This window comes from Pecten maximus, chromosome 15 (genome assembly GCF_902652985.1).
Source record: "Pecten maximus chromosome 15, xPecMax1.1, whole genome shotgun sequence".
Taxonomy (NCBI): domain Eukaryota; kingdom Metazoa; phylum Mollusca; class Bivalvia; order Pectinida; family Pectinidae; genus Pecten; species Pecten maximus.
The window spans coordinates 37,665,048-37,787,515 of record NC_047029.1 but is presented as its reverse complement, the minus strand read 5'-3'; the positions used below and the strand labels follow the sequence as shown (position 1 = coordinate 37,787,515).

The 122,468-nt window shown below is 39.4% G+C and overlaps 4 protein-coding genes across 7 annotated transcripts; 3 read left to right on the top strand and 1 right to left on the bottom strand.

Moving 5' to 3' along the window:
• Positions 1-887: 887 nt before the first annotated feature.
• On the bottom strand, positions 888-14,982 carry LOC117343622 (probable proline iminopeptidase). Of its 2 annotated transcripts, XM_033906061.1 has the most exons (8): positions 14,870-14,982; positions 9,753-10,003; positions 6,481-6,604; positions 5,939-6,114; positions 3,990-4,074; positions 2,800-2,987; positions 2,017-2,161; positions 888-1,680 (listed from the first exon to the last, which is right to left on the bottom strand). In XM_033906061.1, exons 2-8 carry the CDS (start codon positions 9,878-9,880, stop codon positions 1,570-1,572), a joined length of 957 nt encoding a protein of 318 aa, XP_033761952.1. In that variant the 5' UTR covers positions 9,881-10,003; positions 14,870-14,982; the 3' UTR covers positions 888-1,569. The 2 variants fall into 2 exon arrangements, with proteins under 2 accessions (XP_033761952.1, XP_033761951.1); XM_033906060.1 differs by lacking the exon at positions 14,870-14,982 and having other exon boundaries at positions 9,753-10,095.
• LOC117343623 (probable proline iminopeptidase) lies at positions 12,385-27,309 on the top strand. The gene is given in 9 exon segments (XM_033906062.1): positions 12,385-12,504; positions 14,890-15,072; positions 16,580-16,703; positions 17,716-17,891; positions 18,305-18,389; positions 18,753-18,824; positions 18,826-18,941; positions 20,603-20,747; positions 26,845-27,309. Coding segments are annotated over 9 exon segments (1,032 nt in total). The 5' UTR covers positions 12,385-12,484; the 3' UTR covers positions 26,956-27,309.
• Positions 27,310-28,457: 1,148 nt separating this feature from the next.
• Positions 28,458-34,184, top strand: LOC117343625 (galectin-3-like). 2 transcript variants are annotated; one of them, XM_033906064.1, is made up of 6 exons: positions 28,458-28,838; positions 29,680-29,942; positions 30,292-30,507; positions 31,853-31,941; positions 33,298-33,514; positions 33,757-34,184. In XM_033906064.1, the coding sequence occupies exons 2-6, from the start codon at positions 29,685-29,687 to the stop codon at positions 33,871-33,873; spliced, it is 897 nt and encodes a 298-aa protein (XP_033761955.1). In that variant the 5' UTR covers positions 28,458-28,838; positions 29,680-29,684; the 3' UTR covers positions 33,874-34,184. The 2 variants fall into 2 exon arrangements, with proteins under 2 accessions (XP_033761955.1, XP_033761956.1); XM_033906065.1 differs by lacking the exon at positions 28,458-28,838 and having other exon boundaries at positions 28,884-29,942.
• Positions 34,185-46,768: 12,584 nt separating this feature from the next.
• LOC117343621 (zinc finger protein 82 homolog) lies at positions 46,769-63,528 on the top strand. 2 transcript variants are annotated; one of them, XM_033906058.1, is made up of 10 exons: positions 46,769-46,925; positions 49,666-49,761; positions 50,545-50,720; positions 52,325-52,590; positions 53,868-54,060; positions 54,521-54,753; positions 56,609-56,816; positions 58,904-59,286; positions 59,888-60,214; positions 62,765-63,528. In XM_033906058.1, the coding sequence occupies exons 1-10, from the start codon at positions 46,918-46,920 to the stop codon at positions 63,389-63,391; spliced, it is 2,517 nt and encodes an 838-aa protein (XP_033761949.1). In that variant the 5' UTR covers positions 46,769-46,917; the 3' UTR covers positions 63,392-63,528. The 2 variants fall into 2 exon arrangements, with proteins under 2 accessions (XP_033761949.1, XP_033761950.1); XM_033906059.1 differs by lacking the exons at positions 46,769-46,925; positions 49,666-49,761; positions 50,545-50,720; positions 52,325-52,590 and adding an exon at positions 52,717-53,051.
• The last annotated feature ends 58,940 nt before the right edge of the window (positions 63,529-122,468 follow it).

The following is a 122,468-nucleotide window of genomic DNA, read 5'->3' as shown; positions in this document are numbered from 1 at the left end:
GACTTTCTTTATTTTGCTCACTGTCTCTGGAGAAAGATTTTTCATGTAAGCCAAATATATCCAGTTCATATTGCCCAAGGTATGCTGCAAATTAAAATACAGTCAAATTTATATAAAAAATCCCTTTATCCATACAGAATCTGAATTTCAAAGAAATTCTGCTTACCCTGAGGAGCACTGCCCCTCAAACTCATATCCCTCCTTCCATACAATATTGGACCCTCTTTACTTAATTTATATTCCAGGCTTAATGATCAAACTACACCGGGTCTTTCAGATGAAGTAATGAAATATTTTATCTCAAACATCTCTTTTGGATCCTTCTCATACATTCCACACAAACACAGTTGTAATAAATGGTTCACACAACGTGACCTGAATAACACACTTACTTAATATAAGGCCGTAATAGTGAAGTGAAGATTGTCAGTATCTCTTCGCTATCCTTCATACTATATCATGTTAGGTTATGGACAATTATTACTCATTTCTTCTTTATTCTTTTCCCATATCGTTGATAGCCCCTTACGAAGCGTTTATTATCTACTGTACATCGTCTTTACGCTTACCTGGTAAAACACGTGCAAAGTGACCGCAGGGCCATGTATCGGCGATTTTCTAAGTTTTCGTCTTTTGGTGGATAATAACTAAATATTACTGATTTTACTCTTTCTTCCTTTTAGGGACGTAAAGGTGAAACAACCGTTATAGGGGCTAATTTTCACATGGATTTTTTTTTCTTTCGCGGTGGGTCATTTCATATCTCATACCTGAATGTGTCGTTTTACCCCGAACACATTGTGATGACAATTTGAAGCTTTGTAACTTGCACTGCCACCTTTAACTCTAAAATGCTTTACTATGAAAACATAAGGAGAAACATGTTAGGAAATTTATCAAAACTTTTATTGTCGTTGTGTTGATATCTTGTACATCAGAAAATGTTGGTTCGAGTCTAATCGTCAGTTTATCAGAGGCGTTAATTAATTTGGCTAGTCAATTTCTCTCAATTATCTAGTCGTTATCCCATAGAATGCAGGTAGTACCTTATTTCTATGTTACAAAAACATTTCCCCAAAACTCCATATATTTTACGTATATTTGATATAACAAATCAACAAATCGTTAAAAACATAAGCATACATTTGAAGATAAAGATAGTAAGTACCTACAAATATCAAGAAGAAACGTCTATGGCTGAGTGGGTCTGGTGATCAAGCGAGAGCTAAAAAATCTACCAACTTTACCAAAAAATGTTACACACAGTTAAAGATTGGTCATTAATAAACGGTGTTGTAACGAAGGTAACATGGCACATAACAACCATTATCACAAAATGACGTGGTTGGGAATATATACAAAAAATAAAATAAAAATATATAATGTTCAACTAATCAAGCACTATTTGTTCTCAGTAAAGATGAGTATATTTGATTCCAATCACCAGTTTGATCAAATTTTTTTTGTGTATATATATATATATACATGTATTAACTGTCCGTGTCCTCAATAAAGAACAAATTTATCAAAGAACTTATTCCTGAGGGCTTATACCAGTCATTGGTTTGATCACAGGGTTTTGTATTTATCCGTGGCCTCTATCAGCTGGTTAAGTATGCCGACTTCCTTTGTAGAATGACCAGCATCAGGTATTACATGAAATTCGGCCTCTGGCCATTTCTGTTCAACAAAAACCGAAATTTTAAGTTTAAGTGCCAACTGAATGCCTCTTACCTGATCAATAGTTTTACATAATAAATGAAACAATCAACAACCTCATTCATTGCAATAATACAGGTGTCAATAACGTTTTGCTCTTGAAAACATTTAATTATAATTTCCAAAAAAACGTCACAAACAAATCATCTTTCTGGAGGAGATACAGGTAAAGCAGACAATAAACTCTACGTTAATTCCATATTCATGCAATAAATAAAACCCTGATAAAAACACACTGAGGATTGTAGACTGAATACAACCAATGCCAACCATTCAAGCTCAAAAACAAACCCATACCTTATGAAGAAGCCATGCTGTTTCCATAGGACAAACTACATCATAACGTCCTTGAATAATGGTCGCTGGAATATGTCGAATCTTCCCTACATCTTGTAAAATTTGGTCATCTGGATTAAACCATCCTCCATGTACGAAGAAGTGACTAAAAAGCAAGGCGAGATCTTAAGCAACAGTGACGTCATCCTTAAGTTGTCTTTTAAAATATTCTGAACATTATATTACAATCAATGATCCACGAACTTTCCTGATCCGAGGTAAATATTATCTACAAAACAGCTTTATGACTTCTTTAGCCGTCTGATATAATTTCTTCCCTGTTGCCTACCAAGTTCCGAAATACAAATGACACCATGTCATAATCAAACACTTATGGTGTAAAGGAAATCATCGAAATATTGTAACATTTAAATCATTTTCTTCCACAATACGCTGTGTTATTCCATTCTAAGACCTATGTACAAATTAGCTGACTGGTGGATATATATGTATACGAATATATAAGCTTCCGGTCTTTTGATTGGTCAAGAATTGGAACTTTGACCCGAACTGCAAATGTTACTGATGTAATCAATAAACGAATGACGTGTCATCACCTGGTCCCGGCGGTCACTTGTACACCTTATTTACATGTGTACATACCCTAAATTAGACTTGGACACATTCCCGTTTTATATCAAACAATATGTTATATCAGGAACTAAAAGGCGATTATAATTAACATCCCTTCCAATTAGGATTCGCTTAATATTCAGTTTGTTGGTCATACATAATACTGTTTACCTCTCGATCCTGGCAAATTGCTGTGCCCAGATATCTCCGTCCGCCCTCTTTAACAAGTCCTCGTCAACCTGTAAGCGGGATGTTGCCATTTCCCATTTGCTCCATGCCTTTGCTGCCTTCACTCGCTTTTCCTCATCATCACTGGTCAGATGTCTGTAGTAGGCACTCATCAAGTCTCCCCTTTCTCCCTGTATCAATAGATAACAAATAATACATCATCAAGTCCCCCCTTTCTCCCTGTATCAATAGATAACGAATAATACATCTCCCCGTCTACATTTCGACATTTTGTTTCATTTTTAGTTTCCTCATTCGCCTTCTTTGTATCAAATTTCAGCCCTGACGCATTACTTACGAGTCCTGGAAAAAAACTGTATGATGAAGTTTAATACCTAGTTCCAGTTTGTATTTAATTCTCATTTTAATAAAAGGTGCCAATATCTTGTGTATCCCCAGTACAACCCACTCTGAAATACACGTTCCAAGGCGACTGTGGTATTGCATACCTGTTTCTATCACAACTTTTTCAGAAAATATAAAACGCTCACAGCTGTAATTACACTTTCTATTATACAAATTCATGCTAAACACACGTTTTTATAAAATATAACATCACATGAGACTATCAATGCAATATGAAATTTATCAAGTACTTTTGTACAAGAAATATATTTAATTTAAAAGGGAGGGTACACATTTTTTACAGAAATCATGTTAGGTGGCGCTGCGTATACAGCATTTGCCAATTTTCGTTTTAGTGTCTAAAATGACATGTATTTGGTAAAAGTCTATCATAATATCATGCATAAAATAAGATTCGGCCGTGGGCCGCCATGCACCACCTCCTTTGTAAATAACGTTTGGAACATGGCTAAAATAATTGTAAATTTGTACCCATGGGTTCTATCATAGCTCAATAAAGGAGAATATGGTGTAGAGATATATGCTAAACACCATAAATAGTCTGCCAAGTAAAGAAAGGTTTCATCGATTACCAAGGTTCCTGCAAACATTGATTAGAATTTTGATTTCAGATCATAAGACAATACACGACCGAGGATACCATACATGATGCCAGACAAAATGGGTCACTTTCTGACCTTTAATGTCCCTATAATGTCGTAAATGTGTAAATGGGTAAAATGTCAATTGTACATCTACAGGAACAGGTACACAGAAAGATGGCTCACCTCGGGTATCGGGGCTAGATAGTCCTCCCACTGATCAGGAAATAAATGGTTAGCCCCATCCTGGTAAAACCACAGTAATTCTCGTCTGAAATACAGAACATTTACCTTTTGAAATTCATTATCAATATTAATAATGTAAGAGCTTATCAGCTTTACTTACAAATGAATGTCATGGAAGAGCAAAGCAGGAAACATCGACCTTTCAGAAAAAACAACATGCCCTATTAATATGAATTTATATAATAACTTAAAGTATACATGAACAGTTAAACCTCTCATATGTGGCTGTATTTTTCCCTCCCAGTGTTGCTTACTATAATAGTTACCTAAACCTGGATTAAGAAACCACCTGTCAATGTGACCTTTGAACCTGGATTAAGAGACCACCTGTAAATGTGACCTTTGAACTTGGATTAAGAGACCACCTGTCAATGTGACCTTTGAACCTGGATTAAGAGACCTCCTGTCAATGTGACCTTTGAACCTGGATTAAGAGATCTCCTGTCAATGTGACCTTTGAACCTGGATTAAGAGACCATCTGTCAATGTGACCTTTGAACCTGGATTAAGAGACCACCTGTCAATGTGACCTTTTTTATTGTCTCCCTTTGAAAGTCCTATATGACAGTGACACTGGAACAAAAATGGCTTACCTGACAGATTGGTTATTATAAAATCACTCTCTAACATATATATATGCAACATAAAATTTGTCTGTGAGGACTGCAGTCAAATTCATTTCATCTCATTCGTACAGATTTGTTTTCAGTTTCTATTTAACTCATATGCTGCAGTAAGGACAGAAGCTGGACAAAACCCTTAAACAGTGTTATCTATCTGGCAATCAGCCAATGCCTCATAACGAGGCCTTACATGTTCATAACATCTCAGAAGAAAACAAATACAGTGCACTCTGTCTAAACCGGACACCTTTGGGACCACAAAATAAAGCCGGTTTGTAGAGAGTTCCGGATTGTAGAGATTCTACTTGATATCGTCGTTGAATGCAAAAAAAATAAATAAATAAATAAAAAAGATATACATTGTATTACAAAGAAGATGTCATTGTGCATTATTCATGCATAAATACAAACTTTGAATTAAATAATATAATTTAATTCAACACTGGCAATATAACACTGTGTACGTTACATCGGTTGAAAACAATCACTGATTGTTGTTTGTTTTAAGAGGCCTTCCACCGAGTCCTTACAATCAACCGATCTGACACTTTCAACAAGTGCAGATTCCCAATCTGAACAATTAGCCTCAAATTCTAATTGGTCCTTAATGTTGTCAGTTGTCATGAGATCCATGTTTGTTGATAATAGAAACGGAGTAATACAGAAGGTATGTCGTCACCATCATCTCAGACTTCCTCATCCGGGTACATCGTGTAGTGAGGTCCGCGAAGGGGAAGCCAGCCAGCATTAAACATTACTTAATTACGATACATTTACAAACACGTAACATTATGGGTATTAATAGACAAAATGCATTCTTTATTCTACCTAACAACTGTTTAGGTGATTATCAGTCGTAGCCACCTGTGGACAATGACATTTAATGGTCAATTATTAATATACCTGTGCGGCAATTACAACTGTATAAACACTCGTCGGGAGCCCCTGAAGCTACCAGGGAAACATCAATGGGACCGACGCCGGTTTATACAGAGTAGATTTACTACTATACAGAAGGAATGGGGCCGGAATATATGGCCGGGTTACAGAATAGACAGAGTCCGGATTATGCAGAGTTTATTTACTATAAATAAAGAAGGGAATTTTCGGGACCAGATTATTTGGCCGGTAAATATCCGGATTGGTCAGAGTCCGGTTTGGACAGAGTGCACTGTATACTTCATTGACCCGTAATATAAGACTATTAAAGTTGTAAGTTTGCAGTCTGGGCTTATCACAGGATAGATATGGTAGCATAAATATTACCTGCGTAAGTTGAATATTCCTCTAAGTACAAGGGCCTTCACAAAATCTGGATGTGTCTCCGCATACACAAGACTTAGTGTAGACCCCCAGCTCCCTCCAAACACCACCCACTTGTCGATCCCCAGGTGTTTTCTCAGACGTTCTATATCCTCTACCAGGTCCCAAGTTGTGTTTTCCTGTCAAAAATATAACAAAATAAACTGGAGTACTAATTATTTCAACAAATCCTCATGAAAAATAACTTTGTCTTGCATGATTAAATGGATTGAATATTTTGAATCTGATTGACCAATTTAAAAAATATGGAGCCCAGTTCATACCTAAAATGACATATAAGTTATTAACCTTGGGAAAAAAATATTCAATTACTGATAATTCTTAATTTGACTTCAGTATCTTAAATTCTTGGTTTCTTGAATTTCTTTTTAGTTTAGTCATGCATCAGCTGTAATTGAACATCTAATTCAGTAAAAATATCTTATCTGACAGTAATTTAGCCTGTTTGAAATCATTATCTTATTTCTTCATTATTCCAAACTTACTCTCAATTCCGCAGCAGGTGTAGACTTTCCAGCTCCTCTCTGGTCAAATAGAATAATTCTGTAAGCCTCAGGGTCGAAATACCTTCTGTCTCTGCCAGAGGTACCCCCTCCAGGTCCTCCATGTCTGTAAATATAGAAACATTTTAAATGTATCTACATATTTGTCTTTTTGTCAACTTCAAAACATGTTCAATACATGTAGTATAGAACTTTCAGCTTTCAAATTCATATGTGTAATAGGTCAGAGGTAACAGAATGGTCTGGTGTGACCTCACACTTGTAGATTGATGTTGAAGACAAGGGAGATGCATGTACCTGATAATGCAAGGTTTAATGATGTACAAAATACACATAAAATAGCAGGAGTTTCCTATAGCTCCAGATATCAGACATTTTAATACACAGATGTCTTCAGTATCTGTGTAGAAGAGGAGAGTATCTAGGTCACCTTACTGGCTGTGCCTAGTGGAGATTTCCCTTCAGCCTATAGGGACTTTCCTTACACCTAGTGGAGATTTCCCTTCAGCCTATTGGGACTTATACCTAGTGTGGATTTCCCTCTAAACTAGCATCAGGCAAGTGGAGATTTCCCTCTAACCTAGTTGAGATTTTCCTTCAACCTAGTGGCAATTTCCCTTAATACTAGTGGGGGTTTCCAGGTAACCTAGTGAAGATTTCATTTTAACCTATAGGGATTTCTCTTTAACCTAGTGGGGATTTCCCTGTAACCTATAGGGATTTCCCTTTAATCTAGTGGGGATTTCCCTGTAACTTAGTGGGGATTTCCCTTTAACCTATATAGCTAGTAGGGATTTCCCTTAAACATAGTGGGTATTTCCCTTAAACCTAGTCATGATTTCCCTTAAACCTAGTGGGTATTTCCCTTAAACCTAGTGGGTATTTCCCTTAAACCTAGTCATGATTTCCCTTAAACCTAGTGGGTATTTCCCTTAAACCTAGTCATGATTTCCCTTAAACCTACGGGGAATTTCCCTGTAACCTAGTGGGGATGTCTCTGTAACTTAGTGGGGATTTCCCTTACATTATGTAAACCTAGCAGGGATTAATTACCTAGTCGGGATTTCCCTTTAACACATATGGATTTCCATTTAACCTAGTTGGGATTTCCCTTCAACCTAGTGGCAATTTCGCTTAAACTGGTTGTGCCTAGTCAGTCTGGTTGTGCCTAGTCAGTCTGTGTTGTGGACAGTCAGTTTGTGTTGTGGCCAGTCAATCTGTGTTGTGGCCAGTAAGTATGTGTGTTGTGGCCAGTTAGTCTGTGTTGTGGCCAGTCAGTCTGTGTTGTGGCCAGTTAGTCTGTGTTGTGGCCAGTCAGTCTGTGTTGTGGCCAGTCAGTCTGTGTTGTGGCCAGTTAGTCTGTGTTGTGGCCAGTCAGTCTGTGTTGTGGCCAATCAGTCTGTGTTGTGGCCAGTCAGTCTGTATTTTGGCCAGTCAGTCTGTGTTGTGGCCAGTCAGTCTGTGTTGTGGCCAGTCAGTCTGTGTTGTGGCCAGTCAGTCTGTGTTGTGGCCAGCCAGTCTCTGTTGTGGCCAGTCAGTCTGTGTTGTGGCCAGTCAGTCTGTGTTGTGGCCAGTAAGTCTGTGTTGTGGCCAGTCAGTCTGTGTTGTGGCCAGTCAGTCTATGTTGTGGCCAGTCAGTCTGTGTTGTGGCTAGTCAGTCTGTGTTGTGGCCAGTCAGTCTGTGTTGTGGCCATTCAGTCAGTGTTGCGGCCAGTCAGTCTGTGTTGTGGCCAGTAAGTCTGTGTTGTGGCCAGTCAGTCTGTGTTGTGGCCAGTTAATCTGTGTTGTGGCCGGTCAGTCTGTGTTGTGGCTAGTCAATCTGTGTTGTGGCCAGTTAGTCTGTGTTGTGGCCAGTAAGTCTGTGTTGTGGCCAGTCAGTCTGTGTGTTGTGGCCAGTAAGTCTGTGTTGTGGCCAGTCAGTCTGTGTTGTGGCCAGTCAGTCTATGTTGTGGCCAGTCAGTCTGTGTTGTGGCTAGTCAGTCTGTGTTGTGGCCAGTCAGTCTGTGTTGTGGCCAGTTAATCTGTATTGTGGCCAGTTAGTCTGTCTTGTGGCCAGTTAGTCTGTGTTGTGGCCAGTCAGTCTGTGTTGTGGCCAATCAGTCTGTGTTGTGGCCAGTCAGTCAGTGTTGCGGCCAGTCAGTCTGTGTTGTGGCCAGTAAGTCTGTGTTGTGGCCAGTCAGTCTGTGTTGTGGCCAGTTAATCTGTGTTGTGGCCAGTCAGTCTGTGTTGTGGCCAGTCAATCTGTGTTGTGGCCAGTTAGTCTGTGTTGTGGCCAGTAAGTCTGTGTTGTGGCCAGTCAGTCTGTGTTGTGGCCAGTCAGTCTGTGCTGTGGCCAATCAGTCTGTGTTGTTGCCAGTCAGTTTGTGTTGTGGCTAGTCAGTCTGTGTTGTGGCCAGTTAGTCTGTGTGTTGTGGCCAGTAAGTCTGTGTTGTGGCCAGTGCAGGTCGTGTTGTGGACCAGTCAGTCTTGTGCCTGTGGCCAATCAAGTCGGTGTTGTTTGCCAGTCATTTGATGTTGTTGGGCTAGTCAGTCTGTGTTGTGGCCATGTTTAGTCTGTTGTGTTGTGGCCATTTAGTCTGTGTTGTTGCCATCAGTGTTGGTGTTTTGGCCAGTCAGTCTGTGTTGTGGCCAGTCAGTCCTGTGTTTGCGGCCAGTCAGTGCTGGTGTTGTGGCCGTTAGTCTGTGTTGTGACCAGTTAGTCTGTGTGTTTGTGGGGCCATTGTAAGGTCTGTGTGTTGTGGCCAGTTAGTCTGTGGGGGTTGTGCCAGTTATAGTTCCGTGTTGGGGCCAGTCAGTCCTGTGTGTTGTGGCCAGTTCAGTCTGTGTTGTGGCTAGTCAGTCTGTGGTTGGTGGCCAGTCAGTCTGTGTGTTGTGGCCAGTCAGTCTGTGTTGTGGCCAGTTAGTCTGTGTTGTGGCCAGTCAGTCTGTGTGTTGTGGCCAGTCAGTCTGTGTTGTGGCCAGTAAGTCTGTGTTGTGGCCAGTCAGTCTGTGTTGTGGCCAGTCAAAAGGCTCAGATGTCCTAACATGTACAGTAAATATGTGCATGCAATGTATATGTTGTAAATGTGTACTGTACATGTATATTAAAACTGATTAACAAGCAATTTTATATAAAATAAATATTGTCATTATGAAAACCCAAGTGCAGATATATTTACCTATTTGATACAACGTGTTGGTTAGTTCAGTGAAGGAAACTCTTTTTAGATAACAAAGTGAAAGTAGAAATATAACGAGTTATGTCCCTTACTTACATAAATATCACTGGGTTTCCTTCACTGTTTCCGCTTTGTTCGTAGTAGATCTCGTGGATTTCCGAAACCCTGAGTTTTCCGGAATCAAATGGTTCAATCTCTGGAAACAAATCTCTCTTTGCCGACATCTTGTTTTCTGCGTAAACTCTAATTTGTCTTTTCGGTCCAACAGTGCTCTCTGTGCGTGGGCAGCTGGCGGTCAAAGGTCTGTTTACGAACCGGATTCCCGACAAAGTCCGAACCACTTCAGACTTGATGATATGACGAGGGCGGCGACAGATGTGGAAATGTGTTATTAATTTAGAGGCAAACATAGAGTTAAAAAAAATGAACGCATGTCATGCATTGATGCTTTTTTTTTCCAATTATTGATCATTTTGGTGACAATAATCACAGCCCGACAAAGCCATATACGCCCGACACCGCCCAGTGTGACTATCGGAGTTACTCCCCTTTGTTTTACTTGTTATTGCTAGGCCTATAAGCTTGACAGCAAATGGGGACCGAAAATTGGTGTCACCTGGTATAGTAGGCCGAGTGTTTTGGGTTTTGTTTTATTTAAGTTCCTATTAACAGCCAGGGTCATTTAAGGACGTGCCAGGTTTTGGAGGTGGAGGAAAGCCGGAGTACCCTGAGAAAAACCACCGGCCTACGGTCAGTACCTGGCAACTGCCCCACGTAGGTTTCGAACTCGCAACCCAGAGGTGGAGGGCTAGTGTTAAAGTGTCGGGGCACCTTAACCACTCGGCCACCGCACCCCCTCGGGGTGCTCCCATGCATATTCGATACTCACTTTTTTTTATTCATAAGCATATATATATATATTCATTGTATAATATCTATATTTTATTTTAAGTAATGATAATTTATTCATTGGATAAAATTATCCCTAACTGATATAAATACATATTTGTACCTTGTATTTCCTAGCTATTTTGATGAAATTGTCGAAGAAAATTATATTCTATATGACATATTGAGATCTTTATCAGTTTGCTGTAATGAGCGAAGTTAGGATGAAATGGGAAAGCGTAACTGGAAAAGGAAATGTTGGATCTGTTAAAAGTATAAGTATTATGCAATAAAACGTTTACATGTTCTACACGTAAAAAGCGAGACGACCGCTAAAAACATACAGGTCTCGTCAAAAATCTTTATAAAATAATCTTACAAAAATAGAGATGTCCGTCTGTAATAGGGAGGATCCGAGACTGAACTAGGCCCATATTGATATGCATTTCCTGTAAATCGGAATTTCCCGGATCAGGACCGCTTCACGCAATCATGTGATATATACGTCTCTTATATAACCAATATACATGTGTACAGGTATCATAGACATAGAATTTTTTTCCGCCTGAAGTACCATTCAACTACCCCAAGTTTAAATTTATTTTTTATTGTTTAATAATTTATGTTTACCGTTATATACGAGTACTTGATCGCGTTATATCAATGGTAGATATTTCTAATTCTAAAAAAAGCTGGGATTTACGACATTAAAACTAATCATATAAAAAAAGCTGGCTTGTTTCATGAGTAGTGTCTTTTTAAGCATTGAACTGCTTTCAGTTGGAAGTTATTTAATTCAACATGAAGCGCTAGCGCGTTCATTAAATTTGCCTTTGTCCAGTTGGCATTCATCAGCCCATAACTTCCAACTAAAAGCAGTTCAATGCTTATATTTACATTTGACAACGATTTTTAAAGACTATATCCAGGAATTTTGCTCCGACGATGAATGAACAAATTATTATCGTCAAAGACGGAACAGCCTTTTCAACAGCCATCTTTCGTTATCGCCGACGTGACAATTATGACGTCACTATATTAATGACGTCATAATAAAGATTTGGAAGTTATGGACTCATAACTTCCAAGTGAGCTTGGTAAAGTTATATAGTGGGGCTGCAGTGTACACTGTTAATGTAAATATCATTGTATAACGATCATAAAACGAAGATTACCGGCATTAAAACTAAACTGGTTTGTTTCAGGAGCAGCAGTGTCTACCGCGAGTTGTATAACGAAATATAACGAAGATTATCGACATTAACACTAAACTGATTTAGATTCTTTCAACAATATGTTGGTGTTATTCAACTCCCAATGCATCAATTTATCATTACAACTGTTGAATAACATTCACTTAATACGTGTTTATTAGTTGACACGTTGACCAACAATCGACCAATAATCGATAATAATTTGAAGCGCTTGGTTCAAGGTCCCGGAAATGTTAACACACAATAAGTAGTTCTCAGTTGATTTTGACATATTAAAAAAAACTATTTTTAGATTTGTATCAATTTCTTTTGCTTTGAAAAGAAAATTATTGCTTATTACTTGGTATGTTTTGTAATAAATTGTGATATTTCAATATTTTCTGAGATTGTCAGTTTTGCATATAAATTTAACGGCATTTAACTTTAGGTAATACTCTTACATCCCACATGATTATGTGAAAAGAACACACGTTGACACAAAACCGGTGAATTCATCCCAAAAGAGCGTTACTAACGTCCAACGTTTATTCGGAGATCGAGAACCAGGGATCGCGAACTCCGGTGGGAGTAAATTGTGAAGAACAGACCGTAGCTGTAATGTGTTGTTTCCTTGTCAGCGCGTGCGACATTGTGTGTGGCCTTGACCTTTCTGGAGGAACGGATGGGATGGATGAAGATTCGTATCAACTCTGATGGTTAATAATATTGGTGTTTATACGAATACGAATGTCTGCAGCGCATGAAAGGTGAATTGCTACCCTGATATACAGTACTGCTTCGAATTCGCTAAATCACGGCGCCTTTTACACGCGAGTAGTGGTTTATGCATTATAGTGGCGAATATATAATATATATATATACAGCTGTACTAGCTTCTGCTGTTCTTTACAGGTCTCGTGCAACTAAAATTTAAATTAAACCAATGAAATCCGTAAAGAAAATGTTTCTTAGGTTTGTAGCTATTTCCCCCCGAGTCATTAGCATACGAAATAGATGTATATTTCTATATATAAGAAACAAGAGTAAGTATACACTCTTACTAAAAATAGAAGCTGTAAGGTCACCAGTGCAAAAAGGCGGGAATTCCCCTGGTAGGGTTTCCCAGTCCACTGTAAACGGTTACTGTATGCCACCAAACCTATCCACTAACATCAGTGTCGGGTAGCGTCGATTTTAAACTTTAATTTGATATAAAGTTTACGTCATTTTAACTTCAAATGAGCGATCGAGGGGATGAAGTCGCCGGTAATTAGATAATAATAATTTGTGCGGGGCCTTCACTATTTCGTCGTGTCTTATAGATTAAACGTCGTGTGTTAGTTTCACTTTCCCTTCACTAACGCTTTGGCGTGACTTGACGATACAGTCTGATTTTATAACAATTTATCACTTTCATATCATCATAATAATTGTATATATTATTGTATTGATGTGTATGTACTGTTATTATCATTGCAGGGAGAGGGATTGTATAGGATATATGCCTTTTGGCTGATCCCCATTGTAGCAAAGATCTACACAGTAAAATATTCTGAAATGAAAACAAAACACTTTCAAGTAGTCACTAATAACAACCCCCTCATTTATGAGTTAACGACTAAGCTTGATATACAACTGGCCACAGATGGGTAGCTGTTCTTGTAAAAGAGGAGGGTGTATGTCACCTTACTCGCTTAGACGAGGTCAATGATACCACATCTTTAATAACAAGGAGTAATGAAAAATGCCCTGCCCCTGACTCGAACTGACGACCTTTCACTCTCACGTCAAACATTCTCCCACTGGGCTAAAAAGGAATCCCCACTAGTCTGATCCTGGGCTAGTAAAATGACCTTGTTACTCACATCCTGTACACCACTGAACTCAGTGTTTAAATTACGTCCAACTGCAAGTAAACAGTGTTACAAATATATGATTTCGCTTTACCCTTTCCAATGTAGAAACGAGTCCTTTCGGATTACGGAATTAACAATCTTGGTAAAGCACATTAAGACCATTCTATCTATGTAAAGTATTTTATTCTACCTTATGTTTCAGTCCATTTGACCCCGTTTAAACCACAGGCGCTTGCATATAGAAAATATCACTTTCGATTTTATTTTGATATGACAGCGGTATGTGTAATGTGTAAGAGGGCCTCTTACACATTACACATACCGCTGTCATATAAAAAAAAATCGAAAGTGATATTTTCTATATGCAAGCGCCTGTGGTTTAAACCGCCCCATAGACTCCTGGGATCGGGATCATAAATTCACAATGTTGGTTGACCTTTAGCCATGCAATGTTTCTTCAAGCTTTCAATGAAATTGATCCAGTGCTTTCGGAGAAGTCAAAAATTTAAATTGTTTACGAACGGACAACGAATGACGGACGACGGACAGAGAGCAATTCGACGATTAGACTTGTTCTGAGTTTGCAAAAAAAAAATTTAAAAATCACATTTTTCTATGCAAGCGCCTGTGATGAGAGCCACTTGCATAACCTCACCGCGGCTATCTGATAACACATTCATTGAAGATGTATGACGCGGATAATTTGCATACAGGGTGACGAGAAGGTCACGTGTTCATAATCCAGCTCGTGTTACATTGGCTGAAACGGCAAAAGGGGTGTCAAATGTTATTGATCGGCAAATGAAACGTCCAATAAGTAAATTAGAAAACGTCCAGCCTGTCCCGGAGATGATATATCCATGATTAAGAAAGGGGAAACATAGCAACAAATTTAAAAAAAAAAAAAAAAAAAAAGTAAAATCGAACAAGATAGAAGACAGATTTTTCATTTGTTAAAAAGAACGGATGTACTTCAGTTAACTCGCTAACCTGTTGAATGGGTTGAGTTACTGCGTTAGAGAGTTGGGGTACTGTATCGACATACCTGTTGTGTGCACAGGCGCTTGCATAGAAAATGTGATTTCATTTGATAAATTATCGCGACAGGTCGTCATAATAGCACGACTTGCCGTGTTAATAACACGACTTGTCGACATAATTATCTCGACAAGTCGTGTTACCGTAACGCGACCTAAAATAACACGATGGCAGAAATATGCCACCATAACTTGTAAACTGAACTCAGTGGGGTTATTGTGTTAGCCAGCCGACTTACCGGGATACTGACCCTCACAGACAGTTACACGAACAACACGTCTTAAAGAGTGGGACACCGGCAGTTACTTCGATAATGTCAGCAAAGAGGGACTTATTTCCAGTCATAGAACCGTTCCACTCCGGAACACTGAAGGTTTCTGAAATTCACGAACTCTATTACGAACAATGTGGGAATAAGGACGGCAATCCAGTTATATTTCTGTAAGTTATATATATATATATATATATATATATATCTTGAATACGTAAGTACAAAGGTAAGTTAAGATTAGCAAAAGTGCCTGTGTGTTTCTAACATCTTGGAATAAAATGGAGAGCAAATTGCTATTTCAGTATCGCTAATCACTTCATCTACACGCAGTAGCCATATTTAAAGTTTGAAACAAGAAATAGTGAAAAAATAACGCTTTTTATTCTCATTTTTATCCATCGATCGTCATTCTCAAACAAAGCTTGTTTATCAGCCCCTGATGACGTCATCAGGACATTATATAACACTACCTTGTCGAGATAAGAAGGCGGTAAATGTCAAAGTTGAGGAGAATTGGATTGTATGCAGGGGTGATATTCGGTAACGATGAAACAAATGTAAACATGGCGTATAGTCAGTTTACACATGTTTACCGTCATGATGCATTTGTATTTCTATCCCTCATGGTCACTTTTAAAGTGACCACTAGTCAGGGATTCTGTAAATAGGTTAACTTCGTGTCCGCAGGAAATCCATCACCATATCATTGGTCATTAGATTTGACCAAAGAGTCTGGCCCCGCCCCCCTCCCCCGCCCTCCTTCAAAAACATTGACCTCATCATCATCCCCACCCCTAGAGTATTTGACCCTACTCAACCCCTTCTGACCCCACACGTGATCTGAACGTAACAACGGGTATTGGTGAAGTACGTTTTACCAAATTGCAAATTGACTAATCTTTTGAAAGGCACTTTAAGATATGTTTACGTTATTTCGTATCGCTCAACGACCGATACAACTGGAATGTTATTGTACAATATTAATTTAGAACCTTGATGTTGGTGAATATTATTTATTTATTTATTTATTTATTTACATGAATTAGCTACATTTACACCAAATGTTCGAATAGCTTGCACGAAATTCACAAACATATCCGATTCAAAAATACTGACTTGCATCTCTGCAACTGTTCCTTTCTGGGCTCAACAGTTATGTAAAGGGCCTAATGTATTCATACCTAGGAGACGACAGGGGAAATTGGTGATTGACTTCCTTTTCTTCAAGTAAAAGAATTGTACAGTAGACACACGAATATCACCTTTAAAAAGCATACCTTATATATACCTTTCTCTCGGACAAGATCATCGGTTAGATTGGTCACGTATACTGTATACACCTGTATTCCGTACGTGTTGAGGATCTTGTCCACCTTGCCCCGATTAAACTACATATTGAATTAGCATCATCATCATCAATCACCACCACCACTACTACCACCACCACCACCACGATGATGACGATGATGATGATGATTTGTAAATTGTTAATGTAGTGTTACCTTCCTCGTGTCAGCAATAATAGCCTGATAAGTTGTATAAAACATGTTAGCTCATTTAGGACGAAGACTTCTCACCATAAACTATTGAGAATCAGTGTTATATCGTATTTATCCTAATCCCTGAGATATATACGCCGTAATGAGGTGTATAAACTTCTCTTGATTATTTTAACAGTCACGGGGGACCAGGGAATGGCACCTGTCCAAGAGACCGTCGATTTTTTGACCCTGTGGCCTACAGAATCATCCTTTTTGACCAGAGGGGGGCTGGAAAGTCGACACCTCCTTCAGAACTCCGTGTAAGTAGGATGCTCTTAATCTGTCTCTCAGTTGCGAACATTTGTTATTATCAAGGTAATTAGTATTGCGATCTGTTAAATCTTTATAATGTAAATGTATATGTATATATTCCCTTGTGTAATATGGAGTACCCGATTCTCCTTGATATGCCTGGTGGTTCCATTACCACCTCCATGGTCCTTACTGAGGATTGTACCAGAGACACAAGATAATCAGCTTTTAAAACAAATGAGAGTTGGGTACAATAGAGACAAAAATGAATTAGAATGACCTATGCAGCTGTTTTGCCGTTCTAGGACTCGACAATGATGTTAGGGACATCATACAGCTGTGTCGTCCTTCTAGGACACGTCAGTGATGTTAGGGACATCATACAGCTGTTTCGCCGTTCCAGGTCACGTCAGTGATGTTTGGGACAACATACAGCTGTTTCGCCGTTCTAGGACTCGTCAGTGATGCTAGATACATCATACAGCCGTTTTGTCTTTCAAGAACTCGCGATCGACAGCGATGTTAGGGCAACGTATATATACAGCTGTTTCGTTGTTCTAGGACTCCTCAGTGATGCCAAGGACCTAAAGTGTTGGTAGAAATGACCTTAACACGGAACGCGAAAGGAAAATCAAGTGGCATTACTACTGGGGGGGGGGGGGGGGGGGGGGGGGGCGGGGATATAAGTTTCCTTCTCGTCCGTCCATCTGTCTATCTGTCTGCCCGTGTCAGTCTGTCCACTCAGTTTTCTACACTTTTCTCAGCCATTCTTCAAAGAATGTTTGTGAAAGTTGGTATGTAACTGAAGTAGCTACATATCAAGTTCGAGTTTCAGGGTTTCCGGATCAAGGGCAAGGTAAAAGTTGCTATTTTTAGTGGGGACATGTATTGCTTTGCAATACCCAGGCATGCTTGTTATTCGATGGTTTCCGTGCAATGTGTACCTTATTTATATTCTGCACTCGTTATATCGGTTTTTTAGATTTTTGATTTCGTGTATTCTCTGCTTATTTGTAACAGGAAAACACAACTTGGGACCTGGTAGAGGATATAGAACGTCTGAGAAAACACCTGGGGATCGACAAGTGGGTGGTGTTTGGGGGGAGCTGGGGAGCGACTCTCTCTCTCGCTTACGCCGAGACACATCCCAGTCGTGTAAAGGCTCTCATCCTGAGGGGTATCTTTGGCTTGACAAGGTAATCATATAATATAATTTGGTTTATGAATAATGGGTAGGGTTAAAGTTTAAACAAAAGCCTAGTAGAAATCTCTCTTAGAAAAGAGAGATTTTATTCTGTCTCTCCCTAGCCTAGTATGTAATAGATATAATGAAATGTTTTGAAGGATCGGAAAAACTTGCAAATTCGGGCCTACTAGCAAGACCCGTAAATACAAAACCTAGATCAGATCTTATTGAAATATCGTATGAATCCGATGCTAATTAAGAAAAATAATAGTTGGCTCATGAAACAAAGTAGTCAAGAGCATTTCTTTCTTTCAAAATACTTAAAAGCTTAAATGTATTATCTGAAATAAGATAGAAAACTAATTGACCTTTTTATGAAACACTGAATTTTAAGTTTTTATTTATACCCTTTGTGTATGACAGACGGGAAACGCTATGGTCTAACCAGGATGGGGCCTGTCACATATTTCCCGATATTTGGGAGGACTATTTGGCCCCTATACCAGAGGTGAGTATACAAACGGTACCTTGGTGATAAAATAATAGTCTAGTCACGCGTATCTGCTCAATTTAGATAAATAGTGTCAATTAAAAAAACTGCAACATGTGTTATGCTTGGATGTGATACTTTCGACTGATTCTAAAATCATTGTGATATTTTTTATGAGAATATAGTATCTACCATTGTATTGGTTTTGTTTGAACTTGGGCGAAGTCATGGTAACCTTACTATCTTCATACACATGTTTGAATGATTAAAGCTATTAGACATTAACAAATGTACTGTGTCTCCCATCTTGTAACATTCAATGATCTGCAATATTTGTGTTAAAACAGGACAAGAATTGTGTGCACTTTTTTCTTTTATCAGGGAGAAAGGGGAGACATGATGAGTGCATACTATAGATATCTGACGGGTGACGACGAGGAAAAGATGATCCAGGGCAGCCAAGGCGTGGAATAAATGGAAGCTGGCCACGTGCAGCCTGTTGATGGACAAGGAACTGGTAAAGAACGCTGAGGAAGACAAGTGGCCACAGCGTGGAGCGAGGATTGAAACGTGAGGATATCAATAGTTTGTTTGTTTGTTTTTGTTGTTGTTTTTTACATATATATATATATAAGTTGTATACTGGAGATGTATTTGATATGCAATATGAAATTCTGTTACATGTATATAGGGGAAGCAACCAGGATTACCATACATCATCCGGTTTTTCTACAGACTAAATTCTGTCCAATCATTTTTCGGTATTGAAATCTTTTAAAATCACTGATAGTGAAGAGAATGCGCAACAGCCTCATTTGTATTGGATTCGTAAACGTCAAAAGTCGGTGTTGCAGTCATATTTGATAAAAGTTACCCCTTCAGTAAAATCAATGGAATGCGGATTCTAAAATAAACTTACATCTTTAGAAAGACATTGCATAGTCCTTCAATTTTACTCATAGGTATATCTTTAGATAACAAACACTTTACTGACCATGTCGGTCGGATGTACCCTGTAGAACCTGAATTCAAGGTCACTACAGACACAATATTTGTTTACAAGGTCACTACAGACACGATATTTGTTTACAAGGTCAATACCGACACGATATTTGTTTACAAGGTCAATACAGACAAGATATTTGTTTACAAGGTCACTACAGACAAGATATTTGTTTACAAGGTAAAAGGACAGCTTACTACTAAACTGTTTGATAAGCATGATGATTTCCATTGGTTAATTTTCTATTTCTGGTTTTATTATCGATATCATTATTTCATTTGGAAATATTATATTCCTTAATGAATATGACGTCACACGTGTCTGATGTTTGTTGATACGCCAAGTAGCTCCGTTTTCATAACCCTTTCCTTTGAGACACCAAGATTTATAAGGCGGTGTATTTGATGCAGCAGGAGACGCTTTCTCTTTTGAAACACTTTCTCATTGTACTTTCTCAGAAGTCTCAATGCAGGTCAATATTTGAATCTGTATCGCTACTTTTGGGATATCTTTATCGTTACGTTTATCTTATATTATTTGGGTAAATACCGATCTTCATGTGTCTTGTGAAGTCTCTCCAAAGGGCAAAGAAGAGGAAACATCTTTGTGTAAATTAGGACTGTGTTATCCTCCTCACTTGGCGACCGATAGGTGATTTGGTAAGATGATACCAGTTAGTTTTCATGTAGCAAAGGAGCATTTACAGTGTTTACGATAAGGACTGCCACATTAGGTGGAGTAACTGATATTTGTCTCCTCCATTTCAAGGATTTATACATTTAGACGTTTGTGATGTACGAAATGTAATTCGACATAGTCAAACCCCGCGAACTCAAACACCAACTGTCAATAGCTCAAGGAATGCGGGTTCGAGTAAGTGGGGTTTGACTGTGCCATTTTATCACATGGACATTTTCGAAAGGGTCACTTCATTATCCCATTTAAACTTACGAACGCAGAGAAAGACATTCTCTCCATGTTACTACTATTAGTGTCAGTTTTTTAATGATCGAGCTGTTCAATTTAATTCTGTCCTTACAATGAAACAGTGGCTCTCCGGTCACTGTGTATTCTTACTTTTCACGTGACCGATCTCCGCCTTGTTTGAAACTCTGAGTCAGACATATCAAAGGAAATTCTAGACACAGGCGTCACGTCAATCTATGAGAATATTATACCGTTGATTCTGAGGCTAAACATGCATGGGATTTTCTTTTTCTGTTTTTAGTCATTATTTTGTTCATGGCGGATGGCTTAAGACGGACGATCAACTTTTGAAAGATGTGGAGAAAATTCGTCACATCCCAGGAACAATTGTCCATGGCCGCTATGATGTTGTCTGTCCCATGGAAACGGCCTGGATCATTCATAGGGTATGGTTTTTAGCTCACCTGGACCGAAGGTCCGGTGAGCTTATGCCATGGTGCAGCGTCCGTCGTCCGTCGTCCGTCCGTCAACATTTGCTTCAAATCGCTACTAGTCATCAAGTTCTTATTGGATTTTGACCAAATTTGGTCAGAAACATCCTTGGCAGAAGGGGATCAGATTTTGCATAAATGGTGACTCTGACCCCCAAGGGGCCTTAGGGGCGGGGCCCTATAGGGGAAATTGAGGCAATTCCTTTAAATCGCTACTAGTCATAAAGTTATGAATGGATTTGAACCCAATTTGGTCAGAAACATCCTTTGGGGAAGGGGAACAGATTTTGCATAAATGGTGACTCTGACCCCCAAGGGGCCAAAGGGGCGGGGCCTAATGGGGAAATAAAGGTAATTCCTTCAAATCGCTACTAGTCATAAAGTTATGAATGGATTTGAACCCGATTTGGTCAGAAACATTCTTTGGGGAAGGGGAACAGATTTTGCATAAATGGTTACTCTGACCCCCAAGGGGCCAAAGGGGCGGGGCCTAATGGGGAAATAGAGGTAATTCCTTCAAATCGCTACTAGTCATAAAGTTATGAATGGATTTGAACCCAATTTGGTCAGAAACATCCTTCGGGGAAGGGGATCAGATTTTGCATAAATGGTGACTCTGACCCCCAAGGGGCCTGAGGGGCAGGGCCCAATAGGGGAAATTAAGGCAATTCCTTTAAATCGCTACTAGTCATAAAGTTATGAATGGATTTGAACCCAATTTGGTCAGAAACATCCTTTGGGGAAGGGGAACAGATTTTGCATAAATGGTGACTCTGACCCCCAAGGGGCCAAAGAGGCGGGGCCTAATGGGGAAATAGAGGTAATTCCTTCAAATCGCTACTAGTCATCAAGTTATGAATGGATTTGAACCCAATTTGGTCAGAAACATCCTTTGGGGAAGGGGATCAGATTTTGCATAAATGGTGACTCTGACCCCCAAGGGGCCTGAGGGGCAGGGCCCAATAGGGGAAATTAAGGCAATTCCTTTAAATCGCTACTTGTCATAAAGTTATGAATGGATTTGAACCCAATTTGGTCAGAAACATCCTTTGGGGAAGGGGAACAGATTTTGCATAAATGGTGACTCTGACCCCCAAGGGGCCTGAGAGGCAGGGCCCAATAGGGGAAATTAAGGCAATTCCTTTAAATCACTACTAGTCATAAAGTTATGAATGGATTTGAACCCAATTTGGTCAGAAACATCCTTTGGGGAAGGGGAACAGATTTTGCATAAATGGTGACTCTGACCCCCAAGGGGCCTTAGGGGCGGGGCCCAATAGGGGAAACTGAGGCAATTCCTTTAAATCGCTACTAGTCATAAAGTTATGAATGGATTTGAACCCAATTTGGTCAGAAACATCCTTTGGGGAAGGGGAACAGATTTTGCATAAATGGTGACTCTGACCCCCAAGGGGCCAAAGGGGCGGGGCCTAATGGGGAAATAGAGGTAATTCCTTCAAATCGCTACTAGTCATAAAGTTATGAATGGATATGAACCCGATTTGGTCAGAAACATTCTTTGGGGAAGGGGAACAGATTTTGCATTAATGGTTACTCTGACCCCCAAGGGGCCAAAGGGGCGGGGCCTAATGGGGAAATAGAGGTAATTCCTTCAAATCGCTACTAGTCATAAAGTTATGAATGGATTTGAACCCAATTTGGTCAGAAACACCCTTTGGGGAAGGGGATCAGATTTTGCATAAATGGTGACTCTGACCCCCAAGGGGCCTGAGGGGCAGGGCCCAATAGGGGAAATTAAGGCAATTCCTTTAAATCGCTACTAGTCATAAAGTTATGAATGGATTTGAACCCAATTTGGTCAGAAACATCCTTTGGGGAAGGGGAACAGATTTTGCATAAATGGTGACTCTGACCCCCAAGGGGCCAAAGGGGCGGGGCCTAATGGGGAAATAGAGGTAATTCCTTCAAATCGCTACTAGTCATCAAGTTATGAATGGATTTGAACCCAATTTGGTCAGAAACATCCTTTGGGGAAGGGGATCAGATTTTGCATAAATGGTGACTCTGACCCCCAAGGGGCCTGAGGGGCAGGGCCCAATAGGGGAAATTAAGGCAATTCCTTTAAATCGCTACTTGTCATAAAGTTATGAATGGATTTGAACCCAATTTGGTCAGAAACATCCTTTGGGGAAGGGGAACAGATTTTGCATAAATGGTGACTCTGACCCCCAAGGGGCCTGAGAGGCAGGGCCCAATAGGGGAAATTAAGGCAATTCCTTTAAATCGCTACTAGTCATAAAGTTATGAATGGATTTGAACCCAATTTGGTCAGAAACATCCTTTGGGGAAGGGGATCAGATTTTGCATAAATGGTGACTCTGACCCCCAAGGGGCCAAAGGGGCGGGGCCCCATATGGGAAATAGAGGTAATTCCTTTAAATCACTACTAGTCATAAAGTTATAAATGCATGTTGTAAACTCAGAGAGTCTGGACTTCATTATTTCTTTAAAGCAGTTGGGATCCCCACGCTATAACCATAAATAGCATTGTTTGAGGTTAATAAACAAAAGGAATTGAACATGAACATTATTTTGACATTTGGTCAAATCCAACCAGGTGAGCGATACAGGCCCCATGGGCCTCTTGTCTTACATGTGTATTTCAATACAAAAAGATTAAGTGAGTATCAACAAAAAACACTCAACAATAGCAATAGCAATACTGACGAGTCTAAAAAGTACGAAACAGCCGACTAATGTCACATCACATCACTGACAAGTCATAGGACAAAACAGCTGTATGGTGTCCCTTATATCACTGACAAGTCCTACGACATAACAGCTGTATGATGTCCGTTACATCACTGACAAGTTTTAGGAGGACAAAACAGCTGTATGATGTCCCTTACATCACTGACAAGTCATAGGAGGACAAAATAACTGTTTAATGTCCCTTACATCACTGACAAGTCATAGGACAAAACAGCTGTATGATGTCCCTTATATCACTGACAAGTCCTACGACATAACAGCTGTATGATGTCCGTTACATCACTGACAAGTTTTAGGAGGACAAAACAGCTGTATGATGTCCCTTACATCACTGACAAGTCATAGGACAAAACAGCTGTATGATGTCCCTTACATCACCGACAAGTCCTAGGACAAAACAGCTGTATGATGTCCCTTACATCACTGACAAGTCCTACAAGGACAAAACAGCTGTATGATGTCCCTTACATCACCGACAAGTCCTAGGACAAAACAGCTGTATAATGTCCCTTACATCACTGACAAGTCATAGGACAAAACAGCTGTATGATGTCCCTTACATCACCGACAAGTCCTAGGACAAAACAGCTGTATGATGTCCCTTATATCACTGACAAGTCCTACAAGGACAAAACAGCTGTATGATGTCCCTTACATCACTGACAAGTCCTAGGACAAAACAGCTGTATAATGTCCCTTATATCACTGACAAGTCTTAGGAGGACAAAACAGCTGTATAATGTCCCTTATATCACTGACAAGTCCTAGGACAAAACAGCTGTATGATGTCCCTTACATCACTGACAAGTCCTACAAGGACAAAACAGCTGTATGATGTCCCTTACATCACTGACAAGTCCTAGGAGGACAAAACAGCTGTATGATGTCCCGTATATCAATGACAAGTCCTATAAGGACAAAACAGCTGTATGATGTCCCTTACATCACTGACAAGTCTTAGGAGGACAAAACAGCTGTATGATGTCCCTTACATCACTGACAAGTCCTAGGACAAAACAGCTGTATGATGTCCCTTACATCACTGACAAGTCTTAGGAGGACAAAACAGCTGTATGATGTCCCTTACATCACTGACAAGTCCTAGGAGGACAAAACAGCTGTATGATGTCCCTTACATCACTGACAAGTCTTAGGAGGACAAAACAGCTGTATGATGTCCCTTACATCACTGACAAGTCCTAGGAGGACAAAACAGCTGTATGATGTCCCTTACATCACTGACAAGTCTTTGGAGGACAAAACAGCTGTATGATGTCCCTTACATCACTGACAAGTCCTAGGACAAAACAGCTGTATGATGTCCCTTACATCACTGACAAGTCTTAAGAGGACAAAACAGCTGTATGATGTCCCTTATATCACTGACAAGTCTTAGGACACAACAGCTGTATAATGTCCCTTATATCACTGACAAGTCTTAAAACAAAACAGCTGTATGATGTCCCTTATATCACTGACAAGTCTTAAAACAAAACAGCTGTATGATGTCCCTTACATCACTGACAAGTCCTAGGAGGACACAACAACTGTATGATGTCCCTTATATCACTAAAGAGTCCTAGGAGGACAAAACAACTGTATGATGTCCCTTACATCACTGACAAGTCCTACAAGGACAAAACAGCTGTATGATGTCCCTAACATCACTGACAAGTCCTACAAGGACACAACAGCTGTATGATGTCCCTTACATCACTGACAAGTCTTAAAACAAAACAGCTGTATGATGTCCCTTACATCACCGACAAGTCCTAGGACAAAACAGCTGTATGATGTCCCTTACATCACTGACAAGTCCTAGGAGGACAAAACAGCTGTATGATGTCCCTTACATCACTGACAAGTCCTAGGACAAAACAGCTGTATGATGTCCCTTACATCACTGCCGAGTCTTAGGACAAAACAGCTGTATGATGTCCCTTACCATCACTGCCGAGTCTTAGGACACAACAGCTGTATGATGTCCCTTATATCACTAAAGAGTCCTAGGAGCACACAACAGCTGTATGATGTCCCTTACATCACTGACAAGTCCTACAAGGACAAAACAGCAGTATGATGTCCCTAACATCACTGACAAGTCCTACAAGGACAAAACAGCTGTATTATGTCCCTTACATCACTGACAAGTCCTACAAGGACAAAACAGCTGTATCATGTCACTTACATCACTGACAAGTCTTAAAACAAAACAGCTGTATGATGTCCCTTACATCACTGACAAGTCTTAGGAGGACAAAACAGCTGTATGATGTCCCTTACATCACTGACAAGTCCTACAAGGACAAAACAGCTGTATGATGTCCCTTACATCACTGACAAGTCCTAGGACAAAACAGCTGTATGATGTCCCTTATATCACTGACAAGTCTTAGGAGGACAAAACAGCTGTATGATGTCCCTTACATCACTGACAAGTCCTAGGACAAAACAGCTGTATGATGTCCCTTATATCACTGACAAGTCCTAGGAGGACAAAACAGCTGTATAATGTCCCTTATATCACTGACAAGTCTTAGGAGGACAAAACAGCTGTATAATGTCCCTTATATCACTGACAAGTCCTAGGAGGACAAAACAGCTGTATGATGTCCCTTACATCACTGACAAGTCCTAGGAGGACAAAACAGCTGTATGATGTCCCTTATATCACTGACAAGTCTTAGGAGGACAAAACAGCTGTATGATGTCCCTTACATCACTGACAAGTCCTAGGACAAAACAGCTGTATGATGTCCCTTATATCACTGACAAGTCTTAGGAGGACAAAACAGCTGTATGATGTCCATAACATCACTGACGAGTCCTAGGAGGACGAAACAGCTGTATGATGTCCCTTACATCACTGACAAGTCATAGGAGGACAAAACAGCTGTATGATGTCCCTTACATCACCGACAAGTCCTAGGACAAAACAGCTGTATGATGTCCCTTACATCACCGACAAGTCCTAGGACAAAACAGCTGTATGATGTCCCTTACATCACTGACAAGTCCTAGGACAAAACAGCTGTATGATGTCCCTTATATCACTGACAAGTCTTAGGACAAAACAGCTGTATGATGTCCCTTACGTCACTGACAAGCCTTAGGACAAAACAGCTGTATGATGTCCCTAACATCACTGACAAGTCTTAAGACGAAACAGCTGTATGATGTCCCTTATATCACTGACAAGTCTTAGGACAAAACAGCTGTATGATGTCCCTTACATCACTGACAAGCCTTAGGAGGACAAAACAGCTGTATAATGTCCCTGCTTTCCTCACTCTATCAATCTTTTTCGTCTGTTTGACAGAGGTGGCCCGAAGCTGAGTTCCACGTTGTACCAGATGCGGGACATACTACAAAGGAGGCCGGGGTACTTCATTATCTAATCGAGGCCACAGATAAGTACAAATATCTGTGATAAAATGGTCTATCTGGAATGGAACATTGACTTTTAACATTCTTACTTTTTTATTATAATGTCTGGTATCCGTCCTAATTAGGTGACTAATCAGGCTATAAATAGATTTGATTGATCGACTATTTCTAAAATGTTGATACTACAAATATATAGGTCGAACGGGATAGATTGATTAAGAGTTTTGAAATAACCATAAGAATCTAGGTTATGAATTCAATATTCAAATACTTCCTGATAACTGACTAAGAATACAATAATGTATATATATGATACAATTGTTTAAAGTAAAGCCGTACATGTCTAGGCTTTTCTGCGTTGTCAATTTAAGATGTAAATAAAAGTCGTCATGATGTAGACATGGAACTTTTCTTTTCGTTGCGACCAACTTCGCTACCCTGTTCTTAGATTTGGTGACAAAACGACAATCAATCAGAGCTTGAGGAATTTTGGCAACACCAGCCGCGTTCAGGTGTAGGAATGATCGGTTATAGCATATAAACACTGACGAGGATAAAAATGAGAATTTAACGACATCAGCTAAAGCAGATCTACATACTATAATATTATTTTGTGAGAAATAGTAAAGTCAGTTAGTCAGCCAGCCAGCCAGCCAGCCAGCCAGTCAGTGCGTGCGTGCGTGCGTGCGTAAAATCGAAAACGAAAACAAGAAAAAAACACAGAATGTGTCATGGTACAGATGATGATTCCTGACAATTGCTAGTTTTGCTTGCTGATCAAGTCAAAACTGTCCAGCTCTGAGTGCTAAAGAAAAAAAATGTTTGTATGTGTGTATGTGTACACGTATGTGTTTATGTATGTATGTGTGTGAGTATACATGTATGTATGTGTGTGAGTATACATGTATGTATGTGTGTGAGTATACATGTGTGTATGCATGCACCGAGTGACGAAAAGGAAAATGAAACAAAAAGACAGACTATGTCATGGTAGCAATGTTAATTCTTGCCTGGCTTACAAAGTAAGGAATGTCCAGCTCTGAGTGCTAAAGAATAAACAGGCGAAAAAACAGAAGAAGAAAAAAAAAGAAAAACTTCAGCGGGCCACATGATCATTTAAATACTTGACAATGTACATGTTTGGTGCCTTGAAGGAAATAACCGGTACTGTCCCAACTCAATAGAGGATGTAATGGTGTCTTGTAGGAAATGGCGACCAAGATGTACTGCCGTCGCCTTTATGTAAAACATGTAGACACGAAATCGAAACTTTTAAACGAGGACTCAATACATTCTTAAGTTAACATTGTTGACGAAAACAATGTCTTATTTAATCCATAATTCTTTCCATGAGTTTTTAGTTACCGTATGAAAAAAATAAATATTTGCAAACCTACTCGAACGTTAAACGCATAGACTTTACGATATTTCCTCACAAAACGTCGTCCGTTTTAATTGATTTTATCATCTCGGATGCAATTAAAGAATGATGAAAGTTTTCTTTACCTCAGATATTTACGAGCAATGCATTTTTTGTTTGTTAAAAACCAGCAGGTAATCATTATCGGTTACGATAACAATGAGTCGCCGGAAACAATTAATCGTCAATATATCCTTAATCACGATAATGACAGCGAAAACAAACCAATGTAAGGTAGCGTTTTAATTTATTCATCCTACGCCTTCAAACGTAACCCTACGACCTTCACTTTCTTCACTCTCAACATACATGACGTCACGGAGTGTGGTTTACTTAACCATTTTTCTAACACGAGCATTGATCGTACCTGGTTGGTCTTTGTGTACTTAATTTAATACAAATATCATACACGAACTACGACCCACTAATCCATGTCTTTACGTAGTGAAGGTAAACATTTCACCGCTGTCAATTACTTCCGGGTCAAACCGACGTCCCATACACAGGTAAGTTTAATTTTGTACATTACCATTTTAACAAGACATTTACTCTGTTCACTAATTTTCTGTTCGAATCTCGAATTATTATCAATTATCATGCTTTGTACGACAGACTTTTATCAATTATCTGCCACGTATAAATGTGCTCCCGTTATCGAATCGGACCTCTGTCTGAGAAAATGCTATTTCGCGTTATGATGGTTATAGTTCTACTTAAGTATATCATGGCTATGCACTGTATCAATGTATATTGAAGTTGAAGAAAACGAGCATTTGTCTAGTCCAATTCTGATTGGCCAAAGCTGAATGAGATTTCTCTTAAAATGAATCTTGCAATATATGGCACGCGACATACAATCGATGTAGGTGCCGGTGTAAATCTAAAAGACAATATTTTCTCCCAAATAATAATCAATATGTACAATGTGTATTATGTTTGGTTAGACTACTATAAAAATTACAAGTGAAATCAGACACACACACGTAGTGTCTATATTTGGCTTTACACATTAAACTCGCCGAAACACGTAAGTATTGTCTATATGTATTTAGTATGGGGTACCCGGGCTACTTAGCCTTAGTATAATCCCGAACTAGTCTCGTCGGCTATCAAAGCCCATGCTTCCATTTAAATATTATAAAGAAATCTGAATATGTAATTAACGAAAATGTATTGTGTGACTGTACAGTAGTATGTACCTAATATCAATGATGTTTTAAGTCCGAATTCCGAATTAAATGTCACGCAGCACAGGTAAGATATTATATGTGTATTGCGCTAAAGATCTCGCAAACAGACGAACGTGACGGAGTCGTTTATTTACAATAAGTATTAATATATTCGTAGACTTCATGCAGAACTACGGAGGACCGGGCGGCTATCCACCACCAGGGGGCCCTGGGGGTTATCCTCCGCCAGGTGGCCAAGGATATCCTCCAGGTGGTCAAGGATATCCGCCAGGTGGCCAGGGATTCCCTCCAGCGGGAGGCGGTGGTTATCCACAGCCAGGTGGTCCAGGATTCCCGACGGCAGGGGGCGCTGGTTACCCGGGAGTAGGTGCTGGAGCCCCACCTGGAGGAGCATACGGCCAGCCGGGTTATCCCCATTCTGTACGTAATACACCATAGTACCATAGAGATAAATAATTTGATAGCAAGACTTATCTACCAAACTGTAAAGAATAAAATGAAGCTAAAAAAAGAATCTTAGATGTACATTCCGGTATCCTGCAACAATTTTCTATCTTGATTTTTTATGAAGAAATAAAACCATCGCAAAAATGAAATAAAAATACGCTTCCGTTATTAAACTCTTGGTCCCTGAAAACAGTAAAATTAATTATAAACATTCTTCATAGCAAATTGTATACTTACATAATGTATTTCCATTTACATATATCATACTAACACAAAATTTTTTAACTACATAACATCAATCCTGGGCATGCCACCAAATCAGGGATACCCTGGCATGCAACCAGGAGGAATGCCACATGGAGGAATGCCACATGGAGGTATGCCACATGGAGGTATGCAGCATGGAGGGGTGGCACCGGGAGGAATGCAATACCAGACAGGCATGCCCTATCAAGGAATGCCACAAGGAATGCAAGGAATGCAAGGAATGCCACAGCAAATGGGAGCAATGTATGGTGGCCCGCCAATACAGAACCCGGTACGTCAATATCCTGTCACCAATAACTATACAATGTTTGGTGGCCCGCCAATACAGAACCCGGTACGTCAATATCCTGTCACCAATAACTATACAATGTATGGTGGTCCGTCAGTACAGAACCCGGTACGTCAATATCCTGTCACCAATAACTATACAATGTATGGTGGCCCGTCAGTACAGAACCCAGTACGTCAATATCCTGTCACCAATAACTATACAATGTATGGTGGCCCGCCAATACAGAACCCGGTACGTCAATATCCTGTCACCAATAACTATACAATGTATGGTGGCCCGCCAGTACAGAACCCGGTACGTCAATATCCTGTCACCAATAACTATACAATGTATGGTGGCCCGCCAATACAGAACCCGGTACGTCAATATCCTGTCACCAATAACTATACAATGTTTGGTGGCCCGCCAATACAGAACCCGGTACGTCAATATCCTGTCACCAATAACTATACAATGTTTGGTGGCCCGCCAATACAGAACCCGGTACGTCAATATCCTGTCACCAATAACTATACAATGTATGGTGGCCTGTCAGTACAGAACCCGGTACGTCAATATCCTGTCACCAATAACTAAACAATGTATGGTGGCCTGTCAGTACAGAACCCGGTACGTCAATATCCTGTCACCAATAACTATACAATGTATGGTGGCCCGCCTATACAGAACCCAGTACGTCAATATCCTGTCACCAATAACTATACAATGTATGGTGGCCCGCCTATACAGAACCCGGTACGTCAATATCCTGTCACCAATAACTATACAATGTATGGTGGCCCGCCAATACAGAACCCAGTACGTCAATATCCTGTCACCAATAACTATACAATGTATGGTGGCCCGCCAGTACAGAAACCAGTTTGCCAAACGCTCACAAAATCCAGTTGCCTATTACATTATCGGGTCAGTAATGTCATTGGCGATATCCGCATATAAAGACACGAAATAGTCGAATATTTTACCTGGTCCTGTCGACTTCGACTTAATTGTCCTTGTTATACAAATGTAGTACTATTACCTTTACTGATACACTCTCTCTTTTTTATTTTTCGAAAATATTAATCGTAAAAAAATCAACTCTTGAACAAAACGACTTGACTTTGAACGTATTCTCAGAATTGTTGGATTTTTTGTGTTTTGTTTTATTTTGGATGTTGTTTTTTGTTTTTGTTTTTTTTTTTGTTTTTTTTTTTTTTTTGCATTTTGCATTTTGCTTCTATTCGACCCGTTACGTTTTGTGAATCAAAGTCACATCAAAGTCACCTTCTCACGAGTCTGATAGATGCCCTGTTTATATAAAGTATGTTTTGTTGTTTCTCAGCCGATACCGTTCGAGACTCAGATACAGGGTGGCCTAGCTATCGGGAGAAGCATTGTTGTCAGCGGCATGGCAATCTCGGGCGGCAGCGGGTATTATAACTATGATTTTACTGAGATTATCTAATCTGATTGAGAACAGGTTACTTGTCATAACTGTACATTTTCTTTACGTTTATTCGAATTATTGATACAATCCATGTAGTGGAAATTTGACGTTTCAGTGATATTATTTTGATGTAATTTTACATACATTTTCTACTTTTGTACTTTCATTTAATTCCAAATACCATGATACATTATAGTTATATGGCATTAATTATTGAAAATTCTACCACGTTTGCTATGCAACGCCAGTTTTGATTGGTTTAAAACCGTGTGTCATTTGCCAGTAATACACTCTCGTGTCAATAACACACGCTCGTGAGTCACGGCTGTTACAATCGTTTCCCTCCAAAATTGTGCATTTTTAAACAAACATGGCAGCGCCAAAACGTTTGAACGTCGGAGACCGTGTATTTTACAACGGAGAAATTTGCGAGATTGTTAATTTGTATCAACCCAGAGCAGACTTTGCTTAACAATATATTGTAAGGTCATTTTCCACAGGCAACCTTTGGAGAGCATTTCTACATGACTTGCTGGCCCACATCCCCGAAAGTTCTCGTAACGTTGCCGTCAACTGGCCTGGGATTGACGTCAGCTTTTGAATATTCATTAGCACGCGCGCCTTAACGGTTTTTGTGAATTGTAACAGCCATGTAGCGACATATTTCCCGGGGTTTCGTTGCCGTTTTTTTCTATTAGGAAGAGGTAGATCTCAGAACTAAACAGTACATGGTAGAATAGAAATAATCAACTTTGACTCGTGTATTGTTGCAGGATATACAGCTCGGACTTGGATATTTTGCAATTAAATTAATAACGAAAAAGCCGCAAGCCTGAGTTATTAATTTAATTGCAAAATATCCAAGTCCTCGTTGTATACCCTGCAACAATACACGAATCATCGTTAATTATTTCTTAAATAAATGTTGATAAGTTTAATTATTATAGTGCATGATGTAGTTATAGGAAGGTTTAGAGATTAAATGGTCCACGTAATCGTAATTAACGAGATAGACTTAACCTATATGTCATTATGTATTAACTTTGTTTAAAAGACTTTTATCTTAAGGAAGTGTACGTCAAAAGTTCTAGAATTTTGATAAAGTGATTCACCTTCATCCCAGAAATGATATGTATTTCAAAATTACCGCTGGAAGAATGATTTCTGCGATTCTGGATGTTCGAAAACTTCATTTATTTTCATATGTTTATGTTTTAAAAATAAGTTTAACGAATGTGTTCTTTACATGTTTTCCCTAGTCTGTTAACTATTTAGATAGTTCATCGTAACATCACTTTCTTCACGATTCCTTGTTGTACAGATGATATTTCTTTCCCCAGTAACTTTGCAATTAATTTCCAAGAGGACCCGTCTGGTGAAAACATCGCGCTTCATTTTAACCCTCGCATCAATGTTGGAGCGGAGAGCAATGTTACCGTCCTCAACACAAAGTCGGCCGGAAGTTGGGGACAGGAAGACAGGGGCGCCCCCTACTTCCCCTTTGGAATAAATCAACAGTTTGAAATACGTTTCATCGTGGATCAAGATAGATTCCGGGTAAGTTAGAATGCCGATGTAAGAAATAGTGCATTGTAGAGATGAAAATAAGTCCCCGTTACTGTTTTAGAATGAACGAAAGTGTCACATGGGTATTTCGGCAGACACTTAGCAAAATCAGTATTCTTTGTATCAATTGATTTTTACAAATTTTAAAAACTAGACTATGTAGATCAAATTGGAAAAACATTAATATAGATTTTCCAACCTATTAATATGTAAAACTGGTATTTTTGTTGTAGATTTTCTCCAACAACAAACCATTCTGCGACTATCCTCACCGAATTCATCCGCCACAAAAGTTTGGCTTTATTCACATAAACGGGGACGTACAGATACATCAAATCAGACTCGAGTAGAGAAAGGACGAATAAGAAACACGGATGTTTATGATACCAATACACCTATAACTATCAACCTATTTAACGTCTTCAATACATTGAATATCACATCATTACATCTAAACTGGTGAAGTGTTCTTATCCAAGTTTCTAATAAACAAACTGTATAAAGACCAATAGTCAACCATAGCCCGTTTGTATTATAGAAATATAACAAAGTCGAATTTGTGTAAATATTTTCTTTTATATTGAATAATAACGAAATCGAATGTTATGTATTTCTTATACAAAGTGCTTTTATCAAAAATTGTAATAAAATATTCCCCAGACTTTGTGTTATATTACATTCCCAAGATCAAGTGTAATCAAACATTATCCAGATCAAGTGTAATCAAACATTCCCCAGACCAAGTGTAATCAAACATTCCCCAGATCAAGTGTAATCAAACATTATCCAGATCAAGTGTAATCAAACATTCCCCAGATCAAGTGTAATCAAACATTCCCCAGACCAAGTGTAATCAAACATTCCCAAGATCAAGTGTAATCAAACATTATCCAGATCAAGTGTAATCAAACATTCCCAAGATCAAGTGTAATCAAACATTATCCAGATCAAGTGTAATCAAACATTCCCAAGATCAAGTGTAATCAAACATTACCCAGATCAAGTGTAATCAAACATTCCCCAGATCAAGTGTAATCAAACATTCTCCAGACCAAGTGTAATCAAACATTCCCAAGATCAAGTGTAATCAAACATTATCCAGATCAAGTGTAATCAAACATTCCCCAGACCAAGTGTAATCAAACATTCCCCAGACCAAGTGTAATCAAACATTCCCAAGATCAAGTGTAATCAAACATTATCCAGATCAAGTGTAATCAAACATTCCCCAGACCAAGTGTAATCAAACATTCCCCAGATCAAGTGTAATCAAACATTCTCCAGATCAAGTGTAATCAAACATTCCCCAGATCAAGTGTAATCAAACATTCCCCAGACCAAGTGTAATCAAACATTATCCAGATCAAGTGTAATCAAACATTCCCCAGATCAAGTGTAATCAAACATTATCCAGATCAAGTGTAATCAAACATTCCCAAGATCAAGTGTAATCAAACATTACCCAGATCAAGTGTAGTCAAACATTCCCTAGATCAAGTGTAATCAAACATTCCCCAGACCAAGTGTAATCAAACATTCCCAAGATCAAGTGTAATCAAACATTATCCAGATCACGTGTAATCAAACATTCCCCAGACCAAGTGTAATCAAACATTCCCCAGACCAAGTGTAATCAAACATTCCCAAGATCAAGTGTAATCAAACATTATCCAGATCAAGTGTAATCAAACATTCCCCAGACCAAGTGTAATCAAACATTCCCCAGATCAAGTATAATCAAACATTCTCCAGATCAAGTGTAATCAAACATTCCCCAGATCAAGTGTAATCAAACATTCCCCAGATCAAGTGTAATATGACCGGGTGGACTGTCCTCCTGGGTGTCTTCGGCAGTATGCTTCAGTGAGGTAGCACTATAAATCGGCAAAAGTTCTGGCCTATCACAAGGAGACTTAACACGTACATACCGCAGCCTCTCAAAACACGCACTCGCCACACGCATGCCTATCGTAATCACGGGAGGCCGTCCTTAAATGACCTTAGCTGTTAATAGGGCGTTAAACAAATAAAACCAAACCAAGTGTAATACAACATATATGTTAAAATAACAAAAGATAAAAATCATTGATACGATCAGATGTATCCACCAACGACTTGTGACTTGTATTTGAAAAATCCCATGCTGCTGATGATTCAAACATGTGGAACGGGTTAGATCATTGTCTTAATAAAGAGAGACATGTGACATCCATTGGAAACAAGAGGAGAACACCATTCGCTCTGACAATGGGTTGATAGGGCTTACCAAGCATGGATGACTTAATGGCGTCCCAGGAGGCATTTATGAACTTAGCGAAAAGTTAGAAGAGGATACTACAGTCGTCTCTACTGTCACACTGTTGTCAGCATTTAAGTTGATTGTACACACAAAGGATAAAAACAACATCAAATTTATTGGAAAGTTTAGACGTTCATTATCGAATTTTGACCAGAAGCTTGTAGATCTACTAAAAACACTCCATGGAAGGTCATTACCGAATTTTGGCTAGACGCATGTATATTTACTGAAAACATTCCATGGAGGGTCATTACCGAATTCTGGCTAGACGCATGTATATTTACTGAAAACATTCCATGGAGGGGCATTTCCGAATTCTGGCTAGACGCATGTATATTTACTGAAAATACTCCATGGAGAGTCATTTCCGAATTCTGACCAGGAGCTTATAGATTTACTGAAAACACTCCATGGAAGTCATTACCGAATTTTGGCTAGACGCATGTATATTCACTGAAAACATTCCATGGAGGGTCATTTCCGAATTTTTGACCAGAAGCTTGTAGATCTGCTGAAAACAATCCATGGAGGATCATTATCGAATTCTGGCCAGAGGCTTATAGATCTACTGAAACGTTCAATGGAAGGTTAATATCGAATTCTGACAAGAAGCTTGAAGATCTACTAAAACATTTCATAGAGGGTCATTATCGAATTATGGCCAGAAGCTTAGAGATCTGCTTTAAAAGCTGGGGTATCGTTATTGCATTCTGGCCAGATGCTTGCAAATCTACTGAAAATAACTTGGTCATTATTGAATTCTGGCCAGAAGCATGTGGATTTACTGTAAACATTGTATTATAAATATCGAATTCTAGCATGAAGCATGTAGATTTGCTGAAAAAACTGAAGGGTCGTTATTGCATTCTGGTCAAACGTTTGTAGATCAACTGAAAACAAATGTCATAGAAAGGTAATTAAACGAACTCGTTCAGACTTTTGTCAAACACTTTAGTTATAGTGACTATCCATCCATAGTGGGATGATAGGTCTATTTTGTAACAAATATGGCATACAGTAATCTTATAAAAGACTTTACTGTGGCCTGAAAAAATGGGTGTTTAATTCATCCATCTCCTAAAGACATATTCTCAGGCACACACCGCATGCATGACTTTGTCAAGTTCCCTGACCATAGCGATTTACAAGTAGCTAGACAACTGCTAGTTTTACAGGTGTCCAATGGAATACACTCGTCCATGTCTTTGTCAAGTCTCCTGACCATAGCGATTCATCAGTAGCTAGACAACTGCTAGTTGTAAAAATAACTGGGTTGATTATTGAATATTATTTATCAATGTGCGTTAATACAGAAGTGCAGTTTTTGAAGCTCGTTCCATCAATATCATAGGTTAGGGTTATACACCATTTTGAATTTACGAATATTTCTTTCTGTATTATCTGATCTTTTAAAAAGAGCTTTACGGGCGCAAAATGCAACATTGTTCAGGTTAAAATGTTTTGTGCGTCACATTTTACACGTCTGAAGTATACCAGGGTAGTGGGATTAGGGTAACTAATACGCTGTTCGTTAATGTGAACAATACTACATCATTATACAAACATGAACCAAAATCGTTTCTATTCTTATCTAAAATACATCACAACTACTGTCCTCGACTCCTTCATGCTCTTCATACCATTCCTAGCGTTCACCGTCCTCCTGTTTTCCTCTGGTCCTTTATTCAGTCCTCCTGTTTTCCTCTGGTCCTTTATTCAGTCCGTCTGTAGTCTCAGTGTTTGCTACCTCTGTATTTTCTGCTCTTTTGAAGTTCTAGTGATTCCTGCTTTTCTCAAAACAACAAAAACTGCTGGTACAGTTATTGGAATAACTATCAGAGCGAGAAGAGGTAGTAGACTGAGGGATCATGTTGTCTCGAGGTCAGTGGTCTCGGATATATATCCTGAAATAGACGATTTAATTTAATCATCAACAATTTATTAAGGTAGCGAGCCAGTTTGGTTTGTTTAGTCTGTTATTGTTTAACGTCCTATTAACAGCCTGGGTTATTTAAGGACGTGCCAGGTTTAGGAGGTGGAGGAAAGCCTGAGTATCCGGAGAAAACCACCGGCCTACAGTCAGTACCAGGCAACTGTCCCACGTGGGTTTCGAACTAACAACCCAGAGGTGATGGGCTAGTGATAAAGATTCGGGACAGCTTAACCACTCCGCCGCCACGGCCCCCCTTGTCAGGCAAATATATGTATGATAAACGTATATATCTTAGCATAAATCTCATTTAGGGCCTTCGAGTTGAAAACATTCTGCTGAATTGCAATTGTGCTATTTGCTATTCCTGTTCAAATTCAGTTATTAACTTAAATTTGAGTGTGACAAAATAACTTTGTATACCGAAGTACAAGACTGCCATATGAACCTCACAAAAATACGCAGAAAAGTATAATTCCATGGAAAGTTATTATTTTTTACTGTGATCCGAAAAAAAAAGTTTGATATCTTCATATCGCGTGTGTAAAAAACGTATCAACACAATAAGACAACGATCGTTATGCCCATTTATGATTGACTGATGTTTTATAGTTTTAAGTCGATAAAGTGCATTTCTTGTCTCAACATGTTTGCTAAGTAATATATTATCCTCTCTCGGAAGCTGGTATAAAGACTGTACGAGATTAGGAGTCATATAGTAATACTATATATATATAGTAGTATGTATACCAATCATAATAAGGTAAATTATTTCAATATACACCGACCACACCTTAACATAATAAGGTAAATTATTTCAATATACACCGACCACACCTTAACATAATAAGGTAAATTATTTCAATATACACCGACCACACCTTAACATAATAAGGTAAATTATTTCAATATACACCGACCACACCTTAACATAATAAGGTAAATTATTTCAATATACACCGACCACACGTCAACATAATAAGGTAAATTATTTCAATATACACCGACCACACCTTAACATAATAAGGTAAATTATTTCAATATACACCGACCACGCCTTAACATAATAAGGTAAATTATTTAAATATACACCGACCACACGTCAACATAATAAGGTAAATTACTTCAATATACACCGACCACACCTTAACATAATAAGGTAAATTATTTCAATATACACTGACCACACGTCAACATAATAAGGTAAATTATTTCAATATACACCGACCACACCTTAACATAATAAGGTAAATTATTTCAATATACACTGACCACACGTCAACATAATAAGGTAAATTATTTCAATATACACCGACCACGCCTTAACATAATAAGGGAAATTATTACAATATACACCGACCACGCCTTAACATAATAAGGTAAATTATTTCAATATACACCGACCACACGTCAACATAATAAGGTAAATTATTACAATATACACCGACCACGCCTCAACATAATAAGGTAAATTATTACAATATACACCGACCACGCCTTAACATAATAAGGGAAATTATTTCAATAAACACCGACCACACCTTAACATAATAAGGTAAATTATTTCAATATACACCGACCACACCTTAACATAATAAGGTAAATTATTTCAATAAACACCGACCACACCTTAACATAAGGTAAATTATTTCAATAAACACCGACCACACCTTAACATAAGGTAAATTATTTCAATAAACACCGACCACACCTTAACATAAGGTAAATTATTTCAATAAACACCGACCACACCTTAACATAAGGGAAATTATTTCAATAAACACCGACCACACCTAAACATAATAAGGTAAATTATTTCAATATACACCGACCACACCTTAACATAATAAGGTAAATTATTTCAATAAACACCGACCACACCTTAACAAAAGGTAAATAATTTCAATATACACCGACCACACGTCAACATAATAAGTCATGTGATATTACCGACTAAATCAATAAGATGTGTGGTTTATACTCCTCACCAGCAAATTAGTTATACGAGTGCACAGTAAACGGAATATGGTATATTCCTGAATATTTACGTTTTGGTGGCAAGGCCACGATATAAACTAAGTAAAAAGATTTGCAGTCTATGTGAGCATAATTGACACCCAAAACGTGAAATCAATCCATGCCGCGCATGAATATATTCACCTAACGGAACTACTTGTAACTAACGTAAACAATCATGGCTTTATGTTAATTAAAAAGTATCAAAAAGAAATTTTATACAATATTCTTACACAAACAATAAAAAGAATTGAACAGACTGGGTTTTTTTTTCGTATTATTTCAATGCACTTTGAATAAATAGGCTGTTCCATTTGTCGAACCCCATTGACGAAGTCGCCGAATATTGGCATTTTTATGCTAACTCAATTTTAATTTTCAAAAATAATAAAATATTATGTCGAGAATATAAACATAAGCACAATATGACGTTTGTTTGCAAAGCTCTGGCATCTATATCGACTTTAGACACCAAAAAAAGACAGTTTAATCCTTAAATGTCTGTTATATATACATTGTACCTACTACACCTAAACGGAATATGGTATATTCCTGATTATCTGTAATATATACCTACTACACCTAAACGGAATACTAGTATATTATTTAGGGTTCGATGAATTGATTGTATAATATCTCCACGGTCCACTCCAAATACCGATTCCATTCTGAACTTTATCCTTTGATAAAACCACCAGAAAGGCACTTTAATCCTTAAATATCAGGTGAATATCTGTAAAATACCAACTACTTTGGTCCAGATACAATAACATACGATACACGTGGACATCTGGATTAAGTTCACGTAAACAAACGTGCATACATATTTATTCAATACAATGATAGGTACATTATATTACCATTCGTGTTCCACAGGTAATTCATTATCGGTACAGTATATGTCACATTAACTTGAAATTAATATAAACTTTATTTTATTCATTCAATTCATACATATACAATACACAATCATACAATCATAATGTGAATAGGATTCGGAAACAAGTATAAGACTTATATTAATCCGTTTCCTTTTATGACACATTGAGTAAACGGCAGCAAGTGGGAGAATACGTAAGTGAGCAATGTAATACTTGAATAAATGAAAAATGGGGAAATTCGGAAAGAGGAGAGATGAAAAGACCAGAAGAAAAAGATCAGAGAGGAATTTTATGCCATGACATGAGATATACAACCTGCTGTAACAGCTGTGCAAACAATAAAGAATAAAAAAAATAAAAACTATCATTCCAATCTTTTAGAAATAATTATAAATTCTTGAACACTGGAAAAAATCAAAAGATTTTCATCATACGTGAGTTCGTTATCACCGAAGAGTAGTATTTCAGTTGATAAGGGATAGTTTAGAGCACTAAAACAACGTAAGCGAAACTGCGCGAAAAGTGGACAACGTAATAAGAAATGTTCGTTGGTCTCATCTTCATGATTACACATGCATAGAGGACTATCTATAAGATTTTTATGAAATAGATAAAATTTTAGTGGACTGCACTCCATCCTTAATCTAGCATAGTGAATCTGACCAAGTCTATTACCGCTAAGGAAGTAATGTGGAACTTTGTGGCGTGGTTTATTCAAATGACTTTTCAATTTAGTTATGGACGGATCACTTTTGATTGCATCTGGCAAGGAATTCCATAAAGGGATTACAGATGGCAGGAAGGATTTCATGTAAAGACTTGTGCGACAAGGAGGAGGGCGAAAGTTATTTCCAACACGAGTATTGTGATCATGGATGCTATTATCGTCGAGGAAGAATTTCTTGTAGATACTGAGGAAGGAGACCGTGAACCATTTTATGGAAATGAATTATTTTGTGGTGTTTACGTCTTTGCTCTAAGGGAAGCCAGCCTGTTTCAAGATAAAGTTTTACTCTACTTGTGAGTTTAGTTCCGCCAGTAACTATACGCGCTGCCTCTAATTGGAGATTTTCTAGCATGTCAGACTGAGTTTTTGTAAGGTTATCCCAAACAATGTTCCCATATTCAAAAATAGGTCGGATAAGAGTAAAATACAGAGTTTGAAGGGAAGTACGATCTAAAGTGAATTTGAATCTGCGTAAAATATTCAATTTTGGTGAAACCTTGGATATGATCAAGTTGATATGATCAGTCCAACCGCCATTGTTGGACAGAGTCAAACCGAGATGCCTATGTGAACTTACCTCAGAAAGCAAAATATTGTTCATATATAGAGGAGGATGAATTGGGTAATTAGTCTTTTTGGATATTAATAAGGTTTCTGTTTTAGTAGGATTGAAGTTAACCAACCAATTCACTGACCATTCATGAATTTTACGAAGATCGAAATTCAAATCGACTGCACTTATCCTAGGTGAGTCGATAATGACATACAAAGAGGTGTCATCTGCGAATAATTTTATATTAGCTCGTATGTCTTTCACAATGTCATTTATAAATAAAAGAAACAAAAGGGGGCCCAGTATCGAGAAACTTGAAATTGCAGCACTGTATACATAAATGACGTATTGTCCTAGATTAAAGTTAACGTCATGACCGGCAGATCGCTTACTGCTAAACTGTAAGCTTAGTGCAATTGTTAAGTTTCTTGAACTGTTTTTCTTTTTGACACTTATATCCGGATCTTTCTAACAACGTTCACGTGTTTATCCGGATCTTTCTAACAACGTTCACGTATTTATCCGGATCTTTCTAACAACGTTCACGTATTTATCCGGATCTTTCTAACAACGTTCACGTATTTATCCGGATCTTTCTAACAAAGTTCACGTTTTTATCCGGATCTTTCTAACAACGTTCACGTATGTATCCGGATCTTTCTAACAACGTTCACGTATTTATCCGGATCTTTCTAACAAAGTTCACGTTTTTATCCGGATCTTTCTAACAACGTTCACGTATGTATCCGGATCTTTCTAACAACGTTCACGTATTTATCCGGATCTTTCTAACAAAGTTCACGTTTTTATCCGGATCTTTCTAACAACGTTCACGTGTTTATCCGGATCTTTCTAACAACGTTCACGTATTTATCCGGATCTTTCTAACAACGTTCACGTGTTTATCCGGATCTTTCTAACAACGTTCACGTATTTATCCGAATCTTTCTAACAACGTTCACGTATTTATCCGGATCTTTCTAACAACGTTCACGTGTTTATCCGGATCTTTCTAACAACGTTCACGTGTTTATCCGGATCTTTCTAACAACCTTCACGTATTTATCCGAATCTTTCTAACAACCTCCACGTATTTATCCGGATCTTTCTCACAACGTTCACGTATGTATCCGGATCTTTGTAACAACGTTCACGTATGTATCCGGATCTTTGTAACAACGTTCACGTATGTATCCGGATCTTTCTCACAACGTTCACGTATGTATCCGGATCTTTCTAACAACGTTCACGTATGTATCCGGATCTTTCTAACAACGTTCACGTGTTTATCCGGATCTTTCTAGCAACGTTCACGTATTTATTTGGATCTTTCTAACAACGTTCACGTATTTATCCGGATCTTTCTAACAACGTTCACGTATTTATCCGGATCTTTCTAACAACGTTCACGTATTTATCCAGATCTTTCTAACAACGTTCACGTTTTTATCCGGATCTTTCTAACAACGTTCACGTATGTATCCAGATCTTTCTAACAGCGTTCACGTATTTATCCGGATCTTTCTAACAACGTTCACGTATGTATCCGGATCTTTCTAACAACGTTCACGTGTTTATCCGAATCTTTGTAACAACGTTCACGTGTTTATCCGGATCTTTCTAACAACGTTCACGTATTTATCCGGATCTTTGTAACAACGTTCACGTATTTATCCGGATCTTTCTAACAACGTTCACGTATTTATCCGGATCTTTCTAACAACGTTCACGTATTTATCCAGATCTTTCTAACAACGTTCACGTTTTTATCCGAATCTTTCTAACAACGTTCACGTATGTATCCAGATCTTTCTAACAGCGTTCACGTATTTATCCGGATCTTTCTAACAACGTTCACGTATTTATCCGGATCTTTCTAACAACGTTCACGTATGTATCCAGATCTTTCTAACAACGTTCACGTGTTTATCCGGATCTTTCTAACAAAGTTCACGTATTTATCCGGATCTTTCTAACAACGTTCACGTATTTATCCGGATCTTTCTAACAACGTTCACGTGTTTATCCGGATCTTTCTAACAACGTTCACGTATGTATCCGGATCTTTCTAACAACGTTCACGTGTTTATCCGGATCTTTCTAACAACGTTCACGTATGTATCCGGATCTTTCTAACAACGTTCACGTATTTATCCGGATCTTTCTAACAACGTTCACGTATTTATCCGGATCTTTCTAACAACGTTCACGTATTTATCCGGATCTTTCTAACAACGTTCACGTATTTATCCGGATCTTTCTAACAACGTTCACGTATTTATCCGGATCTTTCTAACAACGTTCACGTATTTATCCGGATCTTTGTAACAACCTTCACGTATTTATCCGGATCTTTCTAACAACGTTCACGTATTTATCCGGATCTTTCTAACAACGTTCACGTATTTATCCGGATCTTTCTAACAACGTTCACGTATGTATCCGGATCTTTCTAACAACCTTCACGTATGTATCCGGATCTTTCTAACAACGTTCACGTATGTATCCGGATCTTTCTAACAACCTTCACGTAATACAGTTTACTTAATATGTGTATGATTAATTCCAATGTCCGTGGCGTACTGAAGGAGTAAACAGAACTTGTATGTGTAGCGGAACAAGACTAGGTCGATCCTCGGCGACGAGGTAGTTCAGTGGTAGAGTGTCCGTCTAGAGTTCGGAGGGTCCCGGGTTCGAATCCCGGTCTGGCTGCTACATTTTCTCCTCTCCTGTTACATAATTGGCGAGCTTTGCCTACCCTTGTTTAAAAGCATTGGGAGTATGCTTAGCAAGGTGATATCCGAACTTGTGGTCTTCGGGGGCGAAGACTTGAAAAAAGGAGGGAGGAATGTAGCGGAACTGGACTGGGTCGATCATCGGCACCCAGGTAGCTCAGTGGTAGAGTGTCCGTCTAGAGTTCGGAGGGTCCCGGGTTCGAACCCCGATCTGGCTGCTACATTTTCTCCTCTCCTGTTACATATGTGTGATGGTCGGGAAACCCAATTACTGACTTTTGAACATGAAAGCCAATACCTTGGTAGGGTTCATTTCTACAAAGTCTATCAGCGACTTTTCATATTTGAAAGAAAAAGTTAAATAACACATTCTTATAATACCTTTTCAGCAATAATGATTTTAAACCTGATTATAAAACACCTACTCACTGCAATCTTAATTGGAAGTCCATGGATTACGCCGCATATCAGGATTTCTGGGAGTGCCCAGTAGGTGAAATAAACATGCCGCGTCAACGACATGGACCATTGATTTACCATGTACATGTATAATACGTGAAACAAACAACGTCAACGACATAGACCATTGATTTACCATGTATAATACGTGAAACAAACAACGTCAACGACATGGACCATTGATTTACCATGTATAATACGTGAAATAAACAACGTCAACGACATAGACCATTGATTTACCATGTATAATACGTGAAACAAACAACGTCAACGACATGGACCATTGATTTACCATGTATAATACGTGAAATAAACAGCGTCAACGACATGGACCATTGATTTACCATGTATAATACGTGAAATAAACAGCGTCAACGACATGGACCATTGATTTACCATGTATAATACGTGAAATGAACAGCGTCAATGACATGGACCATTGATTTACTATGTGTAATACGTGAAACAAACAGCGTCAAGACATGGACCATTGATTTACCATGTATAATACGTGAAATAAACAGCGCCAACGACATGGACCATTGATTTACCATGTGTAATACGTGAAACAAACAGCGTCAACGACATGGACCATTGATTTACTATGTGTAATACATTGTACGTGAAACAAACAGCGTCAACGACATGGACCATTGATTTACTATGTGTAATACGTGAAATAAACAGCGTCAATGACATGGACCATTTAAACGGCGTCAACGACATGGACCATGCAATGATTAACCATCTACAAATACATGAAATAAATTAACACGGCGTCATCGACAGGGATCAATGAACATGACCTCAACGACAGGGATCAATGATTTACCATCTACAATACGTGAAATGAACATGACCTCAACGACAGGGATCAATGATTTACCATCTACAATACGTGAAATAAACACCGTCACCGACAGAGATAAATGCTTTACCATAATCAGAGATAGGTCTCTGCCATAATAGATAATTGAAATGAATGATATTTTTCCATTTTCATTGCGGCTATGAATAGCTTCCTATCTATATATCTTCCGAGGTGTGCGTTAGCACAACAAGGCAAGGGATATACATGTAGATATCTACAAAGTGTAGCTACTGCTATTCATAGCCGCTATGAAAATGACAAAAAAAATCCATTAAATCCTTATATGAGCATGCAGTGATTCTAGATAACATTTCACTCTACTTCATGGTCATTTAGAAACAAATAATTATCTTAAAAAATCTTCAACTAAAATAGATCTACATATAGACGGCGTTTGCTCATTTCTGAATGAAGGATTAATGGAGGACAATTAAAATATCAATATGTTCCCCTCCAATTAACTTATAGGTTTCTTGCTTGCATGAATCATATTGATTTAAAGTATGTTTAGCACGATAACAAAAATTAACATAAAACCTTTAACCATGGATACACATTAGACATACATATCGTTATAAGTCCGTGTTTAAATAAATGTTGGATATTAGTACAACGCATATAACAGCACCGGTGTAACATGAATAAATATGTCCGTCCATCTTAGTACTGTTTCCTTAAAAACAAGATGGTCGTCCGTGTGCGTAAATTCACTATTTATTTCTTCTGCCATTTGTTATTGATGTAAATAAGTCTGCATTGTTAATGTCCTTGAACTGTATCGCGACGAGAAAACATGTGGATTATAGGATTATATTATGTCTGTATAAAAGTCCCCCGACACCGTAAAGATGGCTGATCTTTTTAACAGTGACAATCTACCATAAGGGAAAACACAGGAATTCTTTCTCTGCTTCGGTAAAAAGATGGCTACGTGAGTGAAATCGAGTTATGATACGTGTATTTAAGTGAAGAAACAATACTCTCGTTTGTACGGTGCATTGTTGTAAGGTTTTGTTTTAAAATAGTCTACACTTTGCGTCAGCTTGTAAAAATTGGAAAGCATTTTTTATTTGAAAACTTGAGACTCTGTCATTATAATATACAAATGTATCAGCGCTTGAATAAGAACCTACAATTCGTCCATTTTTAATAGCACTTATTACTTCCCTGTACATCAATGCAATTGCAAGGTGTCTTGAGGTCACATTTTTTGCCTCTCATGCTGTGTAGCCCGAGTTTCTCTGCTGGCCCTGACACCATGCATATATGTCTAGATCTGGTACCAGATAATCTGAGTTGGTGTTAGGATCAGAGGAAACTCGGGTTACCTCTCATTAACCTCTGTAATGAGGGGACGCATTGGAGTTTCAGTTCATCCTTACAAAGCCAAAGATATTCCAAACCTGTTCTTATCCAAATTTTGATTGTCATTTCAAGCGACATTGTATATACAAGAACGTAGCTAAAGACAATTTCAGTAATTAATAACAAAAAAAACATTCTTTTATATCAACAATTCTAAACAACCATGTTGACTTATAAAGTAGTGATTTCATGAATGAATAATACATATAACAGTGGTTATAATTTGAAAATGATAATCCACCCTGTCAGGTGTGAGAGTGTGGTAAATCCACCCTGTCAGGTGTGAGAGTATGTAAAATCCACACTGTCAGGTGTGAGAGTGTGTAAAATCCACCCTGTCAGGTGTGAGAGTGTGTAAAATCCACACTGTCAGGTGTGAGAGTGTGGTAAATCCACACCGTCAGGTGTGAGAGTGTGTAAAATCCACACTGTCAGCTAAGAAACTGTAAAATCCACACTGTCAGGTGTGAGAGTGTGTAAAATCCACACTGTCAGGTGTGAGAGTGTGTAAAATCCACACTGTCAGCTAAGAAACTGTAAAATCCACTCTGTCGGGTGTGAGAGTGTGTAAAATCCACACTGTCAGGTGTGAGAGTGTGTAAAATCCACACCGTCAGGTGTGAGAGTATGTAAAATCCACACTGTCAGGTGTGAGAGTGTGTAAAATCCACACTGTCGGGTGTGAGATTGTGTAAAATCCACACTGTCAGGTGTGAGAGTGTTTAAATCCACACTGTCAGGTGTGAGACTGTGTAAAATCCACACTGTGAGGTGTGAGAGTGTGTAAAATCCACGCCGTCGGATGTGAGAGTTAAAATCCACACTGTCGGGTGTGAGAGTGTGTAAAATCCACGCTGTCGGGTGTGAGAGTGTGTAAAATCCACCCTGTCAGGTGTGAGAGTGTGTAAAATCCACACTGTCAGGTGTGAGACTGTGTAAAATCCACACTGTCAGGTGTGAGACTGTGTAAAATCCACCCTGTCGGGTGTGAGAGTGTGTAAAATCCACCCTGTCGGGTGTGAGAGTGTGTAAAATCCACGCCGTCGGGTGTGAGAGTGTGTAAAATCCACCCTGTCAGGTGTGAGACGATATAAAATCCACACTGTCAGCTAAGAAACTGTAAAATCCACACTGTCAGGTGTGAGACGATATAAAATCCACACTGTCAGGTGTGAGTGTGTGTAAAATCCACCCTGTCGGGTGTGAGAGTGTGTAAAATCCACGCCGTCGGGTGTGAGAGTGTGTAAAATCCACCCTGTCAGGTGTGAGACGATATAAAATCCACACTGTCAGCTAAGAAACTGTAAAATCCACACTGTCAGGTGTGAGACGATATAAAATCCACACTGTCAGCTAAGAAACTGTAAAATCCACACCGTCAGGTGTGAGACTGTGTAAAATCCACACCGTCAGGTGTGAGAGTGTGTAAAATCCACACTGTCAGGTGTGAGAGTGTGAGAGTGTGTAAAATCCATGCCGTCAGGTGTGAGAGTGTGTAAAATCCACACTGTCAGGTGTGAGTGTGTAAAATCCACACTGTCAGGTGTGAGAATATAAAATCCACACTGTCAGGTGTGAGAATATAAAATCCACACTGTCAGCTAAGAAACTGTAAAATCCACACTGTCAGGTGTGAGACCATATAAAATCCACCCTGACGTGGATGGGATTGTAAGATCCACCCTGACGTGGGTGGGACTGTATTCAATCCACTTAGACAGGTAAAACAGGTGGAACCTAATTTTGTTTTCAATTATTATCAATTGATAAGGTCACCCAATCCGAAGGGTCAGGATGACTTATTGGCATATTGCTATCATGTTCTGTCTCGGTTATCATGCATCATCAATAAACTTTTCTACATTGCCGACATCTCATTCAAAATCCCTGAACCGATTTTGATGAGATTTTGCAGGAAACTTCCATGGCATAAGATGAACCAAAATTGTTTATGTAAGCTTCCTTTAGAGCCCATAGGGATTGGAGGTCAAATGAAATTGTCTTAAATGGTAACAACAATCACCTTCAAACCCAGATATGTCCTGAGTCTAGTACTGCTCTTTAGAAATGAGAAGGTGCTCAAAAGTGTGAAATTGACTACCCTGGGGCATCATTTCCCCCTTTGGAGAAGTGGTTAAGTTTTCTATAGTTTATATAAAAATAGAAAAAGTACTTCATACAGTGTTAGAAATGCATTGAGGTGATGTGTTGTATTTTGTAATTTCTATCAGATGTTAATTTTGTATTTTAAACAAAATCACTAAGATGACAATTACAGCCTTTTGGTCTCTTATTTTGATTTTCAGGTCTACTAATGCAACTGATGTTTCGGGTCAAGATAAAAACCCTGTTGGCATGGTAACACTTCCTATAATGGATACAGACAATGTATCCTGGACGAGGTAAGTTTATAGGTTAATAATCATACTGTAAACATTCACATTTTAGTGATTACCATGCTGTTAGTATCGTGTTAAATTATGAATAAGTTAATTATAGTTTCTGTGAATTTATATTGTTTCTAATTAATGATCTAAATACACAAGTATGTTAAATTACACTTTTATGATATACATGGGTGGTCGGATGGTACAGCGGTAACACACTTGCCTTTCACCTAGACGACTGGGATTTGATTCCCCAATCGGACGTGAAAAGGTAAAGTTCAACTGCCCGATTACGTGGGTTTTCTCCGGGTACTCTGGTTTCCTCCCACACTAAGACCTCTCACAGGCTTTTATCGGCACTAACAAGAGTGAAAACTTGCTTTTCAATTATTGTAGAATAAATACGATTATTGTTTTACTATACATATGTAATACTTTTAATATTTTCTGAAATTGGAAGGGAAATGTACAAATTTTGTAAAGTTATCCTTTTTTTTAACTCTCTATTAACATTGACAGGGTAAGTCTTTTGTTATGACATTATGAAGCAAACATTATCAGAATCAAATTTAAATGAGGAGTTCATGACCAATGGCCAAGTTCATCAGAGATCAGGGTCACCAGATTATAGGTCAAGGTTGGTGATTTTCCCTAACTGATGAATTATACTTCTTCCAGGATGTGTCCAATATTGGTAGACACCAAATCCTCGATTTGGATCTCTTGTAAAAATGGGAATTGTCAAGCTGCTTGAAGAAGAAAAACAACCTAATAATGAGAAATCTATTTAACATATAGGTTGTTGGACCAACCCGGGATAACTTTCCAGTCGATCCCTGTCCTGGACCTGAATGGCCAGCCGATCACAGTGAATGTAAACACCATAGATAGTCACATGCAGGTATCGGCTTCTGATATGACGAGATTGTCCTCCAATGATGTTACTGTGACACACACAGACCGACAAACCTCAGGTAATACCGTCAGACTTATTGAACCTTTCTCCCCTTTAGGTTGGGATGGGTGGGTGAGGATGATCACCCCGAGGGTGAGATAGGGACATCTCACACAGACACAAAGGTATTGGTACATCTATTCAGAGTAAGAGAATGTTCACTCACATCATTACATATATAAATAGAGTCAAACTCAGAGACTCTGTTTAATGATTAATCAAAGTGAAAATTCATTTCCATCAGTAAAAATTGTAAATAAAGTTACCTCGATAACTTGGATACCTCAAAGTTTTTTTATGACCCCACAGACTTGGTGGTAAAAAGGTTTGACTGTGTACATATACATTTATGTTGTGAATTCAGGGGCAGTCAGTATCTATAGGGTTAGTTAAGTTGATGGGGCCCCTATATCATAGCACACCACAGTAAGACAGCCTGGCCATGGGCAATTTTTTTGTTAAGCAAATAACTCCTGTATTATGATATGCATAAAAAATGAAAAAATAAATGTACACTATAATTGGTATATTCAGTATGAAGTAGTACATACAGGCTTCACATTTATTAAAACAAAAATCAATAAATTGGTTCCGGATTTTAAATATCCGTATTTTCCGAACGTGTGTTTACACAGGAAATTTAGTTTTGCCTACAACGCAAAATGGAATCCCACAGAAAAGGTAAGATAGCGGAAAAACTTAATTTACAACATATGTCCAAACAAGATTAATTCTGTCTTTGGGATAGAGATATTTAATTTTAAATAGGTTTCAGAAAAAAAATTGTGTAGAGAATTGTGCCATTTTGGGTCAAATATCATAATATTTTGCAATTTTTGAGAATTTTTTAAGCTGTTACCATGGTATTCCCAGCTCTAAAAATCACAGAAAATATCAGTTTACTTATCCTTCAGAGCTCTATTAAAATTGCAAATGTTGTACAGATTTCAAATATATATACTTTATTAGAGGTTATATGTAAGGTTAACTGGCAATGTTTACATATCTAAAACATGTGCCATATATTTTTCAGAATTTGGCATTTTTACTGTACACTGCTACCTAAGCCAAGGGTCTTTTTTTTTGAAAACCAAATGATGTGTACATGATCATTGTTAAACCTTGACATCAATAAATTTCAGATCAATTTCAAGTTCAAATCATGAATCTGAAGGATCGAAACATGGTAGAAATAGACATGACTTTGCATGCAAAAGAGTCCAAACTAATTTACAGTGCTTGCAAATGTCAAGTGAAAGTCATGAGTCAGTCACTAAAGTTTCAATGGACAAAGATGAAAAAAAATAGCTATTTGACAGATAGCCTTTCTTTGAGAAACTTGTTTTCTATATGGAGATGAAACATAAAATTCAATTTTATTGGTAGTTAGCCCATGTCTGATAATAAGCCATCTATATCTTTCGTGGTTCAGTAAAAAAATAACAAAAGCTACTGTATTGTTCTGCAATCAGACCCTTAATTACTTAGTCAGAGGTTACCTCCCCTGGACTTATTACACGATAAGAAATGATAAATATATTCCCTCTGCAGCTATGATGCGTAATTGGTTTTCTTTATTTCAGGTGTAGTGAAAAGATGTGTAATTGATTTTCTCTGTTTCAGGTGTAGTAGCTAAGAACCAAGGTACCAGTTATTCTGTCACCAGTACCCACCTGCCATCAGTTTTTAGTGAGGGTATGCAGGTTAATATTGTGTCGACCCAGGACGGCCTTCCTTCTAACTCCTGTATGCTGGAACTGATGGAAGACACTTATCCTTCTGGAAATGAAACGGCATTCTCAAACGCTGAAGAGGCCAGTATTTTACCGAAGGACAATCAGCTACTACAGCACAGTGGCACAGGGTTAATTAAAACCAGTACAGAAGAGGTTTGTACAACACAAATGTTTTAACAGGGGAACACGGGTTATTTAAAACCAGTACAGAAGAGGTTTGTACAACACAAATGTTTTAGTAGGGGAACACGGGGTTACTTAAAACCAGTACAGAAGAGGTTTGTACAACACTGAACACAGGGTTACTTAAAACCAGTACATGGGAGGTTTGTACAACACTGAACACAGGGTTACTTAAAACCAGTACAGAAGAGGTTTGTACAACAGTGATCATGGGGTTACTTAAAACCAGTACAGAGGAGGTTTGTACAACATTGAACACAGGGTTACTTAAAACCAGTACAGGGGAGGTTTGTACAACACTGAACACGGGGTTACTTAAAACCAGTACAGAAGAGGTTTGTACAATACTGAACACAGGGTTACTTAAAACCAGTACAGAGGAGGTTTGTACAACACTGAACACGGGGTTACTTAAAACCAGTACAGAAGAGGTTTGTACAACACTGAACACGGGGTTACTTAAAACCAATACAGAAGAGGTTTGTACAACACAAATGTTTTAGTAGGGAAACACAGGGTTACTTAAAACCAGTACAGAAGAGGTTTGTAAAATGTAATAGGGCAACAATGGGTTAGTTTAATGTAGATGTTACCATAGTATGTCACTGAAAAGTCTTCACATACATAGAAAAATATATAGTCCCAGGTAGTGATAGTGACACGATGGCCGGTACTGTTTCAGCTGTTACACTTCTCCCATGATTTGATATGGATACCGATATCATTATTTGTTTTTGATTCTTTACACTTTTATAATGACATGAGGGATATTATGATGCATCCCCATTTTTGTCATTGTCCCTTTTCAAATTGCTGAAGACACAGTACGAGATTGCCAAGAAACAGAAGTGAGACACATGCATAACATTCGGGTTTTAAGTCCATAAATTGAAAATAAAGTACAACTCATTACATTCTTTGAAATCTTGTAAAATCCTGCATTTAAGAAAAATCTTTGAATTGTTTACTTGATATGGAACCAAGAATTTATATTTTATTTGCTCTTTTTAAATGTTTAAGATTTAATTTGAATTTGAATGTTTTGTTAATTGTGGAATTAGACAGTAAATGGTTGAATTTCACTTGTTTATCTGTTTACTAAGAATTCTGGATAAAAGATTTGTTTATTTTTTTTGTTAAAAAAACCTCAAATATTAAGCATTTACTGTTTCAATAAAATAATTTCAAACATTCAATCTTTGTATAAGAAAATATTAAACAATGAGTATTTTCTATTATAATTTCAGATATTTTCAAACATTCAAGCTTTTCTATCAGATACTGTTCTGGATGCTATTATCAACACGAAGTCCATGTTTCTTGACGACCTTCAGAATCGTAACGACCTTGTCTGGCACAAAGAGGCCAGTGCCTGGTGTGTGTCTGGCAAACTGTCCGAGCTGCTTGGTCTACATCGTAAACTCCTCAAGCTACTAAAAGGTTACTATACAACAGGAACTGTACATTACAGCTTTGATCATGGACTGCTTTCAGATGGCATTCATGTTGAATAATAAAAACTGTGAAAAGCTGTTTAATAATTATGTTGAAACCTTTTTTGAATATACATAATGTATGTAACGTAACAATACATGCATTCAAATGATGTATACATAATTGTCCTACAATAACTCCCCTCTCACTTTGATTCAGAATTAGTGTTGACCGAGCTATAGACTTAGTTACATGATACTTACAATTCATGAAGGATGATGCCAGAAATTTTAAAAACGTACATTCTAAAACAAATTTTGATATGTCACATGACAATGGCATCTGATTAGACTGTCCCATTAATGTGTTTCTACTGGAAACATTTTGTTGTCTTTAATAGAAAAAAATTGCACAAAATGAATTTAAGGCATGTTTGATGGGATTGCTTATTACACTATTATTGTAGAAAACAGGAAAGGAATCAATGTGAGGGAAGACAACACAAATGACAAATGTATACAGACAGATCCTACAAGTACCTCCGACTTCTCCGCCATGTGTGACATCCTGGTCCCTGCTGTGTCCACGTACGGGCGTGGAATCCGACAACCCGCTAGATTTAACCAGTACAGTTTTGTGGCGGACGCTGAGGACAGTCAAGAGGAGGAACGGCCAAAGAGATCACGAAGGAAGAGAAAGGTATCACAGTCCCCCAACAGTGAACGTGTCAAACTTATATCACAGTCTCTCAACAGTAAAGGTGTCAAACTAACATCGGGTCTAAACCCTACATAATCTAACATCGGGTCTAAACCCTACATAATCTAACATCGGGTCTAAACCCTACATAATCTAACATCGGGTCTATACCCTACATAAACTAACATCGGGTCTAAACCCTACATAATCTAACATCGGGTCTAAACCCTACATAATCTAACATCGGGTCTATACCCTACATAAACTAACATCGGGTCTAAACCCTACATAATCTAACATCGGGTCTAAACCCGACATAAACTAACATCGGGTCTAAACCCTACATAATCTAACATCGGGTCTAAACCCGACATAATCTAACATCGGGTCTAAACCCTACATAATCAAGACTGTATCAGTATTACAGTCTCTCAACGGTGAACGTGTCAAACTAACATCGGGTCTAAACCCTACATAATCGAGGCTGTATCAGTATAACAGTCCCTCAACGGTGAACGTGTCAAACTAACATCGGGTCTAAACCCTACATAATCTAACATCGGGTCTAAACCCTACATAATCTAACATCGGGTCTAAACCTTACATAATCAAGTTTGTATCAGTAGAACAGTCCCTCAACGGTGAACGTGTCAAACTAACATCGGGTCTAAACCCTACATAATCTAACATCGGGTCTAAACCCTACATAATCTAACATCGGGTCTAAACCTTACATAATCAAGTTTGTATCAGTATAACAGTCCCCCAACAGTGAACGTGTCAAACTTATATTACAGACTCTCAACAGTGAATGTGTCAAACTTATATCACAGTCTCTCAACAGTGAACGTGTCAAACTTATATCACAGTCTCTCAACAGTGAACGTGTCAAACTTATATCACAGTCTCTCAACAGTAAAGGTGTTAAACTAACATCAGGTCTAAACCCTACATAATCAAGACTGTATCAGTATTACAGTCCCTCAACAGTGAAGGTGTCAAACTAACATCGGGTCTAAACCCTACATAATCAAGTCTGTATCAGTATAACAGTCCCTCAACAGTGAACGTGTCAAACTAACATCGGGTCTAAACCTTACATAATCGAGACTGTATCAGTATTACAGACTCGCAAAAGTGAACGTGTCAAACTAACATCGGGTCTAAACCCTACATAATCTATCATCGGGTCTAAACCCTACATAATCTAACATCGGTTCTAAACCCTACATAATCAAGGCTGTATCAGTATAACAGTCCCTCAACAGTGAAGGTGTCGAACTTATATTACAGTCCCTCAACAGTGAACGTGTCGAACTTATGAGAATGCAGTGTCACCAACCTGCATTGATCAAACATTTGGTCTAGAACCTACACAATCAAGACTTTATCAGTGTTTAAACGGTATCGAGTAAACCCTTGTAATATTGTAATCAATTATATTTTTGATATTTCTCAGAAAATTCTTAGTGGACCTGTCTGACTCAATTTCATATGTATGTTCCCCCCTTGGTTATACATATTTTATTTTGAAACTGATCAGAATTTTAACAATTGAAATCTATTTTATCTCAATTTCTCCAATAGCTCTGCATGCGCATGAATCATTCTCAAATTTTATCTATAGAGAAAAGAGGACAGATGAGAAAAGTAGAGAAAAGACCAATTTTCCATCAGTCCAATAAAGATCATTTGATAGTGGGATCTTGGATCTCTCGTTGATTTGGTGATTCCAGCATTTTTAAAAATTTGACATTTTCATATGGATAATATGATCAGTTTGCCCTGACCAGTTAAAGCAAGTTAGTGACTGACGATGGGAGCAAAGATTTACACAACTTTCTTCTTTTTACAGCCAGAAACTGTTTATAGAACCACTCCAGTAGAGAAAGTCAATTACTACCTTAAGGCCAACCAACAACAGTTGTTGTCCGACAATGGAGCTCAGGGAGACTCAAGCAAAAATGTCCGTGAAAATGACACCTCAGGGAGGGAAAACCAACAGCCATCGGACAGAGTAGAGAACACAGACAAGAATAGCAATGAATATACAGAGGATGAGGGTAAGGTTATCATTATATCAGAGGATGGGGGTAAGGTTTGTCATTATATCAGAGGATGGGGGTAAGGATTATCATTATATCAGAGGATGGGGGAAAGGTTATCATTATATCAGAGGATGGGGGTAAGGTTATCATTATATCAGAGGATGGGGGTAAGGTTTATCATTATATCAGAGGATGGGGGTAAGGTTTATCATTATATCAGGATGGGGGTAAGGTTTATCATTATATCAGGATGGGGGTAAGGTTTATCATTACTGTATACCTGGTAATTTTCGCCCCCGTTTAATTTTCGCCATTTTCGCCCTTTGATGATAGGGCGAATTTAAGATGACGGCGAAAATTTCAAGCTCAATTGCAGGATTTACAAGTTATCGTACATAGGCTACTTGTAGTCGAATCCAAAACATACCCTCGTACTTTCCAAGTGTGTTATATCCTATACAATTACAGGCAACACGTGTTATATATTTACACTTAGTTTATAAAATAGGTAATTGTTTTATTCCAATCTGTGAATGTGAAATAAAATCTAGATCTAAATATAGGCCTTGTAAATTTGCGATATCACGTGGAGTTAAATCGAAAATATCGGCTAAGACAGCGTACTAGGTTTAGTATATTTCATTTTAAACAAAAGCTTCAAATACTAAGTAACTTTTAAAATCCAAACATGTTTTAAAATTATGCACACAAATAGGTCTCTGCCATTGTGAAGGCTGATTGTATGACTTCACCGTCGCTTGTGGCTTCAATCGATGACAAATGAACAAAAGAAAACACTGGTCAGTAGCTATAGACTTGTAATTAGTCACGGCACGGTGAACTTACCACTCATCGCGTTTGCTTAAAATCGACCATGCATACCTAATACTATTTGAATCAATATAGGCTTAAGTAAATCTGAACACAGGTAAACGTTGTAAATTTCACACCTGATTACATTTCACACCTCAGCGAGATATGCGAAGAAAAGAAAATTGGGGAACTCGATAAATCCCGAGTGTTCCGAGTGCAATTGCATCGAGAATTCCGAACAGAATTTTCCGATTGTGAACGAGGAAAATACATTTCTTAAAAGTAGTTCAGGGCGAAATTAAAACGGGGCGAATATCTTTTGTGTTGCTCAAGGGCGAAAATAACCTGGGGCGAAAAATACCAGGTATACAGTATATCAGAGGATGGGGGTAAGGTTTATCATTATATCAGAGGATGGGGGTAAGGTTTATCATTATATCAGAGGATGGGGGTAAGGTTTATCATTGTATCAGAGGATGGGGGTAAGGTTTATCATTATATCAGAGGATGGGGTTAAGGTTTATCATTATATCAGAGGATGGGGGTAAGGTTATCATTATATCAGAGGATGGGGGTAAGGTTTATCATTATATCAGAGGATGTGGGTAAGGTTTATCATTATATCAGGATGGGGGTAAGGTTTATCATTGTATCAGAGGATGGGGGTAAGGTTTATCATTATATCGGAGGATGGGGGTAAGGTTTATCATTATATCAGTGGATGGGGGTAAGGTTTATCATTATATCAGAGGATGAGGGTAAGATTTATCATTATATCAGGATGGGGGTAAGATTTATCATTATATCAGAGGATGGGGGTAAGGTTTATCGTTATATCAGAGGATAGGGGTAAGGTTTATCATTATATCAGAGGATGGGGGTAAGGTTTATCATTATATCATCAGAGTATGGGGGTAAGGTTTATCATTATATCAGAGGATGGGGGTAAGGTTTATCATTATATCAGGATGGGGGTAAGGTTTATCATTATATCAGGATGGGGGTAAGGTTTATCATTATATCAGAGGATGGGGGTAAGGTTTATCATATCAGAGGATGGGGGTAAGATTTATCATTATATCAGAGGATGGGGGTAAGGTTTATCAATATATCAGAGTATGGGGGTAAGGTTTATCATTATATCAGAGGATGGGGGTAAGGTTTATCATTATATCAGAGGATGAGGGTAAGGTTTATCATTATATCAGAGGATGGGGGTAAGGTTACGTTAGATGATGAAACATTACACCAAAGCAATTCTTAAACAAAATTGTATAATTGTTTTACAGATTTGTCAGGGATTCCAAAGAAAAAGACAAGGAAAGACTATGAAAATTTAGCACCTTTTAAATACTTTTGCAAGATTTGTTCATTCAAGTCAAAGCGAGAAAGTCATTTTGCCAAGCATATGAAACTACACACGAATAACACTGAGCTTTATGAGTGTAAACATTGTGATTTTAAAACTATCCGCAGTAGTACGCTTAAATGTCACGAAGTCTGTCACAGCAAACATCTCTTCAGCTGTGACCACTGCAAGTACCGCTCCACCAGTTCTGTTCTACTCAGCAAACACATCAAAGTTAAACATCGGCCAACCTCCGACAAAGGTCGTCATACCAGGAACCTGTTATACCTCCGCTGTCAGCAATGTTCCTTCAAAACGGTCAAAGTGAGGATATTACAATTTATGTTTAAGTTCTGTTCATTATTATTTCTGAAAATATCAAGAAACTTATTTAACGGCTCTCTTATTGTGTGAAATCTGAAACTGAACAGGCTGTTAATAACAACACATTTAATGTTGATAATTTTGTTGATAGAACAAACATTGAAGAATAGATTACGCTAAAATATACTTCTGAAAATTCTTATCCATAATGTCTTTAGGACTTTTCCAGAAAAAACATCTACCCCACCCCAGGACTCCAGATTTGGTTTAAGGGGTACCACCTATAGAATTTATTTACCAAATTGAATAGCGGTAATAGGAAGGCAATCCAACCATGTATAGAAGTGATTTATTGTGTAGTCCTGGGGTCAGGTAGATATTCCAATGGTATAGTCCTTAATAAAAACATCTTTTTGTATCACATACTTTTAAAAACCATGATGGTAAACACACATGCTTGTTCAGTCTCGTAGATTGAAGTCTGTTAGAAACATGAAACTTTAATTTTCCCCTTTTCATATAAAGTTGACATGATACACATAACCCTAAAATATAACATTTCACTGTATTGAAATAGACATTTTGTCAAATTGTTTTTCAGGCACAAAAATTTGCCGAACATTTAAAAAGTCATGGAACAACAACACTTATATCTGAAGAGACAGCGAAGTTATTACAAAAAGTGGAGGACACGTCCGCTGTCGAACTACAATGTAAGGATTGTAACTACAAAACGATGCGCAAGGAACATTTGGCACGACACAGGAACAATGTGCACTCTGACCTTCGACCCTTTCTGTGTGATCTGTGTGGTTGTTCGTTTAAGCGTGCAGACACCTTGACAGCACATAAAGTGACGCACATCGACAAGAAATATCGTCTGTATCAGTACAAGTGCAAGGAATGTGACAAAGACTTCAGGTCACGGGTGAGTGAATAATAAGGTCAGGTGTGAGTTTATAAGGTCGTGTGAGAGTACATAAGATCACAGGTTAGTATAAGGTCGTGTGAGAGTACATACCATCACAGGTTAGTATATGGTCGTGTGAGAGTACATACCATCACAGGTTAGTATATGGTCGTGTGAGAGTACATACCATCACAGGTTAGTATATGGTCATGTGAGAGTACATACCATCACAGGTTAGTATATGGTCGTGTGAGAGTACATAAGATCACAGGTTAGTATATGGTCGTGTGAGAGTACATACCATCACAGGTTAGTATATGGTCGTGTGAGAGTACATACCATCACAGGTTAGTATATGGTCGTGTGAGAGTACATACCATCACAGGTTAGTATATGGTCGTGTGAGAGTACATACCATCACAGGTTAGTATATGGTCGTGTGAGAGTACATACCATCACAGGTTAGTATATGGTCATGTGAGAGTACATAAGATCACAGGTTAGTATATGGTCGTGTGAGAGTACATACCATCACGATTAGTATATGGTCGTGTGAGAGTACATAAGATCACAGGTTAGTATATGGTCGTGTGAGAGTACATACCATCACAGGTTAGTATAAGGTCGTGTGAGAGTACATACCATCACAGGTTAGTATATGGTCATGTGAGAGTACATAAGATCACAGGTTAGTATATGGTCGTGTGAGAGTACATACCATCACAGGTTAGTATATGGTCGTGTGAGAGTACATACCATCACAGGTTAGTATATGGTCGTGTGAGAGTACATACCATCACAGGTTAGTATATGGTCGTGTGAGAGTACATACCATCACAGGTTAGTATAAGGTCGTGTGAGAGTACATACCATCACAGGTTAGTATATGGTCGTGTGAGAGTACATACCATCACAGGTTAGTATAAGGTCGTGTGAGAGTACATACCATCACAGGTTAGTATATGGTCGTGTGAGAGTACATAAGATCACAGGTTAGTATATGGTCGTGTGAGAGTACATACCATCACAGGTTAGTATAAGGTCGTGTGAGAGTACATACCATCACAGGTTAGTATATGGTCGTGTGAGAGTACATACCATCACAGGTTAGTATATGGTCGTGTGAGAGTACATACCATCACAGGTTAGTATAAGGTCGTGTGAGAGTACATACCATCACAGGTTAGTATATGGTCGTGTGAGAGTACATACCATCACAGGTTAGTATATGGTCGTGTGAGAGTACATACCATCACAGGTTAGTATAAGGTCGTGTGAGAGTACATACCATCACAGGTTAGTATATGGTCGTGTGAGAGTACATAAGATCACAGGTTAGTATATGGTCGTGTGAGAGTACATACCATCACAGGTTAGTATAAGGTCGTGTGAGAGTACATACCATCACAGGTTAGTATATGGTCGTGTGAGAGTACATAAGATCACAGGTTAGTATATGGTCGTGTGAGAGTACATAAGATCACAGGTTAGTATATGGTCGTGTGAGAGTACATACCATCACAGGTTAGTATATGGTCGTGTGAGAGTACATACCATCACAGGTTAGTATATGGTCGTGTGAGAGTACATACCATCACAGGTTAGTATATGGTCGTGTGAGAGTACATACCATCACAGGTTAGTATATGGTCATGTGAGAGTACATACCATCACAGGTTAGTATAAGGTCGTGTGAGAGTACATACCATCACAGGTTATTATATGGTCGTGTGAGAGTACATACCATCTCAGGTAAGTATATGGTCGTGTGAGAGTACATACCATCACAGGTTAGTATATGGTCGTGTGAGAGTACATAAGATCACAGGTTAGTATATGGTCGTGTGAGAGTACATACCATCATAGGTTAGTATATGGTCGTGTGAGAGTACATACCATCACAGGTTAGTATATGGTCGTGTGAGAGTACATACCATCACAGGTTAGTATATGGTCGTGTGAGAGTACATACCATCACAGGTTAGTATATGGTCGTGTGAGAGTACATACCATCACAGGTTAGTATATGGTCGTGTGAGAGTACATACCATCACAGGTTAGTATATGGTCGTGTGAGAGTACATACCCTATATGTATATGAGCCTAGAAAGAGTTGGAGATAATTTGACAAGAAGTTTTTAACATTGAAAAAAGTTCACCACTGTTTGATAAATAAATGAATGACGAGGAATGTCTAAAAAAGTTCACCACTGTTTCATAAATAAATGAATGACGAGGAATGTCTTTAATAGAAAATCTTTTGGGAGTGTCCATCCCTTTAAGATTTAATGAAAAACGTTTTGCAAGTAATTATTTTTCATTTCAGTCAATCTCTGGTATTTAGCTAATTTAAACATGAAAACTTTAAAAAAAGTTTTGATGTAATGAAAACTGTAATAAAGGCTTGGTGTAATGAAAGGTATGTTGTACATCCCTGCTATATAGCATGGTTTGTGTGATAAACTTTTAAAAATAATTAAAAAAAAAAAAAAATTTATTATCCAGATTATATTTTCACTGTCTTTGGATTTTGTTTACAACATTGATAATCTTTTGTGATTTTTGTAGGCTCATCTATCAGAACACATGGCAATGCACTCCAGCTTACGTATGTACTTGTGTGATATCTGTGGTGTCGGCTTCAAACGTAAATCATGCCAGCAGAAACACATGAAGTCAATCCATCTGAACCCACGTTCCTTTCAATGTCGAGACTGTAACAAGAGTTTCAACACCAAGTACGCCCTTCTACGCCACACACGGACACATGACACGGCAATACCAAACCAAGTACACCACGAGGACCAAGTGTCACTGCAGCAGATACAAATAACTCACAGCTTTCAGTGTTCTGACTGTGAGAAAACCTTCCACTCTAAATACATGTTACTGCGACACATGCAGACCCACGATCCAACAATACAGATTCCTGAAGACGAAGTACAAGAATCATTACCTCAAATCGAGGCCCAGATTGCTTCATTTGAGAGCCTAGATGAACAGGCATTAGACACACAGGCACTAGATGGCCAGTCGCAGGAGCTGAGTGTACAGGATATCATCACAGGAGGGCAAGTTCTGGAGGAATACGATCAGAGTAACTTGACCAGCAGTGAGACAGCCATGGCTACCATATACCTAACCAATCCTCTTAATTTATCTCCAGTGTTGTCAGAACAGGGCACATTTAAATAGGACAGTATGATGTACTGTTGTTGTTTTTTTGTATTCATGGATATAAGCCATGTAAAATGTAATTACTCTGAAAATAATGGTGTCAGATATTATATTGGAGCTTTTCTATGCATTAAATTATTTTAATTTGAAAAAAAGCATTATTTATTGAAATGAATTTTGTTGTTTTCAAAAGTCATACTTATATACATGTACATGACAATGAAAAAATGGGAATATCTGTCTAAAGTAGAGATATTGGAATCTCCCCGAGATATGGGATCTCTCTCCTAAAATAGACAAGGGAATCTCTCCGAGATATGGGGGATCTCTCTCCTAAAATAGACAAGGGAATCTCCCTGAAATATGGGGATCTCTCTCCTAAAATAGACAAGGGAATCTCCCTGAGATATGGGGATCTCTCCCTAAAATATCTATTGTAACCTCCCCGAGATATGGGGATCTCTCTCCTAAAATAGACAAGGGAATCTCCCTGAGATATGGGGATCTCTCTCCTAAAATAGACAAGGGAATCTCCCTGAGATATGGGGATCTCTCTCCTAAAATAGACAAGGGAATCTCCCTGAGATATGGGGATCTCTCTCCTAAAATATCAATGATAACCTCCCCGAGATATGGGGATCTCTCTCCTAAAATAGCCATGATAACCTCCCTGAGATATGGGGATCTCTCTCCTAAAATAGACATAAAAATATGTGGGATTAAGAGGTATTTATCAAACTTACATTTCTAGTTGTGTATTCAGATTGTAATATGAGGGGAACTTGGTAACTCATCAGTAAGAACAACTTTGTCAGGAAGATACTTCATGCTTTTCAACTCAAGTTGCCTTTGTCAAAGGCAAATCATCAATCCTTTTCAGTCCAGACCTTGTATGTGACTTTATCTGGGAACACTGCACTGTACACTGTATTTGTGTATCTATAATATTTCATACTTTGTGAGGACACTTTTTGATGGCAGAGTGCCACAGTCTCATTTCATTTGCCTGACCATGTACAGGGTTGTTCCCCTTGTATAGATTTGATAAGTTTGATCAAAGCAGGGAAAATTCTGGGTCATGAATGTTATGAGAGAGTTTTAGATTTCGGGGTTTTGAAAGAAAGTGGATAGGAATTTACAAATCAAATAGTACATTCTTAAAATTTCATTTATATTTTCATCAAGTTTTTGGGTAAAAATACTTGAATGTTGCCCAACCATTATCACCACCTAAGACGCATTACTAGGAATTACAGGTATACTCTGCATTGTTTATGATTTCTGAGTCTGCAGTGTATATGTATACTACTTGTGTTTTTATTTAAATATTTGTACAATTAGAGACTTGGTTGAATGTGTTCACCAGCTAGGCAATTATTTATACAACGTTTACATCCATGTTCCACTGTTGATTGATATTATAAATGTTTTCTCAGGGAGTTAATCTTCCTGTACTTATGATACAGATCAAATCTATATAATAAAAATCTGAAATTTTTTATTACATTTTATTTATCATTTACAATTGATTGATGTTGAAAACCATAAATTCTATCAATTTTACAATAATTGTGAAACAGACATATCAACTTTTAATTATTAATCACTCTTGTTGACCCAGATGGTAGGGCATGAGGGGTCTTATTGTGGGAGAAAACCAAGTAGTTAGGCTTGGGCTGATGACCATACATGTACCTTTTCATGTCCAGTGGGCTAGTTAATAGGCGAGTATGTCACAACTCCACCACCCAATTATTCTACTACTCACATTGCAGTAGATCTGCAGTTTTCCTTTTCTTTCCTTCCTTCACCTTTACTTCTGTTGCTGCCGCCCCTTGTAGCCTCTTTACTTCTGTTGGTGTCACCCCTTGTAGCCCCTTTACTTCTGTTCTGTCGCCCCTTGTAACCCCTTTACTTCTGTTGGTATCGCCCCTTGTAGTCCCTTTACTTCTGTTCTGTCGCCCCTTGTAGCCCCTTCACCTCTGTTGGTGACGCCCCTTGTAGCCCCTTTACTTCTGTTGGTATCGCCCCTTGTAGCCCCTTTACTTCTGTTGGTGTAGCCCCTTTACTTCTGTTGGTGTCGCCCCTTTACTTCTGTTGGTGTCGCCCCTTGTAGCCCCTTTACTTCTGTTGGTGTCGCCCCTTGTAGCCCCTTTACTTCTGTTGGTGTCGCCCCTTGTAGTCCCTTTACTTCTGTTGGTGTCGCCCCTTGTAGCCCCTTTACTTCTGTTGGTGTCGCCCCTTGTAGCCCCTTTACTTCTGTTGGTGTTGCCCCTTGTAGCCCCTTCTGTTGGTGTCGCCCCTTGTAGCCTCTTTACTTCTGTTGGTGTCGCCCCTTGTAGTCCCTTTACTTCTGTTGGTGTAGCCCCTTGTAGTCCCTTTACTTCTGTTGGTGACGCCCTTTGTAGCCCCTTTACTTCTGTTGGTGTCGCCCCTTGTAGCCCCTTTACTTCTGTTGGTGTTGCCCCTTGTAGCCCCTTCTGTTGGTGTCGCCCCTTGTAGCCTCTTTACTTCTGTTGGTGTCGCCCCTTGTAGTCCCTTTACTTCTGTTGGTATCGCCCCTTGTAGCCCCTTTACTTCTGTTGGTGTAGCCCCTTGTAGTCCCTTTACTTCTGTTGGTGTCGCCCCTTGTAGTCCCTTTACTTCTGTTCTGTCGCCCGTTGTTGCCCCTTTACTTCTGTTGCTGCCGCCCCTTGTAGCCTCTTTACTTCTGTTGGTGTCGCCCCTTGTAGCCCCTTCTGTTGGTGTCGCCCCTTGTAGCCTCTTTACTTCTGTTGGTGTCGCCCCTTGTAACCCCTTTACTTCTGTTGGTGTCGCCCATTGTAGCCCCTTTACTTCTGTTGGTGTCGCCCCTTGTAGCCCCTTCACCTCTGTTGGTATCACCCCTTGTAGCCCCTTTACTTCTGTTGGTGTCGCCCCTTGTAGCCTCTTTACTTCTGTTGGTGTCACCCCTTGTAGCCCCTTTACTTCTGTTCTGTCGCCCCTTGTAACCCCTTTACTTCTGTTGGTGACGCCCTTTGTAGCCCCTTCACCTCTGTTGGTGTCGCCCCTTGTAGCCCCTTTACTTCTGTTGGTGACGCCCTTTGTAGCCCCTTCACCTCTGTTGGTGTCGCCCCTTGTAGCCCCTTTACTTCTGTTGGTGTCGCCCCTTGTAGCCCCTTTACTTCTGTTGGTGTCGCCCCTTGCAGCCCCTTCTGTTGGTGTCGCCCCTTGTAGCCCCTTTACTTCTGTTGGTGACGCCCTTTGTAGCCCCTTTACTTCTGTTGGTGTCGCCCCTTGTAACCCCTTTACTTCTGTTGGTGTCGCCCCTTGTAACCCCTTCACTTCTGTTGGTGTCGCCCCTTGTAGCCCCTTTACTTCTGTTCTGTCGCCCCTTGCAGCCCCTTTACTTCTGTTGGTGTCGCCCCTTGTAACCCCTTTACTTCTGTTGGTGTCGCCCCTTGTAGTCCCTTTACTTCTGTTGGTGTCGCCCCTTGTAACCCCTTTACTTCTGTTGGTGTCGCCCCTTGTAGCCCCTTTACTTCTGTTGGTGTCACCCCTTGTAGCCCCTTTACTTCTGTTGGTGTAGCCCCTTGTAGCCCCTTTACTTCTGTTGGTATCGCCCCTTGTAACCCCTTTACTTCTGTTGGTGTCGCCCCTTGTAGCCCCTTTACTTCTGTTGGTGTCGCCCCTTGTAGCCCCTTTACTTCTGTTGGTGTCGCCCCTTGTAGCCCCTTCTGTTGGTGTCACCCCTTGTAGCCCCTTTACTTCTGTTGGTGTCGCCCCTTGTAGCCCCTTTACTTCTGTTGGTGTTGCCCCTTGTAGCCCCTTCTGTTGGTGTCGCCCCTTGTAGCCTCTTTACTTCTGTTGGTGTCGCCCCTTGTAGTCCCTTTACTTCTGTTGGTGTAGCCCCTTGTAGTCCCTTTACTTCTGTTGGTGACGCCCTTTGTAGCCCCTTTACTTCTGTTGGTGTCGCCCCTTGTAGCCCCTTTACTTCTGTTGGTGTTGCCCCTTGTAGCCCCTTCTGTTGGTGTCGCCCCTTGTAGCCTCTTTACTTCTGTTGGTGTCGCCCCTTGTAGTCCCTTTACTTCTGTTGGTATCGCCCCTTGTAGCCCCTTTACTTCTGTTGGTGTAGCCCCTTGTAGTCCCTTTACTTCTGTTGGTGTCGCCCCTTGTAGTCCCTTTACTTCTGTTCTGTCGCCCGTTGTTGCCCCTTTACTTCTGTTGCTGCTGCCCCTTGTAGCCTCTTTACTTCTGTTGGTGTCGCCCCTTGTAGCCCCTTCTGTTGGTGTCGCCCCTTGTAGCCTCTTTACTTCTGTTGGTGTCGCCCCTTGTAACCCCTTTACTTCTGTTGGTGTCGCCCATTGTAGCCCCTTTACTTCTGTTGGTGTCGCCCCTTGTAGCCCCTTCACCTCTGTTGGTATCACCCCTTGTAGCCCCTTTACTTCTGTTGGTGTCGCCCCTTGTAGCCTCTTTACTTCTGTTGGTGTCACCCCTTGTAGCCCCTTTACTTCTGTTCTGTCGCCCCTTGTAACCCCTTTACTTCTGTTGGTGACGCCCTTTGTAGCCCCTTCACCTCTGTTGGTGTCGCCCCTTGTAGCCCCTTTACTTCTGTTGGTGACGCCCTTTGTAGCCCCTTCACCTCTGTTGGTGTCGCCCCTTGTAGCCCCTTTACTTCTGTTGGTGTCGCCCCTTGTAGCCCCTTTACTTCTGTTCTGTCGCCCCTTGCAGCCCCTTCTGTTGGTGTCGCCCCTTGTAGCCCCTTTACTTCTGTTGGTGACGCCCTTTGTAGCCCCTTTACTTCTGTTGGTGTCGCCCCTTGTAACCCCTTTACTTCTGTTGGTGTCGCCCCTTGTAACCCCTTCACTTCTGTTGGTGTCGCCCCTTGTAGCCCCTTTACTTCTGTTCTGTCGCCCCTTGCAGCCCCTTTACTTCTGTTGGTGTCGCCCCTTGTAACCCCTTTACTTCTGTTGGTGTCGCCCCTTGTAGTCCCTTTACTTCTGTTGGTGTCGCCCCTTGTAACCCCTTTACTTCTGTTGGTGTCGCCCCTTGTAGCCCCTTTACTTCTGTTGGTGTCACCCCTTGTAGCCCCTTTACTTCTGTTGGTGTAGCCCCTTGTAGCCCCTTTACTTCTGTTGGTATCGCCCCTTGTAACCCCTTTACTTCTGTTGGTGTCGCCCCTTGTAGCCCCTTTACTTCTGTTGGTGTCGCCCCTTGTAGCCCCTTTACTTCTGTTGGTGTCGCCCCTTGTAGCCCCTTCTGTTGGTGTCACCCCTTGTAGCCCCTTTACTTCTGTTGGTGTCGCCCCTTGTAGCCCCTTCTGTTGGTGTCGCCCCTTCACTTCTGTTGGTGTTGCCCCTTTTAGCCCCTTACTTCTGTTGGTGTCGCCCCTTGTAGCCCCTTTACTTTTGTTCTGTCGCCCCTTGTAACCCCTTTACTTCTGTTGGTGTTGCCCCTTGTAGTCCCTTTACTTCTGTTGGTGTCGCCCCTTGTAGCCCCTTTACTTCTGTTCTGTCGCCCCTTGTAACCCCTTTACTTCTGTTCTGTTGCCCCTTGTAGCCCCTTTACTTCTGTTGGTGTAGCCCCTTGTAGCCCCTTTACTTCTGTTGGTGTCGCCCCTTGTAGCCCCTTACTTATGTTGGTGTCGCCCCTTGTAGCCCCTTTACTTCTGTTGGTGTCGCCCCTTGTAGCCCCTTTACTTCTGTTGGTGACGCCCCTTGTAGCCCCTTCACTTCTGTTGGTGACGCCCCTTGTAGCCCCTTTACTTCTGTTGGTGTCGCCCCTTGTAACCCCTTTACTTCTGTTGGTGTCGCCCCTTGTAGCCCCTTTACTTCTGTTGGTGTCGCCCCTTGTAGCCCCTTTACTTCTGTTGGTGTCGCCCCTTGTAGCCCCTTTACTTCTGTTGGTGTCGCCCCTTGTAACCCCTTTACTTCTGTTCTGTCGACCCTTGTAGCCCCTTTACTTCAGTTGGTGTCGCCCCTTGTAGCCCCTTTACTTCTGTTGGTGTCGCCCCTTGTAACCCCTTTACTTCTGTTCTGTCGACCCTTGTAGCCCCTTTACTTCAGTTGGTGTCGCCCCTTGTAGCCCCTTTACTTCTGTTGGTGTCGCCCCTTGTAACCCCTTTACTTCTGTTCTGTCGACCCTTGTAGCCCCTTTACTTCAGTTGGTGTCGCCCCTTGTAGCCCCTTTACTTCTGTTGGTGTCGCCCCTTGTAGTCCCTTTACTTCTGTTGGTGTCGCCCCTTGTAGCCCCTTTACTTCTGTTGGTATCGCCCCTTGTAGCCTCTTTACTTCTGTTGGTGTCGTCCCTTGTAGCCCCTTCTATTGGTGTCACCCCTTGTAGCCCCTTCTGTTGGTGTCGCCCCTTGTAGCCCCTTTACTTCTGTTGGTGTCGCCCCTTGTAGCCCCTTTACTTCTGTTGGTGTCGCCCCTTGTAGTCCCTTTACTTCTGTTGGTGTCGCCCCTTGTAGCCCCTTTACTTCTGTTGGTGTCGCCCCTTGTTGCCCCTTTACTTCTGTTGGTGTCGCCCCTTGTAGCCCCTTCACTTCTGTTGGTGTAGCCCCTTGTAGCCCCTTTACTTCTGTTGGTGTCGCCCCTTGTAACCCCTTTACTTCTGTTGGTGTCGCCTCTTGTTGCCCCTTCACTTCTGTTGGTGTAGCCCCTTGTAGCCCCTTTACTTCTGTTGGTGTAGCCCCTTGTAGCCACTTCACTTCTGTTGGTGTCGCCCCTTGTAACCCCTTTACTTCTGTTGGTGTCGCCCCTTGTAGCCCCTTTACTTCTGTTGGTGTCGCCCCTTGTAGCCCCTTTACTTCTGTTGGTGTCGCCCCTTGTAGCCCCTTTACTTCTGTTGATGTAACCCCTTTACTTCTGTTGGTGTCGCCCCTTGTAGCCCCTTTACTTCAGTTGGTGTCGCCCCTTGTAGCCCCTTCACTTCTGTTGGTGTCGCCCCTTGTAGTCCCTTTACTTCTGTTCTGTCGCCCCTTGTAGCCCCTTTACTTATGTTGGTGTTGCCCCTTTACTTCTGTTGGTGTCGCCCCTTGTAGCCCCTTTACTTATGTTGGTGTCGCCCCTTGTAGCCCCTTTACTTCTGTTCTGTCGCCCCTTGTAGCCCCTTTACTTCTGTTGGTGTCGCCCCTTGTAGCCCCTTTACTTCTGTTGGTATTGCCCCTTTACTTCTGTTGGTGTAGCCCCTTGTAGCCCCTTTACTTCTGTTGGTATCGCCCCTTGTAGCCCCTTTACTTCTGTTGGTATTGCCCCTTTACTTCTGTTGGTGTAGCCCCTTGTAGCCCCTTCACTTCTTTTGGTGTTGCCCCTTTACTTCTGTTGGTGTAGCCCCTTGTAGCCCCTTCACTTCTGTTGGTGTCGCCCCTTGTAGCCCCTTTACTTCTGTTGGTATTGCCCCTTTACTTCTGTTGGTGTAGCCCCTTGTAGCCCCTTCACTTCTGTTGGTGTTGCCCCTTTACTTCTGTTGGTGTTGCCCCTTGTAGTCCCTTCACTTCTGTTGGTGTCGCCCCTTGTAGTCCCTTTACTTCTGCTGGTGTCGCCCCTTGTAGCCCCTTTACTTCTGTTGGTGTCGCCCCTTGTAGTCCCTTTACTTCTGTTGGTGTAGCCCCTTGTAGCCCCTTTACTTCTGTTGGTGTCGCCCCTTGTAGTCCCTTTACTTCTGTTGGTGACGCCCCTTTACTTCTGTTGGTGTCGCCCCTTTTAGCCCCTTTACTTCTGTTGGTGTCGCCCCTTGTAGTCCCTTTACTTCTGTTGGTGTAGCCCCTTGCAGCCCCTTTACTTCTGTTGGTGTCGCCCTTTGTAACCCCTTTACTTCTGTTGGTGTTGCCCCTTGTAGCCCCTTTACTTCTGTTGGTGTCACCCCTTGTAACCCCTTTACTTCTGTTGTTGTCGCCCCTTGTAACCCTTTTACTTCTGTTGTTGTCGCCCCTTGTTGCCCCTTTACTTCTGTTGGTGTCGCCCCTTGTAGCCCCTTTACTTCTGTTGTTGTCGCCCCTTGTAGCCTCTTTACTTCTGTTGTTGTCGCCCCTTGTAGCCCCTTTACTTCTGTTGGTGTTGCCCCTTGTAGCCCCTTTACTTCTGTTGGTGTCGCCCCTTGTAGCCCCTTCTGTTGGTGTCGCCCCTTGTAGCCCCTTCACCTCTGTTGGTGACGCCCTTTGTAGCCCCTTCACCTCTGTTGGTGACGCCCCTTGTAGCCCCTTTACTTCTGTTGGTATCGCCCCTTGTAGCCCCTTTACTTCTGTTGGTGTCGACCCTTGTAGCCCCTTTACTTCTGTTGGTGTTGCCCCTTTACTTCTGTTGGTGTAGCCCCTTGTAGCCCCTTTACTTCTGTTGGTGTCGACCCTTGTAGCCCCTTTACTTCTGTTGGTGTAGCCCCTTGTAGCCCCTTTACTTCTGTTGGTGTCGCCCCTTGTAGCCCCTTTACTTCTGTTGGTGTCGCCCCTTGTTGCCCCTTCACTTCTGTTGGTGTCGCCCCTTGTAGCCCCTTCTGTTGGTGTCGCCCCTTGTAGCCCCTTCAATTCTGTTGGTGACGCCCCTTGATGCGGGGCATTTGATAGCCCTCTCTATTGTTAGATTAAATTAAACCAACCATTTAAGCTACATAATAGTTTTACTATAATATGTATGTTTAGGAAAGTTACATGCATTTGGCAACTTCATGCATTTGGCAACTTAACAATTGAAATTTGTTTTAAAATAAATAATTTAAAAGAAACACAATATCGACATTCAAACAAAATAATGAAAAAAAATGTTTTAGAAATACAAACATACTGACGAAACATTATCTTACTCAAGAACAAAATATATATCTTCATGGGAAAGATTTAAAACCCACAAGGGGAATAAGACCATGCGTGTGGAAGGGTAAGCGTCTTCATCGACGTCACCCACCACGAGTTGGATACGAAATGTACGTCGTCGTTCAGCGTTATCAAAGGACTTGGAGAATTTACACGGAACTGATAGATAAACTTCGTCTCACAGCCTCCGTCAGTGGCTTTGGACAATTAAAATAGGTCTAGAATGATGGTCATGTTCACATTAAATACCTCTTCGTCTCCGTAGTTCTGATTGTGAAGTTTGACCATTTAACAATCTGATTGACTATACTTCAATCGTAAGTTCAAATGGATATTCACAAATCCCCACTGTTTGAAAAATAAGGTTTTAAATAAAGAATAAAGTTGAGTTCGATAGTCGCAATATTTTATTTCCACATCCTGTATGATTTCCGTCCTGTAAATAAATGTGACATTACCATTTGACAATATAAACAGAAACCATACGACGCATGGCCTATAGACAATTACATCATAAGATAATTCAGAATATCGTATTAGTCACAACCTTGTTTATATAATAAATGTAAAAACTTAAAGTCATAGGGTTTACGGCGTTCACGTGAAAAAGATATGTCCGGGTGAACAGGTCTCGTGTTGAATAAATGAAGCTAAAATACCTTACTATGTTTTATATCACTGTCTTAATCGTAATTAAGGAGATACTGACGATTGTTTTCCTCCTCGTTACTCGTTTTTATCGTACCGATAATAATGACATACCGATTTTTAGCTTAAAAAATCATATTTCACGCCTAATATTCAAGATAAAAGGTAGTCACGTGCATTTTTCATTATGCATTACTTAATTATATGAATAAAAAAGACGATATTTTTTTGAGGATATATCGTAGATTTTATGACATTAAAACAGACCATTTTTTCGAGGCTATATCGTAGATCTTATGCGTCTAAACAAATCTACTCATATACTTAGTATATATACAACCACTTGAAGAACTGGTCTATAAAATCGAGATTATGACTAACACTGTTCACTTTCTGATGACAATAATTTCAGTAGTTCAGCCAGATTTGTTTAACAATGTCGCTGCATCCTGTTGGCCTAGCGCTTGATAATTTTCGTCGGCCTTTTCTATACACTCGTCTCAAAAGAATTAATTTTGTCGTGATTTTAGTATTTCATCTGGCCGTGCTAATACTTAAATAATTTGGCTAGTGTTAACTTTGATGGCACCTACATGAGTGTATTGAACGACGAAATGTAATTTATAACATTTGGTATTTGATGTGACTTATGTATCAACGGCGAAATATAATTTACAACGTTTGGTACTTATGCTACCTATGTATGAACGGTGAAATATAATTTATAGCATTTAGTATTTCGTGGTACATATGTATGAACGGTGAAATATAATTTATAGCATTTAGTATGTCGTGGTACATATGTATGAACGGTGAAATATAATTTATAGCATTTAGTATGTCGTGGTACATATGTATGAACGGTGAAATATAATTTATAACGTTTGGCATTGATGCTACATATGTATGAACGGTGAAATATAATTTATAACATTTAGTATTTCTTGGTACATTTGTATGAACGGCGAAATATAATTTATAGCGTTTGTTATTTCGTGGTACATATGTATGAACGGTGAAATATAATTTATAACATTTAGTATTTCGTGGTACATTTGTATGAACGGCGAAATATAATTTATAGCGTTTGTTATTTCGTGGTACATATGTATGAACGATGAAATATAATTTATAGCATTTAGTATTTAATATGTTACCTATGTATGAACGGTGAAATATTAATAACGTTTGTTATTTCGTGGTACATATATATGAACGGTGAAATATAATTTATAGCATTTAGTACTTCGTGGTACATATGTATGAACGGTGAAATATAATTTATAATGTTTGGTGTTTAATATTACCTATGTACAAAATGTATGAACGATGAAAAATGATTTATAACGTCTGGTATTTCATGCGACCTAATATGAACGGTGAAATCTAATTTATAACGTTTGGTATTTCGTGGTACATATATATGAACGGTGAAATATAATTTATAATATTTTGTTTTTCATGTGACCTATTATGAACGGCGAAATATGATTTACAACGTTTGGTATTTAATATGTTACCTATTTTGAACGGCGAAATATAATTTATAACGTTTGGTTTTTCATGTGACCTATTTTGAACGGCGAAATCTAATTTATAACGTTTGGTATTATAATCTATTCACTGTGTCATTGAGATGGCGTGGGAGTGCTCCTTGGCGCGGAGTCTTAGTTGGGCTAGACTGGAAGCTCTCATCTCGCCATTGTTGGCCGCCATGTTGTACTGGTAGGCATCACATGCTGCTAGAGAGTTTCCTGGAGTATACAATACAGAAAGAGACATGATTATTTTGATCTTACCAGCGATTAAACTAATTACAATTTTATTGGGCAGCTTGGCTTATACAGTTAAGCTCAAATGTAAAAATATAGTTCTAGTATATGTTTTCTTCAGATGTATTAAATATGAAATAACGATATGTCTGGTAAACAAAGAATACATGTTATATAATCTCCATGCAAATATTCTTTTCGAAAATACATTTTCTTTGTGGCATTGAGATCGTATGTTTAGAGTATTTTAATTATTTCGAATACTTTAATTATCATGGTCCATTAGATCTTGTTACGTTTACATATCGAGATAGAAAGCTCTAAAACAATGTCAGAAAAAAATACCTGCATTTGGACTTTGGCGCCTGTCATATCGAAATCCACCGGCAATGTAAGGTGCCATCTGATTGGACAGGGCGTTGCCGAATGACTTCTGCCAATCGTTCAGGTTGCTATGGAAATACATGCCAGAGAGAGGCATTGTCGACAGTGGAGCGACGTTTGGAAGGGATGGATTCGTTCCCGTCGGCATTGACGATGGACGATTGGTCCTTCGGAAGGTACCCAAGCCTAAAAGCGTTAAAGGTCAAACGATAAGGAGGTAGTGAGGAACAATGTATCTCGTAAAAGTTGCACAAATCCCCAACCCACGATACATTGATTCATTATTTGCGGGTTTTTATTATTCTGACTTTGCGATACATTATTTTCGCTATTTTGGTTTTTGTATTTCGTAACTAATGTGGTTAGTTGGTGGACGTAAAATGTATTAAGTCATCCGCCCAACCATGTTTGTTTGTTTTCCATGGAAACTGGCTTCCTCCCACTTTAAGACTGCTGACTGTGATATTAATTTGGGTCTAGATTGTACGATAGACAAACAGTTGAATAGTAATTATCATTATGTAGCTGTTTCCTCTCTCTTGGACTATTTACCGGGAGATAGTTGATCTTTGTCGGCCATCCTTTGGTGTTTTCTCCATTTTGCCCGCCGATTTTGGAACCACACCTGTCAAAGTAAAATGTCAATTAGCTTTGAATTAAAACAGTACAGTTGAATCAAGCACACTTATACACTCCATGCCATATATTTAGTCCTATATGGCAGCGTACAGCGACACTTCGAGACAACTCGACATTTAATTCCACAAGGTAGAGACATGTTCAAATTGTAGCGAAATTACAACAACTGGACGGATTTACAAGTACTGTCCGAGGAAAAGCCTCCGATTTATGTGTAGGGTGTAGTCGTTATACAAGACACAACAGCCGTAGATTCTTCCAGATATAATTTATTCGACGTACAGGAAACCTAAAACAGAAACAATACAACGACGAATACAGACATTTACGAAACGGACTGTACACAGAAACGAAAGTACAAACCATTCACGCGTGTATAACTTACCAGGCGTCCCAGGCCCAAGTAGTAGATGTCTGACAATGGTCTCGCAACCATGCAAGTATCTATCATAAGCACGTCCGGACTGGTGAAAGTGCCGGCGCCGAGTGATAGTTAGGCGGAAAATAGGAGGGAAAACCAGTTGGGGTGTGATTGGAAAAACGCGTGCTAAGTCATACAGTCCGTCTATCAACGGTCAGTCGGACGCTTTCACATTCCAACACATACACACACGTGTGACCACTACTCACGTATCTCGCTCACACAACACATACACGTAGGGTGTTATACCACAGGTATAACCCTGGTCTACACATCCCCCCCCCCCCCCCCCCCCCCCCCCCCCCCCCCCCTTAATTTGAATATGTCCCATATTCAACATTACGGAGCATGCATTTTATAATATTAATAAACATGCAGATACATATAATATAATATCAAATTTGATGATGATGAGATTAAGTTTTGTTCAGGAATGAACAAACCAGCACAATGTTCACAGGCTGAAAAGGCGAATTATAACATCAGTATGTATATAAACATAAGTACACCTGCAATGAAAATAGAAAACAAAGTTAACATCACAGGAAATCTGAAAAGTCAACCTGAATAAAAGTATGCACCTGTAAACGAACTATAAACATATAAATAAGTACAGTTTGTAATTTTCCAGACTGTCACTCGATAAAATAATCCTTATTGAACATGAATAGGAATGGCCATATACCACCTACTTATAGTAAATAATAACAGTCTAATACTAGTTAATAGTCTCATCCTCCATGTCTGAGCTCGAACACAGGGTCAAACCCCTATATTCAATAACTGGGGGAATATCCCACAGTTAAACAGTAAATAGTGTATAAAAAATAATGCAACCTTATAAATAACACTTTTTTTTTTTTAAATGTCGTACATTCACACAATATGACCAGGCATCTATGCATATTTACAGTTAATACAGTTAAACCCTCAAAATCTTGTCTTACTACAAGATTGCTGGAATATTGTAAATTCCAGGGTTATTCATTACTTAGTAGTGACCTAGTCATGTCATCCCCAAACTATAAAACAGAGGTTAATTAAAATGATTCATCAAATGATTTGAGAACCAATTGCGACGTGGTCCAGACTCCGTATCTATCCGGAGGATTTCGTGCTCTACTGGAACGTCGGATCTCGGTGTCATGGGATGATGGAGTATCTGGGCAAATCTCAACTGGGTTTTCAGGCAGAATGTTACCCTCTTCGGGTTTCGGGTCAGGGGCAGATAACACCTCAGTGTCGTCAACAGGGGGAGACAACTCTTGTATTGATGGACTCTCATCGGATTTTGGGTCGCTGGTTCCTCATCTGAATATGTCCGATAGAAAAACAACACAGAATTTAAGGAAAGTTCCAAATCCCTTAACTAAGCCCCCCTCCCTGATTCTAATGACGCTTCCCATTGGACATTTTTCAAGGGGCGTTGGTGACACCTGGATTACTCACCTGTACCCTGGCCTCTGTGAGATCGATCTTCATGGCCAGCTCCTCTCTATAGAAGACGTCCGGGTAGTGTGTCTTGTGGAACGCCTTCTCCAGTTCTTCTAACTGATAGCTCGTGAAGGTAGTCCGGTATCGTCTCTGTTTACGTTTTCCGTGGAGACCTGCAGCGGAAAATTTGGTTTGGTTTGGTTTCTTTTGTTTAACGTCCTATTAACAGCTAAGGTCATTTAAGGACGGCCTCCCGTGCGTGCGACATGCATGCGTGTGGCGAGGGCGTATGTGTGTTTTGGAAGGCTGCGGTATGTTCGTGTTAAGGCTCCTTGTGGCCGGAACGTTTGCCGATTTATAGTGATACCTCACTGAAGCATACTGCCGAAGACACCCAGCATCACACCCCACCCGGTCACATTATACTGACAACAGGCGAACCAGTCGTCCCACTCCTAATATGCTGAGCGCTAAGCAGGAGTAGCAACTACCATTTTTAAAGACTCTGGTATGTCTCGGCTAGGGGACAGAACCCAAAGCCTTCCTCACAGCGGCGAATGCTGAACTAAAGGCCAAAAGAGAGGCATTGTCAAGGGAGACATTAGGAAGAAGAAAGTTGGCAGCGGTAACAAAATGTGTCGGATACTAACCTACTATAGTGTCTATGTAATATAAATGGGGAAAAAATTTAAAAAAAAACAAGAAAGAGAGAAATATATATATATTCGCGAGATGCCAAAGATGTGATTAAAATGACGTCATTTACGTGTGAGTTACAGCATGATCAAATAATAGAGTTAAACGTATCCAACACATGATAACTACATTTCCGCCCACAAAGTTTATAATATAAGTGGCCTGATGATCGAAGTCTTGGTGGTACTCAGATGTTTACACAGAACTACTTAAGAGTTGTATTGAAGGAAGAACACATCTACATTGTTAACTTTTAACAGACAGCCATTTTGAATTTTGATAACTAAATATGACAATCTGACTTGGAGCTCTTTCCACAAGAGCGCGTAAGCAATGCTATTAATTGGAATCAGTTTGTGAACTCTATCTAATTACCTCCGGGCAACACGATTCTAAAAATATGTCTATTTTCTTACACAAAAACCCGACTCTGGAATATGATACCATAAACTGTGGCAGAAATGCTAATGAGATAGAATATCGGTAGGAGACATCACCCATGACTGTGCGGATTCCCTCCACTTTGTGTGCGGTTTGTTACCGGCGGGAGAGAACGCCCGCATGCTAACTTGCAGGACTTCGTTCCCTAGATGGACAGACATGAACTGTTGTAAGTTAATGCTACAGATATTCTACATTACAACGGCGACGAGACGGCGGATGTTTCAACCTGGTCCGGTGTTATTTTATAAAGATTTTTTTCCCATCAAAGCCATCCCAGACATGTTTGTGTCAGAAAAGGACAGAAATTTTAAAAACTTTACAGAAAGAAGAATATGAACTTCACAATGTAGAATATTGTCTAATGTCAGTCTGTCATATGATAATATCATACCGTAGACACACGGAGAGAAAATTTTCCTCACACAAAGAGGTACATGTATGTTTTTAAGACATTTTTTGGCGATAAGATTTGTCAATAATGAGAAGCAATGGTATCAGTATAGGAATTGATTTAAATGAATTATCTAAGGATTAACTGGCTGGTTTTTACGTTATGCAGACAAAATAAAAACGAACATAAAAAAAAACTGAAATCCAGAAAATGGAGATAGTATCCTCAGTGTTAGGATACAATTACCAAAAAAAATGATGCCTTGGTAATTCTTATACATTACAATCTACACTAATAAAACTCGAGATACTTCTGTAATGAATTCAGTAATGACGCAGTGTTACTATCTCATCACAACATCGTTACTAACACGTACTATTTTCTTTTTATGTTGTGGAATTTCCAAAAGAAAAGTTTGTGTAAAGCAAGATGACATTGATCTATAACACAGACCTGTTTTAATCGCGAGCACAAAATTCGTGTTGTCATATTATTGTAAATTAGTACGTGTCTGTTATTGTATTGACAAATTCTATTGTCTCTGCGGGGTCTTTGTTTGACGCCTGTTACATGTGCCACTGTCTATAACTACACACCAAACAATGATAAAACTAGTTAACACACAGTGTGTAGATCCCCACGGTGAACCATGGGTGTAGTTAATCATTGTTGATATTGCTTTTTAATACAAATCAAAATCTAAAATTAAAAAAAAATTAAAATTGAACGACTGCGTTGACAAAAAACCTGTTAAAGCAGATCATCGGTTTTCCCCACGTGGATATCTGCATATCTCGTTAGCATTTAACAGAAAAAAATATTAGCCCCTAATGGCAGTAGGGGTTGTCATATTTATTTATTTATTTATAAATACTAACCAGATGCAGGCGCCTGTGATTTTCTCAACTTTTATTTTAAATTTACATAAGGAATCGGACATAACTATCCTTCTTTGTTTTTAAACTACAAAATATACTAAATACATGATAATGTATACTAATTGAATAATATCAATATATCCAACAGGAAGATTAAAACGTAGCCTTATAAATGAATCTTAGAATCCTTGTCAAGGTAATGTTTATATTTACCAGTAAACTACAATAACTCGACTTCATGTCTAGTCCGACTGTAGGTATTACCTTCCCCATTGTCCGTGGGAAGTTTATATTTACCAGTAAACTACAATAACTCGACTTCATGCCTAGTCCGACTGTAGGTATTACCTTCCCCATTGTCCGTGGGAAGTTTATATTTACCAGTAAACTACAATAACTCGACTTCATGTCTAGTCCGACTGTAGGTATTACCTTCCCCGCCGTCCGTGGGAAGTTTATATTTACCAGTAAACTACAATAACTCGACTTCATGCCTAGTCCGACTGTAGGTATTACCTTCCCCGCCGTCCGTGGGAAGTTTAAATTTACCAGTAAACTACAATAACTCGACTTCATGCCTAGTCCGACTGTAGGTATTACCTTCCCCGCCGTCCGTGGGAAGTTTATATTTACCAGTAAACTACAATAACTCGACTTCATGCCTAGTCCGACTGTAGGTATTACCTTCCCCGCCGTCCGTGGGAAGTTTATATTTACCAGTAAACTACAATAACTCGACTTCATGCCTAGTCCGACTGTAGGTATTACCTTCCCCGCCGTCCGTGGGAAGTTTATATTTACCAGTAAACTACAATAACTCGACTTCATGCCTAGTCCGACTGTAGGTATTACCTTCCCCGCCGTCCGTGGGAAGTTTATATTTACCAGTAAACTACAATAACTCGACTTCATGCCTAGTCCGACTGTAGGTATTACCTTCCCCGCCGTCCGTAGGAAGTTTATATTTACCAGTAAACTACAATAACTCGACTTCATGTCTAGTCCGACTGTATGTATTACCTTCCCCATTGTCCGTGGGAAGTTTATATTTACCAGTAAACTACAATAACTCGACTTCATGTCTAGTCCGACTGTAGGTATTACCTTCCCCGCCGTCCGTGGGAAGTTTATATTTACCAGTAAACTACAATAACTCGACTTCATGCCTAGTCCGACTGTAGGTATTACCTTCCCCGCCGTCCGTGGGAAGTTTATATTTACCAGTAAACTACAATAACTCGACTTCATGTCTAGTCCGACTGTATGTGTTACCTTCCCCATTGTCCGTGGGGAAGTTTATATTTACCAGTAAACTACAATAACTCGACTTCATGCCTAGTCCGACTGTACGTATTACCTTCCCCATTGTCCGTGGGAAGTTTATATTTACCAGTAAACTACAATAACTCGACTTCATGTCTAGTCCGACTGTATGTGTTACCTTCCCCATTGTCCGTGGGGAAGTTTATATTTACCAGTAAACTACAATAACTCGACTTCATGCATAGTCCGACTGTATGTATTACCTTCCCCGCCGTCCGTGGGAAGTTTATATTTACCAGTAAACTACAATAACTCGACTTCATGTCTAGTCCGACTGTATGTGTTACCTTCCCCGCCGTCCGTGGGAAGTTTATATTTACCAGTAAACTACAATAACTCGACTTCATGTCTAGTCCGACTGTAGGTATTACCTTCCCCGCCGTCCGTGGGAAGTTTATATTTACCAGTAAACTACAATAACTCGACTTCATGTCTAGTCCGACTGTAGGTATTACCTTCCCCGTCCGTGGGAAGTTTATATTTACCAGTAAACTACAATAACTCGACTTCATGTCTAGTCCGACTGTAGGTATTACCTTCCCCGCCGTCCGTGGGAAGTTTATATTTACCAGTAAACTACAATAACTCGACTTCATGCCTAGTCCGACTGTACGTATTACCTTCCCCGCCGTCCGTGGGAAGTTTATATTTACCAGTAAACTACAATAACTCGACTTCATGCCTAGTCCGACTGTACGTATTACCTTCCCCGCCGTCCGTGGGAAGTTTATATTTACCAGTAAACTACAATAACTCGACTTCATGTCTAGTCCGACTGTAGGTATTACCTTCCCCGCCGTCCGTGGGAAGTTTATATTTACCAGTAAACTACAATAACTCGACTTCATGTCTAGTCCGACTGTATGTATTACCTTCCCCGCCGTCCGTGGGAAGTTTATATTTACCAGTAAACTACAATAACTCGACTTCATGTCTAGTCCGACTGTAGGTATTACCTTCCCCGTCCGTGGGAAGTTTATATTGACCTGTTAACTACAATAACTCGACTTCATGCCTAGTCCGACTGTAGGTATTACCTTCCCCATTGTCCGTGGGAAGTTTATATTTACCAGTAAACTACAACAACTCGACTTCATGCCTAATCCGACTGTAGGTATTACCTTCCCCGCCGTCCGTGGGAAGTTTATATTTACCAGTAAACTACAATAACTCGACTTCATGTCTAGTCCGACTGTAGGTATTACCTTCCCCGCCGTCCGTGGGAAGTTTATATTTACCAGTAAACTACAATAACTCGACTTCATGCCTAGTCCGACTGTAGGTATTACCTTCCCCGCCGTCCGTGGGAAGTTTATATTTACCAGTAAACTACAATAACTCGACTTCATGCCTAGTCCGACTGTATGTATTACCTTCCCCGCCGTCCGTGGGAAGTTTATATTTACCAGTAAACTACAATAACTCGACTTCATGTCTAGTCCGACTGTATGTGTTACCTTCCCCGCCGTCCGTGGGAAGTTTATATTTACCAGTAAACTACAATAACTCGACTTCATGTCTAGTCCGACTGTAGGTATTACCTTCCCCGCCGTCCGTGGGAAGTTTATATTTACCAGTAAACTACAATAACTCGACTTCATGTCTAGTCCGACTGTAGGTATTACCTTCCCCGTCCGTGGGAAGTTTATATTTACCAGTAAACTACAATAACTCGACTTCATGTCTAGTCCGACTGTAGGTATTACCTTCCCCGCCGTCCGTGGGAAGTTTATATTTACCAGTAAACTACAATAACTCGACTTCATGCCTAGTCCGACTGTACGTATTACCTTCCCCGCCGTCCGTGGGAAGTTTATATTTACCAGTAAACTACAATAACTCGACTTCATGCCTAGTCCGACTGTACGTATTACCTTCCCCGCCGTCCGTGGGAAGTTTATATTTACCAGTAAACTACAATAACTCGACTTCATGTCTAGTCCGACTGTAGGTATTACCTTCCCCGCCGTCCGTGGGAAGTTTATATTTACCAGTAAACTACAATAACTCGACTTCATGTCTAGTCCGACTGTATGTATTACCTTCCCCGCCGTCCGTGGGAAGTTTATATTTACCAGTAAACTACAATAACTCGACTTCATGTCTAGTCCGACTGTAGGTATTACCTTCCCCGTCCGTGGGAAGTTTATATTGACCTGTTAACTACAATAACTCGACTTCATGCCTAGTCCGACTGTAGGTATTACCTTCCCCATTGTCCGTGGGAAGTTTATATTTACCAGTAAACTACAATAACTCGACTTCATGCCTAATCCGACTGTAGGTATTACCTTCCCCGCCGTCCGTGGGAAGTTTATATTTACCAGTAAACTACAATAACTCGACTTCATGTCTAGTCCGACTGTAGGTATTACCTTCCCCGCCGTCCGTGGGAAGTTTATATTTACCAGTAAACTACAATAACTCGACTTCATGCCTAGTCCGACTGTAGGTATTACCTTCCCCGCCGTCCGTGGGAAGTTTATATTTACCAGTAAACTACAATAACTCGACTTCATGTCTAGTCCGACTGTATGTATTACCTTCCCCGCCGTCCGTGGGAAGTTTATATTTACCAGTAAACTACAATAACTCGACTTCATGTCTAGTCAGACTGTAGGTATTACCTTCCCCGCCGTCCGTGGAAAGTTTATATTTACCAGTAAACTACAATAACTCGACTTCATGCCTAGTCCGACTGTAGGTATTACCTTCCCCGCCGTCCGTGGGAAGTTTATATTTACCAGTAAACTACAATAACTCGACTTCATGTCTAGTCCGACTGTATGTGTTACCTTCCCCATTGTCCGTGGGGAAGTTTATATTTACCAGTAAACTACAATAACTCGACTTCATGCCTAGTCCGACTGTACGTATTACCTTCCCCATTGTCCGTGGGAAGTTTATATTTACCAGTAAACTACAATAACTCGACTTCATGTCTAGTCCGACTGTATGTGTTACCTTCCCCATTGTCCGTGGGGAAGTTTATATTTACCAGTAAACTACAATAACTCGACTTCATGCCTAGTCCGACTGTATGTATTACCTTCCCCGCCGTCCGTGGGAAGTTTATATTTACCAGTAAACTACAATAACTCGACTTCATGCCTAGTCCGACTGTAGGTATTACCTTCCCCGCCGTCCGTGGGAAGTTTATATTTACCAGTAAACTACAATAACTCGACTTCATGTCTAGTCCGACTGTATGTGTTACCTTCCCCATTGTCCGTGGGGAAGTTTATATTTACCAGTAAACTACAATAACTCGACTTCATGCCTAGTCCGACTGTACGTATTACCTTCCCCATTGTCCGTGGGAAGTTTATATTTACCAGTAAACTACAATAACTCGACTTCATGTCTAGTCCGACTGTATGTGTTACCTTCCCCATTGTCCGTGGGGAAGTTTATATTTACCAGTAAACTACAATAACTCGACTTCATGCCTAGTCCGACTGTAGGTATTACCTTCCCCATTGTCCGTGAGAAGTTTATATTTACCAGTAAACTACAATAACTCGACTTCATGTCTAGTCCGACTGTAGGTATTACCTTCCCCGCCGTCCGTGGGAAGTTTATATTTACCAGTAAACTACAATAACTCGACTTCATGCCTAGTCCGACTTTAGGTATTACCTTCCCCATTGTCCGTGGGAAGTTTATATTTACCAGTAAACTACAATAACTCGACTTCATGCCTAGTCCGACTGTAGGTATTACCTTCCCCGCCGTCCGTGGGAAGTTTATATTTACCAGTAAACTACAATAACTCGACTTCATGCCTAGTCCGACTGTAGGTATTACCTTCCCCGCCGTCCGTGGGAAGTTTATATTTACCAGTAAACTACAATAACTCGACTTCATGCCTAGTCCGACTGTAGGTATTACCTTCCCCGCCGTCCGTGGGAAGTTTATATTTACCAGTAAACTACAATAACTCGACTTCATGCCTAGTCCGACTGTAGCTATTACCTTCCCCGCCGTCCGTGGGAAGTTTATATTTACCAGTAAACTACAATAACTCGACTTCATGCCTAGTCCGACTGTAGGTATTACCTTCCCCGCCGTCCGTAGGAAGTTTATATTTACCAGTAAACTACAATAACTCGACTTCATGTCTAGTCCGACTGTATGTATTACCTTCCCCATTGTCCGTGGGAAGTTTATATTTACCAGTAAACTACAATAACTCAACTTCATGTCTAGTCCGACTGTAGGTATTACCTTCCCCGCCGTCCGTGGGAAGTTTATATTTACCAGTAAACTACAATAACTCGACTTCATGCCTAGTCCGACTGTAGGTATTACCTTCCCCATTGTCCGTGGGAAGTTTATATTTACCACTAAACTACAATAACTCGACTTCATGTCTAGTCCGACTGTATGTATTACCTTCCCCATTGTCCGTGGGAAGTTTATATTTACCAGTAAACTACAATAACTCGACTTCATGTCTAGTCAGACTGTAGGTATTACCTTCCCCGCCGTCCGTGGGAAGTTTATATTTACCAGTAAACTACAATAACTCGACTTCATGCCTAGTCCGACTGTAGGTATTACCTTCCCCATTGTCCGTGGGAAGTTTATATTTACCAGTAAACTACAATAACTCGACTTCATGTCTAGTCCGACTGTATGTGTTACCTTCCCCATTGTCCGTGGGGAAGTTTATATTTACCAGTAAACTACAATAACTCGACTTCATGCCTAGTCCGACTGTATGTATTACCTTCCCCGCCGTCCGTGGGAAGTTTATATTTACCAGTAAACTACAATAACTCGACTTCATGTCTAGTCCGACTGTAGGTATTACCTTCCCCGCCGTCCGTGGGAAGTTTATATTTACCAGTAAACTACAATAACTCGACTTCATGTCTAGTCCGACTGTATGTGTTACCTTCCCCATTGTCCGTGGGGAAGTTTATATTTACCAGTAAACTACAATAACTCGACTTCATGCCTAGTCCGACTGTACGTATTACCTTCCCCATTGTCCGTGGGAAGTTTATATTTACCAGTAAACTACAATAACTCGACTTCATGTCTAGTCCGACTGTATGTGTTACCTTCCCCATTGTCCGTGGGGAAGTTTATATTTACCAGTAAACTACAATAACTCGACTTCATGCCTAGTCCGACTGTAGGTATTACCTTCCCCATTGTCCGTGGGAAGTTTATATTTACCAGTAAATTACAATAACTCGACTTCATGTCTAGTCCGACTGTAGGTATTACCTTCCCCGCCGTCCGTGGGAAGTTTATATTTACCAGTAAACTACAATAACTCGACTTCATGCCTAGTCCGACTTTAGGTATTACCTTCCCCATTGTCCGTGGGAAGTTTATATTTACCAGTAAACTACAATAACTCGACTTCATGCCTAGTCCGACTGTAGGTATTACCTTCCCCGCCGTCCGTGGGAAGTTTATATTTACCAGTAAACTACAATAACTCGACTTCATGCCTAGTCCGACTGTAGGTATTACCTTCCCCGCCGTCCGTGGAAAGTTTATATTTACCAGTAAACTACAATAACTCGACTTCATGCCTAGTCCGACTGTAGGTATTACCTTCCCCGCCGTCCGTGGGAAGTTTATATTTACCAGTAAACTACAATAACTCGACTTCATGCCTAGTCCGACTGTAGCTATTACCTTCCCCGCCGTCCGTGGGAAGTTTATATTTACCAGTAAACTACAATAACTCGACTTCATGCCTAGTCCGACTGTAGGTATTACCTTCCCCGCCGTCCGTAGGAAGTTTATATTTACCAGTAAACTACAATAACTCGACTTCATGTCTAGTCCGACTGTATGTATTACCTTCCCCATTGTCCGTGGGAAGTTTATATTTACCAGTAAACTACAATAACTCAACTTCATGCCTAGTCCGACTGTAGGTATTACCTTCCCCGCCGTCCGTGGGAAGTTTATATTTACCAGTAAACTACAATAACTCGACTTCATGCCTAGTCCGACTGTAGGTATTACCTTCCCCGCCGTCCGTGGGAAGTTTATATTTACCAGTAAACTACAATAACTCGACTTCATGTCTAGTCCGACTGTATGTGTTACCTTCCCCGCCGTCCGTGGGAAGTTTATATTTACCAGTAAACTACAATAACTCGACTTCATGTCTAGTCCGACTGTATGTGTTACCTTCCCCGCCGTCCGTGGGAAGTTTATATTTACCAGTAAACTACAATAACTCGACTTCATGCCTAGTCCGACTTTAGGTATTACCTTCCCCATTGTCCGTGGGAAGTTTATATTTACCAGTAAACTACAATAACTCGACTTCATGCCTAGTCCGACTGTAGGTATTACCTTCCCCGCCGTCCGTGGGAAGTTTATATTTACCAGTAAACTACAATAACTCGACTTCATGCCTAGTCCGACTGTAGCTATTACCTTCCCCGCCGTCCGTGGGAAGTTTATATTTACCAGTAAACTACAATAACTCGACTTCATGCCTAGTCCGACTGTAGGTATTACCTTCCCCGCCGTCCGTGGGAAGTTTATATTTACCAGTAAACTACAATAACTCGACTTCATGTCTAGTCCGACTGTAGCTATTACCTTCCCCGCCGTCCGTGGGAAGTTTATATTTACCAGTAAACTACAATAACTCGACTTCATGCCTAGTCCGACTGTAGGTATTACCTTCCCCGCCGTCCGTAGGAAGTTTATATTTACCAGTAAACTACAATAACTCGACTTCATGTCTAGTCCGACTGTATGTATTACCTTCCCCATTGTCCGTGGGAAGTTTATATTTACCAGTAAACTACAATAACTCGACTTCATGTCTAGTCCGACTGTAGGTATTACCTTCCCCGCCGTCCGTGGGAAGTTTATATTTACCAGTAAACTACAATAACTCGACTTCATGCCTAGTCCGACTGTAGGTATTACCTTCCCCGCCGTCCGTGGGAAGTTTATATTTACCAGTAAACTACAATAACTCGACTTCATGTCTAGTCCGACTGTATGTGTTACCTTCCCCGCCGTCCGTGGGAAGTTTATATTTACCAGTAAACTACAATAACTCGACTTCATGCCTAGTCCGACTGTAGGTATTACCTTCCCCATTGTCCGTGGGAAGTTTATATTTACCACTAAACTACAATAACTCGACTTCATGTCTAGTCCGACTGTATGTATTACCTTCCCCATTGTCCGTGGGAAGTTTATATTTACCAGTAAACTACAATAACTCGACTTCATGTCTAGTCAGACTGTAGGTATTACCTTCCCCGCCGTCCGTGGGAAGTTTATATTTACCAGTAAACTACAATAACTCGACTTCATGCCTAGTCCGACTGTAGGTATTACCTTCCCCATTGTCCGTGGGAAGTTTATATTTACCAGTAAACTACAATAACTCGACTTCATGTCTAGTCCGACTGTATGTGTTACCTTCCCCATTGTCCGTGGGGAAGTTTATATTTACCAGTAAACTACAATAACTCGACTTCATGCCTAGTCCGACTGTATGTATTACCTTCCCCGCCGTCCGTGGGAAGTTTATATTTACCAGTAAACTACAATAACTCGACTTCATGCCTAGTCCGACTGTAGGTATTACCTTCCCCGCCGTCCGTGGGAAGTTTATATTTACCAGTAAACTACAATAACTCGACTTCATGTCTAGTCCGACTGTATGTGTTACCTTCCCCATTGTCCGTGGGGAAGTTTATATTTACCAGTAAACTACAATAACTCGACTTCATGCCTAGTCCGACTGTACGTATTACCTTCCCCATTGTCCGTGGGAAGTTTATATTTACCAGTAAACTACAATAACTCGACTTCATGTCTAGTCCGACTGTATGTGTTACCTTCCCCATTGTCCGTGGGGAAGTTTATATTTACCAGTAAACTACAATAACTCGACTTCATGCCTAGTCCGACTGTAGGTATTACCTTCCCCATTGTCCGTGGGAAGTTTATATTTACCAGTAAACTACAATAACTCGACTTCATGTCTAGTCCGACTGTAGGTATTACCTTCCCCGCCGTCCGTGGGAAGTTTATATTTACCAGTAAACTACAATAACTCGACTTCATGCCTAGTCCGACTTTAGGTATTACCTTCCCCATTGTCCGTGGGAAGTTTATATTTACCAGTAAACTACAATAACTCGACTTCATGCCTAGTCCGACTGTAGGTATTACCTTCCCCGCCGTCCGTGGGAAGTTTATATTTACCAGTAAACTACAATAACTCGACTTCATGCCTAGTCCGACTGTAGGTATTACCTTCCCCATTGTCCGTGGGAAGTTTATATTTACCAGTAAACTACAATAACTCGACTTCATGCCTAGTCCGACTGTAGGTATTACCTTCCCCGCCGTCCGTGGGAAGTTTATATTTACCAGTAAACTACAATAACTCGACTTCATGCCTAGTCCGACTGTAGCTATTACCTTCCCCGCCGTCCGTGGGAAGTTTATATTTACCAGTAAACTACAATAACTCGACTTCATGCCTAGTCCGACTGTAGGTATTACCTTCCCCGCCGTCCGTAGGAAGTTTATATTTACCAGTAAACTACAATAACTCGACTTCATGTCTAGTCCGACTGTATGTATTACCTTCCCCATTGTCCGTGGGAAGTTTATATTTACCAGTAAACTACAATAACTCAACTTCATGTCTAGTCCGACTGTAGGTATTACCTTCCCCGCCGTCCGTGGGAAGTTTATATTTACCAGTAAACTACAATAACTCGACTTCATGCCTAGTCCGACTGTAGGTATTACCTTCCCCGCCGTCCGTGGGAAGTTTATATTTACCAGTAAACTACAATAACTCGACTTCATGTCTAGTCCGACTGTATGTGTTACCTTCCCCGCCGTCCGTGGGAAGTTTATATTTACCAGTAAACTACAATAACTCGACTTCATGCCTAGTCCGACTGTAGGTATTACCTTCCCCATTGTCCGTGGGAAGTTGATATTTACCACTAAACTATAATAACTCGACTTCATGTCTAGTCCGACTGTATGTATTACCTTCCCCGCCGTCCGTGGGAAGTTTATATTTACCGGTAAACTACAATAACTCGACTTCATGCCTAGTCCGACTGTATGTATTACCTTCCCCGCCGTCCGTGGGAAGTTTATATTTACCAGTAAACTACAATAACTCGACTTCATGCCTAGTCCGACTGTAGGTATTACCTTCCCCGCCGTCCGTGGGAAGTTTATATTTACCAGTAAACTACAATAACTCGACTTCATGCCTAGTCCGACTGTAGGTATTACCTTCCCCGCCGTCCGTGGGAAGTTTATATTTACCAGTAAACTACAATAACTCGACTTCATGCCTAGTCCGACTGTAGCTATTACCTTCCCCGCCGTCCGTGGGAAGTTTATATTTACCAGTAAACTACAATAACTCGACTTCATGCCTAGTCCGACTGTAGGTATTACCTTCCCCGCCGTCCGTGGGAAGTTTATATTTACCAGTAAACTACAATAACTCGACTTCATGCCTAGTCCGACTGTAGGTATTACCTTCCCCGCCGTCCGTGGGAAGTTTATATTTACCAGTACACTACAATAACTCGACTTCATGTCTAGTCCGACTGTATGTGTTACCTTCCCCGCCGTCCGTGGGAAGTTTATATTTACCAGTAAACTACAATAACTCGACTTCATGCCTAGTCCGACTGTAGGTATTACCTTCCCCGCCGTCCGTGGGAAGTTTATATTTACCAGTAAACTACAATAACTCGACTTCATGTCTAGTCCGACTGTATGTGTTACCTTCCCCATTGTCCGTGGGGAAGTTTATATTTACCAGTAAACTACAATAACTCGACTTCATGCCTAGTCCGACTGTACGTATTACCTTCCCCATTGTCCGTGGGAAGTTTATATTTACCAGTAAACTACAATAACTCGACTTCATGTCTAGTCCGACTGTATGTGTTACCTTCCCCATTGTCCGTGGGGAAGTTTATATTTACCAGTAAACTACAATAACTCGACTTCATGCCTAGTCCGACTGTAGGTATTACCTTCCCCATTGTCCGTGGGAAGTTTATATTTACCAGTAAATTACAATAACTCGACTTCATGTCTAGTCCGACTGTAGGTATTACCTTCCCCGCCGTCCGTGGGAAGTTTATATTTACCAGTAAACTACAATAACTCGACTTCATGCCTAGTCCGACTTTAGGTATTACCTTCCCCATTGTCCGTGGGAAGTTTATATTTACCAGTAAACTACAATAACTCGACTTCATGCCTAGTCCGACTGTAGGTATTACCTTCCCCGCCGTCCGTGGGAAGTTTATATTTACCAGTAAACTACAATAACTCGACTTCATGCCTAGTCCGACTGTAGGTATTACCTTCCCCGCCGTCCGTGGAAAGTTTATATTTACCAGTAAACTACAATAACTCGACTTCATGCCTAGTCCGACTGTAGGTATTACCTTCCCCGCCGTCCGTGGGAAGTTTATATTTACCAGTAAACTACAATAACTCGACTTCATGCCTAGTCCGACTGTAGCTATTACCTTCCCCGCCGTCCGTGGGAAGTTTATATTTACCAGTAAACTACAATAACTCGACTTCATGCCTAGTCCGACTGTAGGTATTACCTTCCCCGCCGTCCGTAGGAAGTTTATATTTACCAGTAAACTACAATAACTCGACTTCATGTCTAGTCCGACTGTATGTATTACCTTCCCCATTGTCCGTGGGAAGTTTATATTTACCAGTAAACTACAATAACTCGACTTCATGTCTAGTCCGACTGTATGTATTACCTTCCCCGCCGTCCGTGGGAAGTTTATATTTACCAGTAAACTACAATAACTCGACTTCATGCCTAGTCCGACTGTAGGTATTACCTTCCCCGCCGTCCGTGGGAAGTTTATATTTACCAGTAAACTACAATAACTCGACTTCATGTCTAGTCCGACTGTATGTGTTACCTTCCCCGCCGTCCGTGGGAAGTTTATATTTACCAGTAAACTACAATAACTCGACTTCATGTCTAGTCCGACTGTATGTGTTACCTTCCCCGCCGTCCGTGGGAAGTTTATATTTACCAGTAAACTACAATAACTCGACTTCATGCCTAGTCCGACTGTAGGTATTACCTTCCCCATTGTCCGTGGGAAGTTTATATTTACCAGTAAACTACAATAACTCGACTTCATGCCTAGTCCGACTGTAGGTATTACCTTCCCCGCCGTCCGTGGGAAGTTTATATTTACCAGTAAACTACAATAACTCGACTTCATGTCTAGTCCGACTGTAGGTATTACCTTCCCCGCCGTCCGTGGGAAGTTTATATTTACCAGTAAACTACAATAACTCGACTTCATGCCTAGTCCGACTGTAGGTATTACCTTCCCCGCCGTCCGTGGGAAGTTTATATTTACCAGTAAACTACAATAACTCGACTTCATGTCTAGTCCGACTGTAGCTATTACCTTCCCCGCCGTCCGTGGGAAGTTTATATTTACCAGTAAACTACAATAACTCGACTTCATGCCTAGTCCGACTGTAGGTATTACCTTCCCCGCCGTCCGTAGGAAGTTTATATTTACCAGTAAACTACAATAACTCGACTTCATGTCTAGTCCGACTGTATGTATTACCTTCCCCATTGTCCGTGGGAAGTTTATATTTACCAGTAAACTACAATAACTCAACTTCATGTCTAGTCCGACTGTAGGTATTACCTTCCCCGCCGTCCGTGGGAAGTTTATATTTACCAGTAAACTACAATAACTCGACTTCATGCCTAGTCCGACTGTAGGTATTACCTTCCCCGCCGTCCGTGGGAAGTTTATATTTACCAGTAAACTACAATAACTCGACTTCATGTCTAGTCCGACTGTATGTGTTACCTTCCCCGCCGTCCGTGGGAAGTTTATATTTACCAGTAAACTACAATAACTCGACTTCATGCCTAGTCCGACTGTAGGTATTACCTTCCCCATTGTCCGTGGGAAGTTTATATTTACCACTAAACTACAATAACTCGACTTCATGTCTAGTCCGACTGTATGTATTACCTTCCCCATTGTCCGTGGGAAGTTTATATTTACCAGTAAACTACAATAACTCGACTTCATGTCTAGTCAGACTGTAGGTATTACCTTCCCCGCCGTCCGTGGGAAGTTTATATTTACCAGTAAACTACAATAACTCGACTTCATGCCTAGTCCGACTGTAGGTATTACCTTCCCCATTGTCCGTGGGAAGTTTATATTTACCAGTAAACTACAATAACTCGACTTCATGTCTAGTCCGACTGTATGTGTTACCTTCCCCATTGTCCGTGGGGAAGTTTATATTTACCAGTAAACTACAATAACTCGACTTCATGCCTAGTCCGACTGTATGTATTACCTTCCCCGCCGTCCGTGGGAAGTTTATATTTACCAGTAAACTACAATAACTCGACTTCATGCCTAGTCCGACTGTAGGTATTACCTTCCCCGCCGTCCGTGGGAAGTTTATATTTACCAGTAAACTACAATAACTCGACTTCATGTCTAGTCCGACTGTATGTGTTACCTTCCCCATTGTCCGTGGGGAAGTTTATATTTACCAGTAAACTACAATAACTCGACTTCATGCCTAGTCCGACTGTACGTATTACCTTCCCCATTGTCCGTGGGAAGTTTATATTTACCAGTAAACTACAATAACTCGACTTCATGTCTAGTCCGACTGTATGTGTTACCTTCCCCATTGTCCGTGGGGAAGTTTATATTTACCAGTAAACTACAATAACTCGACTTCATGCCTAGTCCGACTGTAGGTATTACCTTCCCCATTGTCCGTGGGAAGTTTATATTTACCAGTAAACTACAATAACTCGACTTCATGTCTAGTCCGACTGTAGGTATTACCTTCCCCGCCGTCCGTGGGAAGTTTATATTTACCAGTAAACTACAATAACTCGACTTCATGCCTAGTCCGACTTTAGGTATTACCTTCCCCATTGTCCGTGGGAAGTTTATATTTACCAGTAAACTACAATAACTCGACTTCATGCCTAGTCCGACTGTAGGTATTACCTTCCCCGCCGTCCGTGGGAAGTTTATATTTACCAGTAAACTACAATAACTCGACTTCATGCCTAGTCCGACTGTAGGTATTACCTTCCCCATTGTCCGTGGGAAGTTTATATTTACCAGTAAACTACAATAACTCGACTTCATGCCTAGTCCGACTGTAGGTATTACCTTCCCCGCCGTCCGTGGGAAGTTTATATTTACCAGTAAACTACAATAACTCGACTTCATGCCTAGTCCGACTGTAGCTATTACCTTCCCCGCCGTCCGTGGGAAGTTTATATTTACCAGTAAACTACAATAACTCGACTTCATGCCTAGTCCGACTGTAGGTATTACCTTCCCCGCCGTCCGTGGGAAGTTTATATTTACCAGTAAACTACAATAACTCGACTTCATGTCTAGTCCGACTGTATGTATTACCTTCCCCATTGTCCGTGGGAAGTTTATATTTACCAGTAAACTACAATAACTCAACTTCATGTCTAGTCCGACTGTAGGTATTACCTTCCCCGCCGTCCGTGGGAAGTTTATATTTACCAGTAAACTACAATAACTCGACTTCATGCCTAGTCCGACTGTAGGTATTACCTTCCCCGCCGTCCGTGGGAAGTTTATATTTACCAGTAAACTACAATAACTCGACTTCATGTCTAGTCCGACTGTATGTGTTACCTTCCCCGCCGTCCGTGGGAAGTTTATATTTACCAGTAAACTACAATAACTCGACTTCATGCCTAGTCCGACTGTAGGTATTACCTTCCCCATTGTCCGTGGGAAGTTTATATTTACCACTAAACTATAATAACTCGACTTCATGTCTAGTCCGACTGTATGTATTACCTTCCCCGCCGTCCGTGGGAAGTTTATATTTACCGGTAAACTACAATAACTCGACTTCATGCCTAGTCCGACTGTATGTATTACCTTCCCCGTCCGTGGGAAGTTTATATTTACCAGTAAACTACAATAACTCGACTTCATGCCTAGTCCGACTGTAGGTATTACCTTCCCCGCCGTCCGTGGGAAGTTTATATTTACCAGTAAACTACAATAACTCGACTTCATGCCTAGTCCGACTGTAGGTATTACCTTCCCCGCCGTCCGTGGGAAGTTTATATTTACCAGTAAACTACAATAACTCGACTTCATGCCTAGTCCGACTGTAGCTATTACCTTCCCCGCCGTCCGTGGGAAGTTTATATTTACCAGTAAACTACAATAACTCGACTTCATGCCTAGTCCGACTGTAGGTATTACCTTCCCCGCCGTCCGTGGGAAGTTTATATTTACCAGTAAACTACAATAACTCGACTTCATGCCTAGTCCGACTGTAGGTATTACCTTCCCCGCCGTCCGTGGGAAGTTTATATTTACCAGTACACTACAATAACTCGACTTCATGTCTAGTCCGACTGTATGTGTTACCTTCCCCGCCGTCCGTGGGAAGTTTATATTTACCAGTAAACTACAATAACTCGACTTCATGCCTAGTCCGACTGTAGGTATTACCTTCCCCATTGTCCGTGGGAAGTTTATATTTACCACTAAACTACAATAACTCGACTTCATGTCTAGTCCGACTGTATGTATTACCTTCCCCATTGTCCGTGGGAAGTTTATATTTACCAGTAAACTACAATAACTCGACTTCATGTCTAGTCAGACTGTAGGTATTACCTTCCCCGCCGTCCGTGGGAAGTTTATATTTACCAGTAAACAACAATAACTCGACTTCATGCCTAGTCCGACTGTAGGTATTACCTTCCCCATTGTCCGTGGGAAGTTTATATTTACCAGTAAACTACAATAACTCGACTTCATGTCTAGTCCGACTGTATGTGTTACCTTCCCCATTGTCCGTGGGGAAGTTTATATTTACCAGTAAACTACAATAACTCGACTTCATGCCTAGTCCGACTGTATGTATTACCTTCCCCGCCGTCCGTGGGAAGTTTATATTTACCAGTAAACTACAATAACTCGACTTCATGCCTAGTCCGACTGTAGGTATTACCTTCCCCGCCGTCCGTGGGAAGTTTATATTTACCAGTAAACTACAATAACTCGACTTCATGTCTAGTCCGACTGTATGTGTTACCTTCCCCATTGTCCGTGGGGAAGTTTATATTTACCAGTAAACTACAATAACTCGACTTCATGCCTAGTCCGACTGTACGTATTACCTTCCCCATTGTCCGTGGGAAGTTTATATTTACCAGTAAACTACAATAACTCGACTTCATGTCTAGTCCGACTGTATGTGTTACCTTCCCCATTGTCCGTGGGGAAGTTTATATTTACCAGTAAACTACAATAACTCGACTTCATGCCTAGTCCGACTGTAGGTATTACCTTCCCCATTGTCCGTGGGAAGTTTATATTTACCAGTAAACTACAATAACTCGACTTCATGTCTAGTCCGACTGTAGGTATTACCTTCCCCGCCGTCCGTGGGAAGTTTATATTTACCAGTAAACTACAATAACTCGACTTCATGCCTAGTCCGACTGTAGGTATTACCTTCCCCGCCGTCCGTGGGAAGTTTATATTTACCAGTAAACTACAATAACTCGACTTCATGCCTAGTCCGACTGTAGGTATTACCTTCCCCGCCGTCCGTAGGAAGTTTATATTTACCAGTAAACTACAATAACTCGACTTCATGCCTAGTCCGACTGTAGGTATTACCTTCCCCGCCGTCCGTGGGAAGTTTATATTTACCAGTAAACTACAATAACTCGACTTCATGTCTAGTCCGACTGTATGTATTACCTTCCCCATTGTCCGTGGGAAGTTTATATTTACCAGTAAACTACAATAACTCGACTTCATGTCTAGTCCGACTGTATGTATTACCTTCCCCGCCGTCCGTGGGAAGTTTATATTTACCAGTAAACTACAATAACTCGACTTCATGTCTAGTCCGACTGTATGTATTACCTTCCCCGCCGTCCGTGGGAAGTTTATATTTACCAGTAAACTACAATAACTCGACTTCATGCCTAGTCCGACTGTAGGTATTACCTTCCCCATTGTCCGTGGGAAGTTTATATTTACCAGTAAACTACAATAACTCGACTTCATGTCTAGTCCGACTGTATGTATTACCTTCCCCATTGTCCGTGGGAAGTTTATATTTACCAGTAAACTACAATAACTCGACTTCATGCCTAGTCCGACTGTATGTATTACCTTCCCCGCCGTCCGTGGGAAGTTTATATTTACCAGTAAACTACAATAACTCGACTTCATGCCTAGTCCGACTGTAGGTATTACCTTCCCCGCCGTCCGTGGGAAGTTTATATTTACCAGTAAACTACAATAACTCGACTTCATGTCTAGTCCGACTGTATGTGTTACCTTCCCCCTGTCCGTGGGGAAGTTTATATTTACCAGTAAACTACAATAACTCGACTTCATGCCTAGTCCGACTGTACGTATTACCTTCCCCATTGTCCGTGGGAAGTTTATATTTACCAGTAAACTACAATAACTCGACTTCATGTCTAGTCCGACTGTATGTATTACCTTCCCCGCCGTCCGTGGGAAGTTTATATTTACCAGTAAACTACAATAACTCGACTTCATGCCTAGTCCGACTGTAGGTATTACCTTCCCCAGCGTCCGTGGGAAGTTTATATTTACCAGTAAACTACAATAACTCGACTTCATGTCTAGTCCGACTGTAGGTATTACCTTCCCCGCCGTCCGTGGGAAGTTTATATTTACCAGTAAACTACAATAACTCGACTTCATGCCTAGTCCGACTGTAGGTATTACCTTCCCCATTGTCCGTGGGAAGTTTATATTTACCAGTAAACTACAATAACTCGACTTCATGCCTAGTCCGACTGTAGGTATTACCTTCCCCGCCGTCCGTGGGAAGTTTATATTTACCAGTAAACTACAATAACTCGACTTCATGCCTAGTCCGACTGTAGGTATTACCTTCCCCGCCGTCCGTGGGAAGTTTATATTTACCAGTAAACTACAATAACTCGACTTCATGCCTAGTCCGACTGTAGGTATTACCTTCCCCGCCGTCCGTGGGAAGTTTATATTTACCAGTAAACTACAATAACTCGACTTCATGCCTAGTCCGACTGTATGTATTACCTTCCCCGCCGTCCGTGGGAAGTTTATATTTACCAGTAAACTACAATAACTCGACTTCATGCCTAGTCCGACTGTAGGTATTACCTTCCCCGCCGTCCGTGGGAAGTTTATATTTACCAGTAAACTACAATAACTCGACTTCATGTCTAGTCCGACTGTATGTATTACCTTCCCCGCCGTCCGTGGGAAGTTTATATTTACCAGTAAACTACAATAACTCGACTTCATGTCTAGTCCGACTGTAGGTATTACCTTCCCCGCCGTCCGTGGGAAGTTTATATTTACCAGTAAACTACAATAACTCGACTTCATGCCTAGTCCGACTGTATGTATTACCTTCCCCGCCGTCCGTGGGAAGTTTATATTTACCAGTAAACTACAATAACTCGACTTCATGTCTAGTCCGACTGTATGTATTACCTTCCCCGCCGTCCGTGGGAAGTTTATATTTACCAGTAAACTACAATAACTCGACTTCATGCCTAGTCCGACTGTATGTATTACCTTCCCCGCCGTCCGTGGGAAGTTTATATTTACCAGTAAACTACAATAACTCGACTTCATGCCTAGTCCGACTGTATGTATTACCTTCCCCGCCGTCCGTGGGAAGTTTATATTTACCAGTAAACTACAATAACTCGACTTCATGCCTAGTCCGACTGTATGTATTACCTTCCCCGCCGTCCGTGGGAAGTTTATATTTACCAGTAAACTACAATAACTCGACTTCATGCCTAGTCCGACTGTATGTATTACCTTCCCCGCCGTCCGTGGGAAGTTTATATTTACCAGTAAACTACAATAACTCGACTTCATGCCTAGTCCGACTGTATGTATTACCTTCCCCGCCGTCCGTGGGAAGTTTATATTTACCAGTAAACTACAATAACTCGACTTCATGCCTAGTCCGACTGTATGTATTACCTTCCCCGCCGTCCGTGGGAAGTTTATATTTACCAGTAAACTACAATAACTCGACTTCATGCCTAGTCCGACTGTATGTATTACCTTCCCCGCCGTCCGTGGGAAGTTTATATTTACCAGTAAACTACAATAACTCGACTTCATGTCTAGTCCGACTGTATGTATTACCTTCCCCGCCGTCCGTGGGAAGTTTATATTTACCAGTAAACTACAATAACTCGACTTCATGCCTAGTCCGACTGTATGTATTACCTTCCCCGCCGTCCGTGGGAAGTTTATATTTACCAGTAAACTACAATAACTCGACTTCATGCCTAGTCCGACTGTAGGTATTACCTTCCCCGCCGTCCGTGGGAAGTTTATATTTACCAGTAAACTACAATAACTCGACTTCATGCCTAGTCCGACTGTATGTATTACCTTCCCCGCCGTCCGTGGGAAGTTTATATTTACCAGTAAACTACAATAACTCGACTTCATGCCTAGTCCGACTGTATGTATTACCTTCCCCGCCGTCCGTGGGAAGTTTATATTTACCAGTAAACTACAATAACTCGACTTCATGCCTAGTCCGACTGTATGTATTACCTTCCCCGCCGTCCGTGGGAAGTTTATATTTACCAGTAAACTACAATAACTCGACTTCATGCCTAGTCCGACTGTATGTATTACCTTCCCCGCCGTCCGTGGGAAGTTTATATTTACCAGTAAACTACAATAACTCGACTTCATGCCTAGTCCGACTGTATGTATTACCTTCCCCGCCGTCCGTGGGAAGTTTATATTTACCAGTAAACTACAATAACTCGACTTCATGCCTAGTCCGACTGTATGTATTACCTTCCCCGCCGTCCGTGGGAAGTTTATATTTACCAGTAAACTACAATAACTCGACTTCATGCCTAGTCCGACTGTATGTATTACCTTCCCCGCCGTCCGTGGGAAGTTTATATTTACCAGTAAACTACAATAACTCGACTTCATGCCTAGTCCGACTGTATGTATTACCTTCCCCGCCGTCCGTGGGAAGTTTATATTTACCAGTAAACTACAATAACTCGACTTCATGTCCTAGTCCGACTGTATGTATTACCTTCCCCGCCGTCCGTGGGAAGTTCATATTTACCAGTAAACTACAATAACTCGACTTCATGCCTAGTCCGACTGTATGTATTACCTTCCCCGCCGTCCGTGGGAAGTTTATATTTACCAGTAAACTACAATAACTCGACTTCATGCCTAGTCCGACTGTAGGTATTACCTTCCCCGCCGTCCGTGGGAAGTTTATATTTACCAGTAAACTACAATAACTCGACTTCATGCCTAGTCCGACTGTATGTATTACCTTCCCCGCCGTCCGTGGGAAGTTTATATTTACCAGTAAACTACAATAACTCGACTTCATGCCTAGTCCGACTGTATGTATTACCTTCCCCGCCGTCCGTGGGAAGTTTATATTTACCAGTAAACTACAATAACTCGACTTCATGCCTAGTCCGACTGTATGTATTACCTTCCCCGCCGTCCGTGGGAAGTTTATATTTACCAGTAAACTACAATAACTCGACTTCATGTCTAGTCCGACTGTATGTATTACCTTCCCCGCCGTCCGTGGGAAGTTTATATTTACCAGTAAACTACAATAACTCGACTTCATGCCTAGTCCGACTGTATGTATTACCTTCCCCGCCGTCCGTGGGAAGTTCATATTTACCAGTAAACTACAATAACTCGACTTCATGCCTAGTCCGACTGTATGTATTACCTTCCCCGCCTGTCCGTGGGAAGTTTATATTTACCAGTAAACTACAATAACTCGACTTCATGTCTAGTCCGACTGTATGTATTACCTTCCCCGCCGTCCGTGGGAAGTTTATATTTACCAGTACACTACAATAACTCGACTTCATGCCTAGTCCGACTGTAGGTATTACCTTCCCCGCCGTCCGTGGGAAGTTTATATTTACCAGTAAACTACAATAACTCGACTTCATGTCTAGTCCGACTGTATGTATTACCTTCCCCATTGTCCGTGGGAAGTTTATATTTACCAGTAAACTACAATAACTCGACTTCATGCCTAGTCCGACTGTATGTATTACCTTCCCCGCCGTCCGTGGGAAGTTTATATTTACCAGTAAACTACAATAACTCGACTTCATGCCTAGTCCGACTGTATGTATTACCTTCCCCGCCGTCCGTGGTGTTCCCTCCCCCGGATGCGCCGGCTCCGCTGTTGATATCGTCCTGGAATCTTTGGAAATCCGAGGCTGAGGATCCACACTGGTTTGGATCCACATGATCGCCTATCTTGTTAGGACTCACGGAATTGTTGAAGCCTACAAGGTACCGTAAATTAAGATCATATGCCAAACCAATTTTTCATTTATTCATGGAGCGATGTTGATCCAGTAATCAAACAAATGATATAAGATATCTTATATAATTATATCAGATGTCTATATACTTCTTGAAATTAAAAAAAAAGGAATGTGTCCTTAAGAAGGTTGATGCATGAAAAATAACAACAAAAAAACAGATTCAGATTCAGATATGTTTATTAGAGTGTCACGTATTGATACATAAAATATACATAAAATACAAGCATCATTTCATTAAAAACGTTAAAATGCATCAACACCCAGCCATATTTGGCCTATGAAAAATAACAAAAAAAAACAAGACTTAACCTCTAGGCCTTTCTGTCCTCTCAGGCTTTGTCGGGCGTCAGAGGAAGCCTGAGAGGACAGAAAGGTCTAGAGGCAAAGTCTTGGGTTTTTTTTTGGTTTTTTGTTTTTTTTGTTATTTTTTATACTTTATGATATATATTTTTAATATATCTTATATACTTTATGAGACATATTCTACTTCATGAGATTTCTTGTATACTTATTCAGATATATTATATATTTTACTATGTGTCTTGTATAACTTTATGAGATATATAATTTGGTTAATTACTGGATTAACATTTTTCCGTAACATGACTGACTCGGTCGTACACATTGTAACTATAAAACAAAATCTCCATTGTAGATTATTAGAATCCACTGGACTCCATTTTATGTTCAATCTCCAGGTGATGTTCTAGGACAAAGTACACTACATCTCCAGCATTCAGTACTTTATATGTTAATACAACTGTTTATACATATCAAACATCATACTCCGAGACAGACCCTACACTGAACGGATAGGAAATCGCCAGTCGACGAACACCAAGTGTCGAAGCTTTGTATTTGTCTTTATCTATGCTCTGCGTACTGCAATCTATTGCGATTTAAATCTAAAGTGTATTTCAATATGATTTACAACATTTTTAAGTTTTTCATAAAATTAGTATGCTTGGGTCATCAGAAGCAATACTGTCACAGAATGGTTTTGATCGTAATTTTCTGAAGAATTTATTTGAATCCATTATTGTTCCTTTTTTTTATTCTGAAATTTGCCAGTCAGAATATTAGCTTAAACATAATTTCTGGTGAGATAGGGAAAGCCGATAATTATAGCTTTCCCTCAGTGTCATACTCTCTGATAAGGGGCATCGGAGACTAGCACGTGCTCAACGTGTGGTACTGAACTATCGGGAGTCATTTAGTGATGGACGCACCGACTGTATTTTTTTTTAAACTTATAGATGTTGTCTTCCGTTTACTTTTACTCGAAGTGATGAGTTCTGCGCAAATATCACATTTATAAAGTAACTTACTCGGGTTATATCTTGATAAAAGGTCAAGATATTGATAATACGTTACGGTCTTTAATTGATGAGTTTGTATGGAGTTAATTTGTTTTTTTATATGATCATGCATTATTATTTTCTATATGTCAGAAAGTGAAGGGATTGATTTGAAATAACTCGGGTGATTATGCGTTCAATGTACGATAAGTGATACATTATTATATGTAATAAATATTATACTTGTAACTAAGGTTCACTATGACAATAAATTAAAATTATGATTTGAATATAGATATACAAACCTAATGATTAGTTACTATAACATCATTAACAGGAATGGTGTACTACGTGGTGTTACAAAAATGTAAAATTTTCATAACGGAAACATCATGCTTCCTAATTGTCAAAAATCATATTTGTTAATATTTTTTGTATACGCTATATTTACAATACTTCGGGGGAATAATATATGCATAATCTTTCGTTGAATCATATCAACAATATTAATTAAAATAAAATAATATTCTCACGAATACCTCATCATATAGTGTTATTCCATTTGAGGCACGAATTAAATCATATGTGGTATGTCCATTTAGGCGAGAATTTGATTTAATATCATTTAAGCTCACTACACTTTTACCTATCCCCTCTTCCCAGCACACCCTCTCCTTCTAGTAGATAATATGAAGGTTTATATATGATCACATCTTTTTTTCTCTCAGTTTTCGTTTATTGCTGTCCATCAATAATGTAAATTCCGATTGAAGGACTAGTATAAGCTTTCAAGCTCGTTTCCATATCCTGATAAAAACATGTCACATACTCTATCAAAATAAACGGAAGTTAAGTTTACATTAATATCATATCGGGATTTGTAAAACGTTTATACTATAACGTTATTTCATCGCATGATTCCTGTATCAGGATCTTGAGCCATTATTTTATAAAAAAAAAAAACATATCACGAAAAGAACGAGAATATGATAATACAATGTTTTTAGAAACCGATTGTAAATATTCTAAAATCAGTTGTATATCTCTCGACAAACATCAACTTTTAAGCTTCTGTTAAAGGTAATACTTCAGGAAAGCACACAGCCGTAGGATGAACAACGAGGTATGAACCAACAGCTGTACGACCCGCCGTCAGTAACCAGAAGGAAGCCGGTTAGTGTCTCGATAATTATTGCTTTGCTTTCGATAATCAATTACTAATCACTCATCTTCATCCTCAAATCAAAGTGCCCCTCTGACATCGAATAAGTGCTACACTGAATCTGTAAAATTAATTATAATTCGGAATTGCTAATTAACTTATAATTGGAATTCGTAATAAATGGCAAATACTCATTATTGATGCTAATATCATCTTATCTAATATGCTAGATTCTCATTACCGATACAAATTAAGATATCAAATATGTTTGACATTGTTGTCAGGCGACATTTCATCTGATACCGATAGCTAGAAAACTAAACAAAAATACACCCTACAGTTATAAAACATACATGTATATATTTGATTTATACATATTTTTATATACAACGGGAATGACATAGGTTATACAACTTATATAAAGCCCTTTCCTTATTCAGTTTTACATAAACTTTACAACAAGATGGCATATTTACAAATTGGTATTCATCTAAATACGCATACAAATGCATTTAAGATAGCAATTCATCTAAATAAGCGTACAAATGTATTCAAGATATTAATTCATCTAAATACGCGCATACACTATGCATATTCAAATAAGATCGAATGAATTGATACCGGTTTGCGTTAGATATTAAAGAAGGCGTTTACAAACATATATTTAGCATTACAATACAATGAAATACAGCGTAGATAACAATAGCTACAATAGCTACAATAAAACAATAGATACAATAAAACAATAGCTACAATAAAACAAAGCTGCAATAAAACAATAGCTACAATCAAACAAAGATACAATAAAATAAAAGATACAATAAAACAAAGTCACAATAAAACAATAGCTACAACAAAACAATAGATACAATTAAACAAAAGATACAATAAAACAAAGCTACAATAAAACAATAGCTACAATAAAAAAAAGCTACAATCAAACAAAGATAAAATAAAACAAAGCTACAATAAAACAATATCTACAATAAAACAATAGCTACAACAAAACAATAGATGCAATAAAACAAAGATACAATAAAACAATAGCTACAACAAAGCAAAGCTACAATAAAACAACCTACAATAAAACAACCTACAATAAAACAATAGCTACAATAAAACAAAGCTACAATAAAACAATAGCTACAATCAAACAAAGATACAATAAAATAAAAGATACAATAAAACAAAGTCACAATAAAACAATAGCTACAACAAAACAATAGATACAATTAAACAAAAGATACAATAAAACAAAGCTACAATAAAACAATAGTTACAATAAAACAAAGATACAATAAAACAATAGCTACAACAAAACAATAGATACAATTAAACAAAAGATACAATAAAACAAAGCTACAATAAAACAATAGCTACAATAAAACAAAGATACAATAAAACAATAGCTACAACAAAACAATAGATACAATTAAACAAAAGATACAATAAAACAAAGCTACAATAAAACAATAGCTACAATCAAACAAAGATAAAATAAAACAATAGCTACAACAAAACAATAGATGCAATAAAACAAAGATACAATAAAACAATAGCTACAACAAAGCAAAGCTACAATAAAACAACCTACAATAAAACAATAGCTACAATAAAACAAAGCTACAATCGAACAAACACAACACACACATTTTAGTCCGATCATTTATAACCAGGTATGTGTTTATTGTCATCATTACAAAACACTCATATAACAAAATGAAATACCTTTATTTTATATCAATATATAAACAATCCGCTACATTGGAGTGGCGTGTTATCTTAAACGTAAGGCAGGGACGTTCAGACCGCGTTAATAGTATACATCGTAATGCCCTTCATAATCCCACGTGGACAAAATGGTTTAGTAGTGTACATAATATATTACTTAATTATGAACTTTTATTGTTTTTGTGAAGCACACTGAATTATCCTACATTAACAATTCAGCTTGACCGAGATAAAAACGCGCGGGGGTGGGGGCTGACTGGGCGGAAACCCGAGGCCCCAGAGAAAATCCATGTGGTCGGGCAGGTCACAGAAGATTCAAAGATAGTTATTACGCTCTGACACATCTAAGTGTGTAACAAGAAGTCAAATAATATGTAACAATTGTATAACATGGCAAAGAGTGTAGATGGACACATGGACAGATCCAACAGGCGGCAATGTAACGAAGACATTTTGATGTACACAAATAATGAATATTTTATCTTAATTGATATTCAGTAATTTTAAGAGAAATATGCTAACCCTTTTTATAAATCGCAGGTTACATATTCCACAAACATTCCTTTCATATTGTTATCATTTGGATTTGTGTAATAATATCTGACATATATATTCTTTTTTACATTTAAATGAATAATAGTATGAATATCTAGCTTAGTCTTTAAATCGTGTACATGTTCTCTCCTCGCGTGGGATTCCTGTCCAAAAGCCAGTTTCCAGAGGCAAATGAAAGTTAGACGAGCGAATATTTACAAAACACCATGCGACCTCTTTTATCTAATTTAGTAAAGTAGTTCTCAAAATCAAAGTTAGATTTGAATACTTGATCATTAATGTCAAACCTAAGTCATTGAATGTTGTTTTGATAAATTGTCACCATTTTGAATGAAATACATCTATTCCGTGCATTGCATATATAATGTTATATAGTTTACTTTGATCTTCAGTAGTTAATATGTGCCCAAATAACACCATTTCAATTTTGATTGTATTTCCTAATGGGAAGCGTCCTGATTCACGGTACACCATATAATTAGGGGTACATTTTCTTTTATTAAGATTTTTTTATAAACCTCATATGTATTAGGCAGGTGATATGTTTAACAATACAGGCGACGCCATACCTTTTCATATCCCATCGGGGATTTATACAGGTACACGTTGAAGATGGTCGATAATAGGTGTACGTTATCCATTCTATATGGTATATAAATATGTCGATTTATGAATTGCATTCATTCTAAAATGTTTACGGTTACAATATACAGTAACATCCCATAATACTGCTGAAAAAACTTAAGTTCTATTTATAAGCTGATGAAGAAAATCCTTATTTATGTCAAACAAAACGGTACTTCATAACAAACTACTATGTGTCAGGCAGATATGATATATTCTATATTCTATATATCATTATGTAATATATTATTGTAAATGATAAAATCCCCTTTATGATACCATTGCCATTTCCCTGCACTTTTAATCTGTCTCTTATTTCACTCCACTGATTTCCAAATTCGTTTCATTGTATATAATGTACAAAGATGTCTATTATTGCTCTAACATTGCTGAAATAATTGTGGGGAGGAGAGGGCTTCTATAAATTGCTATAACTTGTGTCCAACCTCTTGCTTGTTTTAAAGAAAGCATAAAATGTGTTTAAACTAACAAGATGTAAACATGTATATAGCTTTATTTAAAATGTTTATCAACACGACATCGCGTTTTAGCAACAAACTGACAGGTATTCGACAACCAGCATTGTACCACAGCCTTTTGTTACAGATGTTTTCCATTATAAACAACTTAAAAATGACCTTTACCGAATCCGTTGTTATTGTTTTAAGTTTGTAGGATAATTTTGTCCGAAAATATCCACAGAAACTAAACAATGCTCTGCCGCCAGTGTCACAACACCATGCAGGACTGGTTGGATAATCATCAAATTGTATGAAATCATAAATTATTTAAACGGTTACCCCTACAACACATAACGAAATATCGTGATATTAAATTGAACTATATACCTAATATATACTTTACGAAATGGCGTGCCTTTAATATCAACATGACAAAATTTTAAAAAGCAGAATAGAACATCTGCTGTTAGAAAAGAAACTTGGTATTTACCTATAAACCGGTTACAGAAGCTGTCCCCTTGGTTTTCAGTTCCATGGTCATCTTGGTCAATGACGGAGGTTTCATTTGGCGCCAAAATACCCGTGATGCTGTAAGGTGGAGTCGGGAGTCTTCTGAGGTCAAGGGTGGATATATCCGAGGGTATGCCGAACTGATGTGTGCCTTTGTTACACGGTTCCGACACGGAAGAGACTGTTAAACACGATTCCTGCTTCTCCATTGGTGGTTCAATGTTTTCGCTAAAATGACCCGCCAAATAAAATTTAGGACTCGGCAAGATTTGATTTTCTGTCAGATTGAACGTGGTGAATATGATTTAATATAGAACATTTTCCATTTTGTATAGCTTCTCTTTCAGCTATCTACACAGAGCCAGCCAATCGGACCGAAATTGTTTTTATCCCTGATAATTGGAATTGTGATACATCGAGCTGGGTTGAGTTTTAATGGCAAATTGGGCATTTGAAAGGTTTCTAGAAAATGGTGGACCCGTCATAAGGCCACTTTTAAGGTTTCCTTCCCGCCGAAAGCAAGTTCTGTCGATTTCCAGAGAACCAAGGATTATTTAAAATGGCTTCCCATCAGCGTTACTCCTCTCAAACCAAATTACTGAGTGTAGATGATGTTTGGATGGACGTTATTTATCTTATGAAAAGAAGTATAAAAATGCAATACATTGCTTTTCAAACTCGATTAGGTAAAACTGATATAAAGTCGTCGATAATGGATTTTAAAACGCCAACATCATTAAAGTTGATGTATTTGTAAGATTTCTCCGAAATGGAAGCAAACTGCCATCATTCCGTTTATAATTAGTGAAGTTTGACAACCGGTAATTGGAATCACTAAAGCTTCTCCAAGACGTTATTCTATCTTGTACAAATGTTATGTTCTACATTGATGTGGCAGTGTACTGCCTAGAATGTATTGGAACCTCCTCGGGTACCAATGTGTCTGACAGGTGTATCCGGGGTATCACTATAGTAACGACACGAGACGGGTATCTTATGTATAGGCCTAGTAAGTGTTAATGATCGCCCAAGAAATTCTAATCATTCGGAAATAAAAACTAATTTGTTGAATCTAACTATTTCAAGACCAAAAACTCATTATTTAACGCCTCCAAAATTGAAGTCCCCTATTATCATAAAGATATTAAATGAGCATTCTATCGTACTCCGCTTGTATGCATTGTATCTGTTTACGTCACTTCCGGTTGTCTGAGACCTAAGCGATCATTTTTAGGACGTTGTTATCATCTGTTCGTGTATAGGCGTTGCTAGTTATGTTTCTACACAGCGGGTGCCGTTTTATGAATGCTTTGTCACGCGCCGTGCATGCGCTGTCGGCATCTTTAATGAATAACCTTTGTAAAGCGTGTATTGTCATTCCCCTACGTTTCCCTATCCTTACAGAAAATGCAGACGATTAAATACGCTTAAAAATAAAATCTTATGGTTCATTCGATGATTTCGCGGGAAAATGCACAATTTCCTTTAAACTTTTCTGTAAAACGCACTGTAATCTCTTATCTCTGGTGCGAGCTATCTAATGAAGCAGGATATCTAGTGACAAGGACAACTAATAAAGCAGGATATCTAGTGACGTGGGCTAACTAATAAAGCAGGATACCTAGTGACGTGGGCTATCTAATGAAGCAGGATATCTAGTGACGTGGACTATCTAATAAAGCAGGATATCTAGTGACGTGGGCTATCTAATAAAGCAGGATATCTAGTGACATGGGCTATCTAATAAAGCAGGATACCTAGTGACGTGGGCTATCTAATAAAGCAGGATATCTAGTGACGTGGGCTATCTAATCAAGCAGGATATCTTGTGACGTAGTCTATCTAATAAAGCAGGATATCTAGTGACGTGGGCTATCTAATAAAGCGGATATCTAGTGACGTAGTCTATCTAATAAAGCAGGATATCTAGTGACGTGGGCTATCTAATAAAACAGGATAACTAGTGACCTGGGCTATCTAATAAAACAGGATATCTAGTTACAAGGGTAATCTAATAAAGTAGGATATCTAGTGACGTGGACTATCTGATAAAACAGGATATCTAGTGACGTAGTCTATCTAATAAAACAGGATATCTAGTTACAAGGGTTATCTAATAAAGCAGGATATCTAGTGACGTGGGCTATCTAATAAAACAGGATAACTAGTTACGTGGACTATCTAATTAAGCAGGATATCTAGTTACAAGGGTTATCTAATAAAGTAGGATATTTAGTGACGTGGGCTATCTAATAAAACAGGATAACTAGTGACATGGACTATCTAATAAAGCAGTATATCTAGTGACAAGGGCTATCTAATAAAGCAGGATATCTTGTGACGTAGTCTATCTAATAAAGCAGGATATCTAGTGACGTGGGCTATCTAATAAAGCAGGATATCTAGTGACGTAGTCTATCTAATAAAGCAGGATATCTAGTGACGTGGGCTATCTAATAAAACAGGATAACTAGTGACCTGGGCTATCTAATAAAACAGGATATCTAGTTACAAGGGTAATCTAATAAAGTAGGATATCTAGTGACGTGGACTATCTGATAAAACAGGATATCTAGTGACGTAGTCTATCTAATAAAACAGGATATCTAGTTACAAGGGTTATCTAATAAAGCAGGATATCTAGTGACGTGGGCTATCTAATAAAACAGGATATCTAGTGACGTGGGCTATCTAATAAAGCAGGATATCTAGTGACGTGGGCTATCTAATAGAGTAAGATATCTAGTGACGTGGGCTATCTAATAAAGTAGGATAACTAGTGACGTGGGCTATCCAATAAAGCAGGATTTCTAGTGACGTGGACTATCTTATAAAGCAGGATATCTAGTGACGTGGGCTATCTAATAAAGCAGGATATCTAGTTACAAGGGCTATCTAATAAAACAGGATATCTAGTTACAAGGGCTATCTAATGAAGTAGGATATCTAGTGACGTAGTCTATCTATTAAAGTATGATATCTAGTGACGTAGTCTATCTATTAAAGTATGATATCTAGTGACGTGGGCTATCTAATAAAGCAGGGTATCTAGTGACGTAGTCTATCTAATAAAGCAGGATATTTAGTGATGTGGGCTATCTAATAAAGCAGGATATCTAGTGACGTAGTCTATCTAATAAAGCAGGATATCTAGTTACAAGGGCTATCTAATAAAGTAGAATATCTAGCGAAAAGGGCTATCTAATAAAGGAGGATATCTAGTGACGTGGGCTATCTAATAAAGCAGGATATCTAGTTACAAGGGCTATCTAATAAAGTAAGATATCTAGTGACGTGGGCTATCTAATTAAGTATGATATCTAGTGACGTGGGCTATCTATTAAAGCAGGATATCTAGTGACGTGGACTATCTAATAAAGCAGGATATCTAGTGACGTGGACTATCTAATAAAGGAGGATATCTTGTGATGTGGGCTATCAAATAAAGCAGGATATCTAGTGACAAGGACTATCTAGTAAAGCAGGATATCTAGTGTCGTGGGCTATCTAATAAAGCAGGTTATCTAGTTACAAGGGCTATCTAATAAAACAGGATATCTAGTTACAAGGGCTGTCTAATAAAGTAGGATATCTAGTGACGTAGTCTATCTATTAAAGTATGATATCTAGTGACGTGGGCTATCTAATAAAACAGGATAACTAGTTACGTGGACTATCTAATTAAGCAGGATATCTAGTTACAAGGGTTATCTAATAAAGCAGGATATCTAGTGACGTGGGCTATATAATAAAACAGGATAACTAGTGACGTGGACTATCTAATAAAGCAGGATATCTAGTTACAAGGGTTATCTAATAAAGTAGGATATCTAGTGACGTGGGCTATCTAATAAAACAGGATATCTAGTGACGTAGTCTATCTAATAAAACAGGATATCTAATGACGTGGGCTATCTAATAAAGCAGGATATCTAGTGACGTGGGCTATCTAATAAAGTAAGATATTTAGTGACGTGGGCTATCTAATAAAGTAGGATAACTAGTGACGTGGGCTATCCAATAAAGCAGGATTTCTAGTGACGTGGACTATCTAATAAAGCAGGATATCTAGTGACGTGGGCTATCTAATAAAGCAGGATATCTAGTTACAAGGGCTATCTAATAAAACAGGATATCTAGTTACAAGGGCTATCTAATGAAGTAGGATATCTAGTGACGTAGTCTATCTATTAAAGTATGATATCTAGTGACGTGGGCTATCTAATAAAACAGGATAACTAGTTACGTGGACTATCTAATAAGCAGGATATCTAGTAACAAGGGTTATCTAATAAAGTAGGATATCTAGTGACGTGGGCTATCTAATAAAACAGGATAACTAGTGACATGGACTATCTAATAAAGCAGGATATCTAGTGACGTGGGCTATCTAATAAAGCAGGATATCTAGTGACGTAGTCTATCTAATAAAGCAGGATATCTAGTGACGTGGGCTATCTAATAAAACAGGATAACTAGTGACCTGGGCTATCTAATAAAACAGGATATCTAGTTACAAGGGTAATCTAATAAAGTAGGATATCTAGTGACGTGGACTATCTGATAAAACAGGATATCTAGTGACGTAGTCTATCTAATAAAACAGGATATCTAGTTACAAGGGTTATCTAATAAAGCAGGATATCTAGTGACGTGGGCTATCTAATAAAACAGGATAACTAGTGACGTGGACTATCTAATAAAGCAGGATATCTAGTTACAAGGGTTATCTAATAAAGTAGGATATCTAGTGACGTGGGCTATCTAATAAAACAGGATATCTAGTGACGTAGTCTATCTAATAAAACAGGATATCTAGTGACGTGGGCTATCTAATAAAGCAGGATATCTAGTGACGTGGGCTATCTAATAAAGTAAGATATCTAGTGACGTGGGCTATCTAATAAAGTAGGATAACTAGTGTCGTGGGCTATCTAATAAAGCAGGATATCTAGTGACGTGGGCTATCTAATAAAGCAGGATATCTAGTTACAAGGGCTATCTAATAAAACAGGATATCTAGTTACAAGGGCTATCTAATGAAGTAGGATATCTAGTGACGTAGTCTATCTATTAAAGTATGATATCTAGTGACGTAGTCTATCTATTAAAGTATGATATCTAGTGACGTGGGCTATCTAATAAAGCAGGGTATCTAGTGACGTAGTCTATCTAATAAAGCAGGATATTTAGTGATGTGGGCTATCTAATAAAGCAGGATATCTAGTGACGTAGTCTATCTAATAAAGCAGGATATCTAGTTACAAGGGCTATCTAATAAAGTAGAATATCTAGTGAAAAGGGCTATCTAATAAATGAGGATATCTAGTGACGTGGGCTATCTAATAAAGCAGGATATCTAGTTACAAGGGCTATCTAATAAAGTAAGATATCTAGTGACGTGGGCTATCTAATTAAGTATGATATCTAGTGACGTGGGCTATCTATTAAAGCAGGATTTCTAGTGACGTGGACTATCTAATAAAGCAGGATATCTAGTGACGTGGACTATCTAATAAAGGAGTATATCTTGTGATGTGGGCTATCAAATAAAGCAGGATATCTAGTGACAAGGACTATCTAGTAAAGCAGGATATCTAGTGTCGTGGGCTATCTAATAAAGCAGGATATCTAGTTACAAGGGCTATCTAATAAAACAGGATATCTAGTTACAAGGGCTATCTAATAAAGTAGGATATCTAGTGACGTAGTCTATCTATTAAAGTATGATATCTAGTGACGTGGGCTATCTAATAAAGCAGGGTATCTAGTGACGTAGTCTATCTAATAAAGCAGGATATTTAGTGATGTGGGCTATCTAATAAAGCAGGATATCCAGTGACGTAGTCTATATAATAAAGCAGGATATCTAGTTACAAGGGCTATCTAATAAAGTAGAATATCTAGTGAAAGGGCTAACTAATAAAGGAGGATATCTAGTGACGTGGGCTATCTAATAAAGCAGGATATCTAGTGACGTGGGCTATCTAATTAAGTATGATATCTAGTAACGTGGGCTATCTATTAAAGCAGGATTTCTAGTGACGTGGACTATCTAATAAAGCAATATATCTAGTGACGTGGACTATCTAATAAAGGAGGATATCTTGTGATGTGGGCTATCAAATAAAGCAGGATATCTAGTGACAAGGACTATCTAGTAAAGCAGGATATCTAGTGTCGTGGGCTATCTTATAAAGTATGATATCTAGTGACAAGGACTATCTATTAAAGCAGGATTTCTAGTGACGTTGACTAACCTATATAGCAGGATATCTAGAGACGTAGTCTATCTAATAAAGCATGATATCTTGTGACGTGGGCTATCTAATAAAGCAGGATATCTAGTGACGTGGGCTACCTAATAAAGAAGGATATCTAGTTACAAGGGCTATCTAATAAAGCAGGATATCTAGTGACGTGGGCTACCTAATAAAGAAGGATATCTAGTGACAAGGACAACTAATAAAGCAGGATATCTAGTGACGTGGGCTACCTAATAAAGAAGTATATCTAGTTACAAGGGCTATCTAATAAAGAAGGATATCTAGTTACAAGGGCTATCTAATAAAGAAGGATATCTAGTTACAAGGGCTATCTAATAAAGCAGGATATCTAGTGACGTGGGCTACCTAATAAAGAAGGATATCTAGTGACAAGGACAACTAATAAAGCAGGATATCTTGTGACGTAGTCTATCTAATAAAGCAGGATATCTAGTGACGTGGGCTATCTAATAAAGCAGGATATCTAGTGACGTGGGCTACCTAATAAAGTATGATATCTAGTGACAAGGACTATCTATTAAAGCAGGATTTCTAGTGACGTTGACTAACCTATATAGCAGGATATCTAGTGACGTAGTCTTATCTAATAAAGCATGATATCTTGTGACATGGGCTATCTAATAAAGCGGGATATCTAGTGACGTGGGCTATCAAATAAAGCAGGATATCTACTGACACGGAATATCTCATAAAACAGAACATCTCGTGACAAGGACTATCTAATAAAGTAGGATATCTTGTGACGTGATCTATCTAATAAAGTAGGATATCTTGTGACGTGGGATATCTAATTAAGCAGGATGTCTAGTGACGTTGGATATCTAATAAAGCAGGATATCTAGTCACAAGGACTATCTAATAAAACAGGATATCTAGTGACGTGGGCTATCCAATAAAGGATATCTAGTGACGTGGGCTATCTTATAAAGCAGGATATCTAGTGGCGTAGTCTATCTAATAAAGCAGGATGTCTAGTTACAAGGGCTATCTAATAAAACAGGATATCTAGTGACGTTGACTTAAAAGTTAGTTGGATATCTATTGAGCTATCTGGTGAAGCTTTATCTTTAATAATTATTCAAACGCTTGAATGCATCTTAATACAACAGTATATTTTACATCTTTTTATTTTCAGATAGGTATATAAGTATCGCTGCAGCAAAAGCGACATCGAACAAATTTGAAATTGAACGGTTCTTTAATTCTTTAATGCAATGGATTATAACTTGATTAAATACATTAAATACTGTAAATGTACATATTATAGCGCTATTTTTTATTTTAGCGCTTTTCGCTCTTGGAACATCACGTATAATCATGAAAGCGCTAATTAAATGTTCCGACAATAACATACTACATGTATTGATCTTTATAATGTTCGAAGACCTCGTGGAATTGAAAGCTTTGTAAGTAACTCTGTAACAATTGCTTTTGCCCTATCCAGCAACAAACCGGTGTAAAGACGGTGGAAGTTCTCAAGCGCAGGCAGCTGTTTCTCGTTCACGACCACGGAGCGCTTGAGCTTTGTTAATCTCGCTTTTTGCAAGCAATTCTCGCCTCTTTTGTACAATTCATCCAAACATCTGGTATATACGTAAAATGCCAATGCATTGCACTTGACTGGCAAGGCGCGCATTTCTCCGCAAAATGTTTTAATTGCTCCAGTGAGGAATTGGTCACACCAACATCGGGGGAGGTCTTCATCAACAAAATGAATTAAAACGGCGCGGTTGATGTCGGCTTGGTTCAACGTGTTCTCAATGTCAATCAGAACGCTCATGGCGTCCTTGTAATCCCTGTTTAGGTAATGAAACAAGGCGAGGCAGGTCTTTCCTGAGAGTTCTTGATCATCAAATCCAGTGACAGGGTAAATTAGAGTCAATGATTTTTTGTAAAATTCCGCTGCCAATTTGTTGTTATTTCGGACAAATCTTGTTTGTCGGTGTATGATACCCGCGAGTTGGCGATACAGTAGTGCTTTCATGCACGCAGCCATATCAGGCTTGACGATATTGTCAAGATCTTGGATAATCATTTGATACAAAATCTGACACACCTCGCTGTCAGCCGAAACTTTACAACCTAACAAGAAAAAACGACATCCCGCCGGACTCAACTAGATGCGATATCGAGCTGATTATCACTTTTGAACTGGATGTTTTTAGAAATAATTCAGCGATATCCTTTTTCAGGGTTCTCCTTGGCCGTGCCACAATCCAGTCAAATAGCTGGTCAAACGTATCGTCACACCAGCTTGCCATAAATACCCTCGCGTTCACAGAAAGTACGTACTTCTCAAGAGCATCCGCCATTTTATCACAGTCTTCATGATGCAAATGGTCGATCAAGTTGTTCGCCGGAAGAAACAGCTGCGGAAGATTCCGTGAGCGAAGACACTGCTGTAGATATGATAAACATATCGAGGTACAGAATAGAAAATTCTGTTCGGTCCAAATACAAGTCTCTACTTGTTCACTGATCCAAAGTAATGCTGTTTTGATGTAGTATGACTTCAGTACTTCCTTCAGTTCGGGATTGTCTGACTCAATTCGTTTTTTGATGATTTTGAGGAACCCGTAGCAGGCAAATTGGTTGTCAGAAAAGTTTCTGATCAAAACTTTTTCGACAGAGGCAAATGAAATCCGGAACTCCAGTGATGGATTTGTGCTGTTTGGATGGCTAACACTGACGACTGCACAAGGAATATTCTTTATTTCGTCTAGTACAGACAAGTCAGGCCACGTTCGACGCCGACTGAGATACGCATTCAGGAGGTCGTGTGGAGGCTCACACCTGATGGCGTTCACGATATCCTGACGAAGGGTTTCGTTCGTCAGCGCGGGGCCGTGTACGGAATTTTCGAAAGGCTGCACGTTCTCTATATCCGGGTCATCCAAGAATGATACATTAAATGTACTCTTTAGGAATGTATCTTTGTTCAGGCGCTCAGAAAATTCGGATGGAAGAACCAGAGGATCGATTCCTTTTCTTCGTGAAAATTTGAGTCTACAATAGCCAGGGTGGCAGTCAGTTGTTTCTATGACAAACATATTTCTTGACGTAATTCCATTTGAAGGAAAATATGCTGAAATGGACGTAATTGTGGCTAACACATCTGTATCATTTGTCAAAAATCCAAGTCCTTCACCACGGCTTCCGACAGATTCATATGTCACAGGTGAAAATGGCAACTCTATTTCCTCTGCATATTCAATGGCCCTAGACCAGAAGAAGTCATATGTATCTATTTTAGCCTCAAAAAACTTCCTGTGTTCTCCATACTCCCTGATGGCTCTATATAACTGGGTATTGATTATACTTGATAACTGTGCCTCTTGTTCGGTGTCGGGTTGTACAAGATTGCGGTGATATATTCCATCTGGTATTGCTGACATTGGGCTACCGCTGTCAAGAAGTTGTTGATGTAGAAAGGTTTGTTTGTTTACTATCGCCATCGTCTGGTGCACATATCCATGAATATATACATGAGTTTACGTATCCATGAAATATAATAACATCTTCGTTCAGAAAATATGCAGTGTTCAATGGTCCCAAACATAAATACGTTAATGTCTAGAAGCCACGTATATCACAAAGTCTAAAACCGGTTTTACGGGTTAGCAGATCACAGAATCGGTGTTTCAAAGTACACTCCTGTTTTATAACAAGATACAAAAGTCTTCGGCGTGCCAGTTATGACGTCATCCATACAATGAGATTACAGGACCATAATTCGATCCAAAATGACAGGTGGTTTAATTATAAGTGTGTTGTAAAGGCGACACTAGGTTCTTTACAAAGTATACAACACAAACTATAACGGTGTCATATAAAATTGTCATCCCCCATGAAATTCTAACCCGGATAAGTATGCATAAATACTCACACATACATACCCCTTTATTTCATTAGGGCAGATTTTATACGGCAAGTACTGTATAGACATTTATTGAAAGTATTTTACAGTGGTAGATGGGTATTCTAAAGGGGTAGATGAGTATTTTAGGGGTAGATGAGTATTTTACAGGGGTAGATGATTATTTTACAGGGGTAGATTAGTACTTGTAGGGGTAGATGAGTATTCTAAAGGGGTAGATGAGTATTTTACAGGGGTAGATGAGTATTTTACAGGGGTAGATGAGTATTTTACAGGGGTAGATGAGTATTTTACAGGGGTAGATGAGTATTTTACAGGGGTAGATGAGTATTTTACAGGGGTAGATTAGTACTTGTAGGGGTAGATGAGTATTCTAACGGGGTAGATGAGTATTTTACAGGGGTAGATGAGTATTTTACAGGGGTAGATGAGTATTTTACAGGGGTAGATGAGTATTTTACAGGGGTAGATGAGTATTCTAAAGGGATAGATGAGTATTTTACAGGGGTAGATGAGTATTTTACAGGGGTAGATGAGTATTTTACAGGGGTAGATGATTATTCTAAAGGGGTAGATGAGTATTTTACAGGGGTAGATGAGTATTTTACATGGGTAGATGATTATTTTAGAGGGGTAGATTAGTACTTGTAGGGGTAGATGATTATTCTAAAGGGGTAGATGAGTATTTTAAAGGGGTAGATGAGTATTTTACGGGGTAGATGAGTATTTTACAAGGGTAGATGAGTATTTTACATGGGTAGATGAATATTTTACAGGAGTAGATGAGTATTTTACATGGGTAGATGATTATTTTAGAGGGGTAGATTAGTACTTGTAGGGGTAGATGATTATTCTAAAGGTGTAGATGAGTAGTTTACAGGGGTAGATGAGTATTTTACAGGGTAGATAAGTATTTTAGGTAGATGATTATTCTAGGGGTAGCTGAGTACTTGTAGGGGTAGATGAGTATTTTAGGGGCAGCTTGATAATTCATGGGGATATATGAGTATTTGATGAGGATAAATTGGCATTTAATGGGGTAGAAAATTATGAGTGTAGAAACATACTTTTCATGGTAAGATCATATTCATTGGGAGAGATACATAACATACTTAAATGTTTAAACAATGATATTTTTGATAGCCAAGAAACTTCTGAAGCCTGATATTTGACCTATAGTATCCTGGAATGATGGACTGGAACATTTATTGACATGAATCAATCTAGCCTAGGCTGATATTTGAATAACGTATTAATCAGCCTGGTCTGCTGTATAATCAGTTGAGTGATACATATCCATTGGGCCTCTTGCTCTTTGGTAAAACTTTGCATAGTAATGCTGTCAAACCATCTTGATTACTATTTTGGGCAATTTATTTTATACTGATCGAAGATGTTTTAGTACATAATTACGAATGGAATTCAATAGCAAGTTTTTTTTGGGTTTTTTTTGGGGGGGGGGGGGTTACCTTCAGAAAATTTCACTAAATGTTTTTACTCAAGATCATCACATTTTTAACTCCTGTTCCTAATGTATTGAAAATGTAGCTTCTTGCTTCACATTTATGATATCTAACATATTATTATCAGCATGTTCATGTTTTAAGAGATTGTAACATTTTCCCTCCATACTTATTTTTCATTTTTGGCACATAATTTGGGCACTATATTCTTGCGTTTGTACATGTAGGGACTCGAATGCTAACATTTGTAAACCTAGGACTACAAAGGCTACCAATAGCACATAAAAACTATCATATTTAATTAAGGAGCTGACCGTCAGACGTGCTGAGGGGCTAGGCTATAAAAAGGGTAATTTGGCCATATGGCTTAGGGGACTTCTTTGATACTAATTAAGTGATTTATATCAACAATATTTTCAAGAAGCATCCTTATGCAATGGGATTTAAAGGTGTACAAATAAAAGGATTGGTGCATAAAGGGCCTGAGAGCAGGTCATAATTGGGGGAATACAGCACATTCTTTAAAATTAATCTTCTTTTGTAGGATTTCTTCCATATTGGTCTGAAGCATTCCTGGGCGAAGCAAAATCAATTTTGTATAAATATGGAGTCTGACCCTGTAGAGGCCTGAGGGAGCGGGGACTGATACAGGAAACATAGTCATTTCTCTACGGACGTAGTTTCTGTATTCTATCCTTGAAATCGTTGAGGACTCCATCCCATAACCATATATAGCATCGTTTGGCATCAACAGATCACAATCCTGATGAAAAATAGGCCCTGGGGTCTTTTCTACCCCTAGGATTTTTAGTTTCATAAAATATTCATCTACCCTCATAACATGCATATCTACCCGTAAGAGAAAATATCTACTCCCTTTAAAATCCTCTACCCTCATTTCATAACTATCTTCACTTAACAATTTTTCTTCTGCATGTGTAGAATACTCATCTACCTAATGAAATACTGTACTTATCTAGACCGATAAGATAATTGCCGATCCTTATTAAATACTTAGCTACCGCCAAATATACGTATCTAACTCCATTGAAATATTCATCTACCCTATAAAATACTTGTCTACCCTAATAAAACACTCATTTATCCAATACATTACTTATCTTAACCCACAGAGAATAAACATTTATCCCCATGAAATATCTACCCCATAAAATATCTACCCCATAAGATATCTACCCCATAAATATTTACCCTATAAAATATCTACCCCATAAAATATCTACCCCATAAAATATTTACCCCATAAAATATTTACCCTATAAAATATCTACCCCATAAAATATCTACCCCATAAAATATCTCCATAAAATATTTACCCCATAAAATATCTACCCCATAAAATATTTACCCTATAAAATATCTACCCCATAAAATATTTACCCCATAAAATATCTACCCCATAAAATATTTACCCCATAAAATGTCTACCCCATAAAATATTTATCTGCCCTTAAAAGATATTAATCTTCCCTGGTATCCACATAAAATACTTATCTACTCCATTTAATATAATACATATACTTACCTATGGTTATAAATATAACATTTTTTATCGATACAGAATCTCCATAAAATCATGTGTCTGCCTCTCTTTATATAATGTTACAGGTATCTCTACTATAATAAATATTAATACCTCTCGATCAACTTTTCATAAAATACTTGCTATACAGAGCGACTAAAACAATACACGATTCTTTGTAGTTATCTATTATCACAATACTAATTATATTTACGATATGGAATACATTATCCTGTGGTCGTAGACCAATTAAGGTTAATCAATGGTAGCCCCTAGGGCTGCCACACTAGGGTGACACCATGGTAACCTCTCACCTGTACTGTTGTTTAGCCCCTAGGGCTGCCACACTAGGGTGACACCATGGTAACCTGTCACCTGTACTGTTGTTTAGCCCCTAGGTCAGCCACACTAAGGTGACACCATGGTAACCTCTCACCTGTACTGTTGATTAGCCCCTAGACCTGCCACACTACGGTGACACCATGGTAACCTCTCACAGGTACTGTTGATTAGCCCCTAGGGCTGCCACACTAGGGTGACACCATGGTAACCTCTCACGTGTACTGTTGATTAGCCCCTTAGGCTGCCACACTAGGGTGACACCATGGTAACCTCTCACCTGTACTGTTGATTAGCTCCTAGGGCTGCCACACTAAGGCGACACCATGGTAACCTCTCACCTGTACTGTTGTTTAGCCCCTAGGGCTGCCACACTAGGGTGACACCATGGTAACCTCTCTCTTGTAATGTTTATTAGCCCCTAGGGCTGCCACACTAGGGTGACACCATGGTAACCTCTCACTTGTAATGTTTATTAGCCCCTAGGGTGACACCATGGTAACCTCTCACCTGTACTGTTGATTAGCCCCTAGGGCTGCCACACTAGGGCGACACCAGGGTAACTGACACCTTGTCTATTACCTGACCTATGGAAGCTTGTAAAGTAGCTAAGTTATATAATATCATAGTATACCATAGACTATTCTATTAGGGGGTGGAAGGTAATGGTGGGGGTGGTGGGTAGTGGGTGCTGATGTATAAAATGCTCATCCGGGTGAGTTTTTAAGGGGATGAAACCTTTCTAGAACACCGGCATATTGAATCGATCACCGTTACACATGGTATCTCCTTTTATCTGGGTCCATATACGTGCAGCAATTCAATCCTACACAATACCATTCCTTCATAATGTCATTTAAAGTTCGCTGTATATAAAGTTAATCTCCATTGTTGTGACACATTGTATAGGTACACCTGTAATCACAATGCGGTTACTAATATACAAACTTA

Excerpts from the sequence above, each read along its gene's own strand:
- LOC117343621 (XM_033906058.1), top strand. Across the intron at positions 52,591-53,867 it reads TTAAAACCAGTACAGAAGAG|ATATTTTCAAACATTCAAGC; the intron begins GTTTGTACAACA and ends TTATAATTTCAG. Across the intron at positions 54,061-54,520 it reads ACTCCTCAAGCTACTAAAAG|AAAACAGGAAAGGAATCAAT; the intron begins GTTACTATACAA and ends CTATTATTGTAG.
- LOC117343622 (XM_033906060.1), bottom strand. The coding sequence starts at position 10,066 with ATGTTTGCCTCTAAATTAATAACACATTTCCACATCTGTCGCCGCCCT. Across the intron at positions 4,075-5,938 it reads GGAATATTCAACTTACGCAG|ACGAGAATTACTGTGGTTTT; the intron begins GTAATATTTATG and ends TCTGTATTTCAG. Across the intron at positions 1,681-2,016 it reads CAGCATGGCTTCTTCATAAG|AAATGGCCAGAGGCCGAATT; the intron begins GTATGGGTTTGT and ends TTTGTTGAACAG.
- LOC117343625 (XM_033906064.1), top strand. The coding sequence starts at position 29,685 with ATGCAGAACTACGGAGGACCGGGCGGCTATCCACCACCAGGGGGCCCT. Across the intron at positions 29,943-30,291 it reads AGCCGGGTTATCCCCATTCT|GGATACCCTGGCATGCAACC; the intron begins GTACGTAATACA and ends CCACCAAATCAG. Across the intron at positions 30,508-31,852 it reads GCCCGCCAATACAGAACCCG|CCGATACCGTTCGAGACTCA; the intron begins GTACGTCAATAT and ends GTTGTTTCTCAG.